The 144179-nt window shown below is 42.0% G+C and overlaps 1 long non-coding RNA gene across 1 annotated transcript; it reads left to right on the forward strand.

The window, feature by feature from the left end:
* Positions 1-36968: 36968 nt before the first annotated feature.
* On the forward strand, positions 36969-103903 carry LOC139707477 (uncharacterized). The gene is made up of 3 exons (XR_011709039.1): positions 36969-37081; positions 41686-41816; positions 103665-103903. It is a non-coding gene; the product is annotated as an uncharacterized lncRNA (long non-coding RNA).
* Positions 103904-144179: the final 40276 nt, after the last annotated feature.

Consider the following 144179-nt stretch of genomic DNA (forward strand, 5'->3'; position numbering starts at 1 on the left):
ACCCAAAAGCTTTCTGTGCTTTTTTTCTTTTTTCCTCTAAAGCATAGTGAAGATGGTGACTCTGGGTTCATTGCTACTTGATATTATGTTGACCTCAAGAAATTACTTTCTTTTATTTTATTATTTTATTTTTTTTTAGTCATACATGACAGCAGAATGTATTTTGACATATAATACATACATGGAATGTACATACATCAATCATATTTTCTATAAGAAATTACTTTCTATGGGAGTCTTTCTTCACTTTAAGCCTGGAAGATTAAAAAAAATGTTTTTAGTTACTAAGTTAAAGTTTTTTTTTTTTTTAGTTTAGATTTGTTTAGGGTTTTTGGGAAGCAAAATTCCCTTACTTAAAAAAAAGTTTCTTCCTTCTCCCTGTCAAATTCCATTCTTGTTTAATCTTGTTTAAACAATTAAATTCACCTTAAGGAAGCCAAACTTGGAGCCACCTTGGGGAGGGGGCTGGGGGCCAGCCCAGACACTTTTCTTTTCTCTTCCAGAACAGCTTCTCTGCTCTTCTGCCAGGTGATTAACACCCTGTGATGAAGCACCTAGGCTGTGCCTCTCCAAGGGCTGGTTAGCTCTTTCTAGATGGAGATGACTTGTTCTTTGTGCAAGGAGGACTATTTCCTTTTTTTTTTTTGTGTGTGTGTGCATTTGATTAAAAACTCCTGGGCCTGGTCCAGGCAAAACTGCAAGAGGGGCCTGGGTGGATGGCATGGGAGAAGCTTCTGGGCTCTCTTGCAGGGAACAGCAGTAGCAACCCCCTTTGGCTGAAGGTGTGCAGACAGTTTCTTTTCTCTCTGGCTTCATACTGGCTGGAGCCTCAGTTTCCTGGGAACATACAGAAGCTCTTTGCAGCTCTTGGCAGCTGGGGGCTCAGGACAAGAGCTTATACGAAGCATTGAAGCCAAGTGATGTTAGAGAGGAGCAGAGGCATCTCTCTGGAGGTCAGCGAGTCTGAGGACTGAGGAGCGGTTGAAGAACAGCCATTTGGGAAGCTGAGGCTTCATCATGATGATCGTTGACATTTATTGAGCCCTTCATTTAAACCAGACGCAACACATGCATGATCACATCTTGTCCTCACAACGTCCCTCTTGGAGTACTTACTATCATTTCCATTTTTGCAAATGTGGAAATTGAGGCTTGGATAGGAGCAGTTGAGTTAAGTTTCAGAACTTGCCAAGGGATGGGAACCAGACTAACCTCAAAATTCTGTGCCCTTTTACTATGTCTACCCAGGCAGGGGGCTTGACAGTCATGAGGGTTTTCCAGAATGCCATAAAATATGATCTATTGAGTTTTCTCAAATGAGCAAGGAACAATTTCCTCTGGCAAACAAATGATTGTATGCTATGTACGCATTATTAAACCACAAACACTAGCAGCCCGAACCATGGAAAAGCAAGCTGTTGAGGGACGCACGCATGCTCGTTTCTGAATGTTCTCATTAATAGTTTCTACTCATTCATTTATTTTGTCTTATGCTGGTTCTGGCTAACAGGCAAGTGGTAACAAGCACCAACGGTGGAACAAAAATTTATGGAGTCTTACAACTGAGAAAAGTCTATATGATCACTTTTTTCTTTCTTTCTTCTTCTTCTTCTTTTTTTTTTTTAAAGATGCTGATATATGATTTGAGCCCTGCGGCCTCAGGCATGCTTTCTTAGCACCAGCCTTGGCTGAATCATTGATTCTGGACCATGAGGAGCAGGGGTGGGGAAAGCAGGTATGTGTAGGAGAGGCTTGTCCCAAAGTACAGATCTTCCTTCTGAGCTCTGAAAGATGTCACATGCCATTTTACAGGTAGACAATAATTTTCTGTGTCCTTTCTGGTTACCATCAAAATGATATGAAATGTTCAAGTACACTGAGGGGCCTATGAACTTGGCCCAAGCGTGCTAGAGTAGGCGGGGAGGTGGGAATGTGCTGTTTGCCTGGAATGTTGGAAGAATGGTTGGGAAAAATGCCCCAAGTGGACCACTGCCTTCTCAGACATCACCTTCTGGATTATCCTCTTCTTGGAAAGTTCTCCAGTCGGCACGGACTCACGGACCATCATTTCCCCTAAATTGCAAACACTCTCTCTGAGAGGGAACAGAGCACTCTGGTGACTCTTCCTGTCATCACTTCTCACCATGGCTTGGAAGGTATGAGCACTACCCACTCCCAAAGCACTGGGAAGGATCAGGGCTCTCTCTGCATTTACCGCAGTAACTGATATCATTTTGTAAGAGGTCGGTTCTGTTCCCCAAATCTCATATGGATCTCCGGCTGCTCCCCTCCCTTTGGAAGGTTAAGGGGTGGCTTAGGAAGCTACAACAATGCCCATGTATTCTTTCAAAATCCTTTCTATTTTAAAGTGTCTTCAGCGTGCAGGGGCTGGGCTCCAAATGATAAGGTACTAGTGAAATGATTCTGCCATACTTTGCACTTGTACGAAAGGACAAGTGATAAATAACAACAATAATAGTAATCTGATTTTGGTTTGGGGCAGAGGCCTCCCAATTTCAGAGATGGAGCACATATGGAATACATTCGTAACTCTGTATAATGCCTTATAAACTGATTGGGTTCAGATGAGAAACATTTGTCAGCAGAGTTCCCATTACTGGGTGTGGTGGGGTTCTGGCTTGGGCTGTTACTGGAGGGGCTGCCTTAGAAGACGAGATGCCATTGTTAGCTGTGGTGGTGGGGAATGCTCTGCAGGGGATGGTTCCTATCTTCATGTACACTCCAAGCCAAGGAGGGGTTAATAACATGGCTTAACGTTGTTCATTTAAGTCTTCCATGGAAGATGTCATGGAGGCAACAGGGAATGCTGGGCAAATTCAGGAGGAGACCTACTCAAGTTATAGGCCGTGAGAATTTGAGGTTTCAATTCATCTCCAGAAGGGCCCTTGCTATTTTACTGCCAGAAACCGAATGTGGACTTTGGTGAAGTTGTTGCAGGTCTGGGGAATCCAGAAGACAATGTGTGATGAGTTCCACATACCGAGAGTTGGTTGTGGTAAACCATGGCGCTATTTGGGTGCAGGACACTGCCTAACAAAGCCTCTTCCCTTCTAGTATTTGGGTTGGGCCTCCCTTTGATGATAAGGGAAACTGCCTTGTGACTACATTTTTGCTATGGAATAGAGGAAGCTGAAAGTCTTACCAGAGGGCTCTGTCCCTGGGGTTTCCTGCTTCTCTGTGGTTTGGTTTCCCCACTTGGGTGGCCTTGGTGGGCTGCTGTTTTTATCCAATTTCCTTGCTTCTATTTTAATCATCATTGCCACCAATCATTGTTGTAGGGTGTAGTGGAAAATTTTGCAAATATTTTAAAAATGAAATTGAGTTAGGTTTTATCAAATAGAGATGTTTGGCCACATTTAAAGAGAGTAGTTCTAACATATGCAGAATATTTACAAAGTCAAAGTCTGTTTTAAGCAGGTTTCTCCTTTGTGACATGAATTTTGCTGTTGTTATTGTTTTGTTTTTTTAAAACTCAAGTTTAAAGAATTATGAGATGCCTGGGTAGATCCGAAAACCTCAAGGAGACCAGAGGGGAAGTGGGAAAATGAATAGCTAATGGAGGGGGTTATTCAGAGGAATGATGTAATAACCACCATTATCATGAGCAAATTATTATCCTTAAGTGCTTATGCATGCCATTAATGGAAATATGGGGATGTCTGGAATGCGCAAATCTAGGACAAGAGGCAGGTAAGCTAGTGTTTCTCCTTTCATCAAAACTTGAGGGTTTCCTGGAGGAGAGAGGCGTTTGAAATGGTGGTGGGAAAATGATGGCTGAGTCAGAGGGCAAGTGCCCGACCTTCCTGCTCTGTGAACTGCAGCTTCTTTTTTTTTTTTTGTACTGGGGATTGAACCCCCAGGGGTGCATAACCACTAAGCAACATGCTCTGTCCTTTTTTAATATTTTATTTAGATACAGGGTCTTGGTGAGTTGCTTAGAGCCTCACTAAGTTGCTGAGGCTGGCTTTGATCTCGTGATCTTCCTGCCTCAGCCTCCCGAGCTGCTCGGCTGCTCGGATTGCAGGCCTGCACCATGGTCCCTGGCTGCAGTTTTTGATCCTCTGCGTTTTTTTTTTTTTTTCTGTTTTCACTATCTGCTCTAGTCCTTGAGGTCATTCCAAGGCAGTAGGTGAGTCTTAGTGGAGAGTGGTGCTCACCTCCAGCAAGGCAAGTTCCATCTGCATAGCTCACGCTTGGCTACCGACTTCTGACCTCCACCTCTGCCTGAGTCGTTTGGGCTTCTCCATGTGAAGGTCCAGTTGGTACTGTACAGCTGAAATGTACAAAACAGAATGTTCTTATCCTTTCCCCCTTTTCTCCTCTGTCAACATCCAGTTTTACTTTGAAATGCATTTCACATTCTTCCCATAATTTTCATTCCTGTCACTACCACCACAATCCTCCTTTGGGACCCAATTACATCATAACTAGCATGCTACCAGGACCATATTTCCCATTACCCCACCCTCAGGATCCTTCTTCTCCCATGTCTGAAGTTAGAATAGCTTTCTGTGTATGGTCCTGTTTAGTAGATGCTCACTTTATAGGCTCTCAATATACGTGCTCTAGGTACACCAAAGTCAGCTACTTTTTAAGATGCATATTCTCTCTTTTAGGAAGACAAAGTCCTAAAACAGAAATAACCAAACAAAGGGAAGAAAAAGATTTTTATAGGCAAAGAGGATGGAGAAAACCATTCTAGGCATGGGGGATAGTGTTCTATGTGCTGAAGGGGGGATCCGGGAGTCACTGTTGGTCAGTAATGGACTTAGTCAAGTGTGAGCCTGTACACACGGGTTCAGGGAGCTTGGTTTCATCCACTATTGCTGAGCCTGAGGTTTCTCATTTGTAGGGTGAGAATTAAGAACTAGAACCTTGCCGGGGTTCCTCCTGGGGGACAAATGGATTAATCATTTTGCTGACTTTTGGCCCATTTGCTAGCTCTGCCCAAGGGCTGAAGTTGGAGTCATGATTGATGATTTAGTTCTGAAAATAAGCAACTGAGTAACTTGCTTGGAAATTTGAGTCCTTGAAATAGTAAACACCACACGCCAATAGATATGCCAATTTATTTATTTATTTATTGGTGCTCACAGACCAGCGCGTGAGTCATATGCTCCAGCAGGACTGTCATCTGCACTGCCATTCTTGGGAATGATGCTGATGATCATGACTGGTCACCAGGATGGGTGTGTCATTAAGGTCCCAAACCTGGAGGGCTACTTAGCCACCACCTGCTACTCCTGTAAGAGTCACTTTACTCTTTACTCTCAAATTCCAACGTCCCACTATCGCCCTTATTTATAATGCTCTGAGCAGTACTTCTCTAAAAGCCCAGGCACGCACCATTTTAGCTCATTCCATAAAACCTGGGATCTGGATCATTAAGGTCACCAAACTACGGGATGGAGAGAAGCTGTTCTCGCCCTGAACACAGGCTTTTGGCAATCTAGTTCCAGGATGTGCATTAACTCAAGTGTCACAAGAGAAATTATGAGGTCAAAGCAACTTCAATTTTAAATATTACTTGAAGTTTTTTTTTTTTTTTTAAGTTGGCTAATGTTGAGTACATGTCCTAATTTCTCTGGCTTATTAAATGCCAAAATATTAGTTTTGAGGAGCAACACTATGGGTCTGGGAATCAGCTCAGGAAAAATAAATCATACATCTTAAAATTCTTCCTAAACCTTGGAAGACTTATTGTCATCAAGGATAATAAATTTGGTCATCCTAACAAGTCTAGGGGAAGATTAATTTTGGTCCCAGCACAAGATTAATAAAAGGAAATCCTTCCTCTTATGCATTCTTTGCTCTTCCAGACAAGTTAATTTGCTCTCAGCATCCTCTCTCTCTCTGCAACTTTCTTTTCCCTTCACCTCTATTGGAGTTCACCTCTATCGGGATTGAACTTCACCCTCACACCATAGAAATGTCCTTCCAATCTCACTCCCGTTGGCGGTTTTCCATGGTCAAGACAGCCAATTGGAAGATCATACAGTTGTGCGATAGTGAGCAAGAATCTTAACCCTGGTGTCTCATTATATGTTTAATCTTTGAAATGAGGGGGCAGAATATTAAGGACCTGTCTAGCTCTAAGTGCTGTGGTTCAAGTTGTGGGAATTTGTATGCATTTTCTTTTTAAGAACTAGATTGCAGATTCAGATATAAGGGGACCAGAAAGAGACCTCTGGCTCTGAATAGAAATAAAATGTGGAAGACTTGTTTTCCTCCCTCTCTGCAAAATGGATTATCCTCAGCCTGAGATAAATGCTATCTCTAATCCTTCCTGATGTCTGTCCTGGTGGGACAAAGTCATTAGATTCTTTCTGCTCCCTAATTCAGGCCTTCATGGACTGAATCCCATTATTAGGTCCAATTACATTGCTTTTGTCAGCTTTTTCACTGCTGTGACTAAAAGACCTGACCAGAACAACTGTGAGGAGGAAAAGTTTATTTGGGAGCTCATGATTTCGGAGATCTTAGTCCACAGACAGCCGGTTCCATTCCTTGGGGCTAGAGGTGAGATTGAACATCATGGCGGAAGAATGTGGCAGAGGGAAGCAGCTCACATGATGATCAGGAAGGAGAGAGGGAGAGACTCCACTCACCAGATACAAAATCAACCCCAAAGGCAGGTCCCCAATGCTTACCTCCTCCAGCCACACCTTACCTCCCTTCCGTTATCACCCAGCTAATTCCTATGGGTAATTAATTCACTGATTGGGTTAAGACTCTCATAACCCAATATTTCTCCTTTAAACCTTCTTGCATTGTCTCATACATGAGCTTTTGGGGGACACCTTGCATCCAAACTATAACATACATGCAATGGTCTTTTTTGTAGATCAAAAGATCTAATGTTGGCAATTTCATATAGTCAGCATAGTACAAAAGACTGTTGAAGCTGTTCCCTCAGACTTGACAATCTTTCCATCCTTCCTGCCACCCCCCATATCTGTGGACCAACTGCCACACTTCAACTCATCTTTCCAGATTTTGCTTAGATACGAACTTTATCTCTGCAGCCTTTTCTGAACTCTTGGACCCTCGCTGGACTTCCCATACTTCTTTTGGGTCATACTAAGCCAGGGCACCAGTAGGAAATAGATGGCAGAAGTGGGGGAAATTAGGGAGCCTTGAATGGGGGTGCCATTTATAAAGATGTGATCAGAAAGAGGGGAAACTCACAAGGCATGTGGATGCACCCAGTGGGCAATGACCGGGAGTCAATGCACACCCGAACATCTAAGGAAGCCAGAGGAAGGAGGGATTACCACAACCCAGAAGGACCAGAGGAGAACCCAAGAGAACCACACTTAGGAGACCGGTTTCTAGTAGAGAAATGCAGCCATTTCCACCATCAGGCTAGCAGGGAGACAGCCAGGGACAGATACCCTGTCCTTTTTCTCTTCTTGTCCCGCCATCTATGCCTCTGCCTCCCATTTTTCCAATCCCAGCCTGGAGCAGGAAGGCAGCGAGCTTGTTAGCCTTACACTCAGCTTCCAGGGCTGGCAGGACCAGGGGGGCTGTGCTGAGGGTAGGAGAGGTTACAGTGTCAGGAACCGGCCTGAAGACAGTGAGCGACCTAACTGCCAACTTTAATAGACATCCAGTGTTCCCACCACTAGATTTAAAAAAATATTGCTAATGTTTTATCTGATTTGTTTCAGGTAGTTATTTAAAGAAATGAAATATTAGGGACTCAGCCATAGCCATCTCCTGTAAATCCCATCACCCTCCCTTTTCAGAGGTGAGTATTTCCTTTTGAATTCTGTTGCCTTTCCATAATTTTGTTACACATTCAGAAACAGTACACATGGTCTCAGATGCTTACATGCATATAAATGGCATCCTGTTGTACATATTTTTTTTCCCAAGCTGGTTTTCTTTTTGCTAAATTGTATTTTGATGGAGATTTTTCCATGTTAATAAGTTAGATCTAGTTTGCTCATTGTAACAGCGGCTCATCATATGACTGTACCGTAATTTATTTATGCATGCCTATAATGACGGATATTTAGGTTGCTCCACATCCCTCCCCTCCCCTCCCCTTGCCTCCTCTCGTCTCCCCTCCCTTCATCTTCTCTTTTTCTTCCCCCCTTTCCACTCCTATGGATACTACTGCATTAAGCACCTTTGTGCCTGTGTACTGTGCAAGAGCACCTCTGAGATATATATCTAGAAGTGGAACTGCTGGCTCCCAGGGAACCTCCACCTTCTATTTTATTGGTAGTGCTGCTATCCTCCAAATTGATCACTTCAATTTACAGAGTCATGGATTACAAGGCAGGGGCACGTGAGGTACTCTTTGTGTTTGTCCCAAAGGGTGGAATTCCCCAAAGGCATTGTTTCTAGAGACTTTGGGACAGCCATAATGGAGGCCACCAGGCTGCTGAGGATTCCTGTCCCATGTTACCTCTACTGCTGAACAGCTCCAGCTGGTGCGTGCTTAATGGGTGGGGAAGGAATTTAGGCAGGGTGACAGGTGATTGGTCCTTTGACTTAGAAAAATAAAACCATCCATGGTCCAGTCGGATCTGGGCTTTCCAAGTTTTTTGTTTTGTTTTGTTTTCTTTTCACACATAATAAGCTACTTTCTTTTCCAGGCTGTGATATACTTGTTCCCTTTTGGATCACTGTGTTTATACTAAGTCTGGGGCTACAGGCTGCTCCCCAACATGGCTCCCTGCAGAGCTGAGGCAGAGCCCGAGGCAGCCCAACTGTGTGTGCCAAGGGGTTGGACAGGGCGGAGCTGGGACAAGAGGTAGCAGTGATTGATGTAAATGGAGCATCCTTAGAACTCTTTTAAATAAAAATAGTCCTTGCAAAAATCAGTGAGGATTGCATAGCTTCTTGCCAACAGTAAACACAGTGAGAGAGGCCACCGTATGGTCTCTGAGCTCTGAAAAAAGGCAAAAACCCAGCAGCAGCTGGTTATGTGTGACATTATGCATATTTTCTCAGTGTGTATAAACCCTCCAGTTTGTTTTACTGTTAAATGGAAGAAGATTCAGGGTTAAAAGCCTAAAGATTATACAGTTTAGAGAGTACTTTTAAAGAACAAATACAAAATTGCAAATACTAAATCAGGGTGTTTGCAAAACGACTTCTGCTTTTGGTGATACTGTGAGGGGCAGGAAGGGAAGGAGTGTCCATGAGGGTGTTGCCAGAGTCTGGCAAAGGGCCGGATGCAGCGAGCCCAGGTGGTGAAGAGTTGGGGTGAAGGTGGAGAACAATCTTGCTGGGAGAGATGCATCAGGCCTGCTCAAGTCCAGCAGGTGACACCTTGGGAGGGCACGCCTGCGTAAGTGCATGCCTGTGTGCATGCGTGTGTTGGTGTGTGAGTGCATGCCTGCATGCATATGTGTGTTGGTGTGAGTGCGCATGTTCCTGCAAGAGAGATGGGAGGGTGTTGGAAAACCTGGCCGAGAGTTTGTGTAAATGATGAGGAGAGAGAAAAAAAAAAAAAAAAAAAGAGGCAACATCTGTGAAAGAGGAAAGATGGAGGGAAGTTGGCTGTTGGCTGTAACCTGTGGAATCCGCTTGTTGGCTCTGCTACGGGATAGAACTAGTAAGTATTTATAGAACCACTGGTGTAGAAGGACAGGCCAATGGTGTACTAAACGTCAGGAGGAAAATATAGGAGCAGAAGGACCTGCTCTCTCTTGTACTTTGAATGTGAGAGAATAAAATCAAGAAGGGGCTGGAGCAGTACACCATTTTGGTGTCTGTCCGTGGTTCATGGTTCCCTGTGCTACATAGGCCGTCTTGAAAAACTACATATTTGTGCTGAAGATATGGGTACCTGTGCATGTACATGCAACCTTTTATATAAAGTGTCAGAGGGAGCAAGGACCTCCCCTCCACCCTGGGGAAAGAAACCCAGATCAAAAAACATCTTTGTGGGTCCCAGGAAGGGAAAGGAAAAGGAAAGGACCTTTGTGGAAATCCTCAGCTAGGGGGACATAGCTAGGTCATGTCCCAAAGGGTCAGCCTCTAGGAAAGACACACTTTGAGTTAGAGAAGGCCATATTTTCTAAACCAGAAGTCAGGAACAAAGAAACAAAACATTCGAAATCCCAACTTTCCAGAATTATGGTGCCAGGAAATCACTTTGGGATGGTTGATCTTCCTTGGAGAACACCAAAGATGGTCAGAGGATGCTAAATTTATTAAGAAGCTACACTGGGCTGAGCATATTCATAAAATCATCTCATTTAGTTTCCTTGATGAATACTGTGAGACAGTACAGTTATTCTCATTTTGTAGGCGAGGTTGCCAATCCTTGGAAAATTTCAATATTTTTTTCCTTAAGTTAACTTCTTAATACATGGTGGAGCCTGGGCTCTTCAATAGCACCCAGTCTCCAGCTCTTAAGAAAGTTAAGGATGGCCACAAGAGTTCTTCCTTAGTCTGGGTCTGATGATGCAATGAAGAACTGTGCTGGGTCCCTTTCCTTATCTATAAACTTGGTCCCAGAGGGAGAGGGAGAGGAAGGTCAGCATCTGCTTGTGACAGCCTGTAATTTTTCTTGGAGAGCCCTTCGGGAGAATAACGTCTATTCCACGTGCTCAGGGGTGAGAAGGGTACTGAGAGAATAACTGTGGGAACTTTTATTTACTTTCAGTGCTTACAACGTGCCAGACACTGTTATTTAGACACTGTTATTTATTAATTTGCTTATTTCAATTTTTGTTAAGAATTATTATACACACACAGAAAAAAAATATTTATCACAAAAATAAATGTGCTTAATGAATTAAAACAAAGCAAATGCCCGTGTAACCTCCATCCAGGTGAGAAAGAGAATAGTCACCATTCTGGAAACCTCTCTTAGGTCTGCTCCTCTAATTCCAAAGTAGAAACTTCTTCAAAGTCAACCATTATTTGACTTCTAATGTTATAGTTTTGTTTAGCCTGTTTTTGAACTTTATTTAAAGTAACTAGAACTATATGGTATTTTTTCTTTTATGCCTTATTTATCTCACTTATTCATGTTTTTAAATGTAGTTCAGATATTTTCATTTCTGTATAGTATTCCATCATGTATATATGAACCAAAGTCGCTATGAGCATCCTTTGTGCACATATGCATGCATTTCTGTTAGGCACATGCCATCATCTTTAATGCTTAATGCTAAGCCACTTTCCAAAGTGGTTGTTCCAATTTATGCAATCACCAGCAGTAGATGAGAAATTCCATTGCTCTAAATGCTTGCCAATACTAATTATTTTTAGATTTTTTAGTTTTGCCATGGTGGTGGAAATGTGGAGCTAGCTGACTTGCAGTTTTATTTTGGATTTCCTTGATGATTGATGAAGTTCAATGTATTTTTAAACCTATTGGCCATTTGGGCATTATCTTTTATGTCTTAGTCTACTCCTGCTGCTATAACAGAAATACTATAGATTGTAATTTATGAATAATAGAAATTTATCTCTCACATCTGGAGGCTGGGAAGTCTAAGATCAGGGTGTTGAAAGATTCCATATCTTGTCAAGGCTCACTGTCTTCTTCCAAGATGGCGCCTTACTGCTGTGTTCTTTGGAAGGGAAAATGCTGTGTCCTCACGTGGCAGAAGAGATGGAAAGTCAAGAGGGCCTAGATCTTTCCCTTGAGCCCTTTTATAAGGTACTAACCCCATTCCTGAGGGCTGAGCCTTCATGACTTAATCACCTTCTTAGGTCTCACCTCTTCATATTGTCACTTGAGTCTCAGGTTCTAACATATGAATTGTAGGAGGACACATATATCCGAACCACAGTGCTCTATAAAGTGCCTGTTCACATCACTTTCAGTCTTTTCTATTGGGCTGTTAGTATTTTTCTTATTGTGTAAACTCTTTGTCACTTGCATAAATCGCCAACATCTTCTTTCACTTTACAACTTGACTTTGAACTCTTTTGTGTCTTTTGATAAACGGAAGTTCTAAATTTGGATGCATTCTGTTTCTTTGGTCTTTTTCATTATGAGTGATGCATTTTGGCTTCTGTTTAAAAAAATATATCTTCCCTCATAGTCACAAAAATATTCTTAGATTAATGTCTAGAATTTTTATTTTGTTTTTCAAATTTAAAGCTGCATTCTTCTTGGAATTGATCTTTGTGTACGGTGTGAGTGAAGTTGTTTTTTTTCCATGTAGATATCTAACCAACTCTGTATCAGTTATTAAAAACATACTTTTCCGCTGCAGTAACACTTTTGTGTCAAATCAAGAGTCCCTGAATGTGTGGGTTTCTGGAAGTACTACTAGATTCCACTGGTCTCTTTGTTTATCTTTACACATTGAAGGCCACTCAATTTTTGTGGTTTTCTGATACATTTGGTATTTGGAAAAAAATTTGCCTCTTTGGCTTTGTCAAGTGTTTTTTGCTATCCTTGGCTTTTGTGTTTCCATACATATTTTGTAATTATTAAGTTCTATCAAAAAATCCTACTGAGATTTTTCTTGCAACAGAATTGAATTTATGGATCACTTGTGGAGAATTGATAGCTTTACAACATTTGTTTTTCCAAGTTATTATGAGTAAGGAAATGCTCAATATCCTCCCATTTATTTAGATCTTCTTCAATTTATGTCAAAGATGATTTACCTTTGAAAGTCTTGTATATTTTTCATTAGAATAATATCTAGCTATCTGATATTGTTAGTGGATTTATAAATGGTTCTTCCCTTTTAAAGTTTAAAGGTTTAATTTATAAACATTTACGAATAGGTCTTTAAATGTACACTCTGTAGATTTTGATCGTAGTGTAATGCAAGATACAGAACATTTCCATCACCCCTGAGAAGACCTCATTTATCTCTCTCAGTCAATTCTCCTCCAAGGTAATCATTGTTTTGTAGTTCTGATTTCTTTCCCCATAGACTAGTTTTGCCTACTCAAAACATCATCTAAATGGAATCATGCAGTACGGGGCTCTGTTGTGTCTGGATGCTTAAACTCATTTTGAATTTCACCTGTACTGTTGTGTGTACCAGTAGTTTTCTCTTTTATATTGCTGAATCATATTTAATTGTATGGATATACCACATTTGTTTTTCCATTTTCTTGTTGATGAAACTTTTTGTGGTTTTTAGTTTGGGGCTATTATGAATAAAGCTGCTCTTAACATTCTGCTACAAGTCTTTGTGTGGACATATGTTTTCATTTCTCTTGGGGAAATATCTAAAAATGGAATGCCTGGGTCATAAGGTAGGTGTATATTTATCAGAAACTACCAGTCTCAGTTCCAAAGTGGGTACACAATTTGATACCAGTAATGTTTGAATTGTTACACATCCTCACAGTGGCAATGGTATTGTCATTCTTTTTAATTTTAGCCATTCCAGCGGGCGTATGCTGTCTTCTTGTGGTTTTTATTTTATTTCTCTGATGATGAATCATCTTGAGCACCTCTTTATGTATTTACTGGTTATTTATAGGCTATCATTTGTCAAGTACATGTTCAACTCTTTTGCCCATTTAAAGAAAAGTGAATCATTTTTTTTATTGAGTTGTAAGTGTATTGAAAATATATTCTTTTTTTGGAGGGGTACCAGGGGTTGAACTCATGTGCACTTGACCACTGAGCCACATCTCCAGCCCTATTTTGTATTTTATTTAGAGACAGGGTCTCACTGAGTTGCTTAGGACCTTGCTAAATTGCTGAGGCTGGCTTTGAACTCAAAATCCTCCTGCCTCAGCCTCCTGAGCCTCTGGGATTACAGGCATGCGCCACCATGCCCTGCTTGAAAATATGCTTTGTATGTCCTTTGTCAGATATTGTGAATATTTTCTTCCAGATATTGTGTGTTTTCTTCAGTATCTTTGATAAGCAGACATTTTAAAATTTGCTAAAATTAATTTTTATCTTTTGTGGTTATTGCTTTCTGAGTTCTAATAAACTGTTTATACCCATAGATATTTTTCTATGTTGTCTTTCAAAAACTTTATAGATTTGTCTTTTATATTTAGATATAAAATACATCTATAGCTAGTTTTAATGTGCAGGTTGAGGTTTTTATCTTTTTGTTCCCCTGCAGATATAGTAGGCAGTTCTTCCAGTATCTAAAAACTAAATAATATAAAGAAATCTTAAAAAAGATTTTCCTTGATCTTAGTACCTTTATGGTAACTGTTAAAATCAGGTAGAATAAGTTCTCCATGTTTGTTCTTGTTCAAGATTTCTTTGACTAAAAATATTTCCATATAGATTTTAGAAGCTTGTAAAGTTCTAAAATAACTTGAGCACTTTGAGATGGCATTACATATATAGATCAACTTGAAAAAGTTGACAAAATATTGAGTCTTTCAAACCATGAACATGGTATATCTCTCTATTTAGATCTTTGTTTCTCTCTTTCCACAATATATAATAGTTTTCCATGTGGAGCCCTTTCACATATGTCCTCAGATTTATCCCTGAACATATTATGATTTGATGACATTGTAAATTATATTTAAAAATTTCATTTTCCTTTTGTATTGCTATGATATAGAAACACAACTGATTTTTAAATATATTGACATTATTTATAGATTTGTTATCCATTGTTGTGCCAAAAATTAACCCCAAGTTTGCAAATCAAAAAGACCCAGCATTTATAATTTCACAGTTTCCGAGGGTCAAAAATCTAGGAATGGGGACTGGGATTGTGGCTCAGCGGTAGAGCACTCGCCTAGCAAAGGCGGGACACGGGTTCAATCCTCAGCACCACATCAAAATAAAGGCATTGTGTTGAGTTCATCTATGCCTAAAAAAATAAATATTAAAAAAAACCTTGGAATGGCTTAGTTGAGTAATCCTAGCTCATAGTTTCTCATCAGTTGCCGTCAACTATTTACCAAAGTTGCAGTAATTCACAGGTTCAACAGCAAGTTTTCTCAAGGTTATCCATGTGGCTGCTGGCAGGAGGCTTCAGTTCCTAATCATGTATGCCTGTGTATACACATGAACATGTCATGGCAGCAGAACGTCCCCCGAGTGAATAATCCGAGAGTGTATCCCCAACAGAAGTTGCAGTATAACCTAATCTCAGAAGTGATAAACTGTCATGTGCTTTTGGTCACACATACAGATCTCGATACAGTAGGGAAGGGACTGAACAGGCAGTGAATACCAGGAAGTGGGGATCATGTGGGAACATCTTGGAGTGTGGCTGTTACAGACTGCCCTCTACCTCCCAATAATCCATATTCTCCACCCATGCAAAACACACTCATCCCATTCCAAGGTCCACAAAAATTCCATCTCGTTACACAGCATCAGCTCAAAGCTCAGAATCCCATCTTCAAAATCAGGTCCAGGTGTAGACATAGTTCCTTTAGCACAGCTCCAAAAGTACCATTTCTCTCAACCTGAAGACCACTGAAGCAAGGAAACAAGTTATCTGTCCTCTGCACACCCAGTGTACAAGGGGGACATAGGCAGAAGACAAGAATAGAGACACTCTTGTTTAAAAATGGGGAAACCAAGGAACAATAAATCACTGGTTCACAGCAATTCTGAAATTAGTCCGATGAATATTGTGAGTTCCTTGGTCGGGACTCAGTGCCACTCCTACCTGGAAAGGACTATCGTTCTTATTCTGTTCTCTACATTTTTTGGTCCACCTTCTGGATCATCATCTCTTTTTCATGAAAGGTATCAGGTGTTTGCAGGTGAAGGGTTTTCTCAACCTTTGTCTGCTTGTAGGAGTTTGGAAGTGTGACGCTGTCTGTTCCTTTGAGACTGTCTCTGTCACTTAAGGTCCATCTTAGCAGTATTCTTGTGATGTAATTCTCTCAAAACCTTTTAAATTCTCCTATGAATTTCACTGGGGTTTTTGCTACATCAGAAAATCCACATCTACAAATCTCTTTGAGATGAATTCTGTGTGGGGCTTCTGCTGAGATGGCTGAGGGACAATGCCCTTAAGCTTTTTGGAAACTTTTATTATTTTATTTATAGATGCTATGCTTTAAATTCTGTAGGGGGCCTTTTGTCTGACTGAACCTACTCTGAAGAGCCCCGTTTTAACTTTCTGAGGTCTTAAAAAAGGATTTTATAGCGACACCCTTGGCTTCCCCTTTAGACTATTGTTTCCTGAGGGTACTTGGATTTGACCTTCGCTTGGAAGCAATTTCTTACTCTTGGTGTTGTTTGCCATCTGGAGAGCCTCAGAATCTTCAAAACCAGTCAGGCCCTGTCTTTGCGTTTAACAATGCTTTCTTTAGCTTATCTTCCTCCTCTCACATTTTAATACAAGCAGCAACAAGAAACCAGGTGGCACCCTCAAGACTCTGGCTGCAAATCTTCTTAGCTGAATTACCCAATACGTAAGGCACATTTTCTATCTTTCCTATGACTACAGGAGACAGTGTTGCTAAATTTTCTGCCGTGACATAACTAAGATCTCCTCTTTTCAAATTTCCAACAAGGTTTTCCTCATTTTTTTGTGAAGACCTTACCAGCAACTTCCCCTAAGTCTGATTTTACTAATGTCCATCCCAGGCAATGTAGGCATTTATTAATATTCTCCTTCGGCTATTCCATTTTCTGCCCAGTGCTTGATTCCAGTTCCACTCCTGTATTTTAGGTTTTTATGATGGTAGCACCCCATTTCCAGGCTCCCAAACTTGCATCAGTAGATTTAGTAGAAGATATACATTTTTAGGTCTTTAAATGGTGGATCAAAGAGACAGGAAATAAAGAAGCGCCTTAGCACACGCTGCTTCTTTCAGTGTAGTGACCATCTGGCTCCATTTGTGAGTCCCTGAGTTAGTGGGAACCAGACCTGGAAAGCTCTAGAGGCCTTGGGAGGGGTTAGTGATGAACACATGTGAAAAGATTTAGGTCAGAGCTAAGTGTATAAGAAAATGAAGACACATACACACATACACACACACAGCTTATATCTTAGATTGATCACATTTTATAGATAAGGAATCTGTGATTCAGAAGGGTAAAGTGATTTTCCCATAGTCCCATGGCCAATAAGTAGTGGAGAAGGGACTAAACCCCTAAAACCAGTTCTTTCAACACTTTATCCAGTGCTCTGTCTAGGTACCACGTGGATTCAGGTGCCCATCATGTTCTACACCTCCAACAAAGCATCTTCTTCTTTTTTGTTAGTTGCTCATGACAATACAATGATCTTGACATATCATACATTTGAATCAAATGGGGTATAATTTCTCATTTTTCCAATTGTACAGTTTGCAGAATCACACTGGTTATACAACCACGTATATACATACAGCAATACTAGTGTCTATTTTATTCTGCTGCCCTTCCTATCCCCCCCTCCCCTCCCCTACCCTCTTATCCCCTCTCTCTACCCAATCTAATGTGACACATTTCTCTCTCTTCTTTTTCCTTCCCCCTCACATCATCATACATGTATTTTGTATAACCATGAGGGTCTCCTTCCATCTTCCGTGCAATTCCCATTCTCCCTCCCATTCCCTCCCACCTCTCTTCCCTATTTAGTGATAAACTTCTTCTTATGCTCTTCCTCCCTACCCTATTTTGAGTCACCCCACCTTATATCAGAGAAGACATTCAGCATTTGATTTTTAGGGATTAGCTAACTTCACTTAGCATAATCTGTTCTAATGCCATCCATTTCCCTGAAAATGCCATGATCTTGTTATTTTTTAGTGCTGGGTGATATTCCATTGGGTATAGATGCCACGTTTTTTAAATCCATTCATCTATTGAAGGGCATCTAGGTTGGTTCCACAGTCTAGCTATTGTGAGTTGTGCTGCTATAAACATTGATGTGGCTGAGTCCCTGTAGTATGCTGTTTTTAGGTCTTTTGGGTATAGTCCGAGAAGGGGAATAGCTGGGTCAAATGGTGGTTCCATTCCCAGCTTTCCAAGGAATATCCATACTGCTTTCCAAATTGGCTGCACCAATTTGCAGTCCCACCAGCAATGTACGAGTGTACCTTTTTCCCCCGCATCCTCGCCAGCACTTGTTATTGTTTGACTTCATAATGGCTGCCAATCTTACTGGAGTGAGAACAAAGCATCTTCTACCTGAGAACTCCTGGTGGCAATGTGTGAGAAGAAAACACAGGGCAGAATGTTGGGATTTCTGCTAGAATATTCACTGTTGTTACTCTGCAGTAAGCTTAGTTGTGCTTGGACAACTAAGGCTGCTCGAGGGAATCTTTCCACTGGGCCTCTGAAGATCTAAGAAATCCACTGTGACATCTTTAGACATCAAAGAGCAGAAGATTATGTCCAGTCCTGCTCTTGTTTTCACTTTTGTTTCAAGAATGATAAAGCAGGAATCTTTGAAGACAGGATTTATTTATGTTGGGGGTGGTTATTCTTTTCTTTAGAAATCAATTCTTCAGCACATGCTCAAAACCCTGGAGTTTGATTCACTTGGCTCACCTGCCTTTGTGGATAGACATCAATAAAAGTCATCCAATAAAGTCTCATGAGCTCATGACGTGTTATTACCAGCTGTCCCCTGGACTTCAGGACCCTGGACCACAGAAACTGGTAGCTCCATGTGTTCCTAGCTCACCCCATTACCTTTCTCTCTCAACCTGCTCATCTTCCTGTATTTAAAAAAAATCAATTCAAACCAACAAAGGAACAGAAGGAAGACCAGAAAAAGAGAGGAAAAGGAAGACGGGGGCAGAGGAGGTAAGGGAAGGAGGAAGTACTGGGGACCTCTGTCGGGCCAATGATGTTCCATGCATGTATGATTATGTCAAAGTGAACCCCACTAGGATGTATAACTATAATGAACTAATAAAAACATTTAAAAAATCTTAAAGATATTCGGAATCATCTGATATGGAAACTTGGGATTTTTCTCTTTTCCTCAATTTCTTTAAAAATCTATTTCAGAAAATATTTCTTGACTGTGCTTTTTTTTTTTTTTTTTTTGACATCCCTACTACTCCTGTCCATTCAGTAACCCATGAATAGCACTTATTGCATACCTACAGGATGTCATGCAATCTGTCCTGTGCTGAGATCCAAAGGTGAATGAGACATGGTACACCTTTACATAAGGAACTTACAAGTGGGGGTGGATAGAGACAGAGAGGCAAAACAAAGAATGGCAGGAAAATTTGGTATGTTTTACATGTATCATGTCTCTCTCAAGCTACTAGAGAAGATCTTGGTCCCTCTCTGTCTTCTCCCTCTCTCTTGATGAAGTCTCTTCATTGCTATCAGAATCCCCTTTCTGAAGTAAAGATTTGACCATGATGGCAGATAGTTTTTGTCTCCCTGTTGCCTGAAGACTGAAAGTCACAGTCCTCAGTATGTCTTTCAAGGCCTTTACAATCTACCTTTCCACCTCTCCATCCTTCTGTCCTCTACCTTTGAATCCTGAGTTTTAGCCACATGACGATATTGGTAGACCTCCAAGTCCTCCTCATGTGATCCCATTTTTCTGTGTCTTTCCCCCTTGTTCTTTTTGCCTTGAAAGCTCTTTATTTCATTCATCATCTGGTTAGCTCTAACTCATCTCCAAACTCTTACTCATCATTTAAGACTCACCTTCCTCAATTTCCTTACCCTGAGGCCGAATAAATGACATTCTCCTTTTAACATACCACTGTTACAGAATTTATTTCATTGCTTTAAAGTTAATTTGTAGTTTAGATGCTGAATTCCCTCTTGGAACCCAGTGTAGTACCAAATATATCTTGGCTGAATTATTGAAGAAATACATAAAATACTTAAACCATCCAGTGCTCCATTGTGAGATGTGTTCTTATTTTTACTAGCAATGATACTGTGAAAAAAAAAATAAGAATATTCAGAGTCTCCAAGTACCTTGCCAGGGTAATCAAAATTTCAGCATATCTGTTTTTCATCCTCTTTCTCTTACACAAAATTTGTGTAAGAGAAATGGGTTGAGACATTTTTTATTGGGTTATCCTGATTTTTACAAAGTCTAAGATGGGACTAAATGACCTCAGGAGTTCCCATCAGTAAAGTAGACAGTGGTGAGAGAGTCCCTTGGGGATTCGAGGTCGGGAGAAAGTCCCACTTTCACTACTGGGATGTGACTGAAGTTCTTTCACAATCAGTCTCATGGTGATGGTGGTGAGGTAGGATATGTGTGTGTGTGGCAATACTTGGAGACAATTTGAAAACTTAGACACGACATGACCTAGACATGATTCACTGGTTGCTGTCAGTGCATCTTCTCTAACAACTTTATGAGTAATTGGTAAGATATCTGGCCAAGGCTCTTTTTCCTACCAAACCCTGCTTTAAGAATGCAAACAGGATGCTTAAGAAAGGAATTATGCTGCATACCCAATTGGATAAAGATTTCTCACACATTTGGGAAAAAAAATCACTCAAAAATTTCAGTCCTTTTTGCAGATTCATCCCCAGAATATCATTCCATGGTAATGTCCACTATTTCAAAACATTTCTTATAGGGAATGCTATCCATGGATAGGAAGTCTCCAGAAGATTACAGATAAGGGATGGAATGATTGCCTCCTTTTTTTTTTTTTAAAAAAAAATAAAATTCCCAAGAGCTAAACCATATGATCTGCAGATCTGGCTTAGCATTTTGTGTCCACAGGCTCTTAGAATGTTGGAGCTGAAGGGACTTGAGGGAACATCTTGTTCAGTCCCGCGCTATACAGATGGCGACAGGGAGGTTGTTCGAAGGTCACAGAGCTCTACAGGGATGGAGCCGGGATGAAGAGACCCCGGGCCTCCTCAATGTTAGTCCAGGCGTCTGTCCTCTGTGCCAATTTAGACACACGGCAAACTGCTCTACAAGATGCATGAAGAAGTTCTAAAGGGCAAATGTAAGACCTTTAACATCTTAAAGACCTTTAACGCCCCTCCCGAGAGACCCCTGCTTCCCCTCTGTGACACCTTCCCCTGAACCCAGCAGAACCCTTGTTCTATTGGAAACAAACTTCCCATAGCCTTTCTGTAAAGCCCTATCTCTGACCCCTCACCCAAACAGATGCCTAAAGCACCTTTTCTCTGGAGTTTGTCCTGCAAAATTCTCCAACAGAAACTCTCCTTCTCCCAATCCCAGTGGCTCACAGAATGAGGAAGGTGAGGAGAAGGGACTCCTTCATTTTCCTCCAAATGGTGCTCATTGGTCTTCCTCAAGCCCTTTCAAGGCTTTTCCTATCATTTAAACATTTATTACCGACTCATCAAAGCTTTCTCAAGGAGTCGACTGGTTCCAAATCTTTCCCTCTCTCTTCGAACCTTGAACAATCGTTCCATCCCTTCAGGCTTTACAGATGGCCTTATAGCTTTCTTTCAGAGAACACTGAGGCTTTTCCTTTTATTCCACAATATCTATGTGTCTTTCCTTCTATTTTAGTTTTTCTCCTTCTATTTCAGAGAAAGAAATCAAAATTTCAAGACCGTCCCCCGCCCCCCCCCCCCGAAGGGTTGCCGGATCCTTGCCCCTTCAGCCATCTCTAGTATATCAAGAACAATCTCTGAACTGCATCTCTTGGTATTTTCTTCTCAGAAGGTGGAAACTTCATTCCCCCATGTGTTGGAATCATCTAACCTACTTCAGAATGGAAGACCCTCAGTCTTTTTCCAAAGAGTACTGTCCAATTAGTGCTGTATTCACACTGACTAAATAAAAATCTTTGGATGTGGTGTCCAGAATCCGTATTTTGACAGGTTGCAAGGAAATATTAGCTGCAAAGCATGTTGAGTCTAGAATCATGTGCAGACCTTTCTTATCCAAAACAGTCATCCTGTACTAGCTAGGTATGGCTGCATCACAAATGCTCAGTTTGCTGAAGGCCAGGTGTCAGGACGTGGCCTGAGCCCTCTGCTTCAGGGCTCCTCACAGCCTGTGATAAAAGCACTGGGAGGTTGCTGTCCATATCAAGGCTTCATCTGGGGAGGGTCTGCTTCAAAGCACAATCACAAGCACTTGGTTCCATGTGGGCTGTCCTCTCTTAGTCGGAGGGACTTCGTTTCTTGGAGGTGCTTGGTTGGAGGTCACTCACTGTTCCTTGCCATGTGGTCTCATACCATGGTACCTTGCTCCCTTGGAGTGGGCATGGAGAGAGTGAGGAAGAGAAAATCATAGTCTTTTATGACTTAATTTCAGAAAGAGATCTCATTGCTCTTGTCACACTTTGTTAAAACTAAATCACAAAGTCCAGCTCACACACAAGAGAGGGATTACAAAGGGTGTGGATACAGAAGGCAGGTTTTGGGGATCCTTTAGCAGGCTGACTACCATAGGCTCCAACCCCATGAAATGTTCCAACCCTTTTCTTGAAATGTTACCCATTTAATGTGCCGAACTACTTTTCTCCTTATATTCCCACTCAGCTTCTCAAGAGACGAACAGAAGCAAGGGACCTTGCTTTTCTGACCACATAGTCACTCTTTAACTGGCTCCATCTGTGGCTTCCACTCTCCCCACTCTGCATCATTACTTTCCTCAAAGGTCACAAGTGAACTTCTGATTGTCAAGGCCTTTTCTCTCCCTCTCTATCTGGGCCTCTTCCCAGCACTTGATTATCTTTCCTTTCTTAAAATTCTCTCCTTTTGGCTTCCACAATACTTTCCTCAGTGCTCAAATTCCTTTGCTCAGTTCTTCTGTATATTCCTCTATTAATTCGTGTTCCCCCATTTTGGCCAGTTCTTACACTACATTCATCAGACATACTGATTTTGTATTTGAATATAGTATGTTATCTGAGGGAAACTCAAAATGTTTGGGGACCAGCTTACGATTTCATTCAGCGACAAAGATCATTCGGTTCACTAGCCCATTTGGGAAGGAAGTCCAGGACAAATCAAAATTGCTTAAAAATACACATTCTCACCTATCAGAGCTAAGAGGAGCCTAAGCAGACATGATAACTAAATGCAATGGGGTACCTTGGGTGTGATCTTGGAACAGAAATAAGGACGTGAGACCAAAAAAAAAAAAAAACAACTAAAGAATTTGAAGAAAATACGAACGCTAGTTAATAATAATCACTTCTGATTCATTAATGGAAAATGTATTTTACTCATGTAAGATGTTAAAAATAGGGGACCTTAGGTGTGAGATATATAAGAACTCTTCATAATTTTTCTGAAAATCTAAAGATGTTATAAAATAAAAAAGTTTACTTAAAAGACACACCCTGTCAAGTTCTGCTCTTCTACTGTAATACACTAGTATTTATTTGCAGTACTTGGAATTGAACCCAGGGCTCTCTGCATGCCAGGGGAGCATTAGACCACTGAGCCACATCCAGGCCTCACATTGGTATTGTGGATATTGCTTCTATGCCTCCCATCTCCACAAGATTCCACCTTCAGGTTGGTGTTCACCTTTTAAATGCCTTAGAACCAAGCCCAGAGCCTTGCGTGGTTCTTAAGTGGTTACTGAACGAGTGAATGTTTGAGAATGCATGAATGAATGAAGAATGAAAATCACTAAAGTGAATTCTTGGACAGGCTGTCCTTAGGGACGTAATTAACCCGGTTGAAGCCAATGGCAATGGGGACATTTTCCTGGCCTTTGTCTTCAGTTCATTCAGTTCAACTAAACCTCTCAAGTGGCCTGTTTCCACTTTCTTCTTCAAATTACATGTTCCTTTCCTCTGTTTTTGATCTCTGTCACTTTCTTTTCTCTTTTTTTCTTTCTATTATTGTTTCTTTTACTGTGGTGCACTTTCCCCCACATTTCCACCCAAACAAGGATGTCTTTCCTGATGGGTTGTGGTCTGGTGAGGGCTCCTTGGGTGCCAGCAATGAGCAGGGACACTGAAGCAGGAGAACAAAGTTGTGTGGTTCTGGAAGTGGGCCACCTAGGTAACCACAGACGCTGGACAGGAAGGCTCAGGGCCACTTCCCATGGAGCTAGTCAGAATCAACTTGTTTTTACTAGCATTAAACAATTAGACCTAATCCCCAAATTTCGTCATTTTGGAATAATTGTTTTTCTTTCCATTAGCTGTAGTTTTAGTGTTTGCTCATGGATAGCATTGTCAAATAGAGAGGACAGAGCACCATCCCTACACAATACGAAACATTTGCATATTTAGAGCTATTTGCTTGATTGGTTATATTTCTCCTTCTCTTCTACTCCTCTTCCTCCGTAACCTCCAGATACATGACTTACTTATTCATGGACTTGGGTTTTCCTGGACCTTGCTAAGGGTTCCCTTTCTATTTCTTTCCTTATGTTGTCAAACACACACACACACACACACACACACACACACACACACACACACAATACCATCCTCTGTAAAGGAAGCTAGTCCTATTGAAGGATATCTCAGTCACTTTCCTGCTTTGGGTCCTGCTTTGCCTTAGCTGCCCCTTCTTCCTGTGAGTTCCCTGGAGAGATACAAACAGTGCCTCCAAAGACCAGATGGGCGTCAGCTGGTTTCTATTGGTCTTCATCAGCAGTTCAGGTCTTAAGCCCAGGATGCAACACGACAACAAATACGGTTAATAAGACAGCAGGGTTTTTGACCTTAGCAGCACAGTTTTCTGATCCTCTGATCAGAAAAAAAAAAAAAGGAAATGGATCACGTTAAAATGCTTTGTGTTTTTGTAGTAGTTTTTGCTCTTTAAGAATTTTGTCTGATTTTCATTTTGACTCTGAAAGGCATGGTTCTTGCAGGAATCCTAGTTTTCAGACCAGCATGGCACTGGGTGGGAAGTGTGGCTGTCACGTTCAGATGGTGGCAAGGACTAAGCGTGGGCTGGGCTCCCTTGGAATGTGTTTCAGAGTGATGAAGGCTAACTGCAGGGACCAGACTGCACCTGCCCTGTTAATACTCTATCCCCAGAGCCCAGAACAGTGCCTGGCATCAAATAGGTACCTGGGAGTGTGGGCTCAATCTCTCTCTCGTCCTTTGAGGAGGTGAGAGCAGGAAGCTGAAATGAGCAGAAGGTGTGATTCCCTCTCATGATCCATATCCCTGGATAGAGGTTTAAGCCAACAGTCTTGGGAACTTTGTGGTTCCCAACTGTTCCTGTTTGAGGAGATGGATGGACTTAGCTCTGTTCCTACTTCCCTTCTCATGTCCGACAGGGAAGAGGAGTTGGACACAGAGCCACATTTACCGGTGGACAGGATTTGAAGGACAACAAGTTGGGGTGTATGCAAACACACTCAGCCTGTGTGGCTCATCTCTTTGGTTTTCTATGACTTGCCAGAAGGTGGTGAGACCCTTAGGCTATTTACCTGGTCATGTGTGTGAGCCCAGCCTCCTGTGAGGCTCTGCAGTGGAGTCCTCAGGCCCAAACTCAGTTAGAGGGTTCTGTAGAGGATGTTGGTTTCCTGGCTGCCAGATTTCATCATGTTTGTATCTCTCCAGAGAACTCACAGGGAATAGGAGCAGCTAAGCCAAAGCAGGATCCAAGAGCTCCCCCAACTAAGGGTCCCCAGCCTCATCCAGGTTCCTACCTGGATGGAAGTTCTACACTCCTACTCTCCTTCTGCTCTGAAAACATCAGTCCTTCTGCAAACATCAGTCACCAACAAATACCTCCATGTGTTGAGATCTTACAGTTCCTTCCTTTGTCTCCAGATTTATCTGCAATATTTCCTAGAAATATGCAGTATATTAGTTTACTGTGGCTCCTGCAGCAAGTTGCCACAAATGTAGAGGCTTGAAAAACAAAAAAGAGAATAAAATCATGGCATTTGCAGGTAAATGGATGGAGTTGGAGAAGATAGTGCTAAGTGAAATTAGCCAATCCCCAAAAAACCCAAATGCTGAATGTTCTCTACGACATAAGGAGGCTGATTCATAGTGGGGTAGGGAGCAGGGGCATGGGAGGATTAGACAAACTCTAGATAGGGCAGAGGGGTGGGAGGGGAAGGGAGGGGGCATGGGGTTAGAAATGATGGTGGAATGTGATGGTCATCATTATCCAAAGTACATGTATGAAGACATGAATTGGTGTGAATATACTTTGTATACAACCAGAGATATGAAAAATTGAACTCTATATGTGTAATATAAATTGTAATGCACTCTGCTGTCATATGTAAATTAAAGAAAAAAAGAAAAAAAAATCAAATAATAAAATATACCATTTTATTAAAACAAACAAACAAACAACAACAATAACAATTGATAGGTTTTTCTCTCACGGTTCTGGAATCCAGAAGTCCAAAATCAAGATATTGGCAGGGGTACACTCCCTCTGGAGACGGTGGCAGGCAGATCCTTCCAGGCCTCTTCCAGCTTCTGGTGGCTGCTAGCGGCATGTGGCTTGTGTTCACATCACCGCAGTCTCTGTCTCTGTCTTCTCGTGGCCTTTTCCTCTTCTGTGTGGGTCAAATTTTCCTCTTTCTCCCTCTGGTTCTGGATACATGAGATGACATTTAGGATCTTTACCTTAGTCACATCTGCAAAGACTTTTTTCCAAATAAGGTAACATTTATAGATTGTAGGAATTAGGACCTGATGTCTGATGTCTTTGGGACACCACGAAAGCAGATTCTAGAATCTTGTTGTCACTTTTTTTTTTTTTCCGTAGAGATTCCCTTTTAAAAAGAGTGTAGCATGTATGTCCACAAGCTGAGCTTCCAATCTTGTTCTTGGGTACGGTGTTGGCAAGTGCCTTGCTTGTAAAGGATAAGAAGCCTCTCACTTATTCCAGGCTGTGACTTATTCCAAATTGTAATAGAAAACACAACCTCTAGCTGTGATTGTGAGACTTCCAGTCAAGGTCTACATGATACTAACATCTGGATGAAAAACAAAAACAAAAAACCAAACAGAAAAACCCCAGCCAACTTACCAGATGCTGGCTTAGAAACATTAGATGTTTGGTCCTTGTTTTTGCTTGTTTTGTTTTGTTTTTTGGGGGTGCAGGCAACACTGCAAGGCAGCCCTGAGAACAGGAGGGGCAGGGTTCTCTTCTCCTGGATGACTGGGGAAGGTCCTGGTGCTGAGGCTAGCCCACTGTTGGTGAGCTGGAGTTGAGGAGCGGGCCAGATGAGAGGGGCGGGGTAGGGGGCAGATCTGAACATAGAGTTCAAAGTTGTGTCCAGGAACTTGGGGTGGAGGCGCAGTCTGTGGAGAATGAGGACAGAAGTAGCTGCAAATGTGGGATCCTGGCCCCTCGGAGCAGCCATATTAAAGATCAAAGCTGCAGAGGTTGTGCATTCCAGACAGAATCAGGCAGCAAAGCACAACTATGAAAGCATTCTTGGCTGTCATACCCTCGAGTGCAGGGAGCGGGCTCTCTGCACGGCACTCTGTGTTCTGCCTACTGCGTGGAGAATGCTCCTTTTAGTCTTCACAGGGTCTGAGCTGTGACAGGGGTATTTTCAGTGCAATCAAAACAAGATGCTTCAGTACTCTGGCTCCTTTCTGCTTTCCTGGGGATGCTTGAGGGCCTCTGGGATTAGGAGAATGGGGGAACCTGGTCCCTTTGGTTTCTGGACTTTTTTTTTTAGTATAGTTTTTCATTGTATATGGACACAATGCCTTTATTTATTTTTATGTGGTGCTGAGAATTGAACCCAAGGCCTCACATGCACTCTTCTGCTGAGCTATAACTCCAGCCCCTGGTTTATGGACTTTTGAGAGCAGCTTAACCCATTCATATATTGGGGCCAAGTCTTTTGGAACAGCCACCTGGTTTACAATTTCTTTTCCTCTGGGTTCTTCCCAAGAGCTCAAGGTTCTAGGTTCTTAGTCAGAGGAGGCTGACCAGAGTGAGCCTGGAAGATGGTTGCCTGGGTCTGAACCCATAGGCTTTTTTTTTTTTTGGTACCAGGGATTGAATTTAGGGGCACTTGACTACTGGACCACATCCCCAGCCCTATTTTGCATTTTATTTAGAGACAGGGTCTCACTGAGTTGCTTAGTGCCTAGCTTTTGCTGAGGCTGTCTTTGAACTCATGATCCTCCTGCCTCAGCCTCTTGAGCTGCTGGGATTACAAGCATGCACCACCATGCCCGGCCCCATGGGCTTTTTGTCTAGGCTGATGATTTCTCAAATCTCAGTAATTTCTACCACCTCCCAGCAACTGGCTTGAGGTTTAGATTGGCTAAAGGGTGCAGGCCATTCTGATGCCATCAGAGCTCAGCTGAGAGCCTCTATCTTGATTGACAGCCCTGAGTTCAGCTCAGGCTGCCTTTGGACACTTGCTAGCAGTGAGAACTGGGATCTCGGTTTCTTCAACTGTGGAAATGTGATGATAATGCCCACCTGTAAAACTGATTGTGAGGACTGTGTGAAATAATCTGTAAAGCACTACTCAGAGGCTGGCCAATAGCAGATGCTCAATAAATGCCAGCTATTTTTATTGCTATTATACTCCCCACTCTTCCCTGTTTTCCTTCTCTGGTCTCCCCACTCTTATGTTTATTTTTAGAAATCCACATCCACATCCTGGAGAAAGTGAGAGAGAAAGAGAAAATGAGAAAGTGAGAGAGGAGGACAAGGAGATAGAACATGGATTCTCCCAGAGGCTCTCTCATCCCAGCTTGGATCTTGTCTATAGTAGACAGACAAGGCAATTATTAAAAACAAAAACAAAGCAAACACTGAATTCCAACTAAAGCAAAAACTAATAAACCACGGTTAAGGTTCCCAGGTAGAGCTAAATCCAGTGACTAGGCTAACTCGCCCACTAATTCTCACCTTTCCCACACACAGCCATGTCGCAGACCTTTGCAACAAGGTGCCTTCTCCTTCCTCTCCACCTCATCTTCCTCCATTTCCTTCCCAAGGCCCAGGTTTCCAGGTTTTCTGATATTTCAAGCATGTTCTTTGTATGTGGACCACGCCTACCTGATTTTGGAAATACTAATTATAAAAAAAGCAGAAATCCTGGCCCATTGTAGGTGCTCAGTAAAATTAGGTTGAGTTACTCAGCTTGCCTCAAAGGCAATCTGTGCGCTTTGGTTGCTTGTGAGAGATAACTTTTTTCCTTCATGTAAGAAGAAATGTGCTCAGTACCAGTTATAACGTTCCTGTGCAATTGTCCAGGTGATGTGATTTAGAGGTATAGCAAAGGCCTCTCTCTAAAAGAGGCTTCTCCTTCCCTTGTGGCTAATGAAGAAGCTGTATGCATGGTAGAATCAATACTCTAACTTCCAAAACTGGCTGCTCTGTGGGCCATGAGGGGCAGACTTGTCTCCTGAGAAGCTCACTCACCCCATCTATAGAATGAAGATAATACCACATACCTCAAATGATTCTTGTAAAGTTTAAATGAGATACGGTAACGTATACACCTTGGTTTAAGTGAGGATTTATCCAAATGATTCCAAGAAAGCAGCCTTATATTTGAGCCCATACAAGAGTTCTTGTATTATAGGGAATTCTCTCAGTTAGTTTGTTCTGAATAACAGGGAAATACTTGGTTAAGGCCCAGCCTGGAATGTCCTAAACCAGTGCCCCTTTGAGGGGCTTAGAGATCTATAGGAGAGTTATAGAGGGAGGTAATAATTATTTATTGGAAAAAGGTTTTCCATTTGCAAGTAAAAAGATGTAAATAAGCCCTTTGAGGATTAATTTTAGATCACAAATAATTACTGGTATGGTTTGGATATGAAGTGTTCCCTAAAACTCGGGTGTGAATGCAGGAATGCTCAGAGGTGGGTGACCAGGTGGAGAGTTGCAACCTGCTCAGTGGTTATTGATGGAGCAGGAATTTGAACAGACCGCTGGGTGGGAACTGTAAGCTGGAGGAAGTAGGCCACCGAGGGGCATGCCTTCCGAGTTTATATTTCATCCTCGACGCCTCATTTGCCCTATCCTCTGCTTCCTGGCTGCCGTGAGCTGGGCAGCTGTCCTCCATGGTGCCCTTCTGCCATGATGCTTTCTGCCTCACCTCAGCCCAGGGCAACAGACCGGCTGACCATGGACTAGACCTCTGAAACTGTGAGCCCACATATAAATTCCCTCCTCCAACTTGTTCTTGTTGGATATTTTGGTCACAGAAATGAAAAGCAGACTAACACAATCACCTGTAAGAAGAATGGAAAGCAGGACATTTCTGATGTTATGAATTGTTCCCTCCCTTCCTCCCTCCCTCCCTCCCTCCCTTCCTTCCTTCCTTCCTTCCTTCCTTCCTTCCTTCCTTCCTCTCTGTGGCTTGCGATAGAATTTCTAGTGTCTGGCTTATGAATAATCTCAAATAACCTAGATGGGGAAAAAGATTGAAATGCTCTGGAAAACAATGTCCAACAACTCAAAAGATGGCTCCAGGGGGGCCAAGACACTGATATTAAACATAAACAGGAGGAGGTTGGAAAAAAAAATTTTTATGAACTGTGAGTACAGAAAAAAAAATTCTAAAATATCATTTCATATACTCTATGATTTTAAATGTTTTTCCAATTAAGTTTTCTATTACAAGTGGACATTTAACCATTTCATCTACTGCCCTGCATGTTTGGTCCCCTGTGTCAAAATCAGGGAAAGCACTTTTGGGTGGTACTGGGCCCTCGCAGCTGGATTCAGTTAGTGACCGGGGGTAATTTTTCCCTGGTCTCTGTGTCTCATGTCAGTTCATTCTTTCCTCACTGTGGACCCTGCTTCCTGATCACATTTTGGGGAAAATGGCTCCCACCAGGCCTTGGTTTTTTTACATCTGATTTGTTGAAGCCTTTGGCTTCAGCTTCAGCTGAGACTGGAATTTTCTGTCTCTCTTCAGAATTTTCCAGAAAGAGAATTAGACTGGACCAGGTTAGGTTGGGGACCACTCGGCTGTGGCCAGGCCACATTTTACAGAGAAAGCCTCTGGGGCTTGTCCGTCCCATGCTCTATGTGGCTGGCAATAAACTGCACGTTGTTAGAGACCAGACGTTTTCTGGGGGACTGAAGACCGCTACAGGAACTGAATTTGGAATGCGATGGGAAATTCAGAGCAGGGAGCTACATCTGATGAAAGCTAATCTGGTAATAACGTAAGAAACAATTTTAGGGGCCAAGGATGGTTTCCTAGAAGTTTCTTTAGGAGGATGGAGGGGAATAGGGAAGCCTTTAGGCCCTTCAAGAATTTTCTAGTAATAGATGGCAATAGCCGGGGGTAGGGGGGCTGCCTTTTCGGCACTTGTCCCCTGGAGGTTGTCACAACTGTAGAGTGTGGCGGTGGTGGTAAGGGGAAGAGAGGGGCTGGTGGTGGTGGCTGGATGGCTTCTGAGGAAGGGAGGTCTCCCGGCAGAGATGGGGTGGGCACTGTGCTCCCATTGTTACTGATCTCTTTTCATCCATCCCTCAGTGAGAGGCCAAGACAGCTGTTCATGCCTGACAGCACCTGGCCTGGCAGTCTCCTGGCTCCTGACCCCCAGGCGGCAGGCCCGGCCTCTGCTGGGGGAGTCATTTCCTCTGGGGGAGGCAGGTGAGAAGTGAGGCCTGCACAGGGCTGTGTAGTGCCAGTGAATAAAACGTGAGAGGCCTCTTGAGTCAGACTGGCAGCGTCTGCTGAGAATGTGGGTTAGCTGTAAACACACACCCCTCACTCACAGGGCAGGCCCACGGGGGTCGGCGGGTGACTCAGAGGGTGGTGGCACAGATAACCCGCTGACTCACTGTTGGATTCCTCAGCTCCCTCCTCAGACACGTCCTGGCTTTGGAGGACAGGTGACTCACAGGATGACCCTCTCTTAGGTCTGGTTTTTCCAAGTGTTATCTTTAGTTCTCCAGGTCATCCCAACATCTGGGACACCCCTGGTCTGGAGGCTAATTGAGACATACTACGTTCTTAGCCTCCTACTTAGTTTTCTCATGGGGATTTCTCTCCCATCACTTTCTCCATTTTAACCATTTGTCCATTCAACAAATTTTTCTTTTTTCCTTTTGGTGATTGAACCCAGGGGCACTTTACCACTGAGCGACATCCTGAACCCTTTTATATTTTATATTTTGAGACGGGGTCTTACTAAATTGCTGAGGGTCTCACTAAGTTGTTCAGGCTGGCTTTGAACTTGTAATCCTCCTGCCTCAGCTGCCCAAGTCCCTGGGATTACAAGTAGGCACCACTGTGCTCAGCTTCATTCAATACATTTTTAATTGACATCCACACTCTGCTGGCTCCAGGCTGGGCACTAGGGACACGGCAGTGCTGGAGGAATGACTCTTGTCCTTAAACTGCTACAACTGTCTTTTGGTGATTATTTCTGACTTTGTTTTATATGGAAGTTGGTTGGGTCAATCTTTTGGATTCCTCTCCCTCCCTCGGGGGGTTCATGATTCTGGGTGGTAACTGGTAAACTCCCTAGTGCCCTGGTCTAGCCTGATCAGCAGGATTTTTTCCCCATGTACCTATTTTGTATTTCTGGCCACGTGAATAAAGCTTGTCCTTTTTCCCCCACTAATGGAATAGTAATTTGTATTGCTATTCTTGTGTTGTATTTGTATGGTCCATTCTTATGGCTCTTGCAGTTTCCAATCGTCTGGGCTATGTATGTGACTTCAGAAATTTAGACTATCCTTATCAGGGAAATCTCTGTGCTGAAGGATCCTAGTCTACATAAGCCAGTGCTGAGTTCCACACATGTGGTGGCACCTTGCCTTGCACCTAGACCCTTGGACATTGCCATCCCTTCCCTGGGAACAATAGTCACTTCATTTATTGAGCCTTGGTGTTTGCATATAATTTGATGATTACAGGGACTCTATGAGATAGGCCATTTATCAACAGGTAATATCACCATTACCATTATTTTACATGTCAGGAAACATAGGCTCAGAGAGATTAAACCCCCTGTTTTGAAAGGAACATAGCTTGTAAGAGACAGTCCTGTTTCACCCTAGAGACTGCTGCTTCCCACGATTTGCGTATCTTATCTCAACCCCCAGATAAGTTCTCTGCTTTCTTGGGAGATCCTTGAGACTATCAGGAGGGGTGTCTTCATCTTCTGACTTTCCTTTAAGCCCAACAGGCACAGGCTGGTCATCCGAAGAAGGAACAACATATATACGAGTGTGTGGGTACAGAGACAATGAAAATGGATACTTCCATGACCCATGAGTCTGGTGACCAGGGCTTGTGATGGACTTTGGGATGACCTTGGACAAGGTGATGATATAGAGAGAATTTGTTGCTGGGCTCCAACTCCTTGAGTAATACCTTCCTGTGGTCCTGGTTTCAGGGGCTACCCCTCAGGTGGGTCCCTCAGGCTACTGCCCCATCAAGGATGTCGTGAGAGGAAGGAGATAGAGTCATGATCCATGCTTTTGAGTTAGAAGGGGTACAACCCAATTTCCTCATGGACAAAGACAACAGGAGACAGAGGAGCTTTTAGGACTTACCTGAAATGATGGCAAGATGAAAACTTGAACTTGGGTATGTTTCTGTCTAGTGCTATTTCTCTGACATCACCTCTCAGCATCTGAACAGATTATAGAGACCTCGAGAGTATAAAATTGGGCATGAAATATGGTAATGTTTTCATTAGTGCAAGTCTGTGTGGATGGGCTTCTCCTTCCCTATGCCCTGACCTCCCCTCTCCAAGAAACCTACCTTGCCATCCTGTCCCAAGACCCTGTATAAGATGATCTAGATAGTTTCATAAGTCTACAGTCTAAGAGTTACTTTCGAACAATGGCGTCTCAAGAGTGGAAAGTTTAAGCGTTAAGTTTTTCTTGATGTGCTAGCCTCGATTCATCTGTAGATGTTCCCTTTCTTCCTCTTTCTCTTTCGGCATTGATAATCATCATTGTTCAGTGTTTTTAATATTTTCCCCCAAAGAACCTGGTTTTGGCAGGATCAACATGTCAGCATTCTTGCAAAGTACTTTTTTTCTTTGTGAGAGTCCTTGCACAGTGGGTCCTTGGTTTGCTTTCATTGGCTCTGAGGTGACTCCTCCTGAGACCATGCAGCATGTCCTTTGTCTGTGCCATGATGCATGTGGTGTTATGGAAAGGCTTGGATCCCAAGGTCAGAGAGAACCTGGGTTGAGTCCTGACTTGGGTGCTTTTGCAACAGTGAGACTTTAGAAAATATACTTAAGAGCTTGGAATATTGACTCCCCACCTGTATATTGGGGTCAACATGAGACAAGGATTAGGGGTCACATAAGACAAGGTGTGTGAAAACGTCTTGCAGCCACATGTTCTGGAAACTTCATGAGAGGTGGCTGCCAGTCATTGCCTGAGACAGTAAAAGGGCTTTAACTTTAGGTAATTCACACAACAATGACAGGTATACACATTTGTGAAATGATCTTTCTCTTACTGGGTTCCATGTTATTTTCCCCAATGGCATTGTAGGAACAGTGGCCACATTCAGGGGAAAGTGGGGGGAATGTGGCCCAGAGGATCTGGGCCTTTCCCAGTTGCCATTTCCCAACCCTTCTGAGACTTTGGGTTGTTTTCTCATCTGTAAAATAATATGGATACCAACCCTTCTGGACATAGGATTAAAGGGGATGATGCTTGTGGATCATGTGCTGCACAGTGTCTAGAACATCATACATAAGAATTGCTAATTAAATTGGCATAATTTCTGAGAAACCTCGTTTGTATGGTATGTCTATATAACTAATGAAGAAATAGAGAGCCCCACCCCCCCAAGATGTGATAATTTCTCTGTTTTTCCCTCAAAGTGTTTCCAATTGGCTGGGCTATGTTTCAGACTTCAGGAATTTAGACTGTCCTCATCAGGGAGATCTCTGGGCTGAAGGATTCTAGTCTGCATAAGTGAGTGTTCCCTTTGCTTCGGAGCTTAAGGCTTCATGATCTTAAGCCTTGATATGAGCCTACAAAATAGAGTGTGTTGTTCATCTTGGGCACCACCTGGGATTGAGAAGAAATAGGGTTCATCTTCAAAATGACACAATGCCTCTGCATATGCTGTCCCTGGAACGTTCTTCTCATTTCTGGTAAATGCTTAGTCTGGTAAAAGTCTTTAAGCGGTTCGCTCTATCTATCTATCTATCCATCCATCCATCCATCTATCTCTATCTGATCTATTTTTGCAAAGCCTTCTTCTGCCTCTCTCTGGAAGTTCCATTGCTCCTTTCTCTGCACCACAGCAATCTGTTCAGGCCTCTGAGTTCCTGCTGTGTGCTGCAGCCCTGTGCTGTCCAGCTTATCTGTCCCTGACTCTGACCCTGAATGTTTTACTCTGGTCTTTCTGGGATCCATTTGCTTCTTCAAGTGTGCTACACCTTCTTTTGTTACCAAGTGTTCACATGTCCTACACCCTCTGCTGACAGCACTGCAGGCCTCTCCTCTGTCCCTAGCTTCCTTGACTCCTAGCCTTCAGGTCAGCTGAACATCTCTTCCTTTGGGGAACATGTTCCTGAGCTCCTGATCTGGGTGGGCCTCCAGTGGGCTTCTATGGCACCTTTTCCTAATCCTTATGAAAATTTTCTGTCCTATCCGACTCCTCTGCTAGACTGTAAGCATCTTGGGGTAGAAGCTGGGTATTTTGCTCTCTATCGTATCTCTAACCCTAGCCTAGGCCTATAGTAGCTGTCCATCATATTACAAAAATCAAACTGATTTTTATGCCTGTCTTCCACCAAAGAGTGCTAGCTCCTTAAGGAGGGAGTTGATCTTCATTAACATCATGTCTCTGGTGGTTAGCAAAGGGCCTGGTGTGTCTCATCAATCCTGACTTACAGCATGAACTCCTAGGCCCTGTCACAATAAACTCTGAAACTACTTTTTTTTTTGAGCAATCAAATTTCTTTTTTTAGCATCAGAGAAGCAAGAAGCTGGAAGGAATCCCAGAGACCCAGCTCCTCACTGAATGCACAGGCTCCCTCCGCCCTCCCTTGCAGGTGGTCCTGCATGCCTGCCCTCCCTCCCCTCTTTGCTTTCACTTACTCCCACCCCCTACCCAGCTGAGCTGTTGTTGGCAATTAACGTGCTGGGCTTTTCTTCAGGCTGAGATTCACTCTGGTTGCACTTAAGAACATGAATCCGTTTTGTCCAGTCTTGGACCTGTCAATGTTAGTAACTCTTCTCCCAAATCTGGTCATTGCCAACTCAACTCTCCTCTTCATTTGATCAATATGTTGAGCGCCCAGGTCAATGGGAGTTGCCCCATGGGTTCCTGGCTCATTTATTAAAAATGTGGAACAATTTAAGTTCTCGCTGCTCTGACTGGAAGTCATTGAGCGTATGTTGTTTCTAGCAGGCTGTGGGGCTGGGAGGTCAAGTTTCAGATGCGATGAATTCAGTGTAAAGGTGAGCCTGCCAGGCCTGGAAGAGAGAGCAACTGACAACTGATTTACGATGTGGCTTTTAAACAAATCACCCCTAAAACTCAGCTCTTTTCATTATGGCAGGGGTTCAATTTGCATTAAAGTGTCATCCTTGGGCACTGAATGCATCTCCTTAGTCAGCAGCTGGTACAAAGAAACAGGACTTCATTGGTTCCAGAAACTGTCTCCAGAGTGTTTGGCTAAGGAAATGCTGGTGCTTTCAGGTTCCTCTCATATCCACTTAATAACAAAACATCCCATTGGCGCCTGGGGGGTGGGTGAGATGATATAAAAATAGCTCTGTGAGTCCCTGTTCTGGGGCTCGGGGTGATTGTGACTGTAGGAGCCCACATTCACACACTGCCCTTAGCCTCTGTCTCCTGATGTGGTTTCTATCCCCAGAAGTGAATAGGATCAGGGACAGTGACCAGTCTGGAGATGCAGCTGCTCTGTGCTTCAGTTTACTGTGCGCCGTGCAGGAAATGGAAAGCATGCATTAGTGCTGAGAAAGTGTGACTAAAGCCCTCTGGTAGGTCTGAGGGTGGGGGCTGACTTCCAGGTATTCCAGTGTTTAATGACAGACTACCCTGATTCTCTTTGTTCTTTCTGTCCCAAATATGCAATGGAAAATTTTGTCACCATCTGGGCACACTGGAGCCTCAGGGGGAGCCTCTGTGTGGCAGCACAGGGAGTGGCCCTCAGGATAGAGACTTTGGTGAGCTTTCCTAGGTTTTTGGTCTTCCCGTCCCTGGCCCAATAACAATGACTCAGCGACAGAGAAAGTGGAGTCATTTCTGAAACCCAGACATGCTGCTGCGGGGGCTCCTAGTTAGTGGTCAATCCAGGCGGTAGCTGGCAGGAGCTGGGCAGGAGCCATCTGTGTGGCTAGGTGGGCGGGCAAGCCCTAGAGGAAGGGGCTTTGGAAAGTGACGGCCACAGTGGAAGAAACCCTCAGTGTGAGGTGAGTGTGCACACATACACGTGCTGATTTTTCCCTCAAAACCGGGGTTTCCAGGCTGTGCTCTGCTGTCTGTTCAATTCGAGGCAGGCATCTAATAGATTGCTCCTGGGACAGGAAGCCCTCCTTTTGGGTGTTTGCAGACAAAATGTCTGCTAGCATCTGGAGCCACGAGCCAGAGATGCCAACATCTTTTGGCTGGGCGAGTGGCTTTGTGAACTGTGGAATTGCAGGCCATAAAAGGAGAACTTATGAACAAACAAGGAAACCTGTCTCTGTTCTGCAACATGAAACAAAAAATATATTTTCAACATGAAACCCTCACAGCTGCTGTTTTCTGGTCAACCAGTCAAATTTAACTTAAGGGCTATCATTCCATATCTTTCTACACTGGGTCTATATTGCAGTTGCCTACCATCCCACCCCCCCATCAACTCCTCTAGCAAGTTCCTTTCGTAGTTCTCATCTTGCATACATCCTATTACACTCAGTGTTTGGGATGTTTAGATGTTTATATCACCAGCGTGGCTTTATGGAAAGAGTTTGAATTTTAGAGCCAGACAGAAGCAAATTTGAATCAGCTTTTCAGGGGCTGTGTGAACTGGTATACTTGACTTTTCCTAGAATGGTTATCCTTCTCTGAAAGATAGAGCCTTTCCTATTTCCAGTCATAGTGAAGATTAAGTAGGGCAATGCCCGTGATTCCAACGTGGATTCCAACGTGGTATGCCGCTTGGCAGAGGGTAGGCCTTGGACTCCGTTAATGGCCATCTTTCTCTCTAACTCCAACCAGACTCTCATTCCTTAAAGGCAACACTATATCTTATTCGTTTGTCTATCAGTCTGCTCTCTGAATACATAACCCATTGCCTTGTGCACAGCAGGTAGTCAAACAGTGAGTGAATTCAGTTGAAGTGGAGTGAGAAAAGAGGTAGGAGAAAAGAACATTTAATCGATCCAGTCCCTATTGCAAGTGGGGTTCAAGACTAGTAGCATCAATATCACCAGAGAATTAAGAATGCAGAACCTCGGGTCCTACCCTGGACCTCTGAAGCACAATCTGCATTTTGGCCTGACGCCACTTGCATGTTAAAGTTTGAGAAGTTCTGATCTAGGATACGGTATCAATAACTATGTATTAAATAAAGAAAGAAAAGGAGTAAGATTAGGAAGTGAGCAGAGAAATTTATTAAGACGTCACTGGTTTTATTTAGAGGGAAACATCTATTAAAAAGCACATATATTGCTGAGAATTCTGGATCCAATAGCAGCTTGACTCCTATTCCACAGACCCTGTCCCTGGCTCTGATTCCAAGGCACAGACATTGACTCACAAATGAGGGCTCTCCTTGGAGCCCCTGCATCCTCTTCCCTGTTCCTGTGCTCTGCAGGTGACTGTGTTGCTTCTGCTGGCCATGTCCTTCCCCAGCCCTGTTTGAGACTCAGGGTCCTTCCTACGGGGTCATGTCCCAGGGCATCCTCAGTCACTAGCTGTCTGTCTGCGAGTGCCCGTGTGGGATCATGCTCAACTCTCCACAGAACAAGCATTGTTCTTGTTTGGATCACTGCCCTCAGTTCAGGTTCATAAAAAAAAACAACAAAAAAAAAAAAACACGCCTAAGAGAATTTGGCTCTCTCACTCTCCCGTCAGGTTCAGGTGCACGAACCTCTGCTTCCCGGGAAGACAGAGCATCTCTTTGTGTCTCTCGGTCCTTCCCACTGGTACAGGCTGCGTGTCCTCTTCCTTTGCCTGGCAAATTGGTCAGTTACTTGTGGTCTAAACCTCACTGTTGTCTATGGAACTTGTCTTGCAATGGTACTGGGGACAAAGTTATAAGCACTTGTCAATTCTGTCTCTAAAACAAGTCCTTCTCCTGTTCCCACCTTGATGGCTACCACCTGTCTGTGAGCCACCCTCTCTTACCTGTTCAACAGCCACACCTTCCAACTGCATCCCTGTAAGCTATTTATTTTCCTCACATCTGTTCAAAGATGTATTTTTTTTTCATAAAACATGAATTGGATTGTGGTTTATTTATTTTTTTCCTGCTTAAAGCTCTTTGATGTCTTCTACTGCTCATAGAATAAAATCCAAACTCCCAGTGGCCTCCAGGACCTCAGTGATGGGTCCCTGCTGGCTCTGGTCCCTTTTTACCTCTTCCCTGTCTAGTGTGCTCTGGGTACACTGGTCTCCAGATTCTCACACCTACCCAGCCCCTTCCCATCTCCTCTGAGGCATACCCTCCTCAGACAGGCCTCCCTGACACTCTGGCTACACCTGAAAGTGCCTTTCTACAGTCTCCATCCACACTGATCTCTCCTCTGGGCTTCCTCCCTTGGCAGATGGACCTCCATAAAGACTTCCTAACCTGCTCCAGCCCAGAGTCATCTTCTGTCATAGAATCTGCCATTGTCATACCCCAAATCTCTTACTCCGTTGAAATGGTTTACCGCCTCCTCACCCCACCCCCACATGTACCCACTCCTTGTTCTTTCTGCACTGGCCATCACTGCTTCTGCCCCAGAGGTGGTAAGGAATAGTGGCTAAGGATGCTAGCTCTGGAGTCAGATGCTGGGGTTGGAGTCTCAGCTCTGTCAGTTACTCATTGGGCAGGTGATTTAACCTCTTTCTGCCTCAGTTTTCTTATGTGTTAAGTCAGGGCATTAACAGAAACATCCTTACATGGTTACTATGAGAATGAAATGGGTTAAAATATAAAAAAATATGTAGAACAGGGCTGGACACATATTAAGTCCCTTATAAGGACTCTATGAGATATTACTGTCGTGTAAGTGAGGAAGAAACAAGGGACCAAAGAAATGATCTTGCACTGTGAGATTCTTGTGGAACTGAGTTTTCAACCCAGATTTCCTGCAGACTCGGGGCCTTCCCACTTTACCATGGCCACGAAAGGCTTCTTTGGAGTCATATTTTCCCTGATGGCCACTAAGTCCTGCTCTTATTTTGGAATTAAGTCTTTTGGTATTTACCTCACTTTAGTCTCACCTCTCCTGTTCTCTTTCATCATATTTTCCTACCTCTCCCTATGCCCCGGAACAGCCGAAGCATCTTAGCCTCTGGGTCTTGCTCATGACCCCCACTGTTTCCGGCCTTCCGTAGAAGAAGGATCACCTGGCACAGGTTAGCAGGCGTTTCTCTTGGAAATTCTGATTTAGAAGGCCTGGACCAGGTGAACTTGTCTTTGGGAAAGTCTGGGAGTCACGGTCCAGGGCCTGCTCATATTCCTCCGTCTCACAAAATCTCCATGGTGCCCCCTGTGCTCAGGATTCATCTCATGTCTTTGACAATAGTGACAACTCTTGTTCTGTTACTCTATGTGCATCTGGGACCCTCTGCAATCTGCAGCTTTTCTCTTGAAACAATAGGAAGTTCTCTAGAGTAGGCAGCAAGTATTTTTTTTCTCACACTGGAGAACCTCAATAAAATGTTTGGTTGAAATATTACTTTTTTTCCTCTTATTATATTCATTTTGGGTAAACATTCAAATCATTTCACCTGAACACCATCAAACAGCCATGAGGAAGGTGCTTAGAAATCGTTTAGGTAAAAGGGGCATGCTAATTTGCAATTAGGCACGTGTTATATGCTCAAGAGTTTGATGAAGATATAGGATAAATGCAACTATATCTGGTGTTGGGAATGAACTTGCTACTCTTCAAAAGAGGAGATACTTGGACAGAGACAGGCTGTGTGTCTTGTCTGAAGAACTTTTCCAATTCCTGGATGCTCCATGAATTATGTGTGTGACCTCGGGTGAGATGTGTCAGCACACCAGGCCTCGGCTTTTGTCTTCTAACAAGAGGGTGCGGTCTCAATCTTGCTAGGCAGTTGAGGTTAAGTGAGATATTGTGTATGGAATCTTTTTTTTTTTTATAAACTGTGAAGTGCTGTGTCCATGGCATGAGTGACTCTTTGTGATCCTTCTAGTGAGTTTTCCAGTTCACCTGCGTTTCAGTGATCCCTCACAGCTTTTACATGAGTCATATGACTAGAGTTGAAAAGCAGTGCTAGGAAGCCCAGAAATCTACTTCCCAGAAAAAGTCCTAAAAAACTTTCATTCTAAGACAATGGGGACCAGTGACTCAAAGCAGCCCCAGGGGAGCAGCCAGCTCAGACAAAAGGTTTTGAAGAGACTCCTCATGTCCCAGAGTGTCTTCTTGGATGGGTGTGCCAGATAATAGGAGCAGACCTATTCTAAGATTTGGTCTGTCTCAGGGAGAAATTAAAAAATTGGACCTGTATTGGGTGGATGGTTAACATCAGTGACAATAGAACAGATTTTCCAGATGATGATGCTTAAAATCTCAACAACAACAAAATGATAAAGGAGGCAACAGGAGACTGTTGTCCTGCAAATAAACTCTTTCCAAAATCATGTTTTTCGAATTTGATAGGAATACATCGCAGGCAGCAGTTAGCAGAGGTCTATACCTTTGGCAGGGATGGGCTAGTTCATGTGAGAAGAAAACGACAGATTTTAGAAATCTGTACAAACACCAATAGAAATAACCTTGTAGCTTGTTGCAATGTATCCACATCATTACAGATTTTGCCCCGAACATCTCTCTTTTAAATTTGACTCCAGGAAATAGATTTGGAACCTGATCAATCCCATCCTGGACGCTGCCATCCTCTCAGAATTATAAACATAAGATTATTACAGCACATTTCCTGCATGTGCCTTCCATGTGGCTCTGGTCTCCACCTCGCAATGTAGTAAGTAAACACTCCCCAAGAGCAATTCTGCTGTGTCGCCCATATGGCATGGTCCTTTGTGGTGGGGGCTGGGAGCACGGGCTCGGCATGTGCACATTGCAGCCCAGCCTGGGGAAGTGTGTGATGTGACACTTGAGGGAGGGTGCCAGGAAAGCCTTTCGGTGGCAGAGAAGTCACCCTTCATCATCGCATGCATGCTTGGTTGGCATGTAGAAACTTACAAAGGAAGATTGGAAATATTTTTTCTCTCTTTTTAAAAAAATCCATTCCAATCTGTCCCATTCTTGAAAAAACCACAATCCCCCACTCCCCCCCCGCAGTGTCTAAGTCCTTTAGTTTTAAAAAACAGCTACCCCTTGCTTCTGTGGGTCTGTTTTAAGCAGCAATTAATTTCAGGGTAATTGAGTTCAGGGCTGAGGCTTTCATTAATGTATTAGGACTTCCGGCCCCTGTGGTTTGACACCATTTAAATGCACAAATTGTTAACTTTATGAATTTTCAACAATTTTCTTCTCTCTTTCAAATCTCATATGCAACTCATTTCCCAAGGAACTGACCAAGGACCTCTGACCTCTTGCCTCAATTGCTTAAAGGCCTCCAGTTCTTTTCCTTGGTCTTCTACTCTAGATAATAGAAGGTAAACTGAACTTCAAAGGGCAGCCGGCCAGATGTCTTCTTTCCCCCACAAGAGACTGACTTCCTTTCCTTTGTCTACACGGTATATGAATTCAGGTATCTGTTTCCCCTGGATCCGGGCTGCTCCCCGTGCTGCGCCCAGATGCCTGGGTGAGGGGCTGTAGCTTGTGTATTTTGCTGGTCCTGATGCTGCAGCTGCAGGGATTTGACAAAGTTTCTTGTTAGTTGTGCTGCTCTGGGATGACTGTGGGTGGTGTGCACACTTGTGCTTCTGTGCAGGTGTGTGTGTGTGTCCTCCATCAACACCAGCACACCCTAGACCTGCACTGTCCAAATATGGTGACCACAGTCCCCAGGTCAGGTAGCTGTTGAGCACTTGGAATGTGGCTAGTCTGAACTGAGATGCTCTGTAAGTGTAAAATACACCACCAGAGTTCAAAGACTTAGTATGAAGACTAGAATGTAAAGTAGTTCAATGTTTTTATGTTGATCACATGTTGGATGTATTGGGTTAAACAAAATACTAATTTCACCTCTTTCCCTTTACTTTTTAAAAATGTGGCTCCTGGAAAATGTAAAATTACATATGTGGTTCGTCTTGTATTTCTACTGGATCATGTGTATGCAGATTGGTGACAGAGGCCATAAGTCACTGAGCAGTCACAGGCTCCCACACACTTGCTCTGGTGTCTTCCAACCTTCAGACGTCTATAATGAGTGAGTAGTTGGGCTTCCGTAAATCATGTTGCATAATGTGGAGCTCAAGGACACTCTGTGTGTCTTTAGGATCCCACCTCAGGCAAGTCTCCTGTGCATATCCTCATGGACAGAAGAGAGAGACTTGTGCCATGGGTCTGTGGCTAAAAGTAGGCTGTTGGTGACTGACACATGGTTGATGGCTCACAGTTCTGGATGGTGTCCAATCATTTTCTTCCAAGTCTGGGCTGGTTACTTTGACTTCGACAATTTTAGGAAGCGGTTTAATGGGAAAAGACTTTAAAGATGATCTGGCTGTATCTTCATTTTACAAAATAGGGCACTAGTGGTATGGTGCTGGAGGAAGGTGATTATAAACTTAGACTTAGTTTCAAGTTCAAATCCTAGTTCTGGTACTTCTTAGCCAGCAGAGCTTGGATAGGTCTGTTGAATTTTCTCACACTCAGTTTAGTTTTCTATTAAGTTAAAACTATGACATCTCTGTCATTAAATTGTTCTAAGAATGCAAGAAGAAAATAAATGGAAATCACTCAGCCTGTGCCCTGGCAAAAGTGAGTACTTGAAAAATAGTCATTACTATTATCATTATTAGGTAATTCTTGGGAATTCCTGCAGCCGATTAGTGGCTGAGGTGGGGTTTTGAGTCCAGATCTCTGCTTCCTATTCTGATGTTCTTGTTTTATCCGAGAGACTGGGCTGGCACAGCTTGTCACACATGAAGTTGAAGACTAGGACTCAGAGATGAATTGCCCAAAGCTCTGTTATGTGTTCCTGCAAGCTGCCTGGCCTGCCTATAGCACTACACGCCCCATTCTGTACTGCAGTGATCCATTCACTTGTCTGTCTCCCTGGCATTGTATGAACCTTGAGGGCAGAGTCTGTATCTCGTTCATTATCATGACCCTTCCATTTTTTCAACAGTATGCTGAAGACCTGTCATGTGCCAGACTCTTGAGATGCACCAGGGAACCTCAACAGATCAGATACTTAAGTTCTGGCCAGGGGAGATGGGCGCCATACTGGAAGGTTGTGTGGGTTTCAATTTATGCTCCGTCCATCCCTGCAATCCTGGAGCCACGGGTGCCTCCTCCACCATCCCTGCCACTCCTGAAGGCCCAAGGACCCATAGCAGGGACTGCTTCTGGTCCCTCCTATGGCTCACAGGCAGCCCCATCACCTCCAGCCTGCTGCCTGTGTTTCATAGCTCTCATCACCACCTTCCTCCCTCTGAGGCTTCCCTGTGCCACGCAGGTGAGGGAGCGTGTGCCAACCCATGTTCTTTCTCATCATCTGGAAGTGTGAGGGTACCACACCCTTAGGGCATGTTTTGACCAATGGAGGACAGATGCTGAAGGATCCATTGCTTTCTCTTCCTCCTCTAGGCAGACTGAAGATGCATTAGCTTCATGCAGTTTTTCTGAAGTTGTCTGGTGGGATAGCGCCATTGACTTGTTCCAAAGCTATGGTCATTTGGAAATGGCTCCCTTACATTTCCTTTTCCCTCCACCCCTTCCTTATTGGTTCTCTCATTTCTGCGTCTCTAGAATGGCATCCTTCCCAGATGCATTTTCTAAGGAACTGGGCCAAGGCAGCAGGGGATATGTGAAATGCAAAAGAAAAAGGCAGAGCTGGCTGGGAAGGCATGGAGGTTCTGCGGGAGAGTCACAATCGCCAACAGCACTGTCAGCGAGAGCCTTGCTGAGGAGGAGGAGTTTAAATGAAGACTTAAGGTGCGGGAGTTAGCCATTCCAGGGAGAGAGCCTTCCTGGTGGGTTGGAGGGAGATAAGCAAGGAGACCATGGTGGCTTTGTAGGAGAGGAGGTTAGAGAGGTGGTGGTGGGGGGCACATTTAGGTCTTGTAGGTCACTGTGAGGATTTGAACCATAGGAGCACATAGGAGCACATACACAGCACATAGGAGGTCCTCATTTGGTGTCGGTTGACTTAAAATATGACAAGCAGTTGATGTTCCACAGATCTCCTGCAGCCCCCCACCACTCCCGAGAGGCACCCTGCTGCAGAGCCCCTAGCCCTGTAGAGGGCCAGAGCTGGACTTTTACATTTCTAGCCAAGAGTTGGAAACAGATGGAAACAAAATGCCAGCATTAATCCAAAAGGCATGTGGGAGAAAGATCAAATGGGAGAGGAGGATGAATGTGTTTTCAGCGGGACTGTGAGTTTCTTTCAGGACCAGATTTGTGGGAAGTCAGCCGAACCAGCCTCGTTCCTCATGGCAGAAAATGGGTTCCGCCTGGAGCCTGCAGGTGGGAAAAGTACATCCATCTTTCCCACAGCATGGCGGTGAGGGTCCGGCAAGTCTTGTGAGCTTTGACTTATTGGAAATGGACGTAACAATGTCTGCCATTTTTGGTTCTGTGAAATCCCCTTGGCAAGATCCTTCCGGGTTGGAGTTCTGTGGATCACACTTCTTAGGTCCTTGGTGCAGTGACTGCTGGCTCCTTCTGTCATAAGGGTCGATTGAGGACAGGAGGAGCATCAGGAATAAAAACTAATGGCATGTACCTTTTTCCTAGGGACTTCTCTTCTTGCCCTTGACCCCTTGATTATCTATCTATCTATCTATCTATCTATCTATCTACCTACCTACCTCCCTCCTTCATGGGGTTTTGCCCATTTCCCGGATGTGCAATGGAGACCACAAGGAGGTCCAGCTGATCAAGTGGCCTGGTCCCAGTGTCATCTGGCTTTTTCAGTAGTCAGAGAGAATATAATGGCCAGGCTATCTATTTCTTTTGTTTTATAATTATATTTTTCAAATATTTTCATTAGCATGATATAGTTCATAGAAACGCAGGAAACAGTATTTTAAAATTTAGTTAATATAAAAGCAATGTACAACCCCATTACTACATTCTCAGTTATAGAAGGCTGGGATAGTCCATTACTCAACAACTTACTATGAGCCAGGAAAGCATCCACAAAATCCAAAGAAATATGGAAAATAGTTTTTTTTCCATCAACTTCAGTGCAATATCCCATGCTGTACAGAACCTACAGGAATGTTGGACGGGAAGAAGCCCCTCGACACTAGATGATCCACCCCAGCTCCTCATCTGTCATGAGATCCTTTTTTTAAACCAGGGATGACAAGTCACACTCCACAGACCAAATCCAGTCTGTGGCTTATTTTTATATTCAAGCTAAGAAGGATTTTTATATTTTTAACCGATCTGAAAAAAGTGGAAAAGAATAATATTTCGTGACATGTAAACATTTTATGAAAGTCAAACCTCAGCGTGCATAAATACAGTTTTACTGAAACTTAGGTGTGGTCATTTATTTATGTATCATGTGTGACTGCTGTCCTTCCACCCTGGTACAGTTGAGTGGTTGAGACGCCGACTGAATGCTCCTCAAAGACTAAGATATTTGCCATGTGACCTTTCACAGAGAAAGTCTGTCATCCTGTTCTAACCCTTAGAGCAGCCATCAAATGTCCAGGTTGGTAAGGAAACTTCTCATTTGGGGGCTCTCTTTCCCCACTCCTTTGACCCCTTTACCGGTCATTTCAGCACTTTTCTCTCGCCTTCCTCCATCTTGCCTTTCCTTCTCTCTTTCTTGGCACAGCTCGTCAATCACTTCTGCCCATCCCTATAAGGCAGGGAGTGGGGCTGGAGGTGAGGGATGAGCCAGGAGCAGAGCAAAGGGGGCGTCCCTCCAGGGCATGGGGTCATCATCATGAGACCACCAGATGTTCCATGCCAGCAGGAACAACTCTGTCTTCTATTTTTCTGGATTTCAATGTAGGAGAATTTCTGAATCATTTTCTACTTTGAGCTGGTTGTCGTCTGTGTCTAGTTGCAGGAAACGAGGGGGTTTGGTGGAGAAAATCTAACCTGTCCTGCCATAGATGCTGTCCCCCTGCCAGGGGTGACAATATATAATGTGGAGGGTATGTCAAAGGTCACACTCGACTGTCAACCCCTCCACTTCTGTAGACAGAGCCCAAATATGACGGCTTCTTTGGCTTTGGGAGTTCCACTCCCCCTGTGTGGGATCTGCCCCTCATCTCCCCTCTGTCCTCTTCTTTAATGGGCTCTCATGGCCTACCTCCACCAGGAAGCTTTCCCAAGCTGTGTCTGTAGCAAGTTCTCTTCCGGTTTAATTATTTCCTTTCTGTTCCTCACTAGACTCTAGGGATCATTAGAGATGGTCCTGCCATCTGGTTCCCATCTTCCTCCTCTCCACCCCAGGATTGTCATCCTGCTCCTGATTCAGCTTTCGCCTGAACTCTTAGAGTGTCCCTTAATAGCAGTTGGGCTCCTCCCATTCAAATCCTTCCTCTACAGGGCTCCAAGGGTTTTGTCTGGCATGCAAATGTGGATACTTTCACTCCTGACTGCTCAGCTTCAAATCCTTCCTCGTTCTGGGATAAGGTGGACAAAAACTCCTATGAGTTGGTTGCTACCTGCCTCTCCAACCTCACTGAGGCCTTGCTTCAGATTCTATGTTCTGGCAAAACAGAACTTGTGATTGTGGTTCTCTAATATATTATCTGGGATGCTTTACTCGGTTCCACCTGGTCCTTTATTCTAACTTGCTCTTGCTTATACTGAAGCCTCAGCCCGGGACCACTGGCTCCAGAAATTCTTCCCAATCTTTCCTTCTCTTGCCTCACTCAGGTGGATGAGGTGTATCCTTATCTACACTCCCATAGGCCTAAGTTTATGGTTACACTCGCCCCACTCTATTGTGTTTAATCTGTTTCCATGATTGTTTCTTCCCCACTGAGCATAGTAAGAGTCCTATTTAGCTTTATACCACTAGTTCTTCTTCTTCTTTTTAAAAAAAAATTTTTTTTTGTTTTAGTTGTTGATGGACCTTTATTTATTTATTAACTTATATGTGGTGCTGAGAATCAAACTCAGTGCCTTACACAATGCTAGGCAAGCACTCTACCACTAAACCACAACCTCAGCCCACTAGTTCTTCTTTTAGTTTCTGGTATATAGGAGGTACTTAATAAATGTTTATTGAGGATGTATACAGACTGATGATAAATCCCTTTAAGGTAAGGTAGAATTTTTTACACATTTATATCCCTAGGACTTGGCTCAATTCTTTTCATTGCTGTTGATCAAGATGATTCCGGGTTACTTTTCTTTGTTTCAAAAATGCCACTGCAGACTCGTGGTCAAACCCATGCCTCACAGCAGGTCCAGCAATGCCTGCCTGCCGCCAACACGTTCCTCCTGGTTCATACTCTATAATAATAATGATGATAAAAATAATTACTGGCAGAGTGGTTGCTATGGGTACTAGGTGTCTAACACATAATTGCTAATTCCCAATACAATCCTGCAAAGTTCACATTATTGTCAACCAAAGAAACTGAGGCACAGACACATTAAGTAGCTTCCCCCAAATCAAACAGATAGTCATTGCACAATGGTGATCTGAATCCGGGTCTGTTTGACTTGGAAGGCTTCATCTTTCTGTGCTATTTTTTTTTCCTAGCTGTAATTATATTTTAGCAATACATACAAAACTCTAAAGTGACACAGTTTATGGCTTAGAAAAAAGAAGGAAAGAAAGAAAAAAGGGAAAGTGCAGCCACAACCCTTCCCCCTGGAAAAAAATACAAAAAAACAGCTGTTTAAGTTTGCCCATGCTCTCCTCCTGTGCCCGCCCATGTGTGTGTCAACTGGACAGTACACATGCCGTTGGTGTTCTGTTCCCTCTTTCCTCTCCACCCCTGCAGCATTACATCAAAAGCATTTTCCAATGTCTGGTCATGGTCTTCATAAATGTAATTTTAATGACTTGTACTTCATTTCTGATCTCTGTGTTAATAATAAGACTCTCCCAGCTCCATTGGTCCCCTGTCCCGTCCCCTTTGGAGTCACTGCTCTCTAAGTGCATCTGGCCCTTATTGAAGGCAGCTGTGAAGAGAGTGCTGGACTTGGTGCCAGAAAAGTTGGATGGAGTCCCAGATTTGACAGTAACTAGTTGTGTGACCTTGGGCAAGTCAGGTTCATTTGATCTCGAGCTCCTCCCTAGCCTGTGAGCCCCTTTAGGGCAGGGATTGTTGTGCTTCTCCTTTGTAGCCTTGCGTCTGTCACAGAGTATGAGATCAATACACGTTTGATAAAAGTTCTCGGGTTTCTCTCTGTAAAATAGGATCAATAAGCCTATTCCACAAAGATATGGTAATTAAACCAGTCTTTATACATACACGCAAACATACATTTAACACACACACCCACACCCACACACACACACTCTGCAGTTGTAAATCGTTATATAAGTTGGTCTAACGATTATAATTGCTGGGTTTATACAATTTATATAAAAGTCTATTCGATTATCTGGAAGAACAGCAAGACTCCTAACTGAATATTACATCTTTCATCCAGATGTTTGGCATCCTGTAGGTACAGTAGACCACAGACACAAAGGAATCATCATTCAATGTTTATGTTGAGCTGTCTGTATTTCTTCATCCTGATGTTGTCTGCCTTGACAACAGAGACTCATATGCTTAACTTGCTGGGTACAACACCATGCTCAGCCAGGACCTTAATAAGTGCACTTTGGTGTGATTAAAATGAGGAATGTGGAATGTTAAAAGTTCAGGTCCAAGAAACATAGTAGTTTGCAAGAACTCATTCTAGTGGTTGCAGTCCTTTGCCTGGGGGGCAGAAACTGCTGGAATTGGTTGGGTTTATCCAGAAGGACACAGATCCACAGTGTAGAAGTTTTTTCATTCTTCCCCAGGTATAAGGACAATGACCTTACACAAACAAAAGGAAATAGTCCAGAGGCTTGTGAAACAATTCCTATCTCTTGTCTCTTTATAATGATCTCTTTTTTCACTACAAAGTCCTAAGAGCCAATTTTCCCTCATCATCTACATAATATCAGCATTGTAATTCTCAGATTAGCAAAGATTAAGTTGTTTTCAGGGCTGGTTGATTCAAAATACCAGAAACATATTGGTTTGGTTATGCATAACACTCAGAGAGAAGATGAAAATTCAAAATAACTATGTACTCAGACAGACTGAACTTAAAGATCAAAGAATAATCAGAGATAAATCATAGGTATTTCAAAAGGTACCTCTTCTGCTTAAGTGGAAAAATGAACCGGGCTTAAATGGGACAGTAAAAATGTTTTCATGAGTGTTAGAAAATGAAATTGTTTATAAAATCACCCTCTCTTTCTCATGGAAAGTCTTCCAGGTATGTAATTTGAAAATACTGTTTAATCTGACTGGGGTAGATTAAAAGCAATGTAAGTGTGTGCTTCTAGTAATGATAGAGCAACTTGCATCATAATAACTTTCCTACAAGTAACAGTGATGCACTTTGAATGAAATAACCATTTAAAGACACCGAAGAGTGACCAAAAGAAAGCAGAAATTGGACGGATGTCAACCTATGAAATAGGGCAACTGAATAGGATTTATACACATGAGCATACATCCCAGGGTGCATGGTGCAGGATGACTGGGGCTCAAGCAGAAAGCTCCAGTCTTTGTTATGAAGTATCAAAAGACAGGGTTTGGGGCTGCCTAAGTGGCTGCAAATTAGGGAGAAAATCATTAGAAAAGTCTCAGAGGGGGGCCCAAATTTTTCATGTATATATTTTACCCAACTATTGGCTAATTATTGACTTATAAAACTGTGGGAGAAATTCCAGAACCAGGTGGAAAACAATAGTTGGAAAAATGAAGACACTAAGCATATATTTCAGTTGCTGCCAACTCAGGGGCAACAGACATTGGTACTTGAATCCAGCCAAGTTACTAGTCTTCCAGAAGACTTTTTTTCAGAGGAAAATAACATTCTATAGATAGTTTGTAATGTATTACTACAATTTTTATGCAATGAAAAAATCACTAGATACAAAAAGAGATGTTAAAGTGTGACTTATAGACAAGAGAAAATAAAAGAGCTAATAGAAACAGATTTTGTGGGATGGCTCAGATGTCAAAATGGTCAAACAAGAACTTTTAAAGCAGCAATTATAAATATACTCAAGGACGTAAAGGAAAATGGGGACTCTCAGCAAAGAGATGCAAACTCTAAAAGAAAAAGAGTATCAAGTGGAAATTCTAGAACTAAAAAGTACTATATTTGATTGAAAAATTCAGTGAACAAAATTAATAGAAGATTGAAGGTGGCAAAGGAAAGGATCACTAAATTGAATATAGATCAATATAAATTGTCCAATGTGAATAACAGAAAGAAAACAGGTCAAAGAAAAATTAATAGAAAATATCAAGCCGTCTAACATATGTGTACTCACAGACCGCTTGGAGAGGAGAGAAAGAATGGCAGAAAAAAAATCAAAGAAATAACCACAAATTGATGAAAGAATATAACCTTATCATCAAGCAGGATCAAACATATGAGGGATTTTGGGAAATAAAAGACAAGAGGTTACAGTGCTGAGATTCAAAATCCACAAGTGCTGCAATTCTCTGTAATCCTAGAGATCTATATTCAGTGAAAAATGCACTTCAAAAATGGAGGCAAAATAAAGATATTCTTAGATAAAGAAAAGTTGAGAGAAATCAATCCAGTAAACATGACTATAATAAATCATAAAAGCATTCTTCAGACCAAAGATTTAGATATAGAAAAAAATTAAGGGATCTCAAAGTCCTAAATATGCAAGGAATATAAATATTTTTCTCTCAATTTCTTTAAACAAAAACCCTTCAATTTCAGCCATGATGGAGTAACAGGGAATTACCTTCCCTCCATAAACAACTAGAAAACTGAACAAACATATGAAAGCATGTTTTCAACAATGGATAACAGGTGCGTGAGCCTGGGATCCCTGAGAGAAGGGAAATATCAGAGGTCAAATCTGTGAGCTCTGGCTCTCGGCTTGCAGCCACATTCTAAACCAAAGCATAATGTAATAGTCTTGGCAGGTGATGATATAGAGTTCAGTTCAGGAAGGCCCAGATAAGTAGAAGTTGTGCAAGTTAAATAGAAAAAGAGAACCAGAAATTTAGGCAGATGTTCAGTTGAGTCTTGTACATATGTAAAGTTCTAAAAAGGCAGGCAAAGGAAGACTGTGGAGCTACCAACTGAACAATGATGAGTGTTCACACAGCTTTGGGAGATAATTGTGTTCTAACCAGCAAGATAGAGAGTCCATATTAATCACCCTGAGCACAAAAAAGAAATTCCTGCAGGGTCATATCTTATGAGTAAGATGATAATGTCTCTCAAAAAAGGCCTATTCTAGACTCACACAAACGAAATGCTTATAAACAAGTTGTGAAATAATCAAGATCATCTGAACAACTTCCTACAAAAATAAAGCATAATCCTCTATTTTAAAAAGTTAAAGATTGAGACAACATACAATTAATAATATCTAATAAGCAAGTAAATAATTTTTAGACACAACACAAAGAAGGAAAATGTGACCAATGATGAGAAGTAAAGTCAGTCAATAGGAATGAGCCTCAAGTTGAAAACAATAATGGAAATTAACAAACATGCAAAAACAGTTCTTACAAATATGTCCAAGCATTTCAAGGAAACATAGTAATGGAAAAATAGTACAAAAAAGAACCACCTGTTCTTTTAAAATGGAAAAAGATATGAAATGATGAAATGAAAGTTCACTGGATGAAATTAACAAAAGGTGAAACACAGCAAGAGGACACATCAGTGAACTTGAAGCCACGTATTATAAATGAATCAGTCTGAAGCAGAGAAGGAAAAGAAAAACAAAGAACTTTATGATAGGTGCCTTTATGATAGGTGGAACAACATCAGTTTACTGAAAAATAAATATAAAGATGATACATTTGTACTCAATCATATCAATAATTATATTAGATGTAAGTGGCACAAATATTTCAATTATAAAGCAGAGATGATGGGACTGAATAAGAATGCAAGACTTGAGCATATGCTGTCTGAAAGGGACACACCTAAAATAAATCAATTAACAGTTAAAGAATATAATAAAATAATAGATGCTATAGATCACCCACACATTGCTGATGGGAAAGGAAAATGGTATAGCCACTCTGAAAAAAGGGCATGGCAGCTTTTTATAAAACCACACAATCTAATGAATCCACATGGCTAACAAAATGCTCAATAAAGGAAAGATAAAATTCCCCCCTTGACATGGTAAGCCAGACAAATATGTTCATCTTTACTACTTCTTTACAATATTTTTTCTGGAGGCCACAGGTGGTAGAATATTGTGTATAAAAAATCCTAAAGAAATCTACCAAAAAGTTGCTAAAGATAGTGAGTTTAGTATAAGATAAAAATAATAATATGTAAAAATTAATTGCAATTTTATATACTAGCAGCTAAATTGGAAAATGAAGTAAAAACATTACTATTTACAGTTATATAATTTTTAAATATTTAGGGATAAATAACAATTATGGGCCAGATTTGTACAATGAAGACTAAAAATATGGCTCAGTGAGATGAAAAAAGATCTAAATAAATTTAGAAATAAACCATCCTCCTGGATTGGAAATCTCAAGGTTGTTAAAGTTGCAATTCTCCCAACATCTATCTGTAGATATAATGAAATTCTAATAATTCCAACATATATATATATATATATATATATATATATATATATATATATATATATATATATAATTTTTAAGTTTTTGATGGACATTTATTTTATTTATTTACTTGTATGTGGTGCTGAGGATTGAACTCAGTGTCTCACACGTGCCAGGCAAGTGCTCTACCACTGAGATAGAGCCCCAGCCCCTCTTTTTTAATTTATATATGACAGTGGAGTGCATTACAATTCTTATTACACACATAGAGCACAATTTTTCATATCTCTGTTTGTATACAAAGTATATTCACACCATTTTGTGTCTTCATACATGTACTCTGGATAATAATGAGCATCACATTCCACCATCATTTCTTACCCCATGCCCCTTCCCATCCCCTCCAACCCCTCTGCCCTATTTAGAGTTTGTCTATTCCTCCCATGGTCCCTCTACCTATCCCACTATGTATCAGCCTCCTTTATATCAGCATTTGTTTTTTGGGGATTGGCTAACTTCACTTAGCCTTGTCTTCTCTAACTCCATCCATTTAACTGCAAATGACATGATTTTATTCTCTTTTATTGCTGAGTACAATTCCATTGTGTATATATGCTACATTTAAAAAATCCATTCATCTATTGGAGGGCATCTAGGTTGGTTCCACAGTTTAGCTATTGTGAATTGTGCTGCTATGAACATTGATGTGGCTGTGTCCCTGTAGTATGTTGTTTTTAAGTTCTTTTGAGTTTAGACCGAGGAGAGGGATAGCTGGGTCAAATGGTGATTCCATTCCCAATTTTCCAAGAAGTCTCCATACTGCCTTCCATATTGGCTGCACCAATTTGCAGTCCCACCAGCAGTGTATGAGTGTACCTTTTCCCCCACATCCTTGCCAACACTTATTGTTGTTTGTCTTCGTAATAGCTGCCATTTTCACTAAAGTGAGATGAAATCTTAGAGTGGTTTTGATTTGTATTTCTCTAATTGCTAGTGATGATGAACATTTTTTCACATATTTATTGATTGATTGTATATCATCTTCTGAGAAGTGTCTGTTCAGGTCCTTGGCCCATTAATTCATTGGGTTATTTGTTTTTTATTGGAGTGTAACTTTTTGAGTTCTTTATATACCCTAGAGATTAGTGTTCTATCTGATGTGTGAGGAGTAAAGATTTGCTCCCAAGATGTAGGCTCTCTATTCACCTCACAGATTGTTTCTTTTGCTGAGAAGAAACTTTTCAGTTCGAGTCCATCCCATTTATTGATTCTTGATTTTAATTCTTGCGCCAAAGGAGTCTTATTAAGGAAGTTGGGGTCTAATCCCACATGATGGAGATTAGGGCCTACTTTTTCTTCTATTAGACACAGGGTCTCTCTAGTTGTATTCCTAAGTCCTTGATCCATTTTGGTTGAGTTTTGGTGAGAGATAGGGGTTTAATTTCATTTTGTTGCATAAGGATTTCCAGTTTCCCCAGCACCATTTGTTGAAGAGGCTATCTTTTATCCAATGCAAGTTTTTGGCACCTTTGTCTCATATAAGATAACTGTAATTTTGTGCATTATTCTCTGTGTCCTCTATTCTGCACCATTGATCTACCAGTCTGTTTTGGTGCCAATACCATGCTGTTTTTGTTACTATTGCTCTGTAGTATAGATAAGGTATAGTGATGTCACCTGCTTCACTCTTCCTACTTAGGATTGCTTAAGCGATTCTGGGTCTCTTATTTTTTTCAGATGAATTTCATGACTGCCTTTTCTATTTCTATGAGGAATGTCATTGGGATTTTGATCGGAATTGCATTAAATCTGTATAGTGCTTTTGGAAATATGGTCATTTTGGTTTTTTTTTTTAATTTTTATTGTTGGTTGTACAAAACATTACAAATTTCTGAATATATCATATTTCACACTTTGATTCAAGTGGGTTATGAACTCCCATTTTTACCCCGTATACAGATTGCAGAATCACATCAATTACACATCCATTGATTTACATATTGCCATACTAGTGTCTGTTGTATTCTGCTGCCTTTCCTATCCTCTACTATCCCCCCTCTCCTCCCCTCCCCTCCCCTCTTCTCTCTCTACCCCCTCTACTGTCATTCATTTCACCCCTTGTATTATTTTTCCCTTTCCCCTCATTTCCTCTTGTATGTAATTTTGTATAACCCTGAGGGTCTCCTTCCATTTCCATGCAATTTCCCTTCTCTCTCCCTTTCCCTCCCACCTCTCATCCCTGTTTAATGTTAATCTTCTTCTCATGCTCTTCGTCCCTACTCTGTTCTTAGTTACTCTCCTTATATCAAAGAAGACATTGGCATTTGTTTTTAAGGGATTGGCTAGCTTCACTTAGCATAATCTGCTCTAATGCCATCCATTTCCCTGCAAATTCTATGATTTTGTCATTTTTTAATGCAGAGTAATACTCCATTGTGTATAAATGCCACATTTTTTTTATCCATTCGTCTATTGAAGGGCATCTAGGTTGGTTCCACAGTCATGCTATTGTGAATTGTGCTGCTATGAACATAAATGTAGCAGTGTCCCTGTAGCATGCTCTTTTTAGGTCTTTAGGGAATAGACCAAGAAGGGGAATAGCTGGGTCAAATGGTGGTTCCATTCCCAGCTTTCCCAGGAATCTCCATACTGCTTTTCAAATTGGCTACACCAGCAATGTACAAGTGTACCCTTTTCCCCACATCCTCGCCAGCACTTGTTGTTGTTTGACTTCCTAATGGCTGCCAATCTTACTGGAGTGAGATGGTATCTTAGGGTGGTTTTGATTTGCATTTCTCTGACAGCTAGAGATGTTGAGCATTTTTTCATGTACTTGTTGATTGACTGTATGTCCTCCTCTGAGAAGTGTCTGTTCAGGTCCTTGGCCCATTTGTTGATTGGGTTGTTTCTTCTCTTATTGTCTAATGTTTTGAGTTCTTTGTATACTCTGGATATTAGGGCTCTATCTGAAGTGTGAGGAGCAAAGATTTGTTCCCAGGGTGTAGGCTCCCTATTTACCTCTCTTATTGTTTCTTTTGCTGAGAAAAAACTTTTTAGTTTGAGTAAGTCCCATTTGTTGATTCTAGTTATTAACTTTTGTGCTATGGGTGTCCTATTGAGGAATTTGAGACCGACCCCACCGACTGTAGATCGTAGCCAACTTTTTCTTCTATCAGACGGCGCGTCTCTGATTTGTTTTTTTTCTTATTTCTTTTTTTATTTTTTAATTTTTTATTGTGGGTTGTTCAAAACATTACAAATTTCTTGACATATCATATTCCACACTTTGATTCAAGTGGGTTATGAACTCCCACCTTCACCCCATACACAGATTGCAGAATCACATCAGTTACACATCCATTGATTTACAAATTGCCATACTAGTGTCTGTTGTGCTCCGCTGCCTTTCCCATCCTCCACCCTCCCCCCTCCCCACCTCTCCCCTCCCCTCCCCTCCTCTCTCTCTACCTCCTCCACTGTATAACCCTGAGGGTCTCCTTCCATTACCATGCAATTTCCCTTCTCTCTCCCTTTCCCTCCCACCTCTCATCCCTGTTAAATGTTAATCTTCTTCTCATGCTCTTCGTCCCTACACTGTTCTTAGTTACTCTCCTTATATCAAAGAAGACATTTGGCATTTGTTTTTTAGGGATTGGCTAGCTTCACTTAGCATAATCTGCTCTAATGCCATCCATTTCCCTATAAATTCTATGATTTTGTCATTTTTTAATGCAGAGTAATACTCCATTGTGTATAAATGCCACATTTTTTTTATCCATTCGTCTATTGAAGGGCATCTAGGTTGGTTCCACAGTCTTGCTATTGTGAACTATGCTCCTATGAACATCGATGTAGCAGTGTCCCTGTAGCATGCTCTTTTTAGGTCTTTAGGGAATAGACTGAGAAGGGGAATAGCTGGGTCAAATGGTGGCTCCATTCCCAGCTTTCCAAGAAATCTCCATACTGCTTTCCAAATTGGCTGCACCAATCTGCAGTCCCACCAGCAATGTACAAGTGTACCCTTTTCCCCACATCCTCGCCAGCACTTGTTGTTGTTTGACTTCCTAATGGCTGCCAATCTTACTGGAGTGAGATGGTATCTTAGGGTGGTTTTGATTTGCATTTCTCTGACAGCTAGAGATGTTGAGCATTTTTTCATGTACTTGTTGATTGACTGTATGTCCTCCTCTGAGAAGTGTCTGTTCAGGTCCTTGGCCCATTTGTTGATTGGGTTGTTTCTTCTCTTATTGTCTAATGTTTTGAGTTCTTTGTATACTCTGGATATTAGGGCTCTATCTGAAGTGTGAGGAGCAAAGATTTGTTCCCAGGGTGTAGGCTCCCTATTTACCTCTCTTATTGTTTCTTTTGCTGAGAAAAAACTTTTTAGTTTGAGTAAGTCCCATTTGTTGATTCTAGTTATTAACTTTTGTGCTATGGGTGTCCTATTGAGGAATTTGGAGCCCGACCCCACCGACTGTAGATCGTAGCCAAATTTTTCTTCTATCAGACGGCGCGTCTCTGATTTGATATCAAGCTCCTTGATCCATTTTGAATTCACTTTTGTGCATGGCGAGAGAAAGGGATTCAGTTTCATTTTGTTGCATATGGATTTCCAGTTTTCCCAGCACCATTTGTTGAAGATGCTATCCTTCCTCCATTGCATGCTTTTAGCCACTTTATCAAATATAAGATAGTTGTAGTTTTGTGGATTGGTTTCTGTGTCCTCTATTCTGTACCATTGGTCCACCCGCCTGTTTTGGTACCAGTACCATGCTGTTTTTGTTACTATTGCTCTGTAGTATAGTTTGAAGTCTGGTATCGCTATACCGCCTGATTCACACTTCCTGCTTAGCATTGTTTTTGCTATTCTGGGTCTTTTATTTTTCCATATGAATTTCATGATTGCTTTCTCTATTTCTACAAGAAATGCCGTTGGGATTTTGATTGGCATTGCATTAAACCTATAGAGAACTTTTGGTAATATCGCCATTTTGATGATGTTAGTTCTGCCTATCCATGAACAGGGTATATTTTTCCATCTTCTAAGATCTTCTATTTCTCTCTTTAGGGTTCTGTAGTTTTCATTGTATAAGTCTTTCACCTCTTTTGTTAGGTTGATTCCCAAGTATTTTATTTTTTTTGAAGATATTGTGAATGGAGTGGTTGTCCTCATTTCCATTTCAGAGGATTTGTCGCTGATATACAGGAATGCCTTTGATTTATGCGTGTTGATTTTATATCCTGCCACTTTGCTGAATTCATTTATTAGCTCTAATAGTTTCTTTGTAGAGCCTTTTGGGTCTGCTAGGTATAGAATCATATCATCTGCAAATAGTGATAATTTAAGTTCTTCTTTTCCTATTTTTATGCCTTTAATTTCTTTCGTCTGTCTAATTGCTCTGGCCAGTGTTTCGAGAACTATGTTGAACAGAAGTGGTGAGAGAGGGCATCCCTGTCTTGTTCCAGATTTTAGAGGGAATGCCTTCAGTTTTTCTCCATTCAGAATGATGCTAGCCTGAGGCTTAGCATAGATTGCTTTTACAATATTGAGGTATGTTCCTGTTATCCCTAGTTTTTCTAGAGTTTTGAACATAAAGGGATGCTGTACTTTGTCGAATGCTTTTTCCGCATCTATCGAGATGATCATATGGTTCTTATTTTTAAGTCTATTGATGTGGTGAGTAACATTTATTGATTTCCGTACATTGAACCAGCCTTGCATCCCAGGGATGAATCCTACTTGATCATGGTGTACAATTTTTTTGATATGTTTTTGTATCCAATTCGCCAGAATTTTATTGAGGATTTTTGCATCTAGGTTCATTAGAGATATTGGCCTGTAGTTTTTTTTCTTTGAAGTGTCTTTGTCTGGTTTAGGTATCAGGGTGATGTTGGCCTCATAGAATGAATTTGGAAGTTCTCCCTCCTTTTCTATTTCCTGAAGTAGCTTGAAAAGTATTGGTATTAGTTCTTCTTTAAAGGTTTTGTAAAATTCTGCTGTATACCCATCCGGTCCTGGGCTTTTCTTAGTTGGTAGTCTTTTGATGGTTTCTTCTATTTCCTCAATTGATATTGGTCTGTTTAGGTTTTCTATATCCTCCTGACTCAATCTGGGCAGATCATATGACTTAAGAAATTTATCTATGCCTTCACTGTCTTCTAATTTATTGGAGTATAAGGATTCAAAATAGTTTTTGATTATCTTCTGTATTTCTGAAGTGTCTGTTGTGATATTGCCTTTTTCATAGCGTATGCTAGTAATTTGAGTTCTCTCTCTTCTTCTCTTCGCTAGCATGGCTAAGGGTCTGTTGATTTTGTTTATTTTTTCAAAGAACCAACTTTTAGTTTTGTCAATTTTTTCAATTGTTTCTTTTGTTTCGATTTCATTAATTTCAGCTCTGATTTTAATTATTTCTTGCCTTCTACTTCTTTTGCTGTTGTTTTGCTCTTCTTTTTCAAGGATTTTGAGATGAAGTATGAGATCATTTATTTGTTGGTTTTTTCTTTTTTTAAGGAATGAACTCCAAGCAATGAATTTTCCTCTTAGAACTGCTTTCAATGTGTCCCATAGATTCCGATATGTTGTGTCTGTGTTTTCATTTATCTCTAAGAATTTTTTAATTTCCTCCTTGATGTCTTCTATAACCCATTGATCATTCAGTAACCTATTGTTCATTCTCCAAGTGATGTATGCTTTTTCCTTCCTTCTTTTATCGTTGATTTTCAGTTTCATTCCATTATGATCAGATAAGATGCATGGTATTATCTCTACTCCTTTATATTGTCTAAGAGTTGCCCTGTGACACAATATATGATCTATTTTTGAGAAGGAGCCATGTGCTGCTGAGAAAAAAGTGTAAATGCTTGATGTTGGGTGGTATATTCTATATATGTCAATTAGGTCTAGGTTATTAATAGTGTTATTGAGTTCTATAGTTTCCTTATTCAACTTTTGTTTGGAAGATCTGTCCAGTGGCGAGAGAGGTGTGTTGAAGTCTCCCATGATTATGGTATGGTGGTCTATTAGACTCTTGAACTTGAGAAGAGTTTGTTTGATGAACATAGCTGCACCATTGTTTGGGGCATAAATATTTATGATTGTTATGTCTTGTTGGTGTATGGTTCCCTTAAGCAGTATGTAGTGTCCCTCTTTATCCCTTTTGATTAACTTTGGCTTGAAATCTATTTTATTTGATATGAGTATGGACACTCCTGCTTGTTTCCGAAGTCCATATGGGTGATATGATTTTTCCCAACCTTTCACCTTCAGCCTATGTATGTCTTTTCCTATCAAATGCGTCTCCTGTAGGCAGCATATTGTTGGGTCTTGTTTTGTGATCCATTCTACTAGCCTGTGTCTCTTAATTGGTGAGTTTAAGCCATTAACATTTAGGGTTATTATTGAGATATGGGTTGTTCTTCCAGCCATATTTGTTTATTTCTATTACTAAACATGGTTTGTTTTCCTCTTTGATTATTTTTCCCCCCTTTACTGTCCTACCTCCCACTGTTGGTTTTCATTGTTATTTTCCATTTCCTCTTCCTGTAATGTTTTGCTGAGGATGTTTTGAAGAGATGGTTTTCTAGCTGCAAATTCTTTTAACTTTTGTTTATCGTGGAAGGTTTTAATTTCATCTTCCATCCTGAAGCTTAATTTCGCTGGATACACAATTCTTGGTTGGAACCCATTTTCTTTCAGTGTTTGAAATATGTTATTCCAGGATCTTCTAGCTTTCAGAGTCTGTGTTGAAAGATCAGCTGTTATCCTGATTGGCTTACCACTAAATGTAATCTGCTTCCTTTCTCTTGTAGCTTTTAAAATTCTCTCCCTATTCTGTATGTTGGGCATCTTCATTATAATGTGTCTAGGTGTGGATCTCTTATGATTTTGCACATTCGGCGTCCTGTAGGCTTCTAGGATTTGGGATTCTGTCTCATTCTTCAAGTCTGGGAAGTTTTCTCGTATTATTTCATTGAATAGATTGCTCATTCCTTTGGTTTGTAGCTCTGTACCTTCCTGTATCCCAATGACTCTTAAGTTTGGTCCCTTAATGTTATCCCATATTTCTTGGATGTTCTGCTCATGGTTTCTTAACAGTCTTGCTGAGCTGTCTATGTTCTTTTCCAGTTGAAATACTTTGTCTTCATTGTCTGATGTTCTATCTTCTAAGTGTTCTACTCTGCTGGTAGTATTCTCCATTGAGTTTTTAAGTTGGTTTATTGCTTCCTGCATTTCTAGGATTTCTGTTTGTTTGTTTTTTATAACCTCTATCTCCCTGTATAGTTGATCCTTTGCTTCCTGGATTTGTTTGTGTAATTCATTGTCGAAGTGATCTTTCATTGTCTGATTTTGCTGTTTAATGTCTTCCTTGATACTCCAGATCATCTGAAGCATGTATATCCTGAATTCTTTATCTGACATTCCATCTGCTGCAGCTGTTACCTCTTCTAAAGTTGCGTTGACCTGCATTGCTTGTGGTCCTTTCTTTCCTTGTCTTTTCATACTGCTTGTGTATCTTTCCTGCAGGCGTGGGCGGCGGCTCTGCTCTCTCCTTATTCCAATTGGGGTGTCGTGGCTACCACGCCGGCAGGTCACTGGGCCTGTTCTGGGCGCTGGCGGCGGCTCTGTTCTGCCCCTACTCCAATTGGGGTGACGAGTGTACCATGCCGGCAGGCCACCGGGCCTGATCCGCCGGTCGGTTGCAGGTTTGCCTACCCTGCAGGCACAGGCAGCGGCTCTACTCTGCCCCTACTCCAAATGGGGTGACGTGTCTGTCATACCGGCAGGCCACTGGGCCTGTCCCGCTGGTCGGTCGCAGATCTGCCCACCTTTCGGGCACGGGTGGAGGCTCTGCTCTGCCCCTACTCCAATTGGGGTGTCGTGACTACCCCGCCTGCAGGACGCTGGGCCTGTTCCTGGCACGGGCGGCGACTCTGCTCTGCCCCTACTCCAATTAGGGTGGTGTTTGTACCACGCCGGCAGGCTCCTGGGCCTGATCCGCCGGTCTGTTGCAGGTCTGCCTACCTTGGAGGCGCGGGCGGCGGATCTGCCCTGCCCCTCCTACCATGCCTGCGGACCCCTGGGCCTGATCTGCAGGTTGGTCATAGGTCTGCTCACCCTGCGGGCACGGGTGGTGGTTCCGCTCCGCCCCCACTCCAATTGGGGTCACGTGACCACCACACCGGCAGGGCCTGATCCGGGCGTGGGAGAAGGATCTGCTCTGCCCCTACTCCAGTTGGGGTGACGTGTGTACCACACTGGCAGGCCACTGGGCCTGAACCGCCAGGCTGTCACAGGTCTGTTTACCTTGCAAGTGCGAACGGCGGCTCTGCCCTGCCCCTCCTACCACGCCCATGTACCACTGGGTCGCAGGTCTGCCCACCTTGCGGGTGCGGGTGGCGGCTCCGCTCCGCCCCCTCTCCAATTGGGGTCACGCAGTCACCACGCTGGCGAGCCGGTGGGCCTGCTCCGGGCGCTGGCGGTGGCCCGGCTCCTCCACTCTGGCTCGACGACAAATTGAGGAGACTCGGGTGACTGTGCCTCACCCCCCCTACCAGGAGACCAACTGCTTATGTTACCGCTGGTATTGATGAAGTTCTCTCCTCCGCCGCTTTCTGATGACATCAAATCTCTGCCATGTTGGTATCCTATGCGAATGGCAGCATTTCGTTCCCCTTGCCGGGCAACCAAAGCAACGGGTGAGTCCTGACCGGCCCTCAGCAAGACCCGGACCGAGAAGCAGTTTCCGCGGGCTCCTAGCCCCTGGCCAGGGAAGTTCCGGGAGCCGGAACTCGGCCACTCCGTGCTCGGTGTAAGCTCCTATAAGTGTAGGCTCCAAGAAGCAGTCCCTGCGGGCTCAGTTCCGGGAGCCGGAATTCGGCTGCTTAGTGCTTGGTGTATGCTCTGATAGGAGCAGGGTCCAAGAAGCAGCCTCCGCAGGCTCCGCAGCCCTGGGCCAGGGCGGTTCGGGGACGGTTCCGGGAGCCGGAACTCGGCCGCCCCGCGCTCGGTGTTCGCTCCGATAAGATCAGGTTCTAAGAAGCACCCAGGCGCTGAACCCTAGCAATCTGTCTGCAAGCCGCAGGCGAATTGCAGCCTGAAATTACCTGTTCTATGGCTGAATGAGCTGCGGTCAGTCCTGTCAGCTTTCCAACATGGTGGCTGCTGGCCTCCTTTGTGGTCTGACCGGTGTGGAGAACAGAGATGGACCGCTTCCTTCCCCCGTCTCGAACCCAGAATTCAGCCCTGAGTACGGTGCTTGCACGGCTGGCAGAAACTGCAGCGGTGTATCCCTGCGTCGCTATCTCCTCGTTTCCCAGCGCACGCTGCAGACTCTAGCCGCGGGGCGATTTGCTGAATAAGCAGTGTTACCCTCCGTGCGACAAACCTCTCACGTTTGAGTCCCCGTAGCCGATCCTTGTGCGATGGAAATCCTTCCTCCAGGTTCCGGAGCACCCCACTATTGCTGGAAATTCCTAACAAGATATCCTTTAGCCGTCCTGACTTGTCATACTCCCACACAGTGAAGCAGCACACGGGGGCAATGCACTCCCCTCGCCGCCATCTTCCTTCTCCTAAAATTAAGTCTTTTCTAGGATTTTGAGATGAAGTATGACATCATTTATTTGCTGGTTCTTTCTTTTTTTAAGGAATGAACTCCAAGCAATGAATTTTCCTCTTAGAACTGCTTTCAATGTGTCCCATAGATTCCGATATGTTGTGTCTGTGTTTTCATTTATCTCTTAAGAATTTTTTAATTTCCTCCTTGATGTCTTCTATAACCCATTGATCATTCATTAACCTATTGTTCATTCTCCAAGTGATGCATGGTTTTTCTTTCCTTCTTTTATCGTTGATTTTCAGTTTCATTCCATTATGATCAGATAAGATGCATGGTATTATCTCTACTCCTTTATATTGTCTAAAAGTTGCCCTGTGACATAATATATGATCTATTTTTGAGAAGGATCCATGTGCTGCTGAGAAAAAAGTGTAACTGCTTGATGTTGGGTGATATATTCTATGTATGTCAATTAAGTCTAGGTTATTAATTGTGTTATTGAATTCTATAGTTTCCTTATTCAACTTTTGTTTGGAAGATCTGTCCAGTGGCGAGAGAGGTGTTTTGAAGTCTCCCATGATTATTGTATGGTGGTCTATTAGACTCTTGAACTTGAAAAGAGTTTGTTTGATGAACATAGCTGCACCATTGTTTGGGGCATATATTTTTATGATTGTTATGTCTTGTTGGTGTATGGTTCCCTTGAGCAGTATGTAGTGTCCCTCTGTATCCCTTTTGATTAACTTTGGCTTGAAATCTATTTTATTTGATATGAGTATGGACACTCCTGCTTGTTTCCGAAGTCCATATGAGTGATATGGTTTTTCCCAACCTTTCACCTTCAGTCTATGTATGTCTTTTCCTATCAAATGCGTCTCCTGTAGGCAGCATATTGTTGGGTCTTGTTTTGTGATCCATTCTACTAGCCTGTGTCTCTTAATTGGTGAGTTTAAGCCATTAACATTTAGGGTTATTATTGAGATATGGGTTGTTCTTCCAGCCATATTTGTTTATTTATGTTACTAAACATGGTTTGTTTTCCTCTTTGATTATTTTTCCCCCCTTTACTGTCCTACCTCCCACTGTTGGTTTTCATTGTTATTTTCCATTTCCTCTTCCTGTAATGTTTTGCTGAGGATGTTTTGAAGAGATGGTTTTCTAGCTGCAAATTCTTTTAACTTTTGTTTATCGTGGAAGGTTTTAATTTCATCTTCTATCCTGAAGCTTAATTTCGCTGGATACACAATTCTTGGTTGGAACCCATTTTCTTTCAGTGTTTGAAATATGTTATTCCAGGATCTTCTAGCTTTCAGAGTCTGTGTTGAAAGATCAGCTGTTATCCTGATTGGCTTACCCCTAAATGTAATCTGCTTCCTTTCTCTTGTAGCTTTTAAAATTCTCTCCCTATTCTGTATGTTGGGCATCTTCATTATAATGTGTCTAGGTGTGGATCTCTTATGATTTTGCACATTCGGCGTCCTGTAGGCTTCTAGGATTTGGGATTCTGTCTCATTCTTCAAGTCTGGGAAGTTTTCTCGTATTATTTCATTGAATAGATTGCTCATTCCTTTGGTTTGGACCTCTATACCTTCCTGTATCCCAATGACTCTTAAGTTTGGTCTCTTTATGTTATCCCATATTTCTTGGATGTTCTACTCATGGTTTCTTAACAGTCTTGCTCAGCTGTCTATGTTCCTTTCAAGTTGAAATACTTTGTCTTCATTGTCTGATGTTCTATCTTCTAAGTGTTCTACTCTGCTGGTAGTATTCTCCATTGAGTTTTTAAGTTGGTTTATTGCTTCCTGCATTTCTAGGATTTCTGTTTGTTTGTTTTTTATAACCTCTATCTCCCTGTATAGTTGATCTTTTGCTTCTTGGATTTGTTTATGTAATTCATTGTTGAAGTGATCTTTCATTGTCTGATTTTGCTGTCTAATGTCTTCCTTGAGACTCCAGATCATCTGAAGCATGTATATCCTGAATTCTTTATCTGACATTCCATCTGCTGCAGCTATTACCTCTTCTAAAGTTGAGTTGACCTGTATTGCTTGTGGTCCTTTCTTTCCTTGTCTTTTCATAATGCTCGCGTTTCTTTCTGCTTGGTGAAACTGGTGTGTTATTGAAATTTTCCCCCTATATATTTATATTGCTCTTGTATAGATGAAAAGTCTCCCTTGCAGCGGCGGGCGGTGGCTGTGCTCCTCCTCCACTTGGGGTGATCTGTCTACCTTGCTGACGGGCCGCTGGGCCTGTTCTGGGTGCGGGAGGCGGCTCTGTTCTGCCCCTCCTCCAATTGGTGTGACGTGTCTACCACGCCCGTGGACCCCTGGGCCTGTTCTGCCGGTCGGTTGCAGGTCTGCCGACCTTGCGGGCATGGGCGGCGGCTCTGCTCTGCCCCTCCTCCAATTGGTGTGACGTGTCTACCACGCCCCCGGGCCGCTGGGCCTGTTCTGCCAGTCGGTCGCAGGTCTGCCTACCTTGCGGGCTCGGGCAGCAGCTCTGCTCTGCCCCTACTCCAATTGGGGTGACGTGACTACTACGCCGGCGGGTCGCTGGGCCTGTTCCGGGCGCGGGCGGCGGCTCTGCTCTGCCCCTCTGGCTTGATGACAAAGTGAGAGAGACTCGGGTGTTTGTGACTCACTTTCTTTACCAGGAAACCAACTGTTTCTGTCGCCGCTGGTATCGATGAAGTTCTCTCCTCTGCCGCTTTCTGATGACATCAGATCTCTGCCATGTTGGTATCCCATGCGAATGGCAGCATTTCGTTCCCTTTGCCGGGTGACCAAAGCAACGGGTGAGTCCTGACCGGTCCTCACAAGCCCCGTCTCAGTCCTATTGCCACTGCCTATGAAGGCTCGGTTGGTATTTACCTCCACAGTATTCAGCAGTACCCGGACCGAGAAGCAGTTTCCGCGGGTTCTTTAGCCCTGGGCCAGAGCAGTTCCGGGAGCCAGAATTCGGCCGCTCCGGGCTCTGTGTATGTTCTGATAGGAGCAGGCTCCAAGAAGCAGTTTCCGTGGGTTCTTTAGCACTGAGCCTGAGTAATCTGTCTGCGAGACGCAGGCGAATGGCAGCCTGAAATTACCTGTTCTATAGCTCAATGAGTTCGGAAATATGGTCATTTTGATAATATTAATTCTGCCTATCCAAGAGCAAGGTAGATCTTTCCATCTTCTAAGGTCTTCTTTGACTTCTTTCTTTAGGGTTCTGTAATTTTCATTATTAGATCTTTCACCTCTTTTGTTAAGTTGATTCCCAAGTATTTTTTTTTATTTTGAGGCTATTGTAAATGAGGTAGTTTTTCTCATTTCCACTTCTGAGGATTTGTCACTGATATACAGAAATGCCTTTGATTTATGGGTGTTGATTTTATATCCTGCTTCTTTGCTGAATTCATTTACTAGTTCTAGAAGTTTTCTGGTGGAACTTTTAGGGTCTTCTTATAGAATCATATCATCAGCAAATAGTGCCAAGTTGAGTTCTTCTTTTCCTATGTGTATCCCTTTAATTTCTTTCGTCTGTCTAATTGATCTGGGCAGTGTTTCAAGAACTATTATAAATAGAAGTGGTGAAAGAGGGCATCCCTGTCTTGTTCCAGTTTTTAGAGGGTATGCCTTCAATTTTTTCCATTTAGAATGATGTTGGCCTGGAGCTTAGCATAGATAGCCTTTATGATGTTGAGATATGTTCCTGTTATCCCTAGTTTTTCTAGTGTTTTGAACATAAAGTGGTGCTGTACTTTGTCAAATGCTTTTTCTGCATCTATTCAGATGATCATATCTTTAAGTCTAGTGTTGTGATGAATTCCATTTATTGATTTCCATATGTTGAACCAAACTTGCATCCCTGGGATGAATCCCACTTGATCATGGTGCACGATCTTTTTGATATGTTTTTGTATTTGATTTGCAAGAATTTTGTTAAGAATTTTTGCATCTATGTTCATTGGAGATATCGGTCTGAAGTTCTCTCTCTCTCTCTCTCTCTCTCTCTCTCTCTCTTGTCTTTGCCTGGTTTTGGAATCAGGATGATATTGGCCTTATATAATGAGTTTGGAAGTGCTCCCTCTTTTTCTATTTCCTGAAATAAATTGAAGACTATTGGTATTAGTTCTTCTTTAAAGGTTTTATAGAACTTGCTTGTGTATTCATTCGGTCCTGAGCTTTTCTTGGTTGGTAGACTTTTGATGGCATCTTCTATTTCTTTACTTGAAATTGATGTGTTTAAATTGTGTATATCATCCTGATTCAATCTGGGCAAATTATATGACTCTAGAAATTTGTCAATGCCTTTGATATTTTCTATGTTATTGGAGTACAAGTTTTTAAAAATAATTTCTAATTATCTTCTGTATTTCTGTAGTGTCTGCTGTGATATTTCCTTTTTCATTGCATGTTAGTAATTTGAGTTTTCTCTCTCCTTCTCTTTGTCAGCATGGCTAAGGGTCTGTCAATTTTATTTATTTTTTCAAAGAAACAACTTTTTGTTCTGTCAATTTTTTCAATTGTTTAAATTTCATTGATTTCAGCTCTGATTTTAATTATTTCCTATTTTCTACTGCTTTTGGTGTTGATTTGTTGTTCTTTTTCTAGGGCTTTGAGATGTAATGTTAAGTCATTTATTTGTTGACTTTTTCTTCTTTAAGAAATGAACTCCATGCAATGAACTTTCCTCTTAGAACTGCTTTCATAGTGTCCCAGAGATTTTGATATGTTGTATCAGTATTCTCATTCACCTCTAAAATTTTTTTAATCTCCTTCTTGATGTCTTCTGCAACCCATTGTTCTTTCAATAGCATATTATTTAGTCTCCAGGTGTTGGAGTGGATTTTATGAAATTAGAAATCAAATTATTTGGGGAAAAAAAACAAGGGGAAAAATGAATTACAGTAGATGGGGTAGAGAGAGAATATGGGAGGGGAGGGGATGGGGGATAGTAGAGGATAGGAAAGGCAGCAGAATACAACAGACACTAGTATAGCAATATGTAAAACAGTGGATGTGTAACCGATGTGATGCTGCAATCTGTATACGGGGTAAAAATGGGAGTTCATAACCCACTTGAATCAAAGTGTGAAATATGATATGTCAAGAACTATGTAATGTTTTGAACAACCAACAATAAAAATTAAAGGAAAAAAAAAAGAAATCAAATTATTTTATCATTGATTTCTAATTTCATTCCATTATTATGTGATAGAATGCAGGGTAGCATCTCTACTTTTTTATATTTGTCAAGAGTTGCTTTGTGGCATAGTATATGGTCTATTTTAGAGAAGGATCCATGTTCTCCTGTGAGGAAAGTGTATTCTCTTGTTGAAGGATGAAATATCTATATATGTCAGTTAAGTCTCAGTTATTGATTGTATTACTGAGTTCTATAGTTTCTTTGTTCAGCTTTTATTTGGAAGATCTATCCAGTGGTGAAAGAGATGTGTTAAAGTCGCCCAAAATTATTGTGTTGTGGTCTATTCGACTCTTGAACTTGAGAAGAGTTTGTTTGATGAACATAGATGCTCCATTGTTTGGGGCATATATATTTATAATTATTAAGTCTCGTTGGTGTATGGTTCCCTTGAGCAGTATGTATTGTCCTTCTTTATCCTTTTTGATTGACTTTAGCTTGAAGTCTACTTTATTTGATATGAGGATGGAAACCCCTGCTTGCTTCTGTAGTCCATGTGAGTGATATGATTTTTCCCAACCCTTCACCTTCAGTCTGTGGATGTCTTTTCCTATGAGATGAGTCTCTTGGAGGCAGCATATTGTTGGGTCTTTTTTTTTTTTTTTATCCAATCTGCTAGTCTATGTCTTTGGATTGATGAGTTTAGGCCATTAATATTCAGGGTTATTATTGAGACATGATTTGTATTTCTAGCAATTTTTGTTTATTTTTGGTATTTAAGGTGACTTGGCTTCTCCTCTGATTAGATTTTCCTTTAGTGTAATCCGTCTCTCTGCTGATTTTCATCAATATTTTTCATTTCCTCTTCATGGAATATTTTGCTGAGGATGTTGTGTAGTGCAGGCTTTCTAGTTGTAAATTCCTTTAACTTTTGTTTATCATGGAAGGTTTTTATTTTATCATTAAATCTAAAGCTTAGTTTTGCTGTATATAAGATTCTTGGTTGGGATCCATTTTCTTTCAGGGCTTGGTATATGTTGTTCCAGGATCTCCTGGCTTTGAGGGCCTGGGTTGAAAAATCTGCTGAGATATGAATTGGTCTCTCCCTATATGTGATCTGATTCCTCTCTCTTGCAGCTAAGATTCTATCCTTATTCTGTATCCTAGGCATTTTCATTACAATGTGCCTTGGTGTAGATCTGTTGTAATTTTGTACATATGGTGTCTTGTAAGCCTCTTGTGTTTGGTTTTCCAATTCATGCTTCATGCTTGGGAAATTTTCTGATATTATCTCATTGAAGAGATTGTGCATTCCTTTGGTTTGAAACTCTTTGCCTTCCTCTATCCCAATAACTCTTATATTTGGTCTTTTGATGCTGTCCCATAATTCTTGGATGTTCTGTTCATGGTTTCTTACTATCTTTATTGTGTGGTCAACTTTATTTTCCAGATAGTATACTTTGTCTTCATTATCTGACATTCTTTCTTGCAAGTGACCTAGTCTGTTGGTTATGCTTTCTATTGAGTTTTTAATTTGATTTATTGTATCCTTCATTTCAAGGATTTCTGACTTTTTTTCAGAGTCTCTATCTCTCTCTTGAAATAATTTTTTGCTATCTGTATTGCTTTCTTATCTCTTTGTTGGAGTGATCCATTTTTGCTTGTAAATACTCATTTAGGTCATTCTTTAATTCACAGATCATTTTATTATGAACCTTCTGAACTATTTCTCTGACATTTCATCGACTTCACTTTCCATGGGTTCTGTTATTATAGTGTCCTGGTTTGTTTGTGGCCCTTTCCTCCCGTGTTTTTTCATGTTGTCTGTGTGTCTTCCTTTCTTGCAGTGTGGATCTGAGATGTTACAGTTTCTTCCTTATATTCTTGTAGTACCTGTGCAGATTGTCTGTCCCTTAACTTGATGTTGGGCTTCCAGGCCCTGCTGGTGTCCCTCAATGTATGCTACTGCATCTAAAGATGGTGGCGGCAATAGCCAAGGTAACTTGAGATAATAGTTAAGGTGCCCTGAGATGGAAGCAATGTCTTACAGAGATGGGGCTGCAAGAGTGGGCCTCACACTCCTTTTGGGATGCCTGCTCTGAGATGCAGCTGCTTGTAGGCCCTGTCTGCTGCCAAAAAAGTTAGGGGCTACTGTGTGGGGAAGGCTATAGTGATGACTGCAGTGTCCCAAGATGGAAGTGTGTTAGGCTTAGGCTACCAGGTGGGGCGGGCGAACTCGGGCCTACCCTGGACCTGGGTCCTGCGCAAGTCAGGGTGGACAGATCTGGGTCAGGCCTGGACTCCCATGGTAGTCTGATGGTCAGAAGGGGCAGTCCTGCAGAGGCTAGGCTGTGGCAGGTGTCTGCCCCACTGGTGGAGGGGTGGACCCAGACCTACTGTGAGCCTGGGTCCCGTACCAACTTGTGTGGGTGGATCTCCCAAAATAGTTTTTAAAGGGATAAATTTAGAGAATTAAACCACATGATTTTAAGACTTACAATGAAGCTATCATAAATGAGATTGTAATCAATAAGGACAGACATATACAAATGGGATAAAATAGAGAATTCAGAAACAGACTCACTCAACCATGGGCAATTAATTTTTACTAAAGGTGCCAAGGTAAGTCAATGAGAATAGAATAGTTTTTTCAACATTGTGTTGAAACAATTGGGTATTCATTTGGAAAAAAAAACGAACTTTAGTACTTAATTTATTCCTCATATAAATATCTTGAAAAAAATCATATATCTAAAAGCTAAATATTATAAAATTTCTACAAGGGACATAGGAGAAAATTTTTGCAAATCAGAGATGAGCAAAAATTTTATGAATAGAATTTTTTTAAAATCCTTGAAACATAAAATTTGTTGAAATTATTTAATTTTCATAAATATTAAAAAATTTGGCTCTTTGTCACCAATAAGAAAATGAAAAAAGCAAAACACAGAATGAAAGAAAATGTTTGTCTCACATATACCTAAGGAAAAAATCTATCTGAAATCTGTAAAGTGTTGTTTAATAAGAAATAAGAAAACATGCAGACCAATAAAAAATTTTAAAGGTACTTCACAGCACTACTGGTACAGCCAGAGGAACGAGAAGTTGTGCTCCATTTAGAAGTTGTGCTCCATTTGTGAACAATGTGTCAAAATGCATTCTACTGTCTTGTACAACTAATTAGAACAAATTTTAAAAAAAGAAGGGAAAAAAGATACTTCGTAGAAGCAGATAAACAAATAGACTCCAAATCAAAGCATGTGATCAGGGAAAAAAACACTTTACAAAGAAAGAAGCAGGGTGGCATAATTGAATTCATCAGGAAAATACAACGACTATAAATAAACATTCACTTAATGGCAGAGATTTTAAATTTATGAAGTAAAAAGTCAGAACTAAAGGGAAGTTTTTTAAGGGTCCTCATTCTGCATTCCTCACCTTATAACATTTGTAAATGTGTATTTGTCCTGAAGCAGTGTCTCTGGCTTCAGGGAATGGAAAGCACTTGGGTCATATTAAAGGAGGAGATCTGTGGGATAGGGCTGGATATGACACTGGGATCCTTTGAGCAAACTTCATTCAGTCACTCAACAAATATGTGTTGAGCTTCATGCATGTTCCAGAGATTCCCTGGAAGCAAAAATCTAGAGGCAGCAATCCACAGAGCTCTCTGGTTTATGGTTTAATGAAGTACACAGGTGAGTACATTTTTGAGACTCAGTTTTCCTATATGAAGAGTATGTAACGGCAATATCTTTGAACCATCATAAATGACCAGCAACCTGTGAGTTATACAACTACATTGTAGTTAATCATAAAATTTTATATAGCAGTGAAAACAGATGAACTGGAGCTACATTTATTAATAGAAATGAGTAAGTGAAAAGAGAGAAATTGGAGAAGATATTATTATTAATTTGATAGTTTACATAAAAAATTTTATATATGCCAAGCAATAATATATTATGGATATATATATTTTTATATTAAAAGAAAGAAATTATATATGGGAATGATATATCAAATTTGGAAAAGAATCTCTGGACTTCTGTACTTTAAAAGAGTTCTTGAAAGTTAAGAATGTGATAAGAGAAGTTAAAAATTTGTTAGAAAAATGAGAAGATAAAATTGAAGACATTTTATAGAAACTATAAATGTATTTTATAGAAAAGTCAAAACCAGAATGAAAAATAAAAGGAAAGAGATATAAAATTAGAAGACTCACCCCGGCTGTCTAGTAACTGAATAGTAGGAGCTCAAAGAGGAAGCCAGAGAAAACTAAAGAGAGAAAAGTATCAGTGAATAAAATTTACCAGAACTGGAGGCTGTGAGTCTTCAGAGACCACCCAGGACAATGTTTAGAAACAGACCTGTATCAAAACACATACAGGTGAAATTCTAGACTATTGCTGTATTTTTTAGGGTTATTAATGCCGTGTGCTGCAGCAGAGTCCTTAAAAATCTTAACATAACCAAAGTTTATCTTTTACTTATGCAAAATCTAATATATTTCAGGTGGTGACATTCCACCCTATTAATATGCCACTTGGATGCCTGAGATAGCTGTGGCAAGGGAAAACAGGATTGGAGGAAGCACACTGGTTTTTAAATTTCTTTTCTTGGAATTGGCATGGGTCACTTCTTCCCTCAGGTCACTGGCCAGAACTTGGTCTCAACCTAACTCTAAGAAAGTTGGGAAACTTACAGGACAGTACCAAACACATGCTACTTAGTGCTTTGCATATCAATAAATAGTTACAAAATGAAGATCCTACACATTTTCAGAGAAAAACAAACTGGTTATAAACAAAGGAGTAGGAAACAAAATGACCTTGGATTTGTCAGTGGCAAAACAGAGAGTTAGAAGACACTGGAGTAATGCTTTCAAAATTTTTCAGTTTAAACAATTTATACTTAAAATATTATACCCAGTCAAACTATCTATCAAGGGTCAGTGGAAAATTTAGATGTTCCAGGTCTCAAACAATTTACCTTATCATATATCCTTTCTCAGGAAGCTACCAAAAAGTGTGCTCCATCCAAGTGAGAGAGCAAACAAAGCAAGATCCGGGGAAAGCGAGATTCCATATAGGAGACAGGTGAGGAGAATCATCAGGAATATGGTGAAGGGAGATCCCTTGATCTCCTGGATCCTGGAGTCTCAGATCAGTTGAGACTCTAGGAGAGAATTCTTTAAAAAGATGTAATTGACAGATCACCTGAGTACATTGGGAGAAAATTTAAACAGCTGGAAAAAGAAGAAAATGTGGCTAAAGACAATTACTAAATCCAGAGAAACCAAAGTATGTGCAGGGAGGGTCTTTAATGAGCTCACTATACAACTCACCTGTGATCTCATCAAAATCATGCTCAAGGCATATTGGGAGTTTGAAAGGATGGGAAGGATGAATTTCGGGAATTTAGGGAGAGGGATTGTAAGGGAGTCGAATATTATTTTTTATTGTGGTAAATTAGTTGATCATTTCTAAAATTGAGAAAATAGAAACAGCAGCACAATTTTAAGAGGTAAACTGGGCATGGTGGTGCACACCCAATCTCAGTCTCTTGGGAGGCTGAGGCAGGATAATCACAAATTCAAAGCCAGCCTCCGCAACTTAGTGAGACCCCAAGCAACTTAGTGAACTCTATCTCAAAATAAAATATAAAAAAGGGCTGGGGATGTTATGTGGTTAAGTGTCCCTGGTACAAAAAAAAAAAAGAAAAAAAAAAGAGAAAGATCTAGTAAGTAAATACCCAAAGAGCCAACCATAAAAAAATGCAAGTGTTTACCTCTGGGAAGAAAGAAATGCGGGGGGGAGGCTGAATATTGAGGTTAATCAAATTTATTCTAGTTAATCCTTAAAATTATGTGCTATATCACTCTTATCAATTTATCAATTAAAAAGTTAAAAAAGAAAAGTTAAGCTCTAGAACAATAGGTATAGTATGATACAATATTTGTAAAGGCCTTCACACTGTATTTTATAGGTACATACCTGTGTGTGTGAATGGCTGGAGAAAGAATAGAATATACCCACTAAACTGGAAATGGAGTTACCTCTGGAGAGGCAAGCTTGGTGTTTAGAGCCTGGTATGGTGTTTAGCAGAGAATTTGGCTTCATTGTCATAAAAAAACGCATTTATGTGTTATCTATGAAATTAAGCATGCATAAAAGACAAATAAATAAAGACAAAATTGTGCCTTAGATCTAGAATGTAATGACCTAATTAAGAAGCCACTTTGAAGTCACCCCACTTTTGCAGAATTAGCAGTGAAGACGTCAATAGAGGGGGCCAAGCTGAGTGGAAATGCAGTTGTAAGGCTTGTGAGCAGGGCTGTCACCAAGTGGGGGCAATGCAGGAGAACTTTGCTTAGGGTCACCGTGGATAACTGCTACTAATCTCATCCAAGGCCCACACAGAGTTTTGCACATTTTCAATTAGAAAGTCCATTCAGGTGGAAGCTCATTATTACTGTTCCTTTACAAATATTGACCAATGTTTATTGAGGGCTTCCTCTGTGCCAGGCATCTAGTACGTGGTCTCTAAGGATTCTACATGTTATTACCATTTTAAGTGGAATGTTGAAGCTCAATAAAAGTTGATCATAATAATTGTCAATAATAATGAGGTCCGACCTTTTATCTGCTCTTCCTCTTCCTTCAGTAATCAAGTGGCATGCCCCTAACCTAAGTTGATAAGCTTGGGGTCAGCTGTTGTTTTGAATTATCCATTCTACTGTAGAAACAACTGACTCTAGAGATTAAATCATTATCTTTGGATGTTCAATGTATTAAGCTTCTTAATTTTGCCATATTTGGGCATGCCAAAAGTACGAATACTGTTACAACAAATACCCTCTCTACCTACTAGCTTGACCAAAAGATAGAACATTTCAGGTTCAGTTGAAAGGTCCCAAGTGATTCCTGAGGTGGTAGTGTCCCAGCATGCCAGCAGATAAAAGGTTTGACTTCCTGATTATTATTGACAATTGTTATGATCAGTGTTTACTGAGGGGTTCCTCTGTGCCAGACATCTAGTACATGGTCTCTAAGGATGCTACATGTGTTATTACCATTTTAAGTGGGAAGGTTAAAGCTCAGAAAAGTTCAGAAACTTGCCAACATTGCATGACCACTAAGTGGGGGTTTGGAATTCAACTTCAGGTCCATTTGCCTGAGTGTTCATCAATGAGAGCTGCAAGCAGAGAGCAAATACCTGGGCAACTCACAGCCTTCTTGATCCCCTGCCTGGCACTGGGCAAGCCCACACCCACCCACTGTGTCTCCGCTTTCTCTTGAGGGAATATGGGGACAGTAATAATGAGCTTCCACCTGAATGGACTTCCACTTCAATAAAAGTGCCTCCTCAAAGGTGATTGCATTTCTAAATCTGGTTTGTCATTTCTGTGCTTTGCTTTACTACGAAGAGATAGAGCTATAATCTATTATGATGATGCACATTTAAAAATTTTACACAAATAACTTCAGTTTTTGTTTTTCATTTATTTATCCCTGTTAGTAAGTGTAGTTCCAGTTCATCTGTTTTCACTGCCGTATCCAATTTTATTATGATTAACCACATGGAGTTGTGTACTCCCAGGTTGCTGGCCATTTATGATGTTTCTGTGTGATTGTTTCCCACTCTATGTAAACAGGAAAATGGAGTCTCAGAGACGTACTCACCTGTGTGCACCCTGAAGCAGTAAACTCAGAGATCAGATCCTTCTGGATTGCTGCCTCCAGGGAATCTCTGGCACTTACACAAAGCTCAATACATATTTGTTGAAAAACTGCAGTTTCCTCAAAGATCCCAGCCTGCAGATCTCCTTTCATTCTACCCCAGCGCCTGACATTCCCCGAGGCCAAAGACATTGCTCCGACACTGCTCCAGGGCAAGACACCTTGCAAAAATGTCAGGTGAAGAATTCAGAGTGAGGAATTTCTTTTCCTTCCTGTGTGTGATTGACCTCTGTCATTGATAGGGCTGCCCCCACCCACCCCCCTCAGTAAGTCTGCGTTTTGACAGGACAGTGGTGAAAGCTAGGAGACCATGAGTAAGGGAGCTGTTTTATCAAGATGGAGCTCAGATGACCCTGGCTTTGCTTTGGTTCCTGGATGCCTGCCCACTTCTCATTCCCCTGCATGTGGCCACTGCCTGATGCCTACCTTCCAGCCTATCTCAGGCTATTTGTGAAGACTATAGGGGACACTTTCTGTCCAGGCAGCAGCTCCAGGGAGGTGGTAGTGTCCCAGCAATTCAGAATGGGGGCGGGTTCTGTGCTCCCAGGTGGAGCTAAGTTCTGGGACATGTGAAAGCTTAATTCATTCACCCAGAATTAAGCGCCACCTTGAACCAGCCAATTAACAGTCTCATTTACAGTTGCTCCAGCCCTGCTGGGGCCCTGGATTTCATGAGCACCAGGCCTCTACCTCCCCTGTGAGGGTCCTGGGCGGCTCTCTGCAGGCTGGTGCCCTCTTAGTGACACACCATGCTGGGATGGTGTCCTTTGTGGAAACCCCTTGAGTGCAAATGGCCCCTTTATGACAGAGACACCACAATAACATTCCCCAAGGGTGCAGTTTGCTGTGGTGGTTTGTCTACAGATTTTCCCACCAGGATCCTGGAGCAGGTCCAGTTTGGAATTGCCCCCGTCATGAGAAGGGAACAGATGACCGTGGAATGAAGTAATAGCCCTTCCCCCTTCTCTTTCCAGCTCTTTGATTTCAGAGATTCTGCTCTCATTGTGAGTGGTCAGGAGTTCGCACTACCTTTTTGAACTAGGAGTATGTGGGACTGAGGGGTCTTTTGGATACTTAAAAGCAGCAACAAATAGCCCACAAAACTACTATCTGCAGCTTGAGCAGCCCTTGCTGTGAACCTCCCTGGAGCATGGCCAGGAAAACCACTCAAGCCAGCCCCCAAAATAGGCTCCAAATAAAGCAGACACTTTATTAAAGAAAAGAGGGGGGGATCCTCCTAGAAGCAATAATATTTGTAGAATGCATTTTTACTCTTGCTCACTTGGTTCAAATCTAATTATCTGTGAAAATTATGTTATCAGCTGACAAACAGCATAGCTGTCAGGAGATTCATCACCGTCTCCTCCACCCCACCAAAGCTACTGAATTCAGATTCCAATGAGACCTCTGCTGTGTTGATTTTGTCTTTCCCAAAGCTCTCAACGCAAAGATGCAGTCCTGTGAGGCCTGAAGAAGACTGCTTTGGAGGGTAGTCCCCATGTTATTCCTTGCATCTTCTTTATTTTTATTTTGGCACTGGGGATCGAACCCAGGGGCCTTTTCCAACTGAGTAACATCCCCAGCCCCAGCCCCCTTTATTTTATTTTATTTTTTTTTTAAATTTTGAGACAGTATTAGTGTCTCAGCTAATTAGACAGCTAATTTGCTGAGTCTTGAACTTGTGGTCCTCCTGTCTCTACCTCCCAAGTCACTGGGATTATAGGTGCATACCACCATGCCTGGCTATTCCTTGCATTTTCTAGAAGGCGTTTTAGGGCAAATAGAGAAGATAGAGCACCTTACTATGCAGTTCTGCTCATATTGGGTCCTTTGGTCCTTGGGACACCCCTTCTTGTTCTGCTAACTCTGTTTCGCAGTGAAGGTTTGAGATGAGGAGATGTCTTGCTCAGGGAGAGGCAGTTGCTTCTGGTTTTATGAAGCCAAGTTCATGTTCTTTACTGCCCTGACAACTACTTATTCATTTTTCATTTGACAACTTAATGAGAGGAGTTAATAAAAGATTCCAAAGCATTATGTCCTGCCACCTTAGACTTGTGCCTTGCAAACCCGATCTCTGGAGTAATTTCCAACAGACCACTCAACACCTCTGTTGGATATCTAGAAGGTTTCTCCAATTGAAGGCCAAAACAGATTCTTTGAATCTCTTCCCACAGTTTTCTCCATTTGTAAATAGTCCCATCACACACCCATTAGCCCAAGCCAAATCTCATCCATCCAAAATCCTAATGAAAAATATAATAAAATTAGTGGGCTTCTGTCTTCTCCACTGCTGCCGTCCAACTCTTTCCATGATTCCTGCCTGTTTAACTTCACTGTCACTTCTCAGGGCACCAGATTCAAAGAAACACCTTGTTCATTTCTATGACATCATCTCCCTGTCTTAATTATTCTTTATAGTCCCTATTACTCTATGGTTGTTTTGTATACTTAACATATTTATTTCCTACTATAGATAGTAGATCTAGACTAGTCTTTTTTATTTATCTCCAACACCTAGAACTGTTGTTCCTAATACTTAGAATGATACATGGTAAACAGTAGGCATGTCATAAATATTTGCTGATTGAGTGAGTGAATGGTTTTGTGAATAGCTGCAACAAATGTTTTCTGGGAGATTTTTGTAGGTGGCTTTTATGGTCTGGTCCCCAAAGGCAGAGACACACACTTTTGTGTGTAATCCATGTCCAGATAAAAAGATGACAATTCCAGATAGCAATGCTGCATCCCAGGAAATTAATCTAGTTGATGGTAGAGGTACAAGTAGACTCCAGGTCTGTTTTTCAGGAGACCACTACCATCTCTTTATCTCACTCTGCCTCCACAATGCCAAAGGCTTGCTGTGTGAAACCTTCTTCATCTTCCTTGAGTACAGATGTTTCTTTAATTAATTCAGGTAATTCACTCATTTATTTAATTATTCATGCATCCATTCGTCAAACATATACTCAGTGTTCAGTATTTCCAAACACTTTGCTGTGATGGTGGAGGGGGTTATTTGTGGTCTGATCTTTCTGAGAAGAAAAGGCACCAATTGCAGGTGTCTGGAAGGATTTTGGTCAATCACAAGGAACATTTGACCAAAGAGATGAGCGAGCCCCAGTAAGACCAGGAGCTGGCTTCTGGGAAGGGTGCTGGGACTCCATGCCCCAAAGAATCTCTCACTCTATTTGTCTCCTAGAGTTTCAGGGGTACTGCGGTGTGTGCGGATCTATGGACTAGCACGAGACCCCTCTCCCATGGATCCTCAGCTCCACAATCTGGAGTCTAGTTGTAACTTTCCAAGTGTGTAAAGGTGAAGGAAAATAGGAAGGCCCATAGCAGACCCATGATGGATCTGGACTCTTTTTGGCCACCCTTTTAGTGCTTTTACCCAGTGGTCCTGCCCTCCTCCATCTTATATACCCTAAAGAAAGAAACTGGCAATATTTTCTGATCCGATGTCAGATGAGCATGTTCTGTCCTGACTATCTTATTCATATTTGTAGCTCAACTTCTGCCCTAGCACTCCTCATCCTCATTCCTGGTCTACTTTTCTCTGTAGCATTTATTATTCTCTAACATACCAGAAAATATTGCAGCCTCCTTCTAGTGGAGTATAAGCTTCTCCATGGGGGACAGATTTTTTTAGTCAGTTTGATCACTTCAGTAGCCCCAGCACCTTTGAGAGCATCTAGACATTATGGGTGCTTCATAACTTCTTTGGAATGAATGAATAAATCAGATACTATGAAATGTGCAATACTTTTGACCTCGAAATCCCATTTCTAGGAAGTCATTCCTCATAAATAGGCCTAAATAAATGAAAAAATGTGTGAGATAAGATTATTCATTTATTATTGGTAAGTGTGAAAATGAGAAAATAGTTCATCCTCTAGCAATAAGGGAGTGTTGAAATAAATTATGATATATTCGTATAGTAGGATGTATTAAAACCATTAAAATTCATGTCTTAGAAGAATACTTAATAATGGGAATGTGTTAAGGATAATTGTTAAGTGCAAGTAATGAGCATTATGTAATTTGATTGCAAATTTATGAAATGTCTTTGTATGCATAGAAAAAATAGTGGAAAGGTTCACAGTGTTATCTCTGGCAGATAGAATTACAGCTTGTTTCACTTTTCCTTTGTTTGCACTTTCCTTTGTTTTGAAATTTTCTGTGTTTGATAGTTTCACAGAAGAGAGTGATGGTGGGGGTGTCTCTTAGATCCTGAGAACTGAGAAAATGGCCCCCTCCAAGTTGCCTCCGTGACTGTGCCCTCAGGTCATCCCCTCTCTGACTCTGGGGTTCATCCATGGGAATTTGGCAAACTTGAAACAGAGGTTTAGAAAGCATTGAGGCACTGGGGCTCCATTACTGATAGGAAGTCTTCCTCCATCTTGTGAACAAACCTATGCTTTATATCAATCACATATGAGAGAATATTGGGGGCATATTAGATTACATTTAAAATATTAAAACTAACTTCATTTGTGTCTTTTTGTTTTTTTAAAATTTTGCTTACTAGAAAATTGCGAATTACAATATACATGTCGTTTTTATTATATTTTTGTTGAATAGTTCTATTGACCATCTAGCCAGAGTCAAATTGTCTCAGGCTGGAATCACCTGGAGCTGGAGTGACCTGGAGCTGGAACAGGAGCATCAGTGGGGAGGGTGCAGAGTTGGAGGGGTGGGGGATTGTTGCCAGGGTGCAAAATTGCAACATATGTCCTCCAGGGGAGAAATAAAGAATGTCCACGTGCTTCTGCCCCTTTCAATGCTTTATTCACTCAAATTACTCAATACAGTTTCACTCTATAGGTTCTTAATCAAGAAAACAACAATTCTTAATGCTAGGCACTGCAATAGACATAATCAATTCATAGCAAACAATTCTAGATTAATCAATTCACAGCAAACAATTCTAGATTAATTCTAAGCACTGCAAACACACTTAATCATGACAGGCTAATGACAGACATTTCCTCTGCATGCTAAGTTCAAAAGTCTTAAGCCTTAGGCTTTGAGTCCAGCAGATGCACACTCACTCAGACCGCAGTGACCAGGTCCGGAACCAAGGCAGGCTTTTTCTGGTGTGGAGTGGACGACTGGTTGAGGAGAGGGTCATAGGGAGAAGTTGCGGCTCTCACCAGGGTCCAGACGAGGCGGTAGAGTTTGAGAGCAGTGAGGATCACGCAGAGGATCAGGAAAGGATGACAAGTGATGGGATGTCAGGTCCTCATCAGACTCTCCGGCTTGAGGGCATCCTTGTTTCAGCTGGCTGAATCCCTGTTCATCAGCTCTATTATTTATACTAAATTTTGGGGCTTTTGACCCCCCTTTCAATCCTTATCAGCTACCACCGGATTTCTCCATGACATCATTTACCCTGGGGTCAGCAACATCTGGTCTGGTGGTCTTCACCCTGATCTTCTCGCCTTTCCCTCTTATCAGGCGAGGACAGCCTGCCAGGGGCTTCCCTCTGTTTATCAGGGTGAGGGGAAGTGACCTGTCTGAGGCCACACTGGAGGGCTCTGTGGGTGTGCCTGGTGAGACTGCGGGTTTCAAACTGGAGCTTTTAAAATAGAGTTGCTTAGGCTCAGGCCTAAGGCCCTCCTCACAGAGATGCTGACAGAGCTTCCCCTTCTCTGTCAGGAAGGCCGACTTCCTCAGCCAGAGGCCCTGGAGAGCAGGGCTTGGAAACCCTGGAGAAGCCCTCCCTGCCCTTTCCCACTTGTTCCCGCCTTTCATATGTGCTCTGTCTGTGCTCTGCTGTCTGTGCCCTGTTCCCACAGGGCTCTGAGGGAAGGAAAACACAACAGCAGCAACAGCAAGAGAACAGGGCTGGGCCCCGGGGAGATTTTGGCAGCGGCACCCCCGTCCTCAAGGGCTGTGTGCTTTCCTCAGATGGAGTTGGGTGTTGGAGACAGAAGAAGCCACAGGGACTATCTACCCATCCCCCTTCTCCTGCTGATGAGGAAACTAAGTCCCAAAGATGCCACAGTACTTTCCTAGGTCACATAAGGAAACCAGTGGTGGTCAGACTGAGAATTCAGTTTCCAGAGCTCAGTCGGGTGATGATGCCATCCCGAGTCTTGGTCACGTCCTGCCTGGCCTGGTTTTGCAGGTTATTCCCCAGCAAAGTCCAAGAGCTTCTTTTTGCCTGAGCACCCTTCCCTAGACTGCCTCCTCCTCTGCTACTTCATAAAAATACCTTTATTTTGTTTATTTATTTTTATGTGGTGCTGAGGATCGAACCCAGGGCCTTGCACGTGCTAGGTGAGTGCTCTACCACTGAGCCACAACCCCAGCTCCTGCTACTTCATTTTTGCTTCAAGAAGTCAGAAGCAGAGAGTCCCTTAGGGCTTCTCTCCTCCTGCAGGGCTCTCCCTGGATGGAGAGGGCATGTCCCCTCTCACCTTCCACTGTGTGCTGGTTAAACAGCGGAATATTTTGGCACGCAGCACATGAAGATTGATTTCATAGCACAGGGGCAAGTACTGAGTGCTTTGCCAGACTCTCTTGGGCAATAGGGTCCTCCCCCACTATGGGTGCCCAAATGGTGAGCTTGGCTGGAATACTCCTTGCATCTCCCTCGGCTTTGAGGCCACCATTCCACTGTCCTCTGAGCACAGCCCTTATTGGGAAGGCCAACCCTGTCATGCCATCCCATTAATTGTTTTGTTGCTTGCATTGTTTGAATCCTTGTGGACAATCTGTGGCTGTTTTCTATGATTTGAGCACATGGTGAGATGCTGCAATCATCTCCAGGGTTTTGACATCCATGTGGAGGTATCCGTGCCATCCAGCTTGGTTTCTTTTCTTTCTTTCTTTTTTTTTGGGGGGGGGGAAGGGTACCGGGAATTGAGGTCAGGGGTACTCAGCCACTGAGTCACATCCCCAGCCCTATTTTGTATTTTATTTAGAGACAGGATCTCACTGAGTTGCTTAGCACCTCACTTTTGCTGAGGCTGGCTTTGAACTCATGATCCTCCTGCCTCAGCCTCCTGAGCCGCTGGGATCACAGGTGTGCACCACTGTGCCCAGCCCAGCTCAATTTCTTGATGGAGTCGAGTCAGCTCTGATGACTTTACTTCTGTTCCTCTTTAAATTGTCATTGGCCAGATCTTGGGACGGATTGCTAGACCAGGGCCAAACTCAGAATCATTTATCTTTGGTATTCCAAAACCTGGAGCCCTCTCCTGTATGCTTAGTCTTCTACCTGTCCTGCTTTTGGGAAGACTTCTCTTCCTCTTAGGTCTCCTTTGGGACTGGACCCCTACCTGAATGAAGACACTCAGAGCTTTTCTTCTAAGAGCTTACATCCTTCCTCAGGACAGAAGAATGCACACCCAAAAGGTTGCTTAATGTTGACAAAGACATACACAGAGCCATTGAAACCCAAATCCTAAAAGGAATCTGGATTTTAAAAAGTCTCTCAATGATCTGGAACCTTGTCACCAGGATGCTAACTAACATCTTGATTTTCTTAAAAGAATGACTTTTTGCTTTTCACACTGGTGTTTAAAGTTAGGAAGATTCACCCAATTTTGTGCAGTTACAGCTGTTCACTATCTCGTTATCTGGAGGTAAATAATGGGATTGTGGCTCAATCCAGGGAAATTAGCTGATGACAGATGATGGCAATCCTAGATCTAAGGGGTTGACCTTTGGATTATTTCTAATCCACATGACAAGCCCTCAAGGTGAATCAGAGTAGAAAAGCTAAATGAAGTGATGTGAAAGTTGAAAAGAGGGAAGGATGTGATGCTCTCCAGGAACCATCTAAGGAAAAACCTCTTGTGAGGCAGATTGAGAATTTAAAAACAACACTCTACGCCCCAACTGCCCCATGACATCTGTTAACACAAGAGGCAGAGCTATTTCCTGGAAAGGCTCTTTGTGTTTACAAGGGTGAGACCCTCTTGATGTTTTTGCAACTTTAATTAAAGAACTGAGGGATGGATTTACATCCCCAGCGTTTCCCATGGGAGAACACGCGGGCTGGTTGTACACAATGCCGCACATTCAAACAGAAAGAGAAAAAGGTCAATCAATTATCCAGATGTTTTTAAATTTTACATGGGTACAACCACAGTGGGGATTTGGTTCATGACAATCATGTATTATTCTTGCAAAATGGTGGGAGAAAAAATGTTCTTGGAAGGAAGAAGAGGGTGTTTCCTTAATATCTTTTAATATTTTCTTCTCCTTTTTGAGTTTAACAGTATCAAACAAAACAGTACGTGGAGCCCGAGGACAGAAAAAAGAAAGAAGCATAGGGCCTGACTCTTATCTCAAACTGCAAGTGGATGCTCCCAACTGGGTAGAAGCAGTCCGGGGGTAAGGGAATAGGAGTGGTGGGACCTGTTCTTTCAGCAGAGTTAGCTTGTTCCAGGATGGGGTGAGCATACATACAGTGGTGGGGATGCTCAGATAGTATTAGTGGAATTAAACATAAGAGTTCCTGTCTCTTAAATAATTCTTTAATTTTTCTTTCCCTTAAGTCTGAAATGTCACCATTAGAAATCTACTTCTTAGATTTATAAGGAAAAGGTTCTTGGACATTGCATAAGAATATCATAGAAATCTGTTGACTTGAAGATTTCTGGGCCCCACTCTCAGAGATTCAGATACAACAGAGCTGGGTTGGTGCCTAGGAATATGCACTATGAACAAATGCTCTAAGTGGTTCCAGGATTCCAGTGTGTCTCTGCTTCGTGAGGTCATCCGGGCCCTGCCCACTCTAGCTGCTCTAGACACAGGTTATAAAGAACAAATGCCCAGCCACAGTGCGGGCACCAGGTTCTGGAAAACCTTGGTCTAGTCTCAGCTCCCCATTTTCTTAAGCTCTGTGATTTGAGGACAGATAATTAAACTCTGAGAAATTTCAGCGTAACTAGCTAATTGATAGACCAATGTAGAAACATTAATAAGTGAAAGAATTTAAGGAAAAGCCTTGAAAATTGTCAAGTGGTCTGAGGAGTTTAGTTCTATGCACGTAGAAATTGTTGTAATTATTTCCCATTATTACCCCTGAAGACATCCATTTGAATTAGTTTAAAAGATTAAGTGTTAAGAAGTGAGGTGAACTTGGAGCTCAGAGGAAATCTCCAGAAACAGGCGGTGGGGGTAGTGCCACTTTGTCATGCACAAGGCTTCCAGGGTGGCTCAGGAGGGTATCAGGAACAGGAGTGAGATTACTAAGTGTGTGGGGTAAGTTTTGGAGAAAACATGAATTTCACAGTTTTGCTTTACCTTTCTGGTTGCAGGACACGAATAATATTATGTGTTTGGGGTCAATTCTGTATATTTTTTACCCTTAAGATATTTAAGAAGACTTGAGACTCACATGCAGAGGATTCTAGGAGAACAGCTCTTCTTAGGAAAATCAGGAAAGAAAGGAACACTAGGGAAGTTATATGGGAAAAGAATCAACTTCAAATGGATGTGTAACTGATGTGATTCTGCAATCTGTATACGGGGTAAAAATGGGAGTTCATAACCCACTTGAATCAAAGTGTGAAATATGATATATCAAGAAATTTGTAATGTTTTGAACAACCAACAATAAAAAATTAAAAAAAAAAAAAAGAATCAACTTCAACGCAAAACTTAAAATATGTATTCAAACCAGCCGCAGACGGCCTCTCACCTTCTGGATAGTCTCACTCTCTTTTTGGACAACAAGAATGGTCGGTTATCTTCCTATCCCCCAGGCTGGTTTAAAATAGCCACTTCCTCTGGGAATTCAAACCAAAAAAGAACCCTGCCTTCCAAGGACAGAGAAGGGAGCTATGTATGTGTATGTTCATCTCCCACAAACATGGAGGGCAGCGACTCCATCTCCCCGGCTGTTTGTGATTAGCCAATGTGGGAACAGGGGAGTTATGCCTGTCCCTTCTTAGCCTAGGACTGCAGAGATTTGAAGGGGTGACTTTTCAGAGAGGGGGAGAAAGCACAAGGGTGGATTGGGGAACAGAGTCAGTGCCCCGAGAAAGCCCACCCTGAGAGGTCAGGAGGGAGCCTGTGGGTACAGCAGTTCCCCGTCACTGGGGAGACCACTGTGACCCAGACAACCCCTGGAGCTGCTGTCAGCTCGGTACACACACTGGAGATCATGCGGCTGCCTGGCACTGCACCAAGGGACGCTGAAGGACATCTGCCTCCAGGGTAGGAAGTGGCAAACTGTTTAGAAATCAGTGGAAAGGGTGAGGCAGGAGGTGAAGAGCCACACATCTCCCATTTACAATTTTGTGGAGAAGGCAAATGAATGGAGTTGACTTATCAGCTTGGAATTTGGCCTGGAACAGCAGAATCCAGAATGCTAAAGGGAAGTGGTCCAACCTGCCTGCAGAAGGCCAGAGAGGCCTTCTGTGGTCTGGGGGCGTCAGGCACGAGGCCTGGGCTGTGGGCTGGATAGTGCTCTGCTTTCTGGTGAGGTCCCCAGTGCAGTCTCTCAGGCGTCCTGAGCCTGGAGAAAGGAAGGCGCCATGCAGATGTGGAGCTGTTTTCACATCCCTAACATGTCCCAGATTCGCGCCGCTGAGAGCTGGGTCCAGTCCTGTGAAATTCCCACTGTATTTCCTTTTCTAACAGAACCACAGGGTGAGATGTCAGGCCTGCTTCTTTAAGCAGAAAAATAGAATGGGCCACAGTGCAGACTCTAGAGGATCAGGAATGTGGATAATCCCTAGCTCTGGAAAAAAACCCAAATCACAAAGAATTAGCCTGGGAATGTGTGTGTGTGTGTGTGTGTGTGTGTGTGTGTGTGTGTAGGGAGAGAGAGAAGAGGAGGGGGGGAGATGGAGTGGGGAGGCGAGTCGAATAGCAAGTTTATCTATGTTATGCTTGCTTTGACTGATACTAAAATGCATATGCATTTTCTGAATCTTCATGACTAAATGACAGGTGCTAGGACACCCTTCGGCAACTGTGGACATGGGAGGAAGGTGGGATGTCACTCACTCTGAGATGGCAAATTGGGTGGAAAAATTTGTTAAATAATGAAGTCATACATGTGTAATGAAGTGTTTACTGCTTTGGAGGATTCTTTTTTAAACTGAACCTGATGGAAACCCTGGTTACACTTCCCTTTCTCTTTTTGGTTGTCTGCACAGCCTGGGAATGGGACTTGCTTTCTTTTGTATGCAAAATAGGTTCTAAGCTCCCTGGGAAAGAGCTCTGTCTTTGGAGGGGCTGGTGACTCAAGTGCCCTGGGAGCCTGATTGACTTATGGGTGTATTCCTTGGGAAGGACACCATTTGGGGGGAAAACAGATAGAACTGTGGTCAGCGTCCCTTGGAGAAACATGTTTTATGACAACCTAGTTGGGGATAGTTTCTTTTATACCTCCCAGGTCTGCTCACTTGCTATTTGCTACCTAGAATAAGAGACATCTTGTGTTGCAATTTTGCTTCTCCTAAAAGGGAGAAGTCCTCTTTTTTTTTTTTTTTTAAATTGTTTCTGCTGTTAACACTTCTAGACTGAGTGTGAGATTGATTCTCTGGCCTGTTAGATGCTCTGTATGTTGTTCTTTTGAAATGCAATTTCATGCATCCTTCTCCTTTATCTTTTGGAAGCTTCTGGATAGGGAAGCTAGAGTATCTCCTGAACATCCTGCAGGTCAGTCAGCAAGCAACCTATCAAATTGGCCTTATGTATGTATGGAGTGACCACTTCAAGTTCTCCTGGGGCAAAGGAGACACAGAAACATAACCTGTGGGCTCTGATCATTCCCCTAAATCATAATCTTATCGTAAAAAGATGATATACTTAGTGGACATACAAATTATTTCATTAAAATATGACTGTAACATATTGCAGCCTGATGTGGAAGGGTAGTCATAAGATCTCATTTCCCCAGGTCAAGAGTGAGTTTCCCATGCACATGGGAAGTTTTCATGTATACATCATAATTTTTTATGTCCCCCAGTGAATAGCACAGAGATGTGGGTAAGTTTTAAAAACTTGGCTCTGATAACAGCCAAGTCCCTGAGACCCCAGGGATATTTGGGAGGGTTGTAAGATTTTCCCAAGTTTCCCCCAGTTGGGATTATTTTCCCTTCCCAATCATGGGGAAGAAGGTGGCATGGCATAGATGTAAATGCTTCCTCCATCTTTATTCCTATTTAAATGATCCCAGCTTTACTGATCGGTAAGAGGAAGACAATCCATCTGCTGACAGAGTTGCTATAAGGATTAGATTTAATGTTCATAACCTCCCAAACACAGGGCTTCTGATAGAATCTCAGTTGACAGCAACTATTGCAATTATTATTCAATCCTAAACTCCTGAGGCAGACAACTTTTCTGTAACTGGTCACAGAATTCAATGAGAAAAGATGTTGGGGAATCACCTCTGTAGGTACAAATACTACTTTATCACTTTATAGCTCTGGGACTCAGGAAACACACAATCTCTCTGAGTTGCAACCTCCTTGTGCATGTTACCTACTTTATAGGTTTGTCGGGAGAATCACAACAGCAATCATGAAAATGTTTTGCTCTTCGGATGTAAAAAACCCAGGCATGACCCGACTCACATCTGGGTTGGGAGGTATGTCCCTTTGGGGCAGCTGAAGGAATCTCAGGTGTGTCTTTGCAGTTCTGAAAGCAATCTCTGGGTTAGGAAGGAAATGGGCTTTTGCAATTCTTTCTTATATCAATAGGAAAATTGAGACTTGGTAAAGTTGTGACATGCCCAAGATTGTGACAAAGCCAAAGAGGAACTTGATTCGCCGATCTGGCAGTTTCAGTCAGACAACTTTGAAAGCAGGAGATGGAGGAGTGTAACCGATGGAGGCTTCCCACCCTCTCCACTCCCAGAGCTCACGTGAGTCTCCTCTTGTGCTCACTGAGCCTACAACTCCACGCTGCTGAGAATTTGTCAAATGGCTGTCCAGTTTCAAGAGGTTTACAATAAATGGAGTTTCAAGTTATTATAGGGATTGATTTTAGTCTTAGGTACTATAAAGAAAATACTTAAAATACTTAAAAAAAAAACCCTTCTAAAAATAAAGCTCCTCTGAGATGTTTGGCCTGTGGCTAATGTGTTTGGAAACATATTTTCTGTAAAACTCAACCTCATTAATCTACTTGTAATTCCAGAAAGACAGCTTTCATTGCACACATCAGGGCTTGTCCCAAACTCTCCCCATTCACAGTAGGATATGCAGGGGAAGGAGCCACAGTGTGGCCCTGTGGCCTCTGTCTTGTCTCCCGCAACGCAATTCAGGAATGGAGGATTCTTAAGAGCTGCCATCTTGCCTGGGTACCTTCTGGGAGGTCACTCTCTTTCCTTTTGTCTCTCCACCTCCCACCTCCAAACCACGGAGAGCTGGGAAGGGGCTGAAGGCTGCCACCTTCTTCCAAATCAGAGACCCCCCCCCCCCTCAAACCATGAGTAGTTTGGCTTCCCTCTGGTCCTAGCTCTTGGTTTGACTTTTGAAGAGTCACTCTCTGGCGTTTCAATTATTCCTTCATCAAAATTATCAAAGCTTGCGCTCCTTCTCCTTTCCTCTGGCTCACTCTCTCTCTCTGAAGAAAGACTCATTTCAAACAAATTTTGAGATCACTGAAGAATGGGAGAAGTGCAAACAGTGTTGCCATTCACTGCTGTGTAATTGGAATGGTCACCATTTAGTCAATGGAAGTGCAGGGAGGATCTGAAAAAAGAATGTAAATAGTAAGGAGGACCAAAGCCTAGGTGTGGGGTGTGCATGTTTCCTCTCTATTTTGCAAGGAAGTGGCTGATCCAGGGAGAGAGACATACAGTTCACAGGAGAGAGGTAGGCATGGTGGGTCTGCAGCAAAGGCCCCAGTTGTGCCCTCGATGAAGACAGGGTCGAGTCCCACATTGGACAAACTCTGCCAGCCTTTCTCCAGACGCTCCAATATTGTGCTTCAGACTGATATAACTTATGTCTTGTAGTAAATGGATTAAAATCCATCCTTCTTGACTTACATATCGAGTGTATGCACCCACTGAGTTGTCTCAGAAATCTCTAGCTATTTCATGCTGGGAAATTCAAGCCTGGGGTGTGTGCTAAGAGAGCTTTATGGGCATTCCACAAGGTCTAGGCATTAATTTTGCTTTTGTTTTGACGTGACAAGATGTGTTGGACTGAGATACCTTTGGGCTTTCAATCTGGAATTTACAAAGAAAGGAAGCTGGAGGGTTACGGCAAGGGTGAGGCAGAAGAGGCCACCCACCCACAGACTTCAGCTCCGTAATAAACTAACATTGGAATGCACAAACCATGCGCATGCGCGCGCACACACACACACACACACACAAACACACGTGTGTGCATGCACAGTGACAAATCCTGCACTTTCCCCTTGGGTCCTCATGCCTGCTATTTCCTTTGGCTTGTGGAGGTGAGAAACTCTTTCACTGCTGTTCCCTCCTCTCTCTCCCTTTGGCCCTTATAGAAATGTAAGGAAGAAGGGAAACAGAAGCCGGGTGTCTGGGCCTCCCTCAGCTGTGCCTTCGTGTCCACTTGTTATTGGAAGTAACTCATTACTTCTGTGCCCTCTTTTAATCTCTTCCCAGAGCCTTCCCCTGAGCTGCCTCAGAGGTGGCAGGTGACAGATTGGCTTGGCTAGAAACAAAGACAGTCATCCCTGGCTGCCACCTGTCTCCCTATGGCTGCCTGCCCTGTCTTGTTACACTCTCTCTATGTGTCTAATTTACACTGCAAGCCCTCTGGGCAGGGGCTTTTTTTTTTAACTTCTTTTTTTAAAAAAAAAAATTCTCTGCTCTCCTCTGGCTTACATCTGATGTTTAGATTCTTTACCCCCCTTCTTCCTCATTCTTTAAAAAATGCCAACCGAAAAATATTTAAAATAAGTTTGTTAGAATTGCAGCGAGGAGGGTAAGATGAGGCATAGGAGGCTCTGGGTGGGCTTTCTTGGGGACCTGGGAGCAGCTGGTGATCGCCAAGGACAAGTGTGGAGTTGGTCAAAGAGGGAGTCTCCTCAATCTTACCAAGAGTGGCGACCAATTATAGGTCAGGGTCAGGACCAGGGGTAGGACTGTGATTGCTTTGTTTCAAACAAAAAGACTTTTATTTGTACCTTGAGACAGTCATCGAACAGTTTCCTGTGGTAGAAATACTGACCTCATGGCCAGAGAAAGGTACTCTTTGAAGTTAGCATTAGACAAGATCCAGAGCCTGGTGGAAATCATTGACTATTTCTTTAATTTACCTATCTGCATTTCCATCTATCTATTCATCCATCCACCCACTCACCCAACTGCAGTGAGTAACTAAATAGAAAAAAATTCTTAGAAGATAAATGTGACAACATGTCCTTAAGTTTTTAATCCACCTGCATTTACATCGCTGTGATGTACTTAGAAGATTAGAGAATGAAAGTGAAAGGAGAGAGGCCATAACCTGAGCGATTCATTTTGGGAAGCACTGTGGGGGCCCTCCCACTCCTGACAATGTCTCATTAAGGCATCTACATGGGTCTTCAACCGAATGAATGACTAATAGAGACAGACAGATGTTTCTTCCTTTGAAATCTGGCACTAAATGAAACAACACCACAAACAAAAAAATACATTTAAAAAAAATGAGGAGAGGAGAGGTCTCACTGAGGAAGGTTTCCAAGAGAAGTGCTTGGGATAGAAGAGAGAGCATGAGGCAAAGCTTTCCAGGTTGGGAGAGGGACCTACGGAGGGCCTGATGGTAGGGAGGCAGAGAGAGTCAACACATTCTGGGGTCTGGGTGCAGTTGAGAATCTGATGAAGAAATCATGCGTCGCAGGCCTGGAGGCGCTTCTAGAGACCGAGCAGGGAAATGGTCTTCCATGCAAGTGAGGGTGAACATTCCACATCAGGCTGTCTGCCCTGCAGCCAGAGGCCCACACTTGTAGCTCTGAGTCTGTGGTGGAGGTGGAAATGGTCCGGTGGAGATAGTGATGCTGTGCAATATGTTCATGCCCACAGGGCCTGGCCCCACTCTTGTGGCACAATGAAGCCATTGAGAGTCAGCAGTTGTGGAGACTCAGAGCACCAACCAGATGCCAAGGTCTAGAGAAACAAGAGCTGAGCACTTGCCACGAAGGTGCAGAGAGCTGTGGTCTTAGTCCTTGGAAACATCATCAAAAAGAAGCTGTTCAGAGCAAAATGCATTCCATGTGTTGGCCCTGCCCATGTGTTTCTTGTCAACCCGGCTGATCTTCCTGGGTTCAGAAGGGTTTCTGTTTGAAATTTTATGAGCCTTGGCTGGGAAGCAGCCCTTACCTCTGCGTTTGTGGGAGTTAATGGCCTTTTCTGGCGGCACAACTCTGGGGGCCTCAGGGAGTTCCCGAATGCCAGGAAAGGAGAAGCCCATAGGCCATATTTCAACTGAAAATTATGCTTCATTTATAGGCAGCCAGGGACCAAAGACTCCCCAGAGCACTTCTCCGGCATCACCTCAGGATCTGATGTGGTGTGTCTGGACGCATAGGACTTTCCTTGGGTCAACAGAGATCATGCCAGCACTCTTGTGGGGAAGATGTCCTCATTAGGAGCCCTTTGGTGCTGAGTACAGTCATCAGCCTATACTTGGGCAGAAACTTGCTTTGATTCTTTTGTTTTTCATTTTTGCTATTTAGATATAGAAGTCAATACTAGTCCTTGACATAATGATATCTATTTAGTTGACTTCAACCAACCCACATGGGACACAGTCTAGTTATTGATCATTATTATTGGGTGTCATGGTAAAGGCAAAGGAACAAAAATGATATGGACAATTCAGAGGGTGTTGGTTCAAACTGTGCCCTTCTGTAATCTATCAAGCTATGTCACTGCGATGTATCCTTTCTCTTCTTTGGGCCACTGCATCCTCCTTTGTAAAATAAAGAGCTTGAACCAGTGAGTACAAAGGATGAAGGAATTCAAAGTAAGGGAAAGATTCTCAAGGTATTAGTCTCATGAGTGTAGTTGAAGGACATGTGTGGAATTTGTGAAAATATTTTGGTGTTGTTTATGAGTGACACTTAGCTTCTGATTGTCTCTGATAGATTATCTTCCAGGATAGGTTAAGAAAGACTCCTGCTGCTGACTTGCATTTTGGGACTCCTTGCAATCCTGAATCTCATATGGGCATGACATCTCATATGCTAACTCCCTACAGATACTGCTGTTCAGAGCAGTTGTCAGGACCCGGTTCGTGACCTGCACCCATTCCAGTGCTTTTCTGTCTGGGCCTGACTTTTGGCACTGTTACTGTCTCTAGCCCTTTGGACTGGGGTTGCTCTTTATTCTTCCTGGATTGATTCTTAGCTTTCCCTGAAGGTGTTGGCTGGGACCCACTCATGAACTCATCTCTTTTCACACTACTTCAGAGAGGGTTTGTTATGCTTCAGATCTGAGATGGCCCCTAAAGGCCACATGCTAAAGGCTTGGTTGCTAATCTGTGGTACTATTAGGAGGTGCTGTAGCCTTTAGGATGGGACCTAGTTGGAGGAAGTAGGTCACCAGGGTAGGCCCTTGAGGACATATCTTGCTCCTGGATTCTTCCTCTTGTTCTCACTCTCTTTGTTCCCCAGCTGCCATGAGATGAAAAGTGTTTCTCTGCCATGCCCTTCTACCATGATAAACTTCCTTACAACAGGCCGAAAAGCAACCAGGCCAAGCAACTATGGACCAAAACTTCTGAAACCATGACCCAAAATAAACTTTTCCCTCTTTTTAAAATTTTTCTTTTTATTTCAAATATTTTGTCACAATGACGGAAAGCTGACTAACTGAAAATTGGTACTGAGAAGTAAGGTTGTTACTGTGACTATAACTGATGGTGGTTCAGAAGCCTTTGTTACTGTTTGTATTAGGAATTTGAAAAGGTTTGGAAAGGAAGCCTAGAAGAAGCTTAGAAGGATATAAACAGAGCTTAATGGGTGATTCTGGTGGGAGTTCAGAAGACCAGAATGGTGATAGAAATGCAGAGATTAAAGGCTGTGTACATAAGGTTTCAGGTGGGAAGGGGAATGCTATTGGGAATCGGAGTAGGGGCTATTCATGTTGCATTCTGGGAAAGAACTTCTCCACAATTTTTTCCATGGCCTGAGACTTTGTATGAGGCTGTGTTGAGGTCACAGACTAATCTGATGGAGGAAATTTCAAGGCAGCACAAAGTTCAGATTGTGGCCTGGGTATTGCTGGCTTCCTCTAGCCTGACTTATAGTGAGAACTGAGAGCAAAGAGCCGCACAGAGAGATATGAAAAACTTTCAGTTTGGCCAGGAAAGAAACACATGTAAAGTAGCGGCCAAGGAGAGTGTCGCTGCTAAAGAGATTAGTGCCATTAAAAAGAGGCCAAGTGATTTGCATTGGGACAATAGGAGAGAAGCCTTGAGGTATAATCTCAAGAATTGTCTAGATTCTACCTATTGCAGGCTCAAGGGTGTAAAAGTATAAATTTATTTAAAAAAAAAAAAACTTTGAGAAGAGGTTCCAGGGCTCCCTAATTGAGGAGGGCTGCCCAGGGAGTTGGTTCCCCTGAATTCAGATTCCCATGTTCAGTCATCCACATGTTCAGAGGCAGCTGCCACTGTGGTACTAGTGGTTCCAGATTCTGTTCAAGTTGGCAGCAGACCTTGGCATTATCCACATGGTGCTCATCTTTCAGGCATGCGAAATGCATGAGTTTTGGGATCATGGAGATTTCCACCAAGATTTCAGAGGAAAACCTAGAAGACCAGGCAGTGTACGGCAGGTTTGAAATCTTTGAAAGCAGCCCCTGGTAGGGACTGTCATAGTGAAGTTGAAGCTACTATGGAGAATCCAGGAAGTCAGAGATGCTAGGTACTTGGAATGACTATTGAGGGAAGCTGCAGGCAGTGAGCAGAGACAGTCCAAAAGAGTGACGAGACCATAGGGGCAGGGATGCTGAAGCCCTTTGGAGCTCACATCATACCCCTGCACCTGTAATAGGTGGGGCTTAGCCAATTCCTAAGATGCTGGACGTAGAGCTGCAGGTTTTAGAGTTTGCCCTCTTGGGTTTTGGTTTTGCTTTGTTCAATAATTCACTTGCTATTTTTCTTATCCCTCTCTTTTGGAATGGGAATGTTTGCTCTGTGCCATTGTATCTCAGGAACATGGCATTTAAAAAGATTTTTTTTTTAACAGAACTTCACAGTTTGCCTTGATTTTCATAGTTTGCCTTGATTTTCAGAGGAAACTTTGGATTTGGACTTTTGAGCAATGATGAAACTGTGGAGACTTTGGGGATATTGGAGATGGACCAAATTCATTTTGCTTTAAGAGATGGGCATGAGCCTTTGGTGGCCAGGAATGGAAAGTTATGGTTTTGATCTAAAATGTCCTTCAAAGGCCATGTGCTAAAGGTTTGGTTTTAGCCTGTGGCACTATTGGAATTGGTGCAACTATTAAGAGATGGGGACTAGTCAGAGGAAGTAGGTTACTGGGAGCAGGTCTTTAAAGGGTATATTTTATCCCTAGCCCCACATTTTCTATTTCCTTGATTTCCATCCACCACGACATGAGTGGCTTTCTTCTGGCATACCTTTCCACCATGATGTACTTATTGCTTTGGTACAGGCCTTAAAGCAACTGGGCCAAGCAACCATGAACTGAAACCATAAGGCAAAAACCAATTCTTCCTCCTTTAAGTGAGTTATCTCAGGTACTTTTTCACAGTGATGGAAATCTGACTAACACAGAGTTCAAGGGTCCTGTCTGATCTCTCATGACTCAAATCCTGATGCTAGGCAAAAAGGAAAGAAAACAAGGAAATAAAAAATTCTAGAATATAACACTTCTAGTTGAGCAGTAAGGCCTGAACCAGAATTTTAGCCAAATGTGATATGTAGAAAAGGAAAGATAAGATGGAGCTGAAGTATGACTCACTGAGGATTTCAACTATTGGTCATAGTTTTAATCTTTGTGTTCACACGTGAATAAGCTTAATTCCTTCCTCATGTGATAAATCTTCACATATTTAATTACAATGATCAAAACCCCAACTTTCTGTGACTACTTTTCTCTCCTGCCAAGTCAGTTATTCTCTAGGCAAAACATGCCAATTTCTCCAACATTCCTCAGATATTATGGTTCTGAATCCTTTTACCAACCTGACTGTTCTTCCTAATCCTGTCCAGCTGATCTCTGTTCTCCTCCTTTGAGGTGCCCAGAGTGCCTGGTACACTCTAGAGAGGCTCTGATCAGCCCAGGGAGCAGAATTCCTTTGTTCTAAATCACTGGGTTCTGAAGTGTGCTCTGTTCATCATGATGGGGGTCAGGGATAGGTGACCAATTAGTTTCACCATCAGATATGCTAAGGAAACCCTGTAAACTAATGTCCCTCTTGGAGATTTCAGAATGTACATTAGAGTACTAAAGGATCTGAGTAGTCTTGTTCATTCTTACCTGATTTACTATTTTCCAAGCTATTTGACCACAGAGCTGTTCATCAAAGTATCATCCATCAACCTTCCTTGCGCACCGCAGGGTTTTGGAAGGCATTGTTTTCCCTCCATTTATACCACCAGAAGCAATTTATTGCTTTCATCTGTCCTTTATTTCCTTCTTCCTCCTTCCCTTCTTTCCTTTCTTCATTATGACATATTGAGTTGAGTGTCAATTAAGACTCTTATTTTCCAAACCTGTTGCTGATAAACCACGTGTTGACTCTCCCAAGCTTTCCCCCTTCATTCAGGCAGCTATTATTTCCTATAATTGATGTATTAAGCATGACTTGTAGGCCTTAATTTAAGCCCACTAATACAATGGAAATTTATAAATATTTGTTGAGTAATTTAGGTGTAGGTCTGAGGCCTACACACTTTGGCCATGGACTTCAATTAGTTGTTAATTATCCTAATCAGACATGTTCCTCTGTGCTTGTCCATGAGACTCTCTTTAAATGCTTGTCAAGTGCTCTGCTGCAATCAGATTCACTACAAGTCATATCCCCCAACCTACCAGTCTAGAATAATCCTACCCAAGGAGGAGATGAAATTGATATGGCAGGACTTGGCACTTGAGGATCCCAATGCAGAAGTTTAGAAACAGTGATGAGCCTTGAAGGGTGGGTAGGATTTAAATAAGTAGCGTGGATCAAAGAAGGGATTGTGAGAAGTTTGCGGTAAGCATGAGTAATGGACCATGGGCATGTGTAGACATGCTGGGAGAGGTTAGGGTGCATTCAGTAAGCATTCATCCCCAGTTTGCTGTTGGGAGGATCTATGCAAGGAGCTGTCAGGAAGGAGGTTAAGTGAGATGGATAAACAGCTAATAACTTAGTTTTAAAACTACCACTTAAATGGTCAAGTGTGTGTTATGTGAAAGGAAGGAGTGAACTGACACAGAACTTCTGTTATGGGAGTCAGAAGGCTCACAATAAAGGGTGTCCCTGATCTAGCCATGAGGATATCCAGGTCCAAGTGACAATGAGTTTAATGTGATTAAGACAAGACTTGGTAGGGTTAGGTAATCACTGGCATGGAGTGAGATAATCTGTGTTTAGGAAGATTGTTGGAATACTGATATTCCATAGTATTGGAGGGGAAAAGTCTTACAACAGGTACAAGGGGATGAGGGCCTGGGCTGGACTTGTAGCCACACTGACAGAAAACAAAGAACAAATGGAAGTGTTTCTCCAAAGAAGTAACAGCAGGACTTAGTGGCTGTTGGAATTAAGAATAATGGAAAGAAAAGAATCAAAAAAGGCTTGCAAAGCTTTCAGCTTATGAGGATGGAATAGTGGGGGAGAGGCAGGGCAATGAGTTCAACGGAAGGGAGGGGGTTCTGCTGATAAATGTCCTTGCTACCCACAAGTGGGGACAATCTTGAGGTTAAACGTTTTGAACGTTTAGAGTTGTTATAGAGCCACATATGATTTTTGTTTTATTTTAGACATTTCTGGATATGGTGAGATTAGCTCATGCATCTTTATGAGGCAGTCTCACAGAACAAACACGTTTTACGCTTGTTGGACACAGGGTGGTATAGGAAATAATTCTGGCATATACTTCCCTGGGGCCAAGGGACTCCAAAAGACCTTTACTTGGGGGTTTTCCCACTGTGGAGCTTTTCAAAACGTTCAAACGCTATGACTCCTACTCTGGGGCTAAAGAGAGTCCAAGACAAGTCCGTATATATCCCTAGAAACTTCCACACTGGCTGCCTTTCTCTTCCCCCAACAGGCCTCTGGCATTGGTTAGCTGCAAAACCAGCTGGAATAATTGCAATTCATTGACACGTTGATTTATCATTTCTTTCACTCAAGGACATTCTACTATTAATTTCCTATTGGTTCTTAGGGGAAAAAGTCAGCTCTTAGCTCTTCCTGGCAATTCCTTGTTCCCATCTCCCCCAGTCTTATATTCCATTTTGGGTCAGTTTCCCTGTGGCTGTTTTTTTCTGAGTGAGAACTTTCCAAGAGGAAGCCTGCATGATGAACTGTGGAACGGTGACAGACATCTGCCATCACCTGTCTTTGTACCCTGCCAGGTGCTCATCACCTCTCCCTCCTATAGGTCTTCAAGGACCATCAAGATTGGGAGAGGGCAGCCAAGAGATGATAATGAACTTTGTCTCCCTCTGCTCTCTGTCTTTCTTGAGAAGTCACTGGCTGGCTCTAGGTGTTATTCAGGCCAGTGTGTCCATCAGTGCCAGCACCAAAGCACAGAGGACCCTGGGGTACCGTGTATGAGTGATGCACAGCCAACCCCATAGTCACAGAGATTGATCTTTTTTTTTTAGCCAGAAAGGTTTGGTGGAGCAGGTGAGTTTTGTTCAAGAGCATTGGTCTTTATACCTCGCCCTGCAACCCAAAGCTCTAGCCCTTGTTCCTGCCTCCAGGTCCTCTCTTCAGACATAGGAGAACACTGTTGAGGACAAAGAGCTACCAGCCTTTTTGTCACCAACTGTTTTATTCAGTCATAGAGCTGCTCTTCCATATGCTTACCTTGTTCTTTTTAAAGAAAGCAAAAATTTTCTTCCAATGGGAAATTGTGAAATTCTCCAGATTTATTTAAGAAAATTTAATATAAAAGAATCTGAATTTATCAAACGAAAGAGCATAGGCTGTGTAGCAGGACTCATTCACAGGTTCTCTAATAGTATTTATAATCTATTGAGTACTTATGAAGTAAAGAGACTTTGACTATTTCATTCAACTCTTACAAAAACCCTGTGTAATGAGTGATTTGCCCCATTTTGCAGATTAGGAAACTTAGGAAGAAGCTGAATAGCTTTCCTAAGTTCACACAGCTAGTGGGTGAAAGAGGCAGAGCCATGCCACCCAGGGATGTGCCTTTAGCCTCACACGATATGGGGCAGTCCCTGTTGACCAGAAGAGTTTCATCTGTCTAGGGGCACATTTTGGGGTAAACATCTCCTTTCTCCCTCCTTTCCTTGGTGCTGGAAGAGTTAACATCATTGGTTCCATTTGCTACGCAGAGGACACTGGTGGAATGTTCTCAGATAACAAACTTTTTTGTGAGTCTTCAGGATACTCCTGACTCTTCACTACTCTAGTAAATCTGAAACCCCAAGTTCTGAATTCGTTTAGATTCATGGAGAAACCTTAGAAGCTATAATTGCCATCTACAAGGACATGAGGATGCATGTGGTTCTGAAAGGAATTCTCTCCAGAAGTTAGTCCTTGGGTCTTTATATGGCCAAGCATATGAGGATGGGGATGTGGGAAAGGGCCACAAGTATATACCAAAGCCATATGTCAGAGATTATGTACCTCTTAGCCCCAGAACATTGCGGATTTGATGATTTTTTTTATGCTTTCAGGATATACATTGTTATCAAAATCTCAAAGTAAATAAATAGCAATTAAGCTGACTTCATGTTATCTTGGGGACACCATTAAATTCAGCATTGTCCATTTGAATGTTGTTGGATATATATCTTAGAGCAGAGGGATGTGAGCATTGGTCCCAGCTGGTAGGACCATGTGCCTATGTGTGAGAAAGAAGGGGAAGATGAAAAGAAGGGAAAACAGTTGTGTGACAGAGCTGGGAAGCATTGAACAAATGGGGCCAGAGGTGGCTTGTGGATTCCACCTGTGGGGCAGTGTGTGGGGGCGATAGTGGAGGTGAGGACTGCACATTAGTAGAAAGACTCCCACCACTGGGGGTGCTCACCAAAATTCCCTCCTCCCAACCACTGCAAAAGGGCAGAGCTATTAGGACCTTGATCTGTTGACCCAAAGATCCCGGACCCTAAGTTGCTTAGGTCTTTTACTTCATTCATCTCTGGCCAGTTTACTGGCATATGAAGTCCTTACTAATAATTGATAGCAGTTGTTACAATAATAGCAATAGCTCACAATGTGCATAGGTGCCATGCTAAGTACTGTCATGATTTCATTGCATCTTTACAGAAACTGTGTAGTTGGAATTATTACTGTCCTCATGTTAACCGAAGAGAAAACTGAGGCTTAGAGAGTTGGGGAATTTGTCCACCATTGTGTCAGAGCTTGGATTGGAACTAAGATTTGGCTGACTCCACAGCCTCTTTCTCCATACCATAGTTTGTGTGGCATACTTCATATTTAAGGCTCTGAGGAAAGTCTACTGTGAGCCTGAGCCCCTTGAGGTTGGGTCCACCCAGCCCACTGCCCCTGGCCTCCCTGACCTCAGATCAGGAGCAGGGTGGCAGGCCAGTGGGGTTAACTGCCATCAGGACTTGTCCTCATCAGTTCCACACAGACTGCACCACAGGAGGAACATGTTTTATAAAACATGAAGAGAGGGTTTCTAAGTGCCCAGCCTCCCCAGTAGGGCTGGATATTTTAAAATCCTTCAGCCACAGCGTCAAGGTCATAAAATGGGAAGGCTGCAATTTCCTCTCCTCTGTACTGGCTGTGGCAGCATAAGGAATTGATGGAGGAAGGGGACATTCCTGCAGGCTCTGGTTCCTTGCTCAGCAGCCTGGGACGTCTCACTGGCTATGTGCTAGTTGAGACTGAAATGGCATTTCCATCTCTGGGTTCAGAAACTAGCCACATGTTACCTACAAGAAAATAACAACCACCACTAACATTTGGTAGAGTTTTATAATTTACAGAACATTTGTGCATTATACCTTGTACCTCTATCTCCTGATTATTTTCCAAGTTTCTTGAGTCAAAGTTTGACTCTTTTTGACCCCAAGTATTAAAGGTTTTAATAAAGGCTGGAGAGTTGATCCAGAAAATTGTCAAATTATTTTGGTCTTTTTGCCCTTGAAGGAACACTGGATTAGGGGTCAGAAAAATTTGATTCTGAGCATTAATTTTCTTTGTAAAAAAGAGATAATACTGACCTTGTATGCAATACAAGAATATTTTGAATGTCAAGTGAAATGTATGAAAATAAGCATTGCATGCTCATAAATCCTGAAACTATATAAAATAAGGGTAACTTCTTGCAGCTACTACTTAAATGCAGGTATGTAGTTTCATTTTTGTGCAATGTAAATACTTCATCGTCCATCCCTAAGATTTATTTATTCCTTTTTCTGATGTGTAATAGAAACTGTGATCTCAAACATTTACTTAGTAATAAATCATATGCTGTTCCATGATATTTCAACTATTATCTTGACTCATCGTTTATCATTTCATGGGACAATAACTGAAAATACCCTCTTTTCCAATTCCATTATAAAAGCCATGTGGCAGAAACTGAATCTTAAAAAGTTTTTATATCCTTTTTCGTGTTTGTGTGGCTTGCCCGGATTAAGAATTCTTTCAGAGTGAGAGGGTTAATCCTGAGGGTGGCAGCGAACCTATTTTGTTTTCTTTTTCTTTTTTCCCTGCCTCAAATATCAGTGGAGTACATTTCAGATAGTTCTTTTTTTAAACTTATCTTTATTTTGTTCATTTACTTTTATGTGGTGCTGAGGATCGAACCCAGTGCCTCACACGTGGGAGGCAAGTGCTTTACGGCTGAGCCAGACCCCAGCCACCAGATAGTTCTTTATAATATTTTCCCAAATGATTTAATGTTGTCAATAAAGGCTATGGAAGGTGATTTAATAGGAGTAGAAACCATAACACAGAAAGAGCCACGTAGAATGTACTAAGCAGTTAATTAAAAAACATAGTGAGTGCGTGTGTGTGTGTGTGTATCCAAAATAATACACAAGAAAATAAAATAAAACCAGAGTGGTATCGTTTTGGTTTTGGTGTTACTATCAAAAAACAAACAAAATCAAACCAAGCAACCAAACCAACCCCAAATCTAAACATGCTCTATTTAGTAGTGAAATCCTGAGCCAGGAGTGATTAAGGAGTGTTTTTCTGGTTACTTCCACCTCAGACCTCCTCTGTCCTCTCTGAGTGTCAGTTGACTTAAAAACAGTACTTGTAAACCTGGTCACTTCCTTTGTCTAGGCTCAGGGGTGGGTACTAACCATGCAGAATGCTCACTCTCAGCCTACAATTTGTTTAAAGTACACAATTGTGGTCCCCTTTATTACCGGTCTTCATTCCAATCCTATTTATTGCATGCATTTGTGGAATGCTGTATCTATCTTTTAGAAGGACTGTCCTTCTTTGTGTTTTCTGCAGATGTTCCTGCCTTGTGAGTTTGTTTCAGAGCCCCTGCTGTTCATGGCCTGTGGCAAAGGAAGAGGATTTATAAGGTTCCAGAAGAAGAGAGCCAGTCAGGACGGATGGTGCTACCTTCATTTTCCCTCCTCACTATGGTTACCACCTGTGCACTCTCAACCTCCCTGGCTGGACCGCCGAAGTAGACAGAGCTTTTGCCATTTCACAGTTCCATGTTTGCTATATCCCTGGCACATAAAACTACCTTCATACTTTTTTTTTTAAAAATGTGATTCCTATTCTGGCTTAATGATTTCCATTTTATTGTGTCCTACACAGTATTGACATTGGGAAAGCTATGGAGAAGGTTAGGTTTGTTTTTGGGCTCTCCTACCTGTTCCTTCTTTTGTTCTTTCCTTCCAGAAAGGACGTCAGATAACATGATGGGCATGGGGGCATGGGCAGCAACCAAGTGGGGGCATAGAGACACGCATCCAGGAGGCGTTGATCTCCTGCAGCTTCTCCAGATACCAGGCTGTGGGTTAGGATAGCTCTTCTTGTGAATGTGTTCTCAGCTAGGGTCACAGACACAAGGTGGTCACCTCTGATGCGGGCTCTAAGTAAAATCAGGTCCTTTTAGGAAGAAAGGGCCAAAGGACTAGAGCAGTGCACCATTATGTCCCAGTGTTTTAGAAAGAGCAAATGGCTCTTGGACCTAAATCAAGACAAAGAAATCAGAAAGAAATTCTGAGAACACAGGTGGGAATCAAAATGCATGCCAAGGGCTGTTGGATGAAAGACTGTCACACAGGGAGAAATGGCAGGGAAGGGAGTGTTGCCCTTTGGAGACAAAAGAGCAAGACATGTGTGGCCGGGGTGAGGGGCAGGCCCTGAATGTTTGTGGAAGTAGGACATTGGAGAAATTCTAGTGTTACTTACAAACTTCTCTCTCAGAAAATGGAGTAAGGGGTGAGATGAATGGCCACTCTAAACCTAATTGTTTTTAAATGAATTATTTTATATTGAAAAAAGTCTTGGAAAATACTGAGAATAATTTAACAACAAAAAAAATGTAATTACTCACCGAATCAGCAAACATTACTGCTTTGAGACATTGGCTCTAGACATTTACTGAAGAAGTAAAACATTATGAGGTTGAAGTTCCCATAGAGTACTCCTGCATCAGTTCTATGGCCCTCCCTCCCCAGGGACTGTGCTGTTTAGAATTTGGGAAAATGCTTCTAGTCTATAGATTCAAGCCTCATCAATAAGAAAGAACTAATGTTGAAGATGAGGAAATGACAGAAACTTTGGAAGAAAAAAAATTTAAATAGAGTCAAGGTCGGAAACTCTTGATACCTTCCTTGAATTTAGTGAAGCAAATGAGAGTAGAAAATCAGAGGTAAACCAAGGGGGTCTCAAAGTGGAAGCAGATTTAAAAGTCTGGGAGAGTCTAAGAATTATGACCGTGTCTAGGCAACTGCAAATGAGCCTGGTAAAGAAGAAAAAGGGAACACATCATCAGAGAGAACGTGGCTAGGCATGGTGGCACATGCCTGTAATCCTAGAGAGTTGGGAGGCTGAGGCAGGAGGACTGCAAGTTCAAAGCCAGCCTTGCAACTTGGCAAGGCCCTCAGCAACTTAGCGAGACCCTGACTCAAAATAAAAGATAAAAAGGGCTGGGGATGTGGGGGATGTGGGGATGTGGCTTAGTGGTTAGGCACCCCTGGGTTCAATCCCTTCAATTCTTGGTATCAAAAAAAAAAAAAAAAAATCAAATAAAAAAAAAAAAAAAAAAAAAAAAGAATTCAGTTGCTGTCAGAGATGTCCTTGAGTCCAGCTTTCTGAGAACCCATATATGAACATGGAGGGAAGTGACCTGCTCAAGGTCAGCAGAGACCTGTAGGAAGAGAGTTAGAATTTCCAAATTACAGAAGAAGATGAAGTTTCCAAGTAGTGCTGAGAGCAAGAACAACAACAACAAAAAGATGCTTTAAAAACTCTGATCAGAGAGAAGGAAAGACAGAAGGAGTCCCGGGCCCACAGCTTAGCAGCTGATGAAATGCTAATGGACAAGAGAGAGAAACCAGAGCCACTCAATTCTATCTTTGTATTCATTTTCTCCATTATGCAGAATATCTATAACATAGAAAAGATGTGGAACAATCACCTTTAGTGAGGTGTTGGGGGCTGGGAGAGGTGAAGAGCTGTCAGAGGTCACACAACATCTTTTGGTGGGTTTTCACATTCCTGTGGTGCTGACGGATTACATCCTGGGAATGGATGCAATTGCAGATGTGATTATGGAATGGTAAGTGCTTCAAAACTCGGGACTGACAGATGTTTTAATTTTCAAAATGGTGTAAAAAGTATATTCAGGAATTTAGAGACCAGAAAATATGCTTTCATTTGTAAGCAGAAGGCACGAGGTGTGCTAAGGATGGACACACAGAGGGGTGGACATTTACTAAGAGGTTTCCTCCCCTGAGACCTTTCACTTCCTGGTGGTAAAGGACCCTGGAGATGTAAATCTGAGAGGGCAGCCCTACCTCCAAAGGGAGGAAGAATGCAGGATGGGAAGAGCCAGAGGGCAGCAAGCAAACATAAGCCCTTGCTGCCCATCTTTCAGGGGCTCTGTCCACCTCTGGACCTCTTTCTGGAAGAACCTCCAGAAATCCTTTAGGAAACTTACAGACATGGAAGTTTGTGTGTAGGGATTGGCAAGGTCTAGAAAGATGAAGCAACCTGCCCAGGGTTCCACAGGACTTAATGGCCAAGCATGGCCGTCCTCCAGGGGAGCTGACTCACCACCTGGGGATCTCCCCACTTTCCCCCACTTGTGCTGCTTCTCATATGCTCTTAGTTCATCCCCATAAATCTTCCATGTCCCCAGCAAGACTGCATTCTCTTCACATTGACTGTCATTTAACGTGTACCAAGCATCAGGCTAGATGCTCTGTGGCTATAAAGATGGTGAAAACCTGGTTCTTGGATTTGACGAACCTCTGCTATTAGGGACATAAACGGTGGCTCATTGACAGTGTGAGACTCAATGAGAAGACTAGGAGGAGTATTATGGGATTCTGGTGGAAGGCATTGTTGTCACCTAGAGGATCCAAAAAGCTCTACCAGAAGCTTCCTGAGGGCAGGGAGACTATATTATACCAGTTTGGATTCATCTCAGAGTTCTGCACAGCATGACAGACACCAGGAGAGCCCTCTGCCAGTGTAACTGGGACCTCAGCACAGCTTCTCTGTTAGAATGTAGAGGACTTGTCCTATGTGCTCTTGACCCCTGCTCTGAAGGATACCAGAGACCAAGGCACTTCTTTTCACTTCTCTCTTTCTCTTTTTTCTTCTCATGCCACTCAGTTCTCCTGGGCTTCTCTTCAAAGATTTAATAAAGATTAAAAATTCATTTTTGAGTCAGGATGTGTCACTAGCTGGGAAACCAGAGGCTAATGAATCACACCAGGAGGCCGGGAGTTTCTGCTGCTCGCAAGGGCTCTGCGAGGCTGGACTGCGCCCAGGGCTGCCTGCGGGAACGAGAGCAAGTCAGGAGAGCATTGCATCTCAGCCCTTCTCTCTGAGGCAGCGTGGAAGCATCCACGGCCCAGTCAAGAAATTCAGAGAAAGAAATGGAATCCATGACACGGATGTTAGGAGTACATTCTTTCCCACTGAGCCTTGCTCCCTGGGGTGCAGGCCTGTGAGATGGTTTGGAACAGAGACAGCTCTCCCAGTGCCTGGACTGGCAAGGGCTGAGGCTGAGCCTGGGGCTTCATCAAGGGTCCAGCTTCTAATGAGGAAGCCCCAAGATACTGTGGGGGTAGCTTGCTGTGGTCTCTCCCCCTGGGACCAGACACCCATTAATTTGTTGTGGGTGTCTGCAGCAGGAGCCTGGTCTGAAGCATATAGAAGAGGTTGGGAAGGCCTGAGCTATTGGAGCCATGAGGTTTTAAAAGTCAGCTTTGTTCTTTTCTTCTTAGGTTGACCTTCAGTCCAAGTGCACAAACCCAGTTCTCTGAGGCTAGGAAGGACTCCATGTGCCGACAGGTGGTTGGACTATACAACCCTAAAATCTCTTTCTATCTTAGAGATCTGGAATTTCCTAAGAAGATTCAAGAGCCTGTTTATCCTCTTTTCTGTCACTATTGTCGTCACCCCTACTTACGAGCTGCGTGACGGTTGACTCTTACCTTCTCTAAGTGCCGTCTCTTCATCTGTGAGATGGATGGAATGCTACTGCTCTCCGTTGTCTGGAGGGCTCTATAATATATGTGAAAGGGTGAATTAGCTTCACAGGAGCTTAATAAACAAAATTTCCTTCCTCCAATAACTTACAAAGATACCGATGAAGTCAAGCAAACTGAAGCCTGCCATATACCACAATGAAGGAGCCTATGGAAAAGCATTAAGAAGACCTTCCTCGCCCAACCCTAGATGAAAGTTTTGTCTCGAAACCCCTGTGATAAAGGCTGGGATAATTCCTGGAGTGGTTTCATTAGTTATTGCTTTTGTCATCTGGCCTTATGCTACACAAATTAGTCATTAAAACCTTAGTAGGAAATAACTTTAAAGTCTTTCTTATCTCACCCCTCAAAAATTATTTCAATAACTGCCTTGATGGTCACCCAGAATCTTACTGAATGATTCCAATGATTAAGAAATCTGTCCCCCCCCCCCCCATTAGAAAGGACCATATTCCATTGTGATGCAGCCAAAGGTGATTAGATATTCTTTTTTAAATTTTTAAAAAATAATTTCTAATATTTATTTTTTAGTTGTAGTTGGACACAATACCTTTGTTTTATTTATTTATTTTTATGGGGTGCTGGAAATCGAACCCAGGGCCTCACACGTGCTAGGTGAGTGCTCTGCCGCTGAGCCACAGCCCGAGCCCTGATTAGAAATTCTATTTAAAGTTGAAATAAGTCTGCCTCCTCAAAACTGTGCTTCATGGGCCTGAGTTCAGTGAAATACAGCAAAGAGATGCCCTTCGGCTCCCTTATTTGTTCAATGGCACTCAGATGCTCGAAGATAGTGCTCTTCTCCTTTTTAGCCTCTATATACTCTTTTATCTGGTTGTTTCTCAAGTGACAGAGCTTCCAGGTCTTTTGGATCCTTTACAACTCAGTGACTCTTCTCTGAGGATACCCACATTTTCCAGTGTTCTCCAGATGTGGCATATGGACCCGACCTAGGAGGGGTATGGCAGCTCTGAGGATGGAAAAGGCTCGAGTCTTCCTTGGGCTGGATTTAGGTTGCTAGCATTACAGCTTTTTCTTTCATTTTTATTAGCATACATGATTATTTAATATTTAGCATTTAATAAATTAAATCTTTGAGGTATTTCTAAATGAGCCCCTAGAAGTTAGGTCTTCCCTGGATTAGATTATTAAATTAGGTCATTCAATATTGTAATCTAAATGCAGATAATTTTATCCTTCATTAAAAATCTCTTTCCCTCATTTGTCTCAGGCCATTGTTCTGGCTGTTCATTGAATCTTAGTTTGTCAATCAATCCACCTATTTCTGGTTCCTCCCAGCCTTGTATCATCTGCACTTTTGAATAAGCAAGTCTGATGACAGAGCCTTTCAGTCCGACACTGCAGACTTTCTTACAACTGGCACGTATCCATCATCCCTGACTAAGGCTGCTGACCTGCAAAATTATTTCATAATTCTTTCACTGAGGCTACAATCTTGAGAACTGCCAAGCCTGGCTATTTCCACAGTCATTCAGTTAGTAAGTGAAAGTTCATTGTTAATGATTTGGGTGGAGTTCTTAAAATGCATATATACTTGGCCAACCATATTAACCAGTCTGACTTTTCTGGCTGCCTATGACATCACTTACTCAGGTAGAATGTGTAGAAAGGATCGTTCTGGCCACTCAGAGGCAAGATATTCATTGAACGAATATTAGGCATGTTGGGAAATGCACATGGGAGACTCTTGTCTTGATGTCTTAGAAGATTGAGGAAAAGTTGACCAGACCAGGACACCCAAGACCAGGACACCAAAGACCATGATAACCAATCTTTAAGGTCATCTCTATTTTCATTTTGTCTCATAAGAATAGTGGCCATTACATATATGAACAGCTTCTGCTGTTGTGAAGAATTACTAAGAAAGTTAGGGACTTGGTGATCAGGAAAGGAGATGGTTATGGTCACTGGGAGGGAACATGAACCTTTAGATAAAGGGAGCTTGAACACTGGGTTCCGTGTGAAGAGAAGTGGACCAGAGGGAAGGCAGGAATCAGAGATGGCTCAGAGTGGGGAGGAGGTTGTATAAATTCCATTTTCATAAGGCCACAGACTTAGTTTGGCCAGCTGAGTTGATTTTTACTCCCATCCATGGGGATGCGTTGTAGCAAGAGATCAGTTTGAAGCCGTCACCACTTTTAAGTTTAACTGCAAATATTTGGGATCTTTCACTATACTGGGAAAGCCAGCTCTGAGGGCCATAGCTGCTTTGGGAAAGCATTTGCCAAATTTTCAAGGAGACAGGAACTTTGGGTGAAAGTATCATATTTTCATGCAATTTGTGAGGGCAAAAGAAGGGATTTGTTTAAAATGTCCTGTTGTATGCAGTTCCTGATAAAACTTGTCAAAATATTCCCATGGTATAAATATCCCTGATGGGCCAGGATAAAACTAAAAACCCTAAATAATGGACACTTTCCTACAATTAGCACATATTCATCATCCCTGAGTAAAGTTGATGAACTACAAAAGTATTCAATAATTTTTTTTTTCATTGAGGCTACATTCTTGAGAATTCCTAAGAACATTAAGAAGACTTTCCTCAGTATAAGGGAGGTGGAACTAAATAGGAAGAATGAATCCTATGCAGGTTTCTCCTCATGGTATAACCAGGTTTCTTGAACTGCATCAAACAGAACACTTCAGGGGGAAAAAGTCACTTCATAATCCCTTGATGTCTGCTTCATTGATCAGAGGCTGAGGATTTTCATAAACCAGAAAAGTAGGGAACATTCCTTTAGGGCATTGGGTAGAGAGCATTTTGAGGTTTCTTGAAAGCTGTCATTTCAAAACTCAGGCACCTTTCTCTGTTCCTAGAAATATAGATATAGTTTTATCAGTTATGAAAATAATATTGATGTATTGGGAAATGCTGCTATATCCTGAAAAATAATAACAACATTCAAAAATGCACAGTAATTGGGGAAAAGAATGGAAGGGAGAGTTGGAAAACCTGGGGGAGAATACTGTATGTGAATAGGTGTAGTTCTATCTAGGGAACTAGGTAGGGTCAGAGGATAGCAGTACATGCTGGAAGCTACGTTTTATTGAACCATATTTTTTCAAGGTATTAGAGACTCAACAATGAGTATGGGGGAGATGCTGCTGATACTGAACAAGAGGAGAATCTGTTAGAAATGGTAGCAGCTTGAGTTGTGGATATCAATATCTATCAACTATAGACCTGAGAAGAGTCAGCCATGAGCCTAGGAGTTGGAATGGAGCCAAGGACAACTTGTATACCCTGTTGTTTTAGTCAGCTTTTTCACTGCTGTGACTAAAAGGCCTGACAAGAGCAATTGTAGAGGAGGAAAAGTTTATGTGGGGGCTCACAGTTTCAGAGGTTTCAATTCATAGACAGCCATCTCCATTCCTCGGGGATCTAGGTGAGGCAGAAATCATGGCAGAAGAGTGTGTTGGAGGGATGCAGCTCACATGATGATCAGAAAGCAGAGAAAGACTCCACTCACCAGACACAAAATATATACCCAAAAGGCAGATCCCCAATGCCTACCTCCTCCGACCACACCCTACCTGCCTGCAGTTACCACTCAGTTAATCACCATCAGGGGATTAATTCACTGATCGGGTTAAGGGTCTCATAACCCATTCATTTCTCCTTTAAATCTTCTTGTGTTGTCTCACTACATGAGCATTTGTGGGACACCTCACATCAAAACTCTAACACCTCTTGCCTACAAAGACTGAGAGTTTATAGATTCTGCCCTAGAGGAGGATGGATGAAGAGAAAAATCATCCATGGTGAGCACTTAAAAGTACTGCATAGCAAAGAAATTTAACCTTATTGTGGAAACCCAGTGAAAAGGACATCTATTTTTAACATTATGGCAGAGACTAGAGAAACCCTCCAAGTTTAGGACACTCAAAGATGCCGAATAATTTCATTAAATGATCTGTGAGATGGTGGGGAAGTAAAAGAAATCTCCACATCTGGAAAAATAATAAGTCATGGCCTCATTTGCCATATGTCACATGTGGACCTTCCTAATGGAGCCCAGACATTAACTGGGCTGAAGACAAAGCTCCTCAGAGCTTAAACTCCAGCATTACTGAAAGACAACATCCTCAGTGGTACACTAGGTGAAATCCCATGCCACAAATATATATATATATATATATATATATATATATATATATATATATATATATATATATGGTTTTTGCCCTGATTTTGATTCTTGGTAGAAGAAAATCAGAGGAAAATATTGTGCTAAAATTCCTAACACCCAAGCTTAACTTCCCAGGTACCTGGGACCAAAATTCATATTAACCCTAAGACCCGAAAACCAATATCCAAGACAGCTGAGGTTTGATTCTTCACCTAGGTCCTTGGAAGAACAGGTAGAAATGCTCTCTAGGAACATTTTAAACACACACACGTGTGCACACAGATAAAGCCATCATGCGCTAGAATCAGAAGACACAATAAACTGCAGAATTGGATGCACAATGGATTAGAATTATAAAAAATGGAATGCAGATAGGGGGTTTAAAAAATGTTACAAAGTGAAGGAGATTATAACGAGCGATTAAAAAGATCTGAAAAGAAAATTATCATGCAATGCTAACAAAGCCTTGGCAGGGAACACTGAGGCAACCACTGACCCTTTGTGTGTCTGCCAGTAGATCAAAATGGCCAGGTCTTTATACCCCCAACCTACTTAATTAACAGATGAAACCTGCTGGTCAGGGCATCATCTCAGGAGAGCAGCTTTCTGCTGCTGACATAGATACTAAACTAGCCTTCAGTGTAGGCTCTTTACCGACCTCAGCTCTGCAGGTGAGCAGCAGGTCCTCCTCCTAGAAGGAGGGCCTGGGCAACACATCCCGGTGACTCCACAAATGTGAGTGACTAGTGTTTGACACTGCATATTCAGTATGAGCATAAAAATAATGGGCTACAATAGAGATTGTGTATGCAAGCAGGTCAAAATCCTGATTGGTGGTGGTAATAGTAATATTATTCTGAGAAAGATATGTGTGAAATGTGAGATAAAGCAAATGAATGGTCCTGGATTTATAGTCCTGTTACCCTCCATATACTCGAGGGGAAAATATTTTTTCTATATGTGTATCTTTTTCTATATGTGTACCTACTGAAAGGCCTAGAGAAAGGCTCATCCAGCTTCAATGAGCAATGTTAGAACCTAAAATGTGACAGTGAATTACCATTTTCTTATAAAAGAGACCAGGTCTTCTTGGAGAAATGACTGATTTAAGATCTGGGGAAGAAATGTATCAGAGCCACCTAGAATATCTTGCCTAATAAAACAGGACGGAAGGTAACAAAGACCACTAAAATCATGTCAAAAGGACTCAGGAACCAACATGAAGAGACTCTTTTTGGCCAACAAAAGATGGCTAATGTACCAGTAATGATAAGAAAATGGAATATATATAAATTCTTGAGTTTATAATGATATTTTAAAAACTAATCAATCACCTTTGGATGAATAACAAAAAAATCAATTTATTAACTTAAAAATTAGTAAGCAAGGGTAAATAAAAAGCATTTAATCTTCCTTCCTAAAGGAACTGAACCAGTGGGTAACCTGGTAGCATAATAAGGGAGGCATTTCTTTATAAAACTCTTTCAACTAATAAATGAGAACAGATTGCAGAATTAGAATATTACCATTGTCAACTGTCAGTGAACTAATGGATCTGGATAATAAGTAACAGTGAATGCAAATGCCACAAAAAGAGAGATAACCAAGCATTCACTGCTTCCTAATAAATGTCACACAATAGTTTTGTCAAACTGAAGTCTGGCCTAGCCCCTAGAACCAGCTGCCATTTTTTGTTTGTTTTTACTATTTTTGTTTGTTTGTTTGTTTTGATTAGTTACAAGAAAGAAAGAAAGAAAGAAAGAAAGAAAGAAAGAAAGAAAGAAATTCGCAACATCCAGACTATAGGAAACTCTGGGGGTCGAAATCTCAAGTTTTTCAACAGATAAATTATGAGGAAAAGAAAGAGGAAAAATTTCAAAGTAAAAGAAGGTTTAAAGACCAAACAGTTTTGTTTTTGGTTTTGTTTTGTTTTTTAAGTAGTAGGAGTAAATGCTATAGTTCCTAAGGATGTGTACTTGGATGAAACAAAATCCCTAAATACAGAAGAATGTGATTACCCTAAAAAAATTCAGAATATAGTTACTTTTGGAGAGAGAGGGAACTGAGTTTGGGCCAGGGCCAATGGGTGGCTCCTGGGCAACTGGCAAAGTCCTATTTCTTGACCTTCAGTGGTAGTTGCAAGGATGTTGACTTTAATAATATTTCACTGGTCTATAAATTTGTTTATATAGTTTTCTGTATCTGTGTTTCATTTTACAAAATGGATAAACATTTAAAAGCAGTAATAGAAGTGGGATGCGGTGGTGCACCCCTGTAATCCCTGCAGCTCAGGAGGCTGAGGCAGGAGGATCATGAGTTCAAAGCCAGCCTCAGCAATGGGGAGGCACCAAACAACTCAGTGTCTCTAAATAAAATACAAAATAGGGCTGGGAATGTGGCTCAGTGGTTGAGTGCCCCTGAGTTCAATTCCAGCACACACACACACACACACACACACACACACAAGTAATAGAATAGCAAGTTTTGAATTATAGTTAAAGCTGTACTCAGAGGGAAATCTGTAGTTTTCAATGTTTACATTAGAAAAAAAGTTAGTTGATAACTAGCAATTGAAGGTAGAAAAGAAGTAAAACCAAGTCCCATAAAGCAGAATGAGGAAACTCATTAAGATAGGAACTGAAATTAACATAATAAAAAGCTCAGAGGGCTGGGATGTAGCTCAGTGGCAAAGAATCTGCCTTGCATTCACAAAGCCCAGGGTTCGACCCCCAGTTTCAAAAAAGACAAAAAAAAAAAAAAAAAAAAGAACCCCACCAAAAAAAAAAAAAAGAAGATTAAAAAAAAAAAAAGCTCAGAAAGTAGACCAATGAAGCCTCAGTGGAGTCACTGAGGAGAATTATAAATTAGAAAAAAAAAAAATCTGACAAGATTAAGCAAGAAAATAGGAGCAATGGTATGTAAAAATAATAGCATAGCCACAAAAACAGGAAATATTTTAAAAATAGGGGAATAAAATAAAAACTCCTAGGTCAATAAAATTTGAAAACATGAGTGAAAGGGAAAGGTTATTTGACTCAATATTTTAAAAACTTCCCAAAGTTGTTCCAAGAAAGAAATGGAAAATATGAATGTTCTCTAACTATTTAAGGAATTAAAGTATTTAAAGATCTTCCTAAAAAGAAAGAACCATGCCCAGGCAAGTCTTCTAAGGTTTTATAAGCCTTCTATCATCACTTCTATTTAAATATTTTGTCAGAGAACTTACATAGCAAGCAAGACAAGAATTACAAATGAAACTTATAAGTTTTGGAAAGGAAAAAAAATGAAATGAAAATATAGTTTATAGATGCTATGGTTATCAATACAGAAAACTAAAATAACCTATAAGCAGGTTATTAAAATTAAATTCATGAAGTATGCCAGATATATATTAACATATGTCTTTATGTATGTATAAAAAGTTTATTGTTTATCTGTATAGTGTCAGCATATAATTAGAAAATGCATTATATTGAGGTTTGAGAGATCCTGATAGCATCTATTTCCCAGCCTGAGTTCTGAACCAGACAATAGGCAAAGAGAAAAAAAAAAAAAACACATCTAAAAATCTATTAAAAATTGGTCAGAGGAACTGAAAAGATGTTTTCCCAAAGAAGACATATGAATGGGCAACAGGTATATTAAAAAAAAATGCTCAACATCACTAATCATTTGGGAATTGCAAATCAAAATCAAATGAGATATCACTTCCTACCTGTTAGAATGGCTACATTAAAAATTCAAAAAACAGCGAGTGTTGGTGGGGATGTGAAAAAAAGGGAATCCTTGAATAGTCTTAATGGGAATACAAATTGGAATGGACATTATGGAAAACAGTATAGAGGTTCCTGAAAAAATTTAAAAATTGCCTATTATATGACAACCCTATTTCTGGGCATATATCCAAAAGAAATAAAAATCACTCTCTTGAAGAGATATCTGTACTCCCAAGCTCTTTGCTGCATTATTCCCGGTAGCCAAGATATGGAAAAAACTTTTGACTATCAGCAGATGAGTGGATATAGAAAATATAACACACATACATACATGTCTACACAGGCACATATAGACACATGCATGGGCACACACACACATGCACACACATACTTGATTATTATTTAGTCATAAAGAAGGCAGTTGTGCCATTTGCAACTACAGGGTTGAACCTTGAAGACATTACACTAAAGGAAATAGCCCAGACACAGAAAGAAATAGGCTGTATGATCTCACATGTGAAATCCAGAAAAAAAAAATTGAACTTATAACCAAGAGTAAAAAGGTGGTTATTGGGGGTTGAAGAGCGGAGGGAAAAATGGAGATATTAGTGATAGGATGCAAACCTTTAGTCATATGTTGAATAAGTACTAGAAACCTAATGAATAGCATGGTGACTGTAGTTGTTGATAATGTATGGTGTACTTGAAATTTTCCAAGAGAGTAGATCAAAGTTTTTCAACACACACACACACACACACACACACACACACACAGTAGTTACTATGTGGGATTATAGATATGTTAATTTGCTTGATTCTAGTAGTCATCTCACAATGTACGTATATATTAATATACTCACATTGTATACCCTAAGTATATGTTTTAAATTCATCAATATTACATTAATAAAGCTGGAAAAAAAGAATCAGCAGACAAAGGCTTGAAACATTTTTATCATCAATAACATTGATTTTGCAAAATGTGGCTTATGTCTATGAATAAGAGAGATTCATAATCCTAAATTCCAGAATCAGACAGCCATCCCTGGTGAATTACTAGCAGCTTATACAAACACTAAAGACCACTCTGATAAGGGAAGGGTCATTTCTGTTAGGCTTTCTGCGTGGCTTAGAGTAATCAAGACCACATGTTCTCATAGAGCTGCTCCCAAGAGGACAGGAAGAGGAAGGAGCAGGGTATAGAAGCCAAGTTTATCCTTCCAAACCATTAATCAGATTATGTCGCTTCTTTTCCCCCCAGGGCCAGAGTGAGGGGTGGAGACAGGCCAGGATAGTTTCATAGGTGAAGTTCCCTCCACACGGAGGGAAAAATAATCATCCCTGGGTTCTCTTGGAGGATTGATGCCAGACCCCCCCTGCAGATATCAAAATCTGTGTGTGCTTAAACCTCTGATAAGAAAGGGCATATAAGCTGACATATAAACTACACACCTCCTTCTGAACATTTTAAATCATCTCTAGACTGCAATACCTAACCACAGCATAAATGCTATATAAATAGTTGTTATACTGTATTGTGTAGGGAATAATGACAGGAGAGAAAAGTCCATACAGGTTTAGTATGGATGGGGAGTTTTTCCCCTGAATATTTTCAATTCTGGTTGACTGAACTTGTGGACATGGACCCAGAAAGAAGAGGGTTGTCTGCACTGAGTTCCTTCTTCCTCCAATCTAGAAAAAAAGAATGTATAATACCACTTCCTAAAGGCCTGCCTCTAGGAATATATTTAGCAAACTAGATGCAAGGTCTTTGTGGAGAGAAGAATAAAAATTTGTTGAAAGATATCAAAGAAGACCTAAATACACATATCATGGGTCACAGACAAGAAGCCTGAACTTTGCAATTGCTAATTTTCTCAAAGTCAATCCACAGATTCAATGTAATCCTAATAAAAGTCTGAAGAAGGATTGTGGGGGGGGGGTTGATTAGCTATTTCTAAAATGTGTGTGGATGAGTAAAATGCCACAAACAGCCAGCACACTCCTAAAGAAAAATGTCCAGGTGGAAGGAATTGCCCCACCAGGTTAAGCTATTGTAATCAGGTGGTTTGGGTGTAGGATTAGGAAAACAGCCCAGTGGAACAGAATAGAGAGCCCAGAGACAGGTTCATACATTTCTGATAAATGAACAAATATCAACAGCAACACAAACCTTCACTCTATGAAGAATAAAGAGCTAACACTGAAGACCAAATGGGAAAAGAAGCACTTAACAGATGAAACTAAGACAACTGGACATCCACATGGGAAAAAATTGGATCTCTACCACAGATACAAACAAGTTCTAAGACCAGTGCAGGGGTTTAATTGAAAACGAAAAAAAATATACAAATTTTAGAGAAAAACATAGGAAAATGTCTTTTAACTTTGAGATTGAAAAACATTTCTTAAATAAGATTCAAAGGGAAAAATCGTATAAAATTAGATGGATAAACCTGACTACACTCTAAGTAAATAATCTCTTTCCTCCAAAAGATACTCTAAAATGAAAAGCACAGTCATAAATTGTTAGAAAATAACTGCAATATGTTAACCAGTAAGGAATTAGCATCTAGTTTATATAATAAACTCCTGTGAAATAGTGAGAAAGAGACAAAAGATTTGAAAAAAAAAAGGGCAAAAGATGAACAAGCATTTCAAATGGAGAAACAGGACTGGTCAATAAGCCTATGCAAAGATGCTCAGCCTGGTAAGTGATATCTCAATTAGGTAGCACTTTGTTACACCGTATTTGCAGAATTCAACCAATCATATAATATGAAGTATCAATAAAACAATGGAAATATCCCTACGTTGCTGACTGGGGTATAAATTGGCACCAATATGTTATTAAACCATTTGACATTCCTAGGTATAGTTGAAGATGTAAATATGATCACATCAAACTAGGGGTTGAATCCAGGAGTGCTTTACCACTGAGCTATGTTCCATTTTTTTCTTTTCTTTTCTTTTTTTGTTTTTAGACAGGTCTTGTTAAGTGGCTGAGGATCTTGCTAAGTTGCTGAGGCTGGCCTTGAACTTGCCATCTTCCTGCCTCAATTTCTTGAGTCACTGGGATTATAAGTGTGCAGCACCATGTTCACTCCAAGAGACCTTGCACAGGTGCACCAGAAACCATGGGCAAGACTATGCTTGTTGCATTGTTCATAACAGAAAATACTGGAAATGATGCAAAATCCATCAACACGACAATGGATAAATTGGGGTCCCCTCATGTAATGAAAGTACAAACAAGTCAGCTACAATGGTATGTACTATATGGATGAATACATATGGTGTGATTTGATTTATTTAAAGACAAAAAAACCAAACTGAACTTATTGTTGGGAAACTGTCCATATATGAAACATAAAGGAAATAAATGGCAAACATATAAAGGAAAGCAAGGGCATGATTAATGTCTTTTCAGGTTACCTCAGGGTCACTGGTAGGGGTTAAGACTCACATGGAGTTTCCAAAATACTGACTACTATGACCTGAATGCTGGTCTTCTCCCACCCCATTCATATATTGTGACTTGGTCTTCAATGTGATAATATTAAGAAGCAGGCCTTTTAGTTAGGTGAGTAGGTCACTAGGGCTGAGGCCCCCTGGATGAGATTAGTGCCCTTATAAGAGAATTGAGGAAGCCTCGCCCCTTCTGCTATGTGAGGACGGGTAGAAGATACCATTCGTGAATAATGGGCTGTCACCAAACACCAAATCTGCTGGCACCTTGATCATGGAATTCCCAGTCTCCAGAACTATGAGCAATAAATTTCTGTTGTTTACAGAAATTTACACTGTCTGAGGTATTTTGTTAGGCATCAGGAACAGACTAAGAGACTCATTATATTCTATATTTAAAACAAAGTAGTGTGTGCATGTGTGCTTATTTTAAAAAAATTCTTTATATATACAAAAATTATATATAATCACTACTAATATATTTTATTTAAAGACTGAAAGATCTTTTCTTTGAAAATTATATATTAAAGGTCTCAGAATAAAACTTCAGTGAATGATCTGGCATCTTCAGTGAGATGCAAGAAGACATGGATTGCAGAGCACAGAAGCATAGAATTCATAGGGGACAACAGGTTGGGATGGAAAGACAGTAGGTTGAGGCATAAAAAGAAAGAGCATATAACAAATTTGGGAGGGAGTGAGGTAATTTTTTTAAATTATGGAAAATTATGTAATAGCTGAGTTAAAATCTGTATTAGAAACAATAGGAAGATAATTTTACAGTTCAAAAATTGAATCAGTAATGTGGAGAACCAAGTTAAGATCTTTCAGAAGGCAGTAAATAAAAGAAATAAAGAAATGTACTGATGTGAGAGAATGCTGGATGAGAAGGGGAGGTTTCCTCTTTCAGTCATTCTGGAGAAAATGACAGTTTCTCCAGAACTGGTTTGGTACCTTTTCATTGAGAGAAACCTCTGCCACCTCCAACCTTCCCCTCCCCAGGAATTACAATAATTATCACACTGTAGTGTGATTAGTGTGATTATCTGTTTGCTTTTCTCTCTCTTCTAAGTCTTGGAGGTTAATTTCTAATATTCACAAAGTCTGCCTGATACTCTATTGATTGCCCAGTATAAATGAAAGGCTTATAGGATAGAATTTTTCTCCTTCAGGGTACATTAGTTGTGTCCAGCAGAAAGTCCTAGTCAAAATAGCTTAGAGGGGTCAGGAAACTTCAGCCCATGGGTCAAATCATGCCTACTGCTTGTTGCATAAATGATGTTTGCAGTAGACTTAATGACACCCCCAAATTAATCCACTGAAACCCTAGATTCCCAGCTGAGGGTGTCTGAAGGCGGGAGCCTTTAAGGAGTGATTAGGCTTTGGTGTCATAAATGAGATTACTACCCTTATAAAAGAGACTCAAAAGAGATCCCTGAACCCTTCCACTTTGTGAGGTTAGAGCAAAAGAAAGCCAAGAACTAGGAAGTGGGCCTTCATCAGGTAACAAATTAGGTGTCTTGATCTTGAACTTTCAAGAATGGTGAGAAATAAATTTCAGCTGTTTATAAGCCACTCAAGCTATGATGTTTTGTTATAGCAGCCTACAGGGACTAAGACAGTGTTTTATTGGTACATGGCCACTCCCATACTCCCATTCTGTATCAACTATGGCTGCTTTCAGGTTATGCTACAGAGCTGAGTAGTTGCTACAGAGACCAGATAGTCTGTGAAACATACAGTTTTTACCTTCTGTCCCTTTGAAGGTAAAGTTTGTCAAACCCTGGCTTGGACAATAATGGGATTTGTTATCTTACATATGGTGAATTCCAGAGGTGGTGTGTGTCCAGGTTTGAGGGAGTGGCGCAGTGACATCACTGAGAACCAAGATTCCTTCTGTCTTTTCTCCCTGCCATTAAGAGCATGGGGGCTGCACCCTGGTTGTGCCATAGTGTCAGTCACTAGTGTCCAGAAACAAAAAGATGGGCTCTTTCTTGTGTCTTTTAAGGACTTAACACAGATATTCTAAATATTTTCTTCAGAAGATTTCTTCTCTCTCTCTTTTTCTTTCTTTCTTTTTTTTTTTTAGGGTGCTTTACCTCTAAGTTACAACCCTTTTTTATTTTTATTTTTTATTTGAACGAGGGTCTTGCTAAGTTGCTGAAGCCGGCTTTGAATGTGCGATCCTCATGTCTCAGCCTCTAGAGCCTCTGGGATTACAGGCGTGCGCCATCACATTGGACTTCCAGCATTTTCAACAGATCAAAACTGAGTCCTTAAACCACCCCTTAACGACATCCTAAATCAATAACTGACAGCGCATATAGAGATGGCCTATACTAATGAGGGTCACTGTGCATCATCTGGGGGAAGAACAGATATGAGAAACAAACTGGAGCTCTGTGAGCATTTAGACAGTGGGAAATGGTTTTTGAGTTGACCATCTACGCTGTATTTATTGAATGAATTAATTACAATGAAAGATCTAAGATTTTGAATAATTGATGCCTCTGAAGAAACAGGGGGGAAATAAGCAGAAATAAAGATGTAATTTTAAAAAAAGAATTAAACTTTTTTTTTGGATCTGCACAAGGACTGCAGAATATAGATTTCAAAAGTTTATTGTGTTGCATAGAAAATAAAAATCAATAAAAAGAGATTCTTGGCTAGATTTTCTGACCAAAAATTTAAATTACAGGATAAAAATAGAACCCCCAAGTAACAATATAGGAAAACAATATACCACAAATGAATCAAGATCAAGCAGTCCTCAGATTTATACTGTTCAGAATTAATTATCAGAAAGAATGAAACAATGTATGTATATGTAAACTCTCTCTCTCTCTCTCTCTCTCTCTCTCTCTCTCTCTCTCTCTCTTTCTCAGCCAGGTTGTCTGCCATGTATGAAAGTAAAAGAAAACTATATTGCAAGGTCTCGGAGAATATGCCAACCTATATTTCCTTGAAAAATAATTTTTAAGGATATACTGTTACTGGAGCTGGGGTGGTGGCTCAGTGGTTGAGTGCTTGCCTAGCATGCATGAGACACTGGGTTTGATCCTGGGCACCACATAAAAACAAACTAATGTATCCACCTAAAACTAAAGACACATAAATAAATAAATAAATATTTAAAAAAGGATATACTGTTACTTATTTAAAGATGAAGAAAAATTGTTTAGTAACGATGAAGGCACAGTAAAAAAGAGTTGGGTATTTGGTGTTTGTCAGATGCTAGGGTTTCAACTCTTAAACAGGGTGTATGTCAAGGGCCTCTGTTGCCTGAGGAGGTGACCTTTGGCTTCCTTGCTCCATCCCAGCTGAGTATCAGTGTGCAGGAGGAGTGGTACTATGAACCTACTGCCATCTAGTCCTCAACCCTGGCTCTATGGTAAAAATCACCTGAGGAGCTTTGTGAGAATATCAGCACTCAGAAAAATCTTCAAAAATTCCTATTTGTTTGGGGTGTGTCTAGACTTAGGTAATTTTTAAAAATTCCTCAGGTGGTTCAAATATGTAGCCAAGGTTGAGAGGTGTTCTTCCAGGGGAAGAAAACCTATATTAGTTTGCTAAGACAACCCTAAAAAGTATCACAAACTGAGTAACTTAAACAATAATAAAAATATTGTCTCAATTTTAGAGGCCAGCCTGAGCAAGGTGTGGGCAGGATTAGATTCTTCTGAGGCCTCTTTGCTTGGAATGTACTTGGCCATCTTCTCCCTGTGTCTTCATGTGACTTTCCCTCTGTACCTGTGTTCTAATTTTCTCTTTCATGAGGATATCAGCCATTGGATTTGGACTCACCCTAGTGAATGACCTCATTTTAATTTGATTTTTTTCTTTAAAGACTCTCTATCCAAATATAGTCAGATTCGGAGATGTCAGGGGGTTGGGACTTCAGCATATGAATTTTTGGAGAAGTAAGGAAAAAAATCTATCTGCAAAGATCAGCACAGAGACAGATAAGGGGATAGTGAGACTCAATTTAGATATGAAGAAGTAAAAGAACACCTAGTTACTTTCATTTAGAACTTCCAAGCTCAGAGAAAATCATACTAAAGGACTTTTAAAAAAATGCATTTAGGATTTATTCCTGGGACTGGCAAAGTAGCTTGGCTGTAGAACGCTCACCTAGCATGCATGAGGGCCTCAATTGGATCCCTAGCCCTGTAGAAAGAATTATTCCCATTCCAGGGGAGATATGTAGATATTCTGCTTTAAAAAAAAAAAAAAACAAAAACAAACAAACAAAAAAAAACAGGAAAAGAGCTGGACATGTGGTACGTGCCTATAATCCCAGTGACTAGGGAGGGTGAGGCAGGTCAATGGCAAGTTCAAGGCCAGCCTCAGCAACTTAGAGAGGCCCTAAGCAACTTAGTGAGAACTTGTCTCAAAATAAAACGTAAAAAGGTCTGGTGATGTAGCTCACTAGTAAAGTGCTTCTGGGTTCAATTCCCAGTAAAAACAAACAAAAATGAAAAAGCAAAAACCAAAAACAAGAGAAGAGAGATTCAAGCTGATGAGCTGGTTTGCATTCTCTGTGACCTTGACAGAATTCTAGAATACATTAACAAACAGACAACTGTCCCATTTTTTAGGCGGAGGAAGTAGTCAGTGGTGCCCAAATTCTTTAGTCTTTGGCTTGGATTAAGATGGACCAGTTACTTTCCTCCCAGAGCTGGATGGGATGGATGATAGGTTAGATGACAACTTAAAGTTACGATTCAAAAAGATTCTAGCAGGCGAACTGAAGCCTTTAAATTATGAAGATAAAAATTTCAGAGGTAAAGGCCAAGCTCAGCTGCAAAACTCCACAGGATAAGGAGAAGGTGACTTAAAAGCCTTAGTACCTGGGGGAGAGGGCTCACAGACAAACCTTGAGAACGCTAGTTGTCTATAATGGTTTTAGGGTCCTCTGCACCCAGCAGATCACTTCCAGGAGCTTTTGTTCCTGTTGAGGGAACTCCCCGATTCCTGTAAGATAACTTCAAGTGGGATCAGGTCCTGCCTGAATGGGGAAGAGACCCACAGTCACATCACATGAGGCCCAGTTTTAGGAAATGGAGCTATTTAGGTCGTAGAAGGCAAACCTCTAAGGAGGTCTGACAACACTTTTATCATATTTGAATGTCTGCCATGGGAAAGAGAGATGTGATGTGTCCTCTGCAGCTTCACAGGGTGAAGATGATTTCAGTTACAGGGAAGTGATTTGGGGAGAATATGGAGAAGCACAAATAAATAATAGGCTTGGGCTGGAGGTTCTTGTCAGTGGGAGTCCCTCTAAGGAGGAGAGGTGGCCTTCAGCCCAGTGGGAAGAGTTGCAAGGGAATTTTTGCATGGGGCGGTGGGGCGGGGCAAGTGTCCTTGTTGGTGCCCTCGAAGGTCCCTGCTGACTCTTAAATTTGCCATTCTGTGGTTCTGGTAGGAGTTGGAGAATTTCCTTTGAAGAAAAAAATGTCATGAGCTTAGTCTGGAGGGAAATGGCATGGGACATTTGGGAGTCGGTCTATTGATCGCAGTAAAGGTGGCAGTGAGAGAGGCGACTGCCCCCTTCCACAGCTCAGCCCACTCCCCTCTAGTCCATCTCTTTTTACTTCGTGTGGAATGTCTTGGAAACAAAGCCATTTTTGGATAAAATACAGTGAAAGAGAAATGAATCAAAAGTGCTGATGTAGAAAGGGAGCAGTTTCTTGGAGAGTTTGTTTGATTTTTTTTTTTTTGGTTATTTTCTAAGCCACTTGGCAGCAGACACATTGGCTTCTCTGTGCTGGAGAGTGAATTTCCAGGCATTAGAGGCAGATGTTCTGGAAGTGGAGACCTGAGGCTGCTTTTTAAAGTGAAGAACTGTTTCCAACTAATGTGGCGATTCATTTCAATTAAGGATTTCTGAAGACTTGGTGTTTGTATAAAGAACAGTTTAACTCCATGGCCTGACCGTGACTTCTTCACGGAGATGATCACAACTCCTGTGCTGTCGAAATCTGGGGCCAAAGACAACTGGTTTCTATGATGAAAAGGAGTGTGTGGCCTCTCCGACTCTCTCTCCCCTCAAGGTGGATTTAATAAGGCTCCTGTGGTCCTGGTCCTGAGGGGCAACACAGTTAAACGGAAAAACAGGGCCCAGGTCTTCAAAGCTTCCGATCCAGAGTGGGAAATGGTCTTACCTGCATGGAAAGACTTGAGGATACATGAAAGGCAATTAACAGGTTGGCAGATCTGGTACTGGCAAGGATGCAGGCAAGACATGCTCATTATTTCACATGCTAATGTGTAATTTTTTTTTTTAAGAACGACTCATATTATGGTAACTTCTTAGGAAACACACTTCCAGAGGGGAGGCAGTGGCACAGTCTTGTTATATAAACCTCAAAGTGCCATAGATAAGCCCCTGCTGTAGTCGGCCCGTGTTCTTCAGGAGGTGACTCATTGAGGAATATCAAAGAATTTGATAGGAAATGATTGGCACCAGGTTATGTGTATCTTCCCCATAGCCTTGAGCAGGAATGGAAAATAAGAAAAATTCAGATGACTATACACAGTAATCCTGGCTAACCCATGCTCAGAAGATGGGTTCATATAGATCATCATTCAGCATCCTGTGTGTGTGTGTGTGTGTGTGTGTGTGTGTGTGTGTGTCTATCTTTTATTGACTAATATCTGCTAAATGACACCTGATTGTAAGAGAGATCTTATTCCTGTAAAGGAAGACAGATATATTAACAAAAATTCTGATATGCTAGATACAAAGTATTAACCAAGGCATCCTGTTTGACAGCAATAGACTGAAGGGAATTCTCCAGGACTAATTTGTTTAATCAAGTGTTCCACATTGAATCTTTTTTAAAAAAAAATTTTTTTTAGTTGTTAATGGACCATTTATTTTACTTACATGCGGTGCTGAGAATTGAACCCAGTGCCTCACACATTCGAGGGAAGCGCTCTACCACTGAGCCCCAACCCCAACCCTCCCTCCACATTGAATCTTAAAAAGCATCTTATCGTTTAACTTCTAGTAAGTTCGCAGTGATTTAAAAGAAAAAAAAAAAAAAGGACCAAGAGAGAGGAGGAAAAAAACCTTAACAGGAACTGATAAGCACTACATTTGATTTCGCATTGGAAGAATGAAGAATGCGTCTCAATTATTCCTACAGTAATAATTATCTGTTTAAAGGGATCACCTCATTATTTGTCCAGTCTACAGGAACCTACCAAGGACACTGTTTTGCACACAGAAGTGGTCTAAAGACCCACCCTCTTAACCCTGAAGGCTTTCTGCTATGTCCCTTGCTTGAAGGACAGGGAGGCAGGAGGGACATTGGGTTTGGTTAATCAAGGATGTGTGAGCATTATGTTTTGTTGAAGACTGCAGCTTTGCGCAGTCCTTGTCCCTCTTCTGTCAGGACCCCTGCACCCACTCCCATGATTTTTATTTCTTTAGAAGGTGTTGGGACAGCAGTCTGGGTTTCAGGCGGGACCCATGTCCTCTTGGAGCTGCTGTTCCACCTCCCTCCTGCAGGAACCCACATCCCTGAAGGCTGAGTGTGTCTCCAATACGGAGCCTACACTTTCCCACAGAACTTCTTCCCTTTAAGTTAACGAACTATATCTGCTGCCTTGATTGCCTTGCTCCCAGCTGGCTGGCCGCTCAAGAGAATCAGTTCTCAGGGTGAAAGAGACCTTTGGGGTGGGTGGTCCAAATCTGAGACCCTTCAGGTTTTAGTTATTTCATTTGTAATAATAAATTGAAGGAATTTAATGGATGCAGGGGTTCTTCAGAAATGGCCAAGAGTTATAAGAAAATACAAGGTATTATACATGCAAATGTTTACAAATACCTTTTATTTTTTTTATGAAATGTGCTCCTTCAATATTGCAATGGCAAGAAGTTTCTTGCCAAATTCACATTATCTGAAAGACTTGGAGTCACTCTTGACTCTTTTTTATTTTATCATCTATATCTAATCTTTGGCCAAGCCCTGTTGATTCACACTGTGGTATCTGGTGTATTTCTTCCCACCGTCACCACCCTAGTTCAGGTTCTCATCCTCCCACCATCGCTCCCACCCCATTTTCCTCTTGCCTTCCTACATATCTCTGAAGTGAAGCTCCTGTCTCACTTCTCAGAGGACTACTCTACCGCCAGCTGTGGATGCCAGCAAATTCCACCCCAGCTTCCTGGCCTCTGGTGCCTAACATCATTTCTTAGGCCCCTTCTGACCAACCTCAAATTCTCCTGAGTCATTAACGTGCATTATTCACTCTTAAAAAGAAAACATATTTGTCACTATAGGAAGATGGTTTCAGCTGTCTGATTCTCATTTCCTTTAACCCTTTTCATAAAGGTTGATTTCTTTTTCTGTGCCAGGCACAACACTTCCTGAAAGGAATCAAAGGCATAGCCTTTGTTCTCCAGATTGAATACAGGGGAGTATGAAAGATGTGGGTGTGAATCGAGGCTCTAACATCTACTAGTTATGTGATCTTGGATAAGATGCATTGAACTTCATGTTCCTCATCTGCTGTTGAGGAGTAAATGATGTGCTGACCCATATAATTGGTCTCCTGTACATGTTAGATGTTATTATTATCACTATTATTATTAACAAAGCAGGTTAGCCAACACCTGGAATTCAGCTAATGCAGAGAAGAAGCTGGTGGGTTCCTGGGGTAGACTAGAAGATTGTGTTTGAGAGTACAAGTGAGGAATTCCCTGGTGATGTCATGAAATAATTGAAGAGTTTTAGGGGAAATACAAAAACTGGTATTGGGTCCTATTGAGGCAACTGTGGCTTGGGGAAGGTACCTTCACACTTAAGGTCATGGACATTCTCTTTATCACCTGCCCCTGGGTACATCAGAGTTACTGTCTCCTTCTCGTCTCTTGTCAGCTACACTTTTTTTTTTTTTTACCATCTTCACATTTTGTATTTCTGTGTTTTCTTCAAAACAGTAGATTCTACCTGAATTATAGTATAATATTTTGTTTCCCAGGAGCTTTGAAAGCCCATAAAAGACTAAAGATATTTCACTAACATTTGTCTGTCCTGCAACATTACAGTAGTAGGTGTTCCAAAAGTAGGTATTATATGCTTAAATTGAATGTTCGTCATGTCCCATTGATTATCTTATCAGTTACAAACTCTGTCCACAGCCAAAATTGACTCCATTGACTTCATCTTCCACTATTCTCCAGGGCTACTGGGGAGAGAATCCAGTCTTCTCACGATCCTGGGAAAGTATAATGCCTATTGCTTTCTTGTGGTGATGCAGAAAATGTCATATGCTTTGGAGCCAAGGATACTACAGTGTGAATGCTGACTCTGTATTTATTACAAGTATGTGTGTAGAATTCTGAATAAGCTTCATAATCTCCTTGAGACCCAATCTTATCTGTAAAATGGAAATTTGTAAAATGTTCCTATAAAGTACTTGGGATATCACAGATGACATATAAATTCTAGTTCCTTCCTTGCCTTCCTCTTGTCCTCACCTCTTCTGGAGAGACTACTTTCCTCACTGTAGCTCCTACCTACTCCTTCCCCTTTTCAATAGTGTATCCATATCCTACACATTCCCTTATTATTGACTTCACTTGGATTTCCCATTCATTCTTGAGTTTGTCAAGATTCCTTTTATCATTTTTTTATGGAGTCCTTGATGCATATTGTCATTCAATTGTCATGTGCATCTGTGCTATGACAGCCATTAGTCTTGTCCATTAGTATTTCTGTCTCTCTTCCTGGGCATAGTCAAATGGCACTTCTATACCTCTTAAAGTAGTTCGTGCTATGTGACTTGCCTTAGCCTATCAAGAATGAGCAGAATTGATAAGTGTCACCTTCAGGCAGGAGCAGGATGATTCAGTATGCAACTGTCCCTCTTCCAACTATTGTAGCAACTTGTGGCACTGCACAATGTTGCACCTTTGTTACCCAGGACCCAGAAGGAAGATGACTGGGACACAGCCCGCCCCCTCAGTGACTTAGGTAAGACATGTAGCATATGTGGGAAATTAAATATTTATAGTTTTAAGTTTCTGATATCAGCAAGACTAGATAAGATATATAAGATATATTATCTCCCAAGAAAGGCTAAGTATGAAGGCTAAATTTTCACTTACTCCCTTGTTTCTATGGAGCACACAGCTGTTTTATGACCATGTTTTAATTCAATCACAACACTTTGGGATTGAAAGGGATAAGGAAAGTCACCTAATGTCAACATCCATTTGTCTGAACCTTTCCTATAATATTTCTGCCACGTGTCTAGTCTGTTTGGACAATTCCAATGACAGGGAACTTAACTCCATTCCAAGTCAAATTGCCCATTTTTAAAATAGAAAACTATGTTAGAAAGGTCCAGCCTTATGAAGATCAAAAACGTATTTCAATGATGCCTCCTCCCCTGGTCTGAAGTACCCCTCAAGCTGTAAAGAGAACGCTGGCCCCAGAGCCTGCCCCTTGTCATGCTGGTGCAGAGGAGAGAGACAGATTTCCTGACCGTGACCCTGGTAGAATTTTCCATTTACTGGGCAAGGAAAACTTCAAAGTTCCCAGATCACTCTCAAAACAGTTTTTTACCATGGCCCTCAGGTAAAAAGATGTTTCCTCTGACCACACTCACACTTGGGGTGTTTTGAGGAAGATCCTCTGTGATCATAAATTGTGATGGCAAATAGCCATTTGGAGCATTTCACTGTTTTTTTTTCCCTCAGATGTGATAAAGCAATCCCAGCTCTTGGTCACAGATCCACGCAGACACTCATCTCACCAGCCCTGAACTCTGCTCTTTTGCATCTGGCCTCAGACCCTGAATTTTCCCTGGGGAAAGGACCACAATTAAAAGGCTTGGGAGAGTCCACTTGCAAGGCCACTGCTGACGTCCATTTGAACCTAGCTCTTGGGGACAGGGATTTATTTCTTTGAACCATGTCTCAGGACTCTGCAGCCCCTGGTGGCTCTGCTGGGGAGCCCCCACGTTACAGTCAAGAGCACACTCTGCCTTAGAGCTGGTCCAGCCTCGCAGGAGGTTAGAAAGTTGAAAACTCAGCAGAGGAAATAATGTCACAAATTGAATGGTTCTGAACCATAACAAAATGAGTTTTCCTTGGAAACTCTTTTGTTTCCTTAAATCAAAAACAAAACCTCTCAGACTGCAGAAAAACATGATCTTAGAGACTTGGGCAATTTGGGGGGCTCAGAAACACCCCCCCTTCCTCATCTTTCCCCTTCTCTCCATTTGTTGAGTCCAGGAGGCACAGAGGGGGGTCAGATTGAAAATTTGTGAGCAATAATTTCCTTGACAACTACACAGTCCCCAAAGAGCCTGTGACTTTTTCTAAGGTCAAGAGATTGCATTTTCTTCAGGAGAATAGAAGAGTTGGCGAATCTATTTGGTTCATTTCCCAAAGAGTTATTTAGCTCATCTACTTTCAAGACCCAGGAGAGGTGAAGAGGAAGAAGGCTTAGCCCTTTATGTTCCTATATTCAAGATGGGAGAAATACCCTTCCAATAAATAATTGTGTTAAGTATATGATGTGATGTGGTGTGTGTGTGTGTAAATATGTGTACGAGGGCTTTCTTTAGAGTAATTAACATTTGTCAAGTGCCACTATGTATCAAGAGCAAAATATTTCTCACTAAAACCTAAAGGTATAGAGGTACTCATTCTCTCTTTGTAGTTGGAGAAACTGAGGTATAAAGTGGCTAACTAACATGCATATAGTCACATAGCATGTTAGAGATGACCATCATGACTATACCAGACCCATCTGCTTCTTCATGGAGACATGAAAAGCTTAAACAGACTTAGCCATGGAGTTATATATACATACTTATTTCTATTTTCCTAACAGAGGCGGTGGGGGGGAATACGGGACAGATTAAGTACTAATTTGCTTCATGTCTCATGTCTGGTGAGAGGCAGAGCCAGAGCTGACCCTAGGTTTATTTTTCAGCAGTAGTCCCTAGAGGATAGTCCTAGGCAGCTGGTCAAGACAGACCCATGGTATTGGGAATAGAAGGGACTTTTAGTATCAACTGCTGTCTAGTATTGTGCCTGGCACCCACCATGCTCTTGGTTGGAATTTGTTACCTAAAACTTAACTTCATCATCTACTTCTTCATGCTTATGAATGAAAACAAAATAAAACAAAACAAAACTGAGAACCAGAGAGGCAAGTGGTTTGCTGGAGTTTGCATAGTTTGTAAATATAACTAACTAACTAAAAACTAGAGTATGAGAAAGCATTTGAATCTGCAAAAGTTACCAGAGCCTGGTTTTTGTAACTGAGGTGAAGCAAAGTATCTGTATTCATCTAGTTAGACTGTTATTCTGTGAGTGTATTTTTTTTCCCACTAAAACATAACCAAATTTCAGTGACTGTAAAGTTTACAAAACAAAGGTTTATTTTCTCATTCATGCTTCAAGCCTGTGGATTGATGGCAGACTCAACTCAACCTGTTCTCTAGGGACTCGGGTTGACAAGGTCTGCACTATTGTATGATTTCATCTCAACACAGACATTTGGGGCTCACCAAAGCAGGGGAAGGAAGCATGGAAAATCCCACACACAGGCTCAGATGCTTCCCCCAGAACATGACCCACATCACTTCCATTCACTTCTCATTGACCAAAGCAACTATCATGGTTTCCTCTACCCAAAAGAGGCTGGTAGTGTGATTCTCCCTAGTGCTCAAAGGGTGAAGAGATCTGGAGAAACTGGTGAGCCTAGAGATGTCTTCTTCAGTGGCATAATGGTTGAGTGCTTAGGTCTGGAGTTGGACAGTTGTGCCCTTGAACTCCACCTGAGACACTCAGCTGTTTGATCTTGATTAAATCCCTCTCTCTCATACGTGATCTCCTCTGCTGTAAAATGGGGATAATAGCAGTGTGTGAAGCACCTGTCCCAGGGTCTGACACAATGAAAGTCTTTGGTAAACATCAGTTCTACCTATGAGGTCACCATCAGTTGAGGGAAGTATTACGACAGTATTTGTTTGAGATGGCTCAAGCTGGGTGGGAGAGCACATCAGAGAGAACATTCAGTGTTTGCTTTTTGGGGGGATTGGTTTATTTCACTTAGCATGATAGTCTCCAGTTCCATCCGTTTACTGGCCAATGTCATAATTTCATTCTTCTTTATGGCTGAGTAATATTGCATTGTGTCTAGAGACCACATTTTCTTTATCCATTCATTTCTGTTTAAAGACACCTCAGTTGATTCCATACCTTAGCTATTGTGGACTCTGAGTATCTTATAGTTGCAAATTGTCTCTTCACTGTCTTGTAGGTGCAGAGTGGGTGACCCTAAGGAGGAGTGAGGTACCATGGGAAAGCCCTAAGAGAGGAAACTCCTACAAGGAGACAGGAAGAATAATGACCTTAAAGCAGTAATGGGAGCCCAATGCTACTCCCATTATCTCTCCCCTCATCTTAGCTTGATAGAAATGGAGAACAGAAGAATGAGAAGCCCTGGAAATTATGGTAGGTGATGCTACAGTTTTAGTGTTCAAACCCTCTACAAAATGTTGAAATCTAATTGCTATTGTGTGGGTATTCAGATGAGAGACATCTGGAGGTGATTAGGTCATGAGGACTAGTGCCCTTACAAAGAAGCCTGAGGGGTTCGTTAGCTCCTTCCATGTGAGGACACCACAAGAAGGCTCCATCCACGAAACCCTCACCAGACTGGTGTCTTGGTCTTAAATTTCCCAGCCTCAAGAACTGGGAGAAATAAATATGTGTTGGTTATAAGTAACCTACATGATATTTTTGTTAACAGCAGCCTGAACTAACGGAGACAGGGGAACAATTTCTCTGGGAAGGGTTAGTTTTTTGGAGGCCCGTGGGGAGAAAGTGCCATGGAATGAGATTCCCTGAGGCTGCACAGGAATGAGAGGGTGCTTTTGCTGAACGGGACCACAGTGCTTTGCCTACCTGGACTGACTGGGAGGCAGCTACTCCTTGGACTCTGGCTCATGAATGCTGTGGGCTGGGAGTTGGAATACTGGCAATGCCTTGGCCTTTTTCTGTGTGGTCTTAGGTTGAGGATCTCAAGGCATACAACCTGACTGATGTTTCCTTAGGGAAGAGAGAAGGTCCTCTGCCGCAGTCCGGTTGCAGCAAACTAACCAGGGGGTGATGAGGAACTTGTGTAGATTGATACAGCAGGAGTGGGAGCCGTTTATTGTAGGACAGGAGGGGTATATATACATTCCACACAGCTTATCTTAATTAACATAAACTAGATACAGCAGTCAACCAATAAGGAATCTCCACACTTTAATGGCTCGCTGGTGTTACTTCACAAACCACTCCCTCTGCAAAATGCCAGGCACCATCTTGACTTGTTTACAGACCCTAACAGTCCTCTTTATCATAGACCGTGTCCTCACCTAGTGGAAGAGTCAAGGCAGCTCTCTTGGATCTTTTATAAGGGCCCTAATTCCATTTGTGAGGACTCTGTCCTCATGACCTGGTCATCTCCCAGAGGTGTCATCTCCAAAAGGTCCCATCACCTAATGCCATCACCTTAGAGGTTAGGATGTCAACATAAAATTTGGGGAGGGGCAAAAACATTCAGACCATAGCAGCATGTGTCACTTAGTGTCCCATTAGGTACCAACTTTGCCAAGTGGTTTCATTTTTCTCAAGATTGGAAGTTGAGGTCTCAAGAGGCATAGGGTTTTATATCTTCTTGTTGGGCTAAGCACCCAGAGGTTTCCCCTACAAATACACTTTATGTTCAAGTAGAACTTCCTTTGGAACATAGAGACTAGGATAGTTGGATATGGAGAGAAGAAGAGTTTAAGAATTTGTCCAGCAAATCCTAACTGAGCCACTATTATCAGGTCAGTTCTGCGGAGGATGTTGCAGTAGTTAAGATGAATCGAATGATTTCTGCACAGTAACTTACAGCTCCAAGAATAGACTCTGCCTACCCAGAGGATATGCCTTTAATGCAGAGTAACCCTTCCTTTCTCTTATACCATGCAGTTAGCGTCTCATAAGAATATGCTCTGAATTACCGCTCTCTGTCTATGGAAAAAGGCCCAAACCTTCTTGCTTCACTCACATCTTCTTCTCAGCTTTCCATTCTGTTTCTTCATTAACTGAGACCTACCCTCCTTCTGATCTTCCTTTCAGTGGCAGCCTCTTGGTCTCATACTGAAGAGTTCTTCCACAGTCATTTTCTTTCACGAAGTCCTGGATCTCTCCACTCTTCTTTGCCCCTGGTTCTTCTTCTTTCTGACTTCTCCTGGTCCCCTTGAGTCTCCTCCTGGCTTTGATCTGCTTGGCTGGTGCCACATACCCATCCTGGCTCCTTCTCCAGGGAGAACCAATTAGCTGCCCTGCCAATTCTCAAATTACAAATTAATTTTTTCCTGCCACACACCTGAAGTTAGTAGTTGTATGCTCAAAGAGTCCCAATGTCAGTTCTATTTAGCACCAGCCCAAGGAAAGCCATCACAGAAAGAGAAGCAAGGGGCCACGTCTGTGCCTGAAGTAACTCGCTGCGTATATTCGTTGATGCCTTTCGAAGGAACATGGAAGTGCTTTCTATGCTTGATCTCCTTTGCGTTACCTGGAAGACTGCTCTATTCCCCATGTGTAATAACCTAAAGCAACATTTCCTAGAATATAACTGGCAGATATTCCTTTTCTCCCTCCACTTAGCACCTACTAACTCCCTAAGAACTAGTGTTCTATGCAACCCACTGAAGGGATCATAGTGCCAAACCCTATCCACCTTTCCGGTGATCCTGTGATTGTTATTAAGGTTTGCATCTTCTGTCAAACAAATGAAGGTAACACCATGTGCACACCGCCAGATGGATATTGGCCAAGCAGTTATTGATGTCAAGATGAGATAAAGTTCTCTTTGATTCTTCACAATTGCAAATCACCCTCCCCATGGCCACCTGAGTGATGTGTCTAAAGTGCTCATTGGAGCTTCACAGACTCATCATTTGCTTGTGGAATAAAAATCTTAATTCTAGAGAACAGTGTTCAGAGCTTATCAAGAGTGACTCTAACCTGCTCTTTCAACCTCGTCTCTCTCCTGAGGTGACCTGGGGCCCTGTCCAAGCTACCTTCTTTCAGTTACCCAGGACTCCATGTTTTCCTGGGTCTCCATGTCTTTGCAAATGCTCTCTCCTCTGCCAGAGGCTCCCTCTTGCATGGGTAATGTGCCTCTACTCATCCTTCAAACTTCAGCTTAAATGTCCCTGCCTGTAACAGGCCCTCTGTGCCTTCATATGCAGAGTTGAGAGCTTTCTTTACCTCATGCTGCCATTTTTTTCACATTCACACATATTTATTGTTAATTAATTGTCTAGGGCATAATAAGAACATAATGCATGTGTGTTAAAAATAAACAATAAGAATAAAGGATGCTACTACTGGGATATTAATTTGTAGTTGGTGTTCAATAATCATGGAATGGAAGGAAATAGGCTTCGGGCTGCATGGTTACCAGTCGATATTTCTTCCCAATAAGGAAAAACATGGAACAAATGAAGAGTGTTGCTGGATGATGTGATCCTTAAGGAGTAAGTGAAAGTATTCAGAGGCAGATGGCAGGGAGGTGGCTGGTGTCTCCTGGTGGAGAACTTTGTTTTTTACCTACTTCAAATCTTCTCCAAAACCTGTCATTTCTCCCTCTCTTCTTCACCATGCTTTTAAGTATACTCAAACATTTCCTGTTAAGCAAGGAAATGAAACAAAGCCTTACTCGTCCATGAAGGACGATTCAGAACCTGCTCTCTCAGGTTAATGATGTGGACACAGGGTATTTTCATTTCCTTAAGGCATTTGACAACGTAGTCTATGAAATCATTGCAGACAGGATGGAAAAGGTGGATTAAGAGTTATGTGACCGTCACTCATCTATCACTTCATGTATCACTTGCTATTCTCCAACTAAGTCAAATCCCTCTATTATGGTCAGGAACTTCTATCTGTAGAAATGATTATGGTATGATTTTATTTATTTGTGGGTTGTTTTTCTTTTGCACTAGACTGTAAGTTCCGTGCTTGATTTTCTTCACCACTGTATTCCTAGCTCCGTACCTGCCCTTGGTTTGAATGAAGGAAGGAATGAATAAGAAATCTAAAGTTCAAGTTCAACAAATGCAAAGTCTGACAGTCTATGAAAGACTTCCTGGGAGCTAAGGTTGACAGGGGAAAGACAAACAACAAGGCAAGAGACTTAGTGTTTGGACAAATGAATTTGCAGTGATTTCCAGGGGTCAAGGTCACATACATTGATGTTTCTCATAGTAGCTCCAGGTTGGCTTGATCCTGCCTAATCTCACACTTCTCTGATATTTGAGAGGATGGATCAATGTGTTGGACAACCAGATCAAAATTCAGAAAAGACACATGACCAGGGATCATTCAAGTTATTGAACATTACTTATCAGTCCCAAGCTCTAACCTCTAGGGGGCGCCCAAGGACTCCCCCTCCTCTCACAAGATGACCAGAATACAAGCAGAACTCTTCTTGGTAGGAGAAAAGCAATCAACCTGGTGCCAGATTGAGCAAATACTTTTATTCATCCCTTGTTTTGCACAGTTTGCTTTTGTTCGCTTCGCTTTTTCTTTTCTTCTCTTCCCTGATGAACTTGTTATCAGATGGGCTCATTCAAATGAGTTCATGAAGGTCCTACAGGGGTGCTTTACTCCAGGGTGGCCATGCCAGGGTTTGGTGGCTAATGCTATAATTAAAAGTAGAGATGAGTTTTGCCTAGAACGTTCTTGGTGTCTTTGTTCCTTACACTCTCATCATGGATGAGGAAGTTGGTAGAAGACATGCAGCTTACATCTCAGTGGGCCAGGCACTGTGCTGTACTCTGGAATGTTATGATGAGTTAGACATAGTTCCTTGCCACAGAGTCCTTAAGTCTCACCATTAAGCCAAATGTCTGTGTTTAAGCTAAATAATCATTGGAAAAATGCAAGATAGAGGAGTCTTGGTTTAATAATAGTAAGAAAACAAAAGCAAAAAAACAAAAAAAAACTCAAGGGGTTATAATTTACCATAAGCTCAAAATGAAAATCTAGTGTGATGTGGCAACTGAAAAAGTTCATGTAATTTTAGGCTCCATTAATAGAAATAAAACTCTTCGGATCAAAGGAGTTAATAGTCCCATTATAATTAGGGGCTGGTCAGTCCACATCTAGAGTATTGTGTTTCCTCTGGACACCACATTTTAAGAGCAATGTGGACAAATTAGAGAATGTCCAGAGAGAGCTGACCAGGGTGGCGAAGGGTCTGGAAACCCCACAACACAGGGATGATTGAAGGACCTGGGAATGTGGAGTCTGGGAAATGAGAGACCTAGATGAGGGACATAATAGCTATTTTCAAAGATCTGTCATATAGAAAAGGACATGGGCCAGCTCCACGTGCTGTTCCACAGAACACATCCTAGAGACAATAGTTGAGTAAATGGGTAGACATGTTGGGAAAGACCTTTAGTTCAAAATGAGGAGAGAAACCTTCTAGACCCAGGCTGTCCAACGGGTGGACTTGGAGGTCTCTTTTCCTCAGTATTTCCCATCTTCTCTCCTCTTTTGTCTCTTCTTCTCAGAGTAAGAACTAGTTCATAGGTTCCTTTTTTCTTCCCTGTCAATCTCACATCTCTGGCCCTTCTTGGTCATCCTTTTAGAATGAAGCCATGGAGTTTACTTCTATGGGAGTGAAAGGTAATGTTGACAACTAAGACTAGGCAGAGCACTTTACAGAGGTGGTTTGTTGAATCCTTAATGCAAAAGATCCTCCCATTTTACAGATGAAGAGACAAAGCATAGGTGACCCGCTCAAGATCATGTGGTTGATAAGTGGGGAATCTAAGATTTGAATCCAGAAAATTTTCCACACCCTCTTCTCCTAATGTCTCTGCTATATATGCCCCTCCCCCACTAAAATATATACTTGTTGAGAGCCAAACTACAAGAAGAACAGGTGGGTCAGTAGTCTGGGCTAATATGAGCCAACGGAGCAGGGTTTGTTTCTGGTGAATAAGGGGTAGAAGCGTCAGGAAGAGATAGACACGCAGCAGGTGTGTGTGTGGAGGGTGGGGTGCTCATGTGTCTTCCTGGACCTGGCACGACTTGCCACCTGTACTGTGCCCAGTGTCTGTTGAAAGCAAACAGCACTCAAATCCATCCCATAGTCCAGATGGTCTGCATGTGTCACCAGGGTGAGCCCCTCTTCATTCAGTGGCACAGCTGGGATTCTGCTATAAACATCATCTTTTTCTCACACTCTCAGGTCATTCCACTGGGGTCTGGGTATTCCATTTTAATCATGTCCTTATTGCTTTATGTAGGACAAAGAAAGCCTTTTATAATAAATAAAACAACCAAAAAGCTTTTTCCTCTTAAAAACTTCTGTGACTCACCAAATACAAAACCACAACCCAATAAAGCCATGATTAAAGTCTATGCAGAATAAATCTCTCAATGAATAGAGTTTCGCTTTCTATTACCACAAGTCGTCCAAGCCCTTTGATGTTTGTTGGGCCCTCTTGCTCATAGACCTCGATCCTATCATCACCCTCCCCGGCCGTGAATCTTACGTGTGTGATTGCTCAGTGGAGGAGACTTGGCTTATGGGACGCAAAAAGAAGTCTTCCTGGCACACGTGGAGAAAAAAAAAATCAGGAAAATGACCTCAGTGAAAGGTAAGCCCAGAAGAAGAAAATCAGCAGTAAGCTATAGCTTTTCCAGCTGGAATCCTTGCTTGTGCGGATTCCAGAGGCTTCTGGGATAAGTGAGCAAGGCAGATTTAGAGAGAGCTTTACCTACATTTGTAGTCTTCTGGCTCTTGCTTTGTGTAGAGTCCCATTGTCAAGTTCACAACGACACCAACAGCAACACTTTCGACTCTAAAGCAGCACATTTTCCAGAGGAAGTGACACGTGGCACCTGAGGCTACAGACCTGTGGCACCACATCCATAGATGTAAACCAAAGAGGTTCACGGGCTGACCTGAGCATGTGACTTTGGGTACACACAGAAAACATTTATTTTGATTTTATTGCTCTGAGCAACTATTAATCCAGAGAACTCACTGGCCATCTGGTCTGATAAACTTTAGACAGTTTGAATTCTTGGCAATAGTTTTTCCAGCAAAGCTCCTCTTAGGGCCATCATAAGCCTCATTTTTATTGTGTTCATGATCTTTTACCGAAAATAGTGATATTTTTATGTAATGGATAAAAGAGAGATTGTGATTACAGCAGTAACTGTTATGGACCCAGAGTGGAGCCAACTACAGAGAGAAGGAACTGGTTATTTTTAAATGACATTCTTCAAATATGACAAACTGTAAATAAACTGTATATTGCCCTTTGAGGGTAAGAGCCCGAGGTGGAAACTCCACATATGGCCATCAGGAGGTCTGGAATGGGGCTTTCAAATGCTTCAAGTGACTCCCGACATGGTCTGGCTATGGAATTCATCTACTTAAAGCTGAAGGAAGACAAACTTTTTGAGACTGATGGGAGCTACTTGTTTTACGCCTTGAACTGGGTGACATTTTTCATTTTTACAGCCATTACTGATGGCTGTATCAAGTGTTATATAAACTGTCCCGGGTGCAGTACAAACAACTCTTCGGGGAAGTTTCAGGACAGTCCAAAATGTCTGATGTGGAGGAGGATGACTTTTCATCCCTCGTTATCAAGAAGAAGAAGCTGAGGGTCGGAGAAGAGAGAAAACCCTGCACAGATATATTTTCTGTGTCGGGTCTCCACTGTGATGCTTTGTCTGTCACCAAGGCTTTTTTTCTGCAAGCAGGATGAAGCCCGGTGATGCCTGGCTCTCTTCCTGCCTCACCTGACTTATACTCTGTCCCCTCTCTGCCTCCACCTGCAGCTTCCTCTTGGGAAGCTGAGAGAGAGAGTTCCTGTTCTCTTGGGACTTGGCTGTAGCCACTATCACTTTCTTCCTGGTATAATGTTAGTCCATGGGCCCTTTTCTGACCTTTTCCCATTAAGGGAGGAGAACAGAGCTGACCTTGTGGAACACAAAGGAGGAGCTTAAGGCAGAAGTTAAGGCTGGGTGCTAGAGTCTAGGCTGCTTTGCTCAAAGTCAATTTAGACTTTAAGAACCAAAGAGATGAGTCTTGTTGTAGTTCTTATGGGAGAACTGAGGGCCAGACCATGGGGAGACCATGTGGGGTCCAGGCCCTTTGTGTTCCAAGTGTGGTCCTTGGAGCAGCACCATGGGCATCGCCCGGGGGGTGGGGGTTGTTAAAGGTAGAGAACCTCAGCCCCACTTCCCGAACCAGACCCTCCAATGATTCGGGTAGATAAAAGTTGGAGAACCACTTCCCTTGAGAATTCAAAGCAGGATCAGGGTCAGGAACTGAGCAGGGATGAGAGGGGAGTAAGAGAGGTCAGGAACAAAGTTGGAAGCCAGGGTGAGGATATGTGGTGGGGACAGGTGATGGCTGCCAGCACCAGGAGTGCTTGAGGCTGCCTTGGTGGCTGGGCCTGTGGTGTATGGCTGTATCCAGACTGTGTGCTGAGAGAAAGACCCAAATGCTCTCTTCGGCCTCCAATGCAATGCCTGGAGGACAGGGGCCTATCCTCCTGTCTACTCTGGGCCTGTCATGGAACCTTGCCCATTGCAGATGTGTGGTGCATAGTCTCTGCTGAACTGAACACTTATCCCGCCCCCATCTCCCCACCCCCACCCCACCCGCTAGCCTCTGCCCTCAGTCACACAGTTGGGAGGATTGTAGTGGAGAATTGTCACTGATTCTGCAATTTCCCTTAGGAATCTCCCGGTGAGATAATGTGAGATAATGACATTTTGGCATTTACTTCAGCACAAAACAAAACACAACACTGTGCTGAATCAGAGAGGTTTCAGCTTCATATCCCTTGAGAGCCCAAGCAGTGCCCCGAAGACCTCCTGGGGGTCTAACTGTCAACGTGCCATTTACACCAAAAGGAAAATGAACCTGCTGGTTTGCACTACTATCATCTGAGAACTCAGTGCCCAGAGGCCATCCCCAGAGCTTTGCACTTGGGGGAATGGAGGTTGCCAACCTCTGCAGGACCCCGGGAGTGAGCCTGTGTGCAGAGGCCTTCTCCTGGCAAGAGTTAACACCAAGGTGCAGCTGCAGGAATGTGAAGGCTGGAGAGCCAGCTCGGAGGATTGCTATTGCAATCAGAAGACGGCCCGAGTCAGAGTTCCAAAGCCCTTTGAAGGGATGCCAGCTCAGACACATGTTTCCAATTATCATATGCAATCTCGAGACAGTGTGCAAGTTGCACTTTCATTATGTTAAAGTGAAAGGAATGGTGAGGGTGAGATAAAGGCGGAGAGGTGGCCAAGCCAGAGACCGGGCTTAGCAGTGGCACCGAATGAAACTCCAACACAAGTGCTCCCCTGGAACTGGGGGTGCATGGCACCTACTGAGAGTCTGCTTTCATTCTTATTTTGAGGGAATCAAGGAAGCCCAGCTGATGCTGCTGGAAGGGGCCCCATCTCCAAAAGATATTTGATTGGCTCTTTGGTTTTTGGTCTAAACACAGGCAAGATTTTGTGGGAATCACAAGGGGACTTACATGGTGTCTGTTCACACAATTTCAGGTTATTCAGGAATTTCCCCAAGGTCTGAGTTTGAAGGAGAAGCTCGTTCCTTTGCCAGTTGTAGCTCAGAATGAGGTGAGAGAACAGAGAGACAGCTCTCTCTCTCCCATTCAGGGCTGGACTAGGCTTTCGGTTTGGATTTTACCTTGTTTCAAATTCTGGACTAAATCCTAGCCAAGACTGATAATTTCACTCAGTTTCTTTTACCAAACACAGTTCAGAAGTTGTTTCCTTTAGGACGTCTTCTCTGCCTTACTGTTCTTGATTGCTTTTTATTACTGTAGTCATCATTTGGGCATGTTTATTTGATTTGTGTGTCGCTCTGTGTTTCCGGTGTGTGGTGTGGGTGCATGTGAGTGTAGAAGGTGCACTTCCTGTGTGTTCTGAGTTCTCACAGGCTATTCACACATGTGTGCGTGCACATATACAATATCCTTGTATATGGATGTATATTTGTATACTGTGCTTATATCTGTGCATATGTGTATATATAGCTGCTTGTGCATTTACATGTTTTCTATGCAATAATTTAGGTGCCAAGCACTGGAAAAAAAGTGCCATAAAAGACAACAAAGTAGGTTTTGTTATCTTCTGCATTTCGCATGTAAGAAAGATGAAGAGCAGAGAGCTAAGTAAGAGTTCAACATCTTTCAACCAAGCTAGTGGTGAGGCTGGGCTCTAACCTGGAAATCTCAGCACTCTTTTCACTGTGACCCCAACCTCTGGCAGCAACTTGTGCTACCATGCTGTGGCCTCAACCATTACCCCACTTATTGTTGACACTAGCAGGTGCAGGGGACAGGAGGCAAGGCCAGGCACAATGGCTGTGGAACTAAATTCTGCCTTAGCTGCCCTGAGACACTGAATGCCTGCTGCATGCATGACCGCTCCCAGGTGTAAGGAATCCTTAGTGAGCAGCCCTGGGTTGGAGGGTTCTCCTCAAGGTGCTGTTGTGGGATGATCTGCCCAAGTTACTCTTGGTCTTGGGTCCCTGGAGCCAGCTCCACATACCCAGGTGAACTTTGGAAAGGTCAGAGCTTTTTAATTACAGACCCAAGTGAATTGCAGCAAAATACATCCCACGTGCTTGACACGTGGGAATGCTCAGAGCCAATGGTTTATAAACCTGCCAAGGGCTGGGGGAGTAGATATCCCAGAGAGCTGGGGAGCAGTTCTCTGGCAGTGTTGCACATAAACACAAAAGCACAGCCTTCTTGGCCACATAAGATGGTCATTAGTTTTTGAGCCCAGAGGCTTGCTTGGAGCTAATCCATGCAAAGTGCTTAGGTCCACGCCTGCACATAGCTAGCTCTCAATAAATGCTAATGGTCATTATTAGTAATGGTCACAATTGCTCATCACAGCATGAACCTATGATATAGCTATAAAACTGACTATTTGTGAACCTCATTGCCTTGTGAAAAACTGCTCCACCCCATTCCAATATCCTTTTAGAGTTTCTCAGCCAACTCTACTTTTCAGAACTAAAATGTATTACAAGTTTCTTAAGTGCTAGGTATTTATCTATATTTATATATATGATCGCATTTAATTATCTCTTGGCCCTCTGAGAAAAGCATTATAATTATCTCCACTTCACAGGTGAAGAAATTGAAACTCAGAGAAGTTAAGCAACTAGCTTAAGATGACACAGCCTGCATAGGGATGCCTTGCCTATGTGACTTCAAAGCCCATGCTCTTAGTCACTCTGCTAGAACATCTGGAATCTAGATGGTCTCCCTGAGGCCAGATTTAGGAAGGATTTGAAGCTGAAGAGCTGTTATTCTTGCTCTTACCCTTCTGAGCCTGGCTATGTCACATCCATGATCCATGATGTCCACTGACTGGAGGGCTTCGCTACCTGATGTCTATGTCCACCAATGAACGAATACCTAGCGAGGGCCGACACAGTAGCTTCTCTCCTAAATCAATAAAGGCATTGTTAAGTTTGGACTCAGTTACTTTGCCTGACACCTGCCTGGGAATTAACTGTTTTCCAATACGAGCTCTTGCTTCGTGATCACAGCCCTGGGATACAGGCAGGATCGTTTTCATTTCATAACTGCAGGAACTGGGCTTAAACTATAGCCTGCCAAAGTTTTGGAGATAGGAATGGGGGAGCTGGGCTTGGAACCCAGCTTTGACAGTGTCATCCCAGAGTTTGTATCATCACATTGGGCTGCTTCCTCACCCCCAGGGGCTTTGCCTCCCTCTGAGGCACTCAAGCTGGACTATGCGGCTGATTCCTTTGGAAGAGGAAGTTGCTAGAGGGGAGGGAGATCTGCTCTCACCCTCTGGGCTTTTGGGGAACCCAGGTAGAAACGTCTCAGTGAGGA

The sequence above is a fragment of the Marmota flaviventris genome, chromosome 10 (genome assembly GCF_047511675.1).
Source record: "Marmota flaviventris isolate mMarFla1 chromosome 10, mMarFla1.hap1, whole genome shotgun sequence".
Classification (NCBI taxonomy): domain Eukaryota; kingdom Metazoa; phylum Chordata; class Mammalia; order Rodentia; family Sciuridae; genus Marmota; species Marmota flaviventris.